Below are 144,014 nucleotides of genomic sequence, written 5' to 3'. Positions count from 1 at the left end.
TGTTGGCTGTGACTTGTTCTGAGGGGGGCAATATCTCCCTGAATTATAGGAGGGAGCGATACTCTCTTCCGCTGTGTAGAGGACCAGAAGAGAGAGGTGAGTGTATTCCTTAAGAAATTTTGCTTACCTAGTTTGAGTGCAGGAGTGATTGTATCACTTGTAGGGTCTTCATGTATGGGGGAGGTGGGAAGAAGCGGCGTGGGAGATATGTGAGAGTTACAGGTTTAATGGTTGCTTAGAGGAAACAACAAAATAACAGATGGCATCAGGTGTGAAACATGAATAAAGTAAAGTACAGCAATGCTGTTATTTCTGCAATACAAGATGAGTTTGGTTACTGAGTAGGTGTAAGCAGTTCTAGTTTAGAACATCTCAAAGGCAGATTAAAAATAGTGTTTTAAGGATTTTGCAATTTAGTGCATGCTGCCAGCAGTACCTGCTCCTCTTCCTACGATTGCCCATTAGGCCACTAGCATTTTCAGAAATACTGGCGTGCAAGGAGCTGCTCCTTGCTGCCTACTGCCCTCCACTGTTATGTTCCTACACTGCCTGGTAGTCTGCAGTGTGAGCTGAAGTTCTGCCCTGCCAGCTCATCCACCTTGCTGTGTCCAGGCCTCCCTTTTCTCCCACCTGCCTTCTCTCTGATTGCTCTCTGCCAACACTAACTTCTGGCTAATTCTCCTATCGTTGCCTGTGTTGACATTGCCTTCATTTTTATTCTGGATTCTCAGGAGAGTACTCTCAAGAGGCCAATGCTTATGCAGTTCACCTCTCTCCACTGAGTGAGACAGAGATCTATTTGGGAAGGACATGTTCATTTTTGTGTTCCAAAAGGGGCTGTACAGAGGTGGTTGAACCATAGGGACTGTAGATTAAAAGAAATATTTTGCCGTTTGTGTTTTAGTCAGATTAAAAATGATGACAAGAACAAAAAAATTAAAAAAACAGAGACATGGAGAGGCTCATCTGGGATCCTGCAGCTAGTTTCTTGGTGCTGATATTGATGTTGGCTTAATCAATGCCATAGTTTTCTTTCCTCAAGTGTGTGCAACAAAATGGAGAATATTATCATACACTTCCACTTGCTTTCCACTGCCCTCAAGGGGGTTATTTCAAGAATTGTTGGCTAGGAGGACCCCAGATTTGGTTACCAATTCTACTTAGTACCCTCATGCTTCTAGTTACTCCATGCAGTATATCACCTTTCACAGAAATCCAAGTAAATATGTGCACTGGAACACATGTAGGCTGTGTGGGCTGCGGTGGGGGGATACTTGAGCAGAATATTGAGGCTTCTAGAATCCACCAGATAAAGACAGGACACAGACGCTGTTTCTTTCTAAATGGCCAGGTGCCTACACATAACTTTCAAGCAGATTGTAGGGACTTGAATGAGAGCTAACACTAGCCCTGGGAAGGCCATGCTTACTCACTACCAAATATTCCCTGGAACCTCTTGATCTGGCATGGACCCTGGCAAACTTAAAAATGTGTTTGGGTATGTGTGCAGAGTGTAATCTGTTATTTTAAACTTGTATCTAACTGGAGACATTAACACTTTTCATCCGTACTGTTTACAATTTCACTCATCAAAAAAAGACAGAAATCTGATTCTGTATATTAAGAAATTTCATTTTTCTGGACCGCTTAGCAAAAATGACATCTAGTACTTGACAACTACTAAATTTCAGAGTAATCTTAGTTAATGTGTGCATTTTATACACAAGGTTATTTGACCTCTAAACAGAAAGTCTTTCTCATACATGATTTGTACTTAAAGCAGAGTTAACACAATTTTACAGTATATATTTGAATGAATTTTTTTCCTACAGTCTGGAATGTGCAAGCCACATAAGAAGCATGTTTTTACAGGCTACAGCTCCTTGGAGTTTCATAAAGTAAGTTTGTGATTTCATAGAAATCATTAATAAGCAGTATAAAAACTGATTCCTAGATCATAACACTGGCATTTCATTCTAAATACAACTATATATTTTCATGAACATAAGCACTAAATGTGTTAAATTATTTCTATACTTTCAAAGTCAAGTTCTGCTTTGCAAAAACCCTTAGCAGCTGCATGCAACTTATTTTACTGGATATAACACTGAAATACTGCTCTTGGGGAAAATATACTTAAGCAAAATAGCTCAATGAAGTATTACGGTATACAAAATATGAGCCATTGTCCCTGATTTTTTTTTTCCCCATTTTATACAAAAATAATGAAAGGAACATGACTTACCGTATAGTCATTTTAATTCTCCCAGGCACACATGTTGGAGTTGATTCCAAATAAGTTAAAGGAGCAGTTTCTCATGTCTGCTCTTCCCCCTTAAACTGTCCCATATGTATTTTGTTGTTGTTAGTGTGATTGACAGGCTTGGCATTCATGGTGGGTGGGAGAAAAACATTCTTAAAGTGCAAAGCTGGAATAGTGTCATAGTCTGAATAAGTTCATAGAGAACATTGGAAAATGAAGGCTCACTTACAGCTATCTGTCTAGAAGTTTGAAAAAATTTTGCTAATTGGTTTTGTCTTTTTTAATTATTTTTTATTTAACAGGAAATAAGAATAACAGAATCAACAGAAGTCATAGGCTCTGGAAGGAACCTCGGGAGATCTAGGCAGGGCTTCAGCGGAGAGGCAGGATCAAATATAACTAGAGCAAATTGGCTCAGTCTTGGAAATCAGTTTGGTAACCCATTTTTCTAACTGTGAGTTCTTGGGGTAGCATCAGGTTCACCATGTCCCTGGGTGGCACAGCAGGAGGAAGAACTCTAATAATTCTGTGCTATACTGCTGGAGGGTGCAAGAGAAAGTGCCCATTGGTAAGGTTAATTACTGTCTGAGCACCAGAGGGGCTGAGCCTAGACCTCATCTCTTTCCTGAGGAAGCAAACCTAGTTTCCTTAGCATTTCTTCATAACTAATGATTGTCTTGTTTAGTCTTTTTGTTCTCAGCACTGTCTTCAGTTTGGCTCCATCTTAATTGAAAAATAGGGTGGCCAAACTGGTCCCAGTGTACTATTCTTTATCCTTTGGTAACTGCTTTTGCCTCAGTGATATCCCATTGTACTTTAGAATTGTGCTTGTTATTCAACATCCATGTTATTAACAGAATACTGAATACAATTAAGGCCAGAACAAACTCCTATGGGACCCTACTTGAAATACCCAGAGTTTGAAAGTGATTTGCAGATATCTTCTCAATGTGAGTCAGATGAGCACTTACAATAGATGGTACTTTTCATCCCATTTCTCTAGTTTGCCTGTGGTGATTTTTATATGGGACCACGTCAAAAGCCTTAATGATGATATGTACTTTGGGCCCCTTACCTACTAGGTAGCTATCATATTGAGGAAGGAAATGAGACTGATTTGACACAGTTTGTTCCTGACAAGTCAGTTTTTACTGCAGTATTGAAGAAACAATTTATGAGTATATTGAGGCCCAACGTTTGCTTTAGTGTATTTGTGAGAACCGAAGTCGAGCTGACTGTTCTGTAGTTCCTTGTCCTCCTTCCCCCCTCATATTAGAGGACAGATGTTTGTCTTTCTTTAGCTACTGTCATTTTACTGACCTACATTATGTGCTGAATTCATAGCACGCAGAGTTCAAGGATAATGCTTTGGCTAGTTCTTTACATAATCTGTATTGAGAATATCATTATGCCATTCTTATTTAAATTTCTAATCCACCTTAATATCAGTAATAAATATGCTGATCCTGCTGTGGCTGCTATCAAAATTAAGCATCTGGTCACAATCTTTTCTATGAAGACTAATTAAATACTTTGGTTTTCTCTCTCTCTCTCTCTCTCTCTTCCCCCCCCCCCCAGCTCCAAGGTGTGGATCTGTAATTCCCTCTGGTTTTCTCTTACTAATATTTCAGGAGCCACAGTGACTTGAATGGACTTTGAATGAACCTGTGAGTGAGGGAAGTATCACAAGTTTTTCCAATGGTGCCACAGGTAAGTACTAAGGGAAGGAGTGTCTTACAAAATTACTTTCTGCAGAAATGTTTTTGTACTTAGGATGGTTTAGCTTAATTGCATTCTGGCATGTGCCTTTATCATTAAATTGCTTTTTGTTTTCAACATTCGTTTTTTGGAAGTTCTTGTTGAAATTCTAAAAATCACACAACAAGAAGGTATTCGAAATTACTTCTTTTTATACAGCAATGCTGTATTGCTTAAAACTGACATCTGTTCTTACAATAATAAAACCATAATGCCAAATTCATAACAACTTTTGTAATGGTGTGACCTATCTCAGAGCTTGATTGTAACTCAGAATGTGGTAGACCCAACAAAATTTTCCTGATTTTGCAGAAGAAGTGGGGTTTAGGAGCTATAACCGGTTCCATACGACAACATATACTCCAACAGTGGCGACATGTAGTATTGTTTTTTGATTTGTAATTGCATTTTAAATTTTTTTTTACTACTATGCCAGCCAATTATATGAGGCGTGGAAATGGGGTTCAAGAGTCTTGGGTTCCCTTTGTCACTGACGTAGATTATTTTTTATGATAAGTCAAGTAGGGAGTCTTTCAGAGGCCAAAGGGAACTCTGTCTGCCTACATACTTCATGGATCTTTGCAAATCTCCTTATTTTCTGTCCTGGTGTTTTCTTCCATCCTTGTTTCTGTGAGAGGATTTAGTACTATAGCAGGGAGAACCATAGGGAGCATTAATATATCAATGATTTCCCAAATGTTATGTAAGCTTTCCTGTTATAAAATAAGCATGTGGGTTTTGTAGATATCTGTTCTTCTGTTTTGTTGTTTTGTTTTTTTGGTTTTTTTTTCAGTAAATAGTATCTTTTCAGTTTTACTAACTGTGTGTTGTATTCATTTTGTGTGCTGTTTTTTAAGTTGTAATACAGAGCAATAATCTGTAGAACTTCTTTGAGCAATTTGAAGATTCTGGCATCTAGACTATGTTACTGAAAAACAATTAACTGTTCATGGTAAAGAATGAAAAATACCTATTTGCATTACTTACTTGAAGTGTCTATGTATCCCTAAACCATAACTCCAAAATGCATTTCCTTCTTGTGATCGCAAAAGACCCAGACCCAAAGAAGCCTCAAATGGAAGAGAACAAAAACCACAAAAAACAAACCCCGGACCCAAAAAACCTTGCTAAGAATGATTAGCACCATTGCTATACCAAGCAGACTATGGTTGTACACTGATTTGAAACCTGCTACTTTTAAATCACTTCCTCTGTATCCAGTTTGCTGCATAAATATGTTCCCTTTCTTTATTTCACTTGTTCTTCAACCCATTCCTGGGGCATGTCATTTCAGCTGAATTTTAATTATTGCCAAATGCTAGGGGTTTTTTTGTTTGTTTGTTTTGTGTCACAGAGACTGGATACGTGGCATAAAAACCATTGTCTTAAGGACAGTTGCTCTTTGTGTTATCTCTCAGCCTTCTAAAATCTTTTTACATGGCTTTTGATTGTTTGACCTTCTCTTTGAATCTAGCAACAGATTCAGCCGTTATTCTAGAGAGATTTTCCTACATCTAACCATGCATTAAAAATGTACATATTCTCATATGTATTTGTTTGTAACCTGAATTTTGCACCTAGTTTTCTTTATCTTTTCAAAAATTCATTTTTTAACTACTGCAATAAAATATAACAGTAATAAAAACCCAACCTGCTACAAAAGTGACATTGTTCATTAGAAAGTCTCTTTGATTTTTTTTGAAGTCTGGAATTGATGCCGTAGTGCTTGGTTGTGATATCCTTCGCAAGTACTCAGTATTCTTTGCAGTTTAACTGAGCCAATTCTTTGATTGTTATTTGTTTGAACATGCTGGCAGAACTTGCTGTCTATTCCTCTAGATTCATATGCTGGCTTGTATAGTCTGCACTTTCATTTTATAGCGTTTCTTTATAGAACCTCTCTTTCTTTGAAATTCATCTGTGCGTTGACTATTCTGATAAAATACAGGAAAATGTGTATGAACGGATTTCCATCTGGCAACACTTATACACATTAAAATCTAGAGACTAAATTTCAAAACAGAAAAATAATATTATTTCAGTGTCTTGCCTTATCATTTAAATAACATTCCTAGGCAGGTTAAATTTGAAAAGCTGCAACTGATGCTTATCTTAAAATATTTTATGTTCTTTTGATGGTTTTTGTTAGTATAATGAATTCTTAGTTAAACACTATTGATTTCTTTGAGGCTTGTACATTGATATGTGTAGAAGGTCTTTCACCATGCACCTGACTCTTGATATGAGATAAATGGAAAAATGTTAAATTAGTACTTCAACTCCCAGTGGACATACTAATGCATTGTTGCATGGTATTTTACAGTGGAAAATCTCAACAAAAGGTTGACCCCATAGGTGTTGAAGACTGCCATGAAGTTAGTATAAGAACCAGTGGGGTTTTTTGCTGCATCTACTTCCCAGGTCCAGAGTTCTCTGTCATTGCAATGAACTTGGCCAACTCCAGCTAACTGTAGTTAGAGAAAATACCAAATGATGTTTCTAAGAAATCTGCTTCAGTATGACTTCTGAAAGAGGGCTAAATTTAAATAGAAATACACAAAGATGTACATTTATTTCAAGTGTTATGGATACTACTAATTTCTTTGAGGTAGAGGCACAGAAGTACGTCTCTGTTCCCCACTTCCCCACACTTCCACTGTACTCCTTACAGCGCTTGCACCCTTTGGAACAGCCTTTGATATTTCAGTACATCCAGCTACCAAGCAGCAGTTATGTTGATTTCCACAGTGAAATAGTATTGCTAGAGTTCACTGAATTGATAGAGGCTTGAACCAGAAAAACTGCAGTCACAACAGACTTTGGAGTTATAACTGAGATCTTTGTTGTTAGGATGCATCGTTAAGAAGAAATGTAAGGTATGTCATGGAAAAGAGTTGCTTCTCTTTTGAAGAGGTATTTCTTCCTGCTTAACATACAGGTTTGGAGAAGAAGGATGGAATTTCTCGCATGCTCTTCCTGAGCTCGGGAACTTAGAAGCATCAAAACAGTAGTGAAGCATTAGTGTACCATTGTTATAATACTGATGATACTATAGTGTATACATAGTATATAGTATATATAGTCCATATATACTATGTAGTGTAGTGCTATAGCATAGTATTATAGCACTGTAGTATAGTATGATGATATAGTGTTTCTGTGCTACTGACACGCAGGTTTCACTCAAAAACATGTACCAGGTGCATTCACAAAGCTCATAGCTTTAGTTCTTCTATTAGAATGATTGTGATAAAACTCGACAGGGCGAATAACTGGATGGGGGAACAGGAGACTGCAAAATCTAGGACCTTTCTGTAGGATAAGAGAAGGTCTGAGGGAAACAGAGGTCAATTGTCATATGAAGGAGGGAAGATCTGGGAATAGAATCTGAGATACAGAGTTGTTTGGACAAGGTGTTTATTGCTTATTGTTATAAAGAGAGCACGTGGAGGGAAGGAAGCAAAAAGCGATGGTTTTAGGGGCCCAAAGAGTTCAGGGAAGCATGTTATTCACTTTTATGGATAAGAGGAAGTGGGTGGGGCATATATATCTGGATGCTGGCCAGCTGGCATTGTTTGGACCAAAAATAAGCAGACCTCCTCCCTACTTCCAGTTAACAGAGCCCTGAAAATGAAGTTTGAAAAAAAAACTTCTGAGCCTGTTAAGTAAAGGCAGAAGAAATTCAAAAGGGGAAGGAGGGCTTAGAAGATGGATAGAGAAATTGGAGAGACTGACAAAGGGAGGGGTTAAAGAAGTGGAAGGGTACAAAAAGTAAAGAAAATGAGAAAGGTGGTGATGGGGGGACAAGCTCTATAAATACAGAATGTTTCTCAAGGTTTTTGGACTCATAAATAGAGCTTTTACATGTCTTGTGTCCTTAGCCTGCTGACATAGATAAAATTTTATGAGCAGAGTTTATTTGACAGTCAACAGACAGAGAATATGATAAAATCTCAATAAATAAGAGAGACCTTAAGAGCTGAGACATCTATAGGTTTTGTGTGGTTTTTTTTTTTTTTTTTTTTTTACTCTGACTGCAGTATTTGGGGAGATCTCAAAGAGATATTTCAAGAGATATTATGTTTATGATAATAAATTTTGAATGAAATAACTATCAAGAAAAAAAATGACAAAAAGTACTTTTTAATTTTTCTTATTTGAACCACACAACTTGAACTCGATAATTTCATAACCTTTTATTCTAGCTCCTTTTTATTAGTTTGGTTTTGTTTATCATTTAGGTAATGGTAATGTCATAATTTCATAACCTTTTATTTTAACTCAGTTTTATTAGTTTGCTTTTATTTACATTTAGGTAATGGTAATGTAATCAAACCTCTATCAGCATGGTATTAAGTAAAATTAGATCTAGGTAACTTATTAGATCTAGGTATCTTATGATAACAAGAAAGGTATGCAAGGAACAAGCATTCAGTGACAGATCCTTCCCCACACCAAATCTGGAGGAGTCTTCTATTGTTATATGCGGAATACAGTCAGAATTTAGTATGGTTATGTCCACTCTCTTTCCATTTTTCTTGTGAACTAGCTTTTTGCTTTTTCTTTTGTCAGCCTTTCTTCCACAGCTTTAGCATCTCCAGTTCAGTTGTCACAGAGATATTCAAGGAAAGCAATGAATATTCTCACAGGTATTTTCTTTGCACAGTGGCAAAGTTGCCTGTTGCAGTATGAATTGATGACAATACAGAGCTGTTTCAGTTTATTCTTCGCTTCCAAAAGCAGAAGCCATGCTAATCATATTAGTTTATTTCCAAGGAAATATGTGTTACATATTGGAAAAATGCTGGTTCTTCTAAATATAATGAGATACAGGGTGAATAATGACATGGGATGTACCAAAGGGCAGTTTTGTGGCACCAGTTGGAATTAGTGGGAATGAGGGTAGAAGCTGACTGCTCCTTGAGCGTGTCTTGCATGACAAACAGTACCATTAAAGTATATCTCAAGATTTTTGCTGTTTCTAGGGAATATACTAGGGAATGCTGGGCTCAATATCCATGCATATTGCAACTTCATGGAGAAAACTCCAGTAACAGCTGCTCTTGTGTGTTGTAAACATTCCTCTGATAAGCTTTCTAAGGATCTAGATATGAGTGTTTAGTATGCATCCATCTACTGACAGTGTTATAAATATTGTATTTCTGACCTTCAGATTTTTCCTCTTGATCTCTGGTTAAATGATATATTTGCCAGTTTGGCACAGCTGACATTCTGTCTGCCTGGTCTAACATTGTTATACCATAATTCCTTGTGATCCCATTGTCATGGGAATGATATATCTTAAATGATGAATATACTTTGAAACAACGTGGGAAATAAACACACTGGCTAAACTTCATTTACAACAAGACTTTTTGTTACAAAATGCCTTCTTCAGTGTCCACTATAATTGATTTATGTAATGTTGACGTATTTTAAGAACACTGTTGTTTTATCAGATAATGTAAAGGAGGATGAGCTTCCTAAATGAGGGGGATACTGAGTATCTCAATTATGGTTTTAGTCAGATTTTCCCTTGCTTTTGAAGTCCCATGCACTGCATTACTGGGCTTTGTAAAACAATAAACTGAACAGTAGTGGAAATAGAAGCTTCCTGTTTTCCTTCAGTGGTGAATGCTTCACTTCTCTAGAACTGGTGAAAGTTAACCTCACTTCTAGAGAGGTGAACCATAAACCATATGAGGTGAGAAAGAGAAGAAATGAACACATAAAAATTTTGCACTCTGGTATAATTTTTTTTCATATGTTTTTATGTTTTTGAACACACCTCAAAAACAGCCCTACCTTAGAATTCCATGCCTGTTTTCAAAAGTTGATTGAATGTGAACGAGACCTTGATAATGTTACCTACATTCCTGATAAACTGAAGTCTATTTTGATTCAAGTATTTTATGAAAAGTCAGTGGGAGTTGTTTATGCATAACCTTCATGTCCTCATTCCTTTGTCGTTAAAAAGAAATGAAATGAGAACTTAAACATCAAAAAAAATTGTCGACAATAAATGTCAGGCTGATAAAAACCTCACCGTTGACCTTCAGAACAGTGAGATTTGACTATGATGTGATTATCCTCTGAGGTCAGAAGTTACAAATCAGATGAAGCAGTGATGACTTTAGTCCTCTGCAACCTAAACATTCTGCATAACATCCCATGCCTCATTTGCCACATCTTTTCCACTGTCCAGAGCATGATCTATTATTTCTGTTTGCAATTTTGCATCTCCATTATTGGTGGACTACAGCAGACAATTGAATGCTCTTGCCTCTTGGTCAGCTGTGCACCAGTTCACAACCAAAGGACTTAATGTGCTGTATAAGTGATTGGCACACGTGACTGCAAAAGCTATGGGAGCGTACGCTGGCCCTGATATACCTGTATCAGCAAAATGAAATGGAATGGCCCATAGCTTATAACTGATTACAGGTTATTTAATGTTATTGTAAAATTGCTCTTAACAGTAGTTTGTCTCTCCTCTTTCCTGTTGAGTTGGGTGGCTGACCTTAGTTTAGTTTGATTTACAGGCACAGAAATGATTTTATCATTTAGAGTTAACATTATATCACAGCGTGTGCTGGAGGCATTCTGATCCAGATTCTGATTCTCACATCACTGAGATGATGCCATCATAAGATGTTGCTCACCCTGCCAGCCCAGTTTTTGGATTTCTACTGACAGTTTTCAAAGCGCTTACGTCAGCTTCTAGAGTCACTTTTTTGTTTCTGGTTTTAAAGAAAGCTCAATAACATGTAAGGGACAATAAGATTACATCTGGAAAGCCACACAATCACTTACTCATTAAATAGTTTCTTTCCTTACTGGGGATCTTACTCACTTTTCCCCCCTATGACTTTATCTAGCAAGACTTGATAAATAAATGCAGGTTGAAGCAATGCTTAAATTGAGGTATTGGAAGACTTGAATGCTGAAAATTACCTTGCATAGAGAAGGAATCAACAGAGGTTCTGCTCTGGATGAACCAAACTCAGGAAGTTCATGATGCTATAAATAATTTTTTACATTTTCCTTTTCATTCTAACAATAGACGAATTGCACTCGGCTCTCTTACCTCTTGCTGTCTCTCTCACAGCATGCAAACCCCTGTGAGTCAACACTCTCTGTAAGAGCAGAACAGCAGGAGAGTGAGACTAGAAAGAATGCAATATTTTTGTGGGGGTTTTCTTAGATTAGTCTCCTTCAGATTTCTTATCTGTATCCCAGGAAACTTGAGAGCACAGATACTTGCTTGTCAAGAGGCTCTCTGAAATAAAAGTAGGCTGAAACACATCACTCCCACGCAAGTGTGGTTATGAATCTCTGAGAGGGTGAGGAACAATCCTAGGAGGCATGTGGTGGCCAGCTTTGGCTGGCTCTCTGAAAGACTGGCTTCCACCCTGCTGCTGATAGAAAGCTGGCTGAAAAAAAAGAGACCCCTCTGTTTGATGTGAGGCAATAATATTCATAAGGATTGCCTTTCTGCTTCCCTTTTTTTCTGAGTTTCTGTCAATTTGTCTGCCTTCAGATTGCGAACTGCCTGTGGGAGCTGGGGGTTGTCCCCCTCTTGAAAGATTAGAACCATCTCAACCATAAGGTGATTCTACTATGGACAAGCTGCTAAGGAGGGGAGGGAGGGAAAAGGTGCTTTCTGTGTTTGCCCACCCTGTCTGAAAGACAGAGCCTTTGTATTTGTGGCATTTAATCCTCTAACACAACCGTCCTTGCCTGTACTACCTGTACCTAGTAAGAAAATACTTTTACAATTAGTTTCTACTATTAACCCCAGTTTTAGAAATTCTTAAAAGAATTTCTGTGCAACTACATATAGAAGAATTCTAGAGCATCCATCCTACAAAAGTAGACTCTGTCCAAATACAGTCAATGTCAGAAAGAGCAAAGCTGACATGTAGCATTTCATATAAAATGTCTCGGTGATATTTGATAGTTTCATAACAGTAGAATTTAGGAGAAAAGTTGACAGGAGTAACCCTCCCTACTTTAGAAGGTAGCCATGTTCTTTAAGACCTAGTTGTAAAATGTTTACCTAATAGAATAATTTGTTTTGCGGGTATGACTTTGTTTGGAAACTTGGAAAGTAAAATCAAGTGAGCTTCTTGAATGGAGCTGATCCCCCACTGCTGGATATTTGTGCATCCTTTAATGCACTTGTAGAGAATGGATCTTTAGATTCTCTCTTGTGCTCCCAGAGGAGATTAAAATAGTGCTGGGACCTATTTATCAAACGTTATATGGGAATGTCAGTATTGAGGCTTAATTTTTGGTGAGGGGATTTTAGTAGGCTTTTGCCTAATTCCCCAGCGGATTGTATCCATTGGGCTGTTTGCACACTTTGAGTGTTCTAACAAATGTTCTAAATCTTTTTTTTACATTCACTCTCACAAAATATACTGCAGAAAATTGTTAATCTGATTATTTTGTTTAGAGATCTAAATTGCAAATCCATCACAGATAAACCCACTCATTTTTATAAACTGAGTAAGCAAAGATAAAAGCACTATCAGAAAGGATGCCTTTTAGCAAACTGTTTTATCAAAATGACCCCAGAAGTATTCAGTTAAAGTTCAGAGAGAAGAATTTGAACCAAATGAAATGCTGTTTATTTCCAGAGAGGATCTTAATCCTTAATGCTTTGCTTAACATTACAGGATCTTCTGGGAGAAGTTAGTGCTTGCCTTTCTTTGAAGTTACCAACTGAATTTTGAAGACTTTGCAGGAGAGCAGAGCACTTTGCTGGACTGACACAGCACAAAGGTGGTGAAATCACATCACTGGTAATGAATGTTTTTCAGCACGTTTTGAGAAGATGAGTTGGGGCTAAAAAGAAGTGAAGTGGATTGATGGTAACTATGCATTTCGTTGTTTGAATAATGTTTCAGATAAGGATATCAACGTACTTCCCCCCCCTGTGAAACATGATGAGGACATAGTGGAACAGGGAATGTACAGTAGCACAAACTGCAATGAGGAATAAGATATTACAGTTGGTTATAGCAGGTGAGATACCGTGTGTGTTTTCAGTCAGCACTGGGGTGAAGATAGGAACAGTAGAAGACTTTGAATGGTGAAAGGCATTTTATGTTGAACAGCTTTTACTCTAGTTCAGCTAATTTTATATACTGTCTAACTAGTAAAGCTTTCTTCTAAAAGAGTAGCACAGTGAAGCTGCAAATCCGTTCTGTATGTTACGAAATGAGTATTTTGAAATAGACTGCTTGGTCTGACAAGAGAGTAGTGAACTCAGAGATGGAAATTATTCTCATCAAATATACTCTTTCATGTAACAGAGTAAAAGTGGCAGTGGCCACATACACATACAAGGCGATTTTTTCCACTTCTTCAGGAAAATTTATTCAATATGATTTTAATGATATTTCTTTTAACTGTGCTACATTTGTTTCTTACAGCATTAACAAATGCAATTTCAAATAATTCAGTAGCAAATCTATCAACAATGCATAGACATGTTTATAGTCTAGAGTAAATCCCAATAAGAGCAAGACACTAGGCAGCCAGCTCTGATTTAATCAATTATTTTTCTATATATTTGTTCTATATATTTATTCTGAAATTTAATAACAGTGATCAAAAACACATTTCAAAGCAAAACAATGAACAATCATCCGCAGTTGCAGACAATCTGCAATTGCAAATATCTGTTATCACAGATTTATTCAATGAAACATTTTCTAAGATGAGTTTCAATGCTATAGGCCTAGCTTAACTCTGATGATATAGGTACAATGCGTATATGAGATGCTAACATTTAATCAAGAGAAATACAAAGCATTATAATGCCATGTTGTAACAGACCATAAGGGGGAGTACTCAACAACTACATCGAATTCTACAGGTCAGAAACAGAGACTGAAAGCAGAAGCTTTAATGCAAGGCAGCCGAACATAGGTAATCTCTTCAACTCTTGTCGACAATGAAAATCAGCTTCCCAATAGAAGACTTCTTCAGAGCTTTAGACTCCAAATAGTCGTCAATCCATGTTTATATAAAATCAAATAGTAAATGCCTTACTGAACCCAAACCATTATAATTGGTTTTCAAAACTGGAGTGGTGCTTTTTGGTCACTTGGAAAGGAATTTGAAAGTTTCTTCATTTATTTGATGGGATGGTTAATTTATTAAGTGTAAAATTTGGGAAGAGTTACATATACAAAATTACTGTTTCATTTTCTGTCCCATATTAATGCACTAAACACAGGTTCTATCTGTAATTTTACCATAGATAGTTGATGCACTTCTTTTATATTGATGTTGTTTTCTAAGAGACCTTTTATTGTTTCTCTTGTAACTGAGATAGGAATCTAGCCCACAGTATACGTTCATGCAGGAGACATTCGCAGCTGTCAGATAGTTGACAGCTCATTGGCTTGTTTTGAGGTCTGTGCAGATTAAAGACAAGATATAGGATTGTATTTTTTTTTTTTTTTTGCTAACTGACACTTGGTACCAAGGGGGCTTAACATGGTAGTTGACTGTTAGTTTATCTTCGCAAATTCTATGTGGAAGACAATACTAGAGTAATGCCACACTATTGAAAGAAAATTTTATACTTTGCCTTTTATTTGGGAATCTTAATGTTCTTCTTAAATACTATTCACACAATTTAACCAAGTCATAATTACCAAAGTTAGACAGAATTCTTAACATTCCCCAATTTGTCAGCAGTGGAAATACAACAAATACAATGTCAGAACTTTACTATGTACAGGTGCGCAATAGCCTCTCACTGTACCTTCGTAAGCAAAATATTGTTGTAACTCTAGAAAATATTTTCAAAATTTGCTCTTTATTGTGACCAGCATATGAAAGGGAGAGAAGTATTACAGTGCTCAGTTTCACCTTCTCATTTATCTGCCAGGGCTGATATTCCCAATGTGCATATATCACCTTCTAAATAGAAACTATATTATGATATGCCAAATTCTGGCTTTGATACACTTTCTGGTGAATAGATGTTTGCTGATGATATCATTTCAGGACTTAATGTTTGTTCAATTTGAAATGAGGTCTTAAATGAAGGCTTTATTTGAAGATGATATACAACCATTGATTGTAAGCCTAATGGATTCTCTCTCTGCTTTTGGATTGATTAAACAGTGATTTCTGAGTTAGAGAATTGGGAATAAGTGATATCGAACACAGACATTCCATGTACATTTTCATGCTTCAATAAGTCAAGTTCAAAGACGTGTGTCAATGGTATATTGGAAACAATACCTTAATTTCCATCAAACCATCTCTGAAAATGACCAAAACCTTGAAAGAAATTTCTTTCTTAACAACGAGCCAAAGATAGTTGTTGCATTTTTTGAAAGGATTTCTTTTTCTTGCCAGTGAGTTTGTGTTTAGGGGAAACAGGGAGTGTGTTCTCGCTCAGGGGCAGTAGTTCACATTCCTTTCTCAGGTGAACTATTCAAGTATTTGATGTTTCTTCCCCTTCCCACCAAAACCAGTGATCACAAAAATGTGGGAACTTAGCTGAGCTGTTCTTAGCACAGAATTGTCCTCATGTAGGAACATCATGCCTCTGTGATGAAGTAATTGATCCAAATCGTTCACTGAACAATTCTTCCTCCATTTCAGTTTACTCTTCAAACATTTGCTGGATAAAATACTGCTAGATCTAACACTGGAATCTGGCTTAAAAAAAAAAAAAAAAAAAGTAAAGTATCTTATGGACAGAATGAATTGGCTTACAAGCTTCAAGATACGTAAAAAGTATGAGAATAGTTCCAGAGGAGTTTACATTTAGAACAAATCCCATGAAGAAAGAAATTAAACATATATGAATAGTACCAATGTTTCTGTGATGCACATAAGGGTCATATGAGTAATCAGACTGGAATTTAATTGTGTCATGTCTTAAAAAAGTGTGGAACATATTCAGCCATTATGCAAGATATTATGGTATAATATTCTTGCCTGGGTAGTATAGTAATAAATAGTTGGATAGAAATCAAAATGTGCCCCAGATTAATGTACCCCTTCAATCTCTGAACCTTCAGGAAAAAGTTGCTGTCCTGAATCTTTGGTGATACAGGACTGCTGTCTCCAATGAAATAGTACCAACTGAATCATAAATGTTTTCAACTTCAAGCATTTGACCTACTCAATACACACAAAATGTTTTTAACATTCATAGAAGTGAAACGTGCATGCACATGTGTATACACCAGTAAGCAGGTACAAAGCACATTCGTTCTGCACCAGTTGCAGAGTAAAGGACACCACTCTTCCCTAGGTCTTACTGAACTCTTGTTTACTTCTGAAAATCTTAAGTGAATCCTTATTGAAACACAAGTTTTTTGCTCTCTATTCGAGTTATAGTTATACTAGCCGAAGCAGAAATAACCCAGAAGCTGGCCTTAAACTGGGAATGAAAATGGAAACTACTCAGTGTAGAAATCACAGTATCATCTTAGTCTTCTTTTTCACAAAGCCTTCAAATAGAGATTCATAAATTCATGTGTTAAGGTTACAAGTGACTAACAGTATTATAGAGTGTGACCTTTTGCATAACAGAAATTATGATTTATGTAAATAAATTCTTGCTTTGTATCCTATGACTGTGATTGAACTAAAGCATATAGTTCATAAAAATATGCAGCTTTTATAAAAAGAGTTTCCAGTGATTGAAAATTTACCACAATCGACCTGCACAGAAATTGATGAAGGTGAATGGATCACATCTGCCATGTATTTCTGGTGAGAGCTTGAATTTACCAAGATAGCTATATATTACACCATACTGGTCTAAATACATCCAAGTCTAAGTATATCCCATTATGGCTAGTCTTGATACACCAAAATAGGACTATTAAAAAATCAAGATCATAGTTAAAGAAATGGTTGCAACTTCTTTAAAAAATAACATATGTTAAAAAAAAACCAACACAAACAACCCCCACCCCAAACCCTGTTCAGTGCTGTTATGAAAATCTGACAAAAGCCAGAGATCCAACATATATTATATGTGGATATCTTCTGATTGTTTCCCAATTTACCAGTGTTCCTTTCTGTCTCACTGGTTGTTCTGAGGTTCATGTTGCTTATGCCCATTTTAGGACTCAGTGTTTACAAAACTTAGATAAACCAGTTATCTCACCAGCAGAATGAGGGGAAATAAAGCGGTGGGGTCATGTCCTTATTGGCATTGCATCTAACTAATGTTTCTCCAACAGTGCTACTGTTCTGCTAAATTCAGCAGTGTTACCTCCGAGATATTTAAGGCAGGGACTTCTATGTTGACTTAAGTCTTTTAATCACCCTTTGGAGAACGGAGGCATTTCTTTTTAGTGAATTCTAACTACATAATAACACCCGCTTCTGCAGAGCAGAGCAACCAGTGTTGTATTATGGAAAAATCTGGAAAAAAGTTCTGGGAGAGGAAAAAAATCAAAACTAGATTAAATGTTTTGTTTTAAGATTAGTGGTTTTTGTTACTTCTCATTTAAAAATGATATTTTAAAATAAGAGTAACCCTAAATATAAAAATAAAATAAGGAATTAGGAAAACAAGTATTTGGAAATTGTTTTAGGTTGCCTGGCTGCACATCAAACAAAACACTTTGTTCAACCTAAACTGAATGTGGATATTTTTGGATAATTGATACGAGGAGTTTCATTTTTGGTTGAATGGACACTTTCAATCATAGAGAAATATTTTGGTTTCATTTCATGGAAAACATCCTGCCTTTTCTAATCAAACAAATATTTCTTTCAACAATTGTTCAGCAAATGAATTGAAAACATTTTCTTTACCTGCTTGCGTTCCTATGCCACGTGTGCTCCTCTGCATTCAGTATAAAGCACTTGCCAACATGAGTGCACTAATTTTCCCAAGAAATATATTTCATTTGGGGCCTAATAGGGTCACTACACAGGATGAAGAAAAGGGGTAGACTTTGATTAAATAGAGAAGAGGTGCAAAAGGTGAGCTGCAAGTTCTGCAGAGGGAAGTTATTGCTTGTATGACCACAAAACCAAGCCAGGTGGCTTCTTTTGAGTCAGGTCTGACTCCATCTGTCACACACTGTTAGTCTAAACACAGCTGTTACCTCCCAACATCTAACACACTTATAAAAACAGAAAAGATTCTTTATTTGCTTAGGAATTAATTAGCCATAAACCCATTTGGAAATGTGGATAAACGACCCCAGCAGTCCTGACCCCTGCTACCCTAATATTGTCGCATACCCAGACTTGCTAACCCAATAATCCTTTTAGACATAGGCCATGGGATCCTATTGAATTAAACTCTAACTCTACTGAACTCTGAACTCTAAAGATTTAACCTGTTCATTAGTATAAAAAAAATTATTCCTTTTAGCCAAAATCCAAGCACAGGTTTCAGACCTTTGCTTGCATCAGCACTAAATCAATTTTCTCATTTCTAGACTGAGTCTAAAACACAGGCAAATGATCTCTATTTTCACAAAACGTAATAATTATCCTAACCTGATTGTTAATACGGATATACTGCATCTCTTCACCCATAATAAATGGAGGCTGCTGGTCCAGACTAAACCTAGTTTTGTGACCCTTTTGATACTGATATCTACATATATGTTATTGGACCTTGTTGATCTGTGCCCTAGGCCTTATCCCAAATTTAGGTTTTCTTATCTTAGCTAGCCTAAGTCCAAGGTTATTCTTACTGCCCTTATTTGTAGCCATTTTGGAGACCTCTTCTGGGTAAGTGAAAACCAGCCTTTAGCCCTGAACCTACCTCAACACCTTTCTATTCTCTCTTGTGTCTTTCAGCTATAGCTGTAACATTTATCCAAAACACCATTCTATTCTATTAACATGCAAAAGCAGTATCTATTGTCCGAAATATGATTTTGCCTCCTAGGCCATGATATTAAGAGCACTAAATTTGGCCTAAAACCAGTCCTAACCTTACCTTATCAGATCCTGCAGAAGCCATTGCCCTTGATTTTAGGTTGATCATTCCCCTGTATTCAAGGGGGGAATAAAAGTGATTCCTCAGTTCAAGGTTTGTGTACGAATAGGCTGAGGTTTATGTTTCAGGCACAGAATTATGACAGTATCTTCAAAAGATTGTAGGGCCAGATACTTATACCTAGGGTTCACAGGATTGCTGCTTAGTAATTTGCAACATAGGCTTTCTTAAATGTGTAGGGCTTAAGCTTGCTGTATTTCACTCTTAGGACTGCACTGGAAAACTGTTATGTGTTCTCATAGCTGAAAAAGATTGAGAAGCAATGATCTAAATGGAAGGTGAATGAGTCTGGAGCTTCTAGTCACTTGTGAAAATAAAAAACCTGAAGAATGCTGAGTATGCCACTAAAATTTACATATGTGCCTGTTTTGAAATGTGAGGAATGGAGAGAGCATTGACTAATTTTAAAGTATATTCTGCATGAATTAGTGTGAGAAGTGATATATAACTGTTCAAGTGTATCCAGTTTATTTATAGTACTGAAGCAGTCTTAACAAGGTTGAGAGTTTTTAATGTATCCATTTAAAATGATACCTATAAAATGTGGCTGGACTGGTAAGGAACATAAAGGAAATTTGTCATGAGTCATTACTGATACAGTCATTGTGGAAAAATAAGCAGCAAAATAATAGCTTTAATTTTAAACTTAGTACAACCTTATTGTTCTCATGTATTAATGACGGACCAAACCAACAAATGCACCACCGTTATACAGACACTGTCACAACCCTACAAACAGTATGCAAGAACCTGGCACTTTGAATCTGGGGTTTAACGTGTCACAGACGTAATACCAGCTGGATGGACTAAGATGGATTCTCAAGAAAAAAAGCAACAGGACAGACCTTCAGTCATTGCTATAATGAGAAAATATTCCCAAATTTAATAAGATGAGAAAACCTGAGCAATCACTGTTTTAATGTATTGTTAAAATCTTTCTTGCCTGCTCTGGAGATGATTGAGGAGGCTGTATAGCCTTTTCTAAAAAGTAAGTCATAAAGCAACTGGCTTTCCCATCATATTAATTAAGTGCCTTCTCAGCTGATTCAGGCTTCTCAGATTGCTCAGGCTTTGCAAAAGCAAGCTTTTTCAAGTTTTCCTTGGTGGTTTACAGTCAGGTGCATTGGTCAACTGCTTTTGGCTCAGACATTTTACAGAGAGGCTGAGCTGTAACTTTTCGTGTCAAATGTACAGTATTGGGTTGTGAGTGACAAGGTGGTAACAAATTGTACCTTCATCTGATATATGTACTGCATATTTAGAGTAGTTTAATTTTAGGAGTTTAATGTTCCATTATTTTCCTAGCCATTTTTACTCAATGAATCTGCTGAATTGCTGTGCTAAGCAATGTAGAATAGCCTTGAGAACACCTTATGAATTCAAACACATATAGTAGGGCTGAGTACGACTGAAGAAGTACTGTCAGTTACTTTTTCTTTCCCACTTAGTCAAACAAACAGTTATCCTCAGTTTCTGGCCCTCACATTCACCCTTCTACATTATACTGCCGTTTGTTTACACTGGTATTTGTGCTGCAGCCTGCTTGTGGGTAGCACAGCTGTGGAGGTAGCATGAGGTGATCCTGCGGTGGTTTGCTGTGGAGCAGGAGGGAGTGCGCACCACATCTTATAGCACCACAAGGGCTGGTGGGGTTTGTGTTTTGTTGTCTCTTGGTTTTGACCAGTGATTAGTGAAGATAATATTTATAAATGGTTGCTAAAGTTAAAGAGTGTTTGCCTCAGCAATTACTACATCTAACTGTAATACTTTGGCACAACAATTTTATATGGAACTAAGAGATAAGAAATTACGTGTGCGTATATATATAGTGTATATGTATACATACCTAATTTACAATTAAATGCAAATGCTGTATAGATTTTTTTGGTACCTTTCAATTTTTATTTGGCAATGTCTATCAAAAAATAGCTATGTAGGATATTTGTTAATGGCCTGTATCATATGCCTTTGATATATGCCTACAGGCTTGCCATCATCAAATCTTTTCTACTCAGAAACCTTTCTCCTGGACAGAGCTATCTTTTTCCACTCACTGCAGCAAAGTGAAGAATATTATTTCCTCAAATATTCTCTCCCTCAAATGTAAAAATTTTTATTCCCTCTCAGAAACAGCCACTCTTACAGTCTGGTTTAGTTAGTACCTTTAACCTCCCTCTATCAGGATTCATCAAGAAATATGTACATTTGGTTTCTTTTCACGATGCTGTATGCAACCAGAACAGTAAGGGCTGTTGCAAAGTTGGTCTGAACCTTTTCTTCTAGCCCTCTCAGCTGAGCTCTATCACCCACGGTTCTCCTCCCCACCCCTCCTTGAGTTTTCAACACCTGCACAATGTGGAGGAAAGGATCAAGATGACATTTTAACTCACATAACCTACATAACAGTGAAATAAGTAAGCAGGAAGCCATTGAGCCTGTATAAAGGGGAAGATATGCACTACATATAATTACATGTGACACAGAATTTTCTGGATTTACTGATGTATGAAAATATATATGAATTTTCCCTCTGCAGGTTGTGCAGTATGGTGCATTTTGTACCTTATTAGGTGCCTACACAAGATAATGGACTGACTGACCAAATTTACTGTAGATAGAAAACCATACTGTTAGCAAATTATGATTTTATCAATGTTACCTGCATGGTTCAGTGATTATGACATTTATATACGCAACTTATAATTCTTCAGTCAGATCTGTATATACGGTTTCTCTGTTGTGTCCCATTTTCCTTATACAGGTAAGATTTTACTTATTCATAACCTAGGAGACATCTTGGACTACTTTCCCATACATTTAAAAGCATGACTACATCTTACATCATTGTTTTCATCTTAGTAGTTTACTACTGTTGAAGTATCTTCCCCCACAGACCTTTTCTTCTTGGCACAATTTTGATACATTCACTTACAGCTGTGAAGCTGTAGTCTGTGTATGTTGTTATACCCGTTGCTTCCTCATTCTTTGAAGGCCATTGTGCCATTACCATGCATGTTATGTTGAGATATTCACGTCTTCTGTGCAATGAGTCTGAACAGCACAGACCAGTGGGTATGACTACAAGAGAGGAAAAAGCACTGTTTTCCCCGGTGCCTCATGTAAGTAAATCAGTGGCCTGGCCTAACTACCAAAATCTACAGGTGATTTTCTCTAAATCCTCCTGCTTGCTGCATTTGCTTTGGACAGGAAAGCTGGTGATAGATCGATATCACGTCCATAGTGCTTGAATCAACCTTGTAGAAGAGCAGTTAAACAAAACAGAGGCTAAATTTGTCTGTGTATCATGCTTGTATTTGTGATATTTTGAGTTCCAGGCATTGTAAGACTCATAATGATCTCCCAACAGCAAAAGAAAACTATGATATTGAATTGTGGTCTTAATAACATCATGAAGTGCAAAGTGACTAAATTAAAACGTCTTTAAGTTATAAACAGCATGTATTTTTAGTAAAATTTTTAGTAAGCTGTTGTAACAGAACAGCATTCACAAATAGATTTACCTGCTTTATATCCTTTCTGCTGCCGTGCTTCATGATATATGACAATAATTAGTTTAGCATAGGAATAGAACCTCAGAAGGATATAGGAAATCTTAGTGGAAGAAAGAAGTTGAAGCTTGCTGACAGAAATTCTTCAGTACGATGTGGTCTTCTGGTTTGTCACTTAACTATTGAATTACCAGCTCCAATTCATAGTTCTGTGATAGTACATTGAATCTGACTTTTCATGTAGCAGAAAATTAGCTTTCATTTCTTAAAACTGAATCCTCTCTACAGCAATAAACACAGGAAAGAGGAGTAAAGCTCATAATACAAGTACTTCAATGAGCTGAAATTATACTGTCTCTTTAAGTAGTATAAAATGTGTCAGAACTTGTGATGGAATTTCCTAATAAGCAGGTGTGCATCATAAAATAACGGCATGATATTTACATCTGTGATTTAAGGAGTCAGGAAGATGGCTCAAAAGCTGTCATCTCAAAAATATCTCGGGATAGTGTGGTTTTCTTGTAAAGATCAATCAACATATGTTCGCATATGTTCACATAAGTAAGTATGCAATGCTACACTGGGACAGGGCTTGCAGGGGTTATTGCAGCTTTGAATTGACTTAGTAATATTGAATTTTCTGCAAGATTAAATGAGGGAGCAAATTTTGAGATAGCCTGGAAAAGGAATTGCCAGTGGTTTTGAGAAATAAATTTTTATACAGTTGAAAAAAATTAGCTTTCATTGTAGCGAAAAGGTAGAGCCATCAAATCCACACTGAAAAATAAAAAATGTTTAAGTATTTTGTGATAATTTAGGCAGCTGCCAAATTATAGGTGAAGCCAGTAAGGAAAAAAAGGAAGAAAAGAAAGAAGACTTTTGTGGAACTTATGTCAAGAGTGGCTTTGGATTAAAAAAATACGGCAGGATAAAGCAAACTCTTTCCTGCTATGAATTAATCACCCAGCTAGGTTACTTCTGCTGTAATTAGTTCTGCATTAGTGAAACTCAGAACCTCAATAAATCAAAGAGGTGAGAATTCTGCCCCATTTGACTCTGCTTTCTGGCTTCCTTCAGCTCAGATTTCTAGAACGAAAGAGGCATCTAATTGATTTTTCCTTCACCTGCAAAATTCACAACATGTCACTCAGATGAACATCTGTTTTGTTTTCTCTCTGGAGATAACACAAAGATATGTGTAATCCTCATCAGCAATTCTTTCAGCTTCTCTGATGCTGGCTCTGACTTTTTTTCTACAGCTTATTTTGTTGGAGTGTGCAGAAGGACCTCTGTCAGGACTTACCGTACTGTTAGCCATTACCTGTTGCTTTTGCTCAATAGCCAGAAAGTGAGATAAACTTTCTTATCTTGGTGTGATTCACATAAACTTTTGAGAGCACAAGAGGACATACCGCATAATATTATTCATAAATTTTTCTTCTCTCTGCAACAACATTATCTATGGTACTTACTTTTATTTACTCCTCTCTTTTATATTACCTGGTCTGATTATCTCCTCAGCTTGATGATGTGGGAACTGCAAGCCAAAGAATCTTTCCTGTACTACTGAAAATTGAGTGTGTAGTTGAAAGCTTTATGTGAAACATGGCAATTTCCAGTTTTTCATTATTTTGGCTTAAGTATATCTATCTTTATTAAATGCATGATGCTTTACTATCTGGAAGTGTAGAAGGTGTAAATCTGACACATACTGCTGTTCGTATATCTTGTAAAGTAAATAGGTCTAGAACTGCATTTGCAGTGTTATTGCAAGGTGCATCCATTCTACCATGTAGTAACTATTGTAACAACTAATTAAAAGAAGATGATACATGGTCAATTTAGCTGTTGTATTAGCAGTGTCCTACTAGAGGAGTGGGGAAGAAATAAGGATTCTTTATGAGAGAATGAAGCTGGCAAGATAAGAATTCTTATGTAGCAATGTATTAATTTCTATTATCTTTTTATATAAGAAGTTTCTGAAATGTCCACAGAAACGTTATTTGGTAATCACTGAGAGAAATAATCTTTTCATCTGCCTAAATACAGGCCATGCAACAGCATTTGTGTAGCTCCTCATCTCTGAAGGGTTGTTTGGTATTCCTTAATTAAAGGAAATGTCCTTAATACTCGCAATGAGATGAGTGTGAGAGCCTAAATAAATGGTACTCAATATCCAGAGACCTTTACCTTTCTAAACTGTGTTTGGAAGAGATGTATAACTGTCAAAGGACCTGTCTGACCATGTATATTGATGGGAGTACGCAGATATGTCTCTGCTTGTTGCCGAGAGGTTCACGAGGCTCTCATGAGACTACAGTATAAAGAAAACCATTGATGCACCAGCGCAAAAAAATCAAAGAATAGTCCAATAACAATCACAACAAAGAGCAGCAGCTATCATTAGCAGAGTAACCAAACAGAGCAGTTGTAAGCCTTGTTACTGAACAGAGAGACTGAAGGAAGAGTGAAAATAATAGTTTCCAGGGAATATAGGCACATTGATGTGGGTAGGAAGTAGCTCCTGCCAGGATTTGTCACCAATTACTTTTCCCCATGCTGTAAGGGGGAACCCTATTGTTCTATTTTATTATTCAGCATGGTGATACCACTCTTCCCTAGTTTCCTCAGAAAGGGCTTAGAAGAACAAACCCTTTCTATAATAGCTGCGTATACAATCTGTTAAAGAAGCTGTCAGCTCTTGATACAATTTCTACATGGGCAGTTTTGGAGAGATGTTGCTAAATACATTCTTCTTATTCAGGTTTTCATCTCCAATTTGGAAAAAAAAGAAGAAAAAGATAATAAGCAGCTATTCTGACCCCATACATCAGAAACGTTGTACATTTGATGACAGCAACTACACGATTTTGTGTCCTCTCTAAGCCTACTTTATCTTACATGCCAAATACCATGATACAGCCCAGTAAGCACATTCAAAGCATACAATCACTTCATCAGTTTTTCAGAATTCTTGGTCATCTGGGTATTTTATGGAGTTTATCATCTTTGATGTGAATAACTCGAGCACGTATACTTCAAAGTTGCCCCCTGAAAATGTTCTAGTAGTTCAAAGAATATAAACACCAAAGGGGATGAGGGAGAATTGATTTTTAAATGTATCTGAACATTTCCAGAATATGCTTTTCAACATTTCCTTATCTTTAATAATAGTAAATTTATTCAAAATACTGGAACTAAATGTAACAGCATGATGTTCTGTTTCTTTATTTTGTAGGCTAGCCAGATTGGTTTATCATGCTCATTTTGTAAGAATTTATATATTAGTATATGGGAAAAAAAATAGGGACTGAAGAAATAGATCAACATACGTTAAAACAAGGTTTTCTGGTGCAGGTAGCAGTGTGTAGGAATTCCAGGTGCTGACCCCTTTTGTCCAATGGAATTGTAAGATATTCTTAAGTTTGTTGGTTTCCTACTAAAAAATAATGAAAACTTCCCCCATAATGTGGAATAAGGGACAGAAACTCAAGGCCTTCATGAGTCCATATAGCTCCCTGGTGACAAGTAAAGCAGAAGATTGAAGTAAAACAAATAAAAAATCCCATGAAAACAAAGCCTGTATTTGTTTCTAAGAGATAAAACTTCACCAAAAAAGTTCTTATGTATTTTGTATTTTGGTATGTGTATATCCTTCAAGTTTGTGCATTGGCTAAGTGTAAGTGGTACAAATATAGAAAAGTTCTGTGTAATAATTTTATTTAAAAATATAATTGGATTCCACAAAATTTTTACTAAAACCAGGAAAAACACTTGCCATATTATTTTCAGGCACTGAGAGATTGGTAGAATAGATATCAACAGCAAAGGGAGTGCTTAGCAGCCAAGAAGGCCAGAAATTAAACAATAGCAAAATCATGGCAATATCTGAACAAAAACAAATATTAGAAGGATTTTAAAATTTCCATGAAATTGTTCATTGGAAAGTGCTGAATTACCAAAGACTTTAACAGGAAAAAGCTAAGAAAAATTAATCTTTGTGAAACAATACTGCGTGAAACGCTGTTAAGCCTATGTGAAATTAAAAAAAGGTATCCAAACAATCACTTCTCTTGTTTTTATTGATGGTGCTTGAGAGATGCTTTCTCTGAAGGTTGGCATACTGCAGCTGTCTATTAAAAACAACTTTCACCACTCTTCACAGGAAAGCTATATAAAATGGGCAAGTAACATTTTATAAAATATTTACAATGCAGTTCCCATGAAAGCAGGGCACTAAAAGACTATGATGATACTAAAGAAGGTGCAGTGAAAGCATGTGCGAATACTGAAATTCAGAGGAGCTGAACTGTGCTGTCCAGAAATCGTGTGTTCCTGCACTTTTTCTCCTGAGGAAACCCACTTTGAAGCCAGATCAGTACTCTGGGCTGCAGGCTGAGGTCTGTAGTAGATACTGCTTGGGATGCTGTTGGCACAGACATCACAAGTGATGAAAGTCGTTAAATGCCCATCAACATTTGTGTACGTCTTTTTCTTAATCTGCGCCTTTGATAGAGCACAAAACTGATCCACTGCAAGGACATCAGAACATGGAAATTTGTTCTAGATTTCCCTCCAGGGATGTGAACTACTTTGAACTCCAGGAGACTGTATAGATGGAAACATTTCTGCAAATTCCTGTGGTTTTAGGCCACTAATCATATGTGGTGGAGAGTAAGGTATTATAAGTGGTGTCATGACTCAAATAACAAGATACTTTTCCTTTGTCATAAATAAGACATGTTTTTTCTCTACTGTATTTGCTTTCTCCCTAATGCATATTCTACTTTCTGTGTTACTGTCAAAAATATTATACCATAATGTTGTAGGAGAGTAGGTTATTCACTCACTTGGGATATGGAAATCCTGTTAATTTTAGAAGGTATGTTTAATAAAATTGCATCATTGGCAGAGACCTTTTCATGGTATTATACTGTATTTGTTAGAGAAAATCTCTTTGCATTAGATTCAAAACCAGAAATTGAATTCCAAAGGAGCCGGGTGTCTAGGTTGCTTAGATATTTTGAAAATCCCACTAGGCCTCTACTTGCAGCTTTTTGGCACCTAAATACCCTCGAAAATCTGGCTCAAAAGTTATTACAGTAACACAGAGGAATAATAACGTATGTTTTTCATGCCAGAAAGATTTTACTGGCACTAAGCATCTTGATGTTACACTGGGGGAAATTATATTTACATGTTTCAGAGCACTGAATTAATTATAACATAAAATAAGACTTTGTTTAACATATGTAAAGAATCTGTTCTCAAATATATTATTCCTTATAGGGCTTGAGATAAAGTAAAGTGTTTTACCAAGCCTAGGAAGGCTGTAAACAGGCAGATGGCCAGTGTTCAGTGGTTGATTAGTAGTCTGGAAAACAGACATGGAGCAACCAAAACAGATTGCTCAGCCTTAATGTCAGACCCTTCACTGTTAATACTTTTTTCTTCCTTACTGCTATACTTTTGCTTAAGCCTCTTAAAGTCTGCTTGTCCATTTTCCAGTTCCTATGAAAATAGCTCATGTAATTTCAAAATAACCTTGAAATGATTTATTTTGACAATTTTAATGTTATGAATCAGAAAGAGGAATAGATATTTTGGCTTCTGGGTTATCCTTAGGCAAGGGAAGAAATGAATGGAGTCTAGTCTATGTACTGAACTATGCATATATTTTCTTTATGGCCTCTGGAAGACTCCAGAGCTGGAAGCTCTATATTAATTTTTGATAGTTAGTTTCTATTCTGATGAAAACTATTTCTTTATATCTGTGATAATACAATTGAAGTAGCAAGAGCTATAGGGCTGGGAAAATGTCAGTAATACTTTTATAATTTAATTTTAAACTCATGGCCATAATTGTAGGAAACAGGTTTTGACTCATTTTTCCATAACTCAGGTTGTATATCCATCCGTGATAAAATGACTGAAAATAAAATTGATAGATCTGACTTAGGCAGGATTTTTCCACCTTGCTTCCTCTCCTGAACATGAGCAATGAGAATTGCAAGATATAACATTTCTGACACATTCTGAAGGACTGGTAAAATCCAAATTCTCTGCTACACTAAAAATAAAAATCCAACTTGACATGGAAATGGGGATATTTACCACTGAAGTAGATTTGTGCTGAAATAGATGCACATGCTGTAAACCTGGTTGTTTGCACTCACTTTGCTCTGATGAAAACTCAGGGTGGTACCTAACTGGATCCAACACAGTGTCTGCAACAAATTTTAGCATAGTTCTCTGATGACCAATACCCCATCCTCTAGGAGAGGATGTACATAGCCTCCATAATCTCCTCTGTAGTTGTTTGGAGGTCACTGGCTGCTCAAAAGCAGGAAGGTAGTTACCTTTTCCCTGCTCTACATGCCACAGATAGCAGTACATTCCAGGGCAAATAGTAGAAAGCAATGTTGGCAATGCACGTCAAAGGTATATTTAAACACATTTCTAATGCTTTCTCTTTGTCTTCCATTGCCTTAGTATCAAAACACCAAAGGATTTCTTTTAATGTAAATTTAATTTCAAAAGCTTATTTTTTGTTCACTCTCTTAAAAAAAATCCCTTTTAAATCAAATTAATGACACAGAAGTAGCAAGTGTGCAGGCTATTCTACAACATATTTGTATAGTGTTATTTAGTGGTATTCTAAGACATAGCTCCTAGCTAAGAATAGGAAGAATTATTATTTTTTTTTAATAAATTGAAAATTAATGTGCCCCGAAACTTGGAAAAGTGATATTTGGAAAAGATTTGAAAGCAGAAATTGATGGAACTGGGCCATTAAACCAGCTGAAGACCTGGTTGACATTTTGAGATAATTTTGCTATGATCAATATTATTTGGATAAAGTCTTTATAGGTAATGGCTGTTTTAAGAATGAAAGCATATTTGCACCTGTCTGGAGTAGTTCTGTGCAAGAAGTCCCAGCTGGTAGAAAGCAAGTGATGTTTCTGCTTGTGTAGCACCTGTTTTTCATTTCAGAGGGGAAACAGAAGACAATTACTTCAATGGGTGGTGACATTAAATACAGCTGCTGCCTGGGAGAAAGCATGTTATCTTCCTTTTACCCAAGTGAAAACACTTTTGCCTTGCATCATGGATAGGATCAGAGCTCCAGCTGTATTGTCCCAGAGGAAGAGACAGAAAGGGATGCATTCCCCAAATCTTTCCTGTAGTTATGAAATAAAGTTCAATAAGTTTGTCATTTTTATTATGCAGAGGAAGATGGGGATGACCAGAAGGATGTTTTTGATGGAGCTGGCAAGAAGAAAAGGTTTCAGAGTAGAAAGTGAGCTAAGGTAGGAAAATGTTTATGTGTGTAGAAATAACATGTATTAATGCTGCTGGAAGCATTCTAATTTAATAAATGCAGTCATACAAGTGACTGTGGGTGAAGTTTTTGCATATGTATTTGGTGGATATACTTCTTCCCACTATAAAGACGCTTTAGAATTTCAGTGGGTGTTCCTAAAGTGTGGTTCATTGCTATTGTCTTCTGGGCAGAGAGCAGGCAGAACACAAACATTACCAAAATTTCTAATTTCTTACCTCTAAAAATCTGTGGTTCTAATTTATCTTAAGATAAATTACAGATAAAATTGTATCTGTCAGTTTTAATGTGTCTGCATTTTTCAGTGTGCTGCTTCTCACATGGAAAATAAAAAGGGTAGGGTGTGAACTTGCAAATGTTTTTCATGGCATATGTTTCTATGCATTTGTACAGTCTCACTGGAATCAGTGAATCGTGTCTTTAGCTGATCTAAATCAGCTATTGTTTATTTCCCCCTTGAAGTTGGGCTAAGATTAATCTAAACTTAATGGCCAATTCCTGAAATGAGAAAAAGTTAAATATACATGAATGGAAAATGTGATGGGTTGAGGGGGGCATTTGTCTAGAACATTTCTGGTGTTCTAACATTTAATCTTCCTGTGAGTAATACACTGATGTGAGTCTCAAAGTTACTGGCTTATACTTTGGTACAGTCTGGAAGAGCACTGGAGAAAAAACCTGGGAATAAAATACCACAGATGTGGCATTTCAGGGTAAAAATATACTCCAGCTGCAGATTTGTCTGGTGGTGTTTCAATAAACCAACTCATTTTGAAGGAAGCCTTCCCCCAAATAGTACTTTTCATGAGTGCTAGTTATACCATTATGCAGTTTTCTGAAAGCTACATCATTATGTAGGTTCTTTGAAAAGCTGGAAGAAAACCAAGTATTGATCATTTCTCTGTATCTGTATGCAGATAGTATACAACTGGGTCCTCCCTATAAAAGCTCATTTCCACAGATTTTTCAATCCCATCAACTTTGAAAGCCTGAGGAAGAAGGGAGGATGAAATAATTTGTAAAGCAAGATTCAAGCAGGTATTGAACAGAAGGAGGCAATTAGCATCTGATACAAAACTAATTGAATTCTCAGGGAAAAAAAATGAACTGGGCTGTTCTGAATCCTACATTAACGATCCATTGAGGACTGAGTAGAGGCTTTATCTGGGCTGCTTTGACACACAGGTATTTATTGCCAATATTTCAGACTTTCTGTAAGTTGTATGCAAGGCAGGTGTTATGTTTAATTTCATTTTAGCTGCTACTGGATAAAACAGAACTATTTAACTGTTGATTTTTGGTTTTGAAAATGCCAGAAAAAATGCTAAATTTGTTACATTCTGTGCTGAGAAAAAAGCACAGCTGTACAGGTACCAGAGGAAGCTGGTGCACAGCAGCTAAACTGCTGCTGTGAGCATAGCAATGGCAAAGTTCCCAGATCTGCAGCTTGGTACAGATACATTACATATGAATATTTTATATAAAGTGAAATAAACCACAGGAAGCAGAAGTTCTATGGCTCTAACTGAAATTTTTTTACTCAAGTAAAGATGTGACAGTTTAATTAAAGTAGAACCTAGCAGGGTTAAATAATAATAAAACCATTTCATGGAGGTTCACCTAACCTAGATTTGTAATCTTTTAGATTAAAATAAATTGGGAATTTTTTATTTTCAGTGGACTCTGCTCTACAAGTTGCACAATATGGAGAGAAAAAAATTGTGCTATACCATGACTGTATAACATGAAACTGTCTTTTCATGTTTCATATTTCTTAAGTATAGTACATCCAATACATTTCTTATTTCCAAAATACAGTACATTTAATGCATTGGAGAGTTATGCATTAACAGTTTTCTATGGGGTGGCTCCAGTATTTGTCATTGCGATTTGGTGATTTAATGAAATTGATGATTATTGGTATGAATCAGGGTCACAGGGACAGGCCAAGGGATTTTGTTGGTCTCCTAGAAAGTATTTTGCTTTGAAAGGTTGTGCAGTCTGCCTTTAACAGTCAGCACAGATCATTTTTAAAGTCCATACTAAACAGCCATCTCTACAAGTGGTGCCCTGTCTGCTTGGACAGGTTGATGGCTTAACTTCTCCAGGTGTTACAGAAGGACTGCAAAGCAATCTGTCCGGTGCATTTGAAAGTTACTCTATATGCACAAGGCTGTCACCATGGGCTAGCAGGAGGTTACAGAGGCTTGCAAATGGAGGTGGCTGTCATCAGGACAACTTATGTTCCAATTCTAGGCTTATTTCTATAAGTCAAATAATGATAATTAATGATAATAATTAATAATTATTTCTAAGTCAAATAATGGCACTGTCTGTGCCCTTCCCCGAAGAAGTTTAGGAATCTGTTGACAGATATAATTTAATTTCGGCATATCTTTCAGAGATACTGAGGTCCTACATGTTTCATGAAAATGAAGTTTCCTCCTTTATCTGTTGTTGTCTTTGTGGGTGACAGCACCCTCCTGGGATGTGTGTGGAGGGGAAACACTGGGAATCACTCAGAATTTCCTACCAAGTTAGTAGTTTTCTAAACTTGCTGAGGAACATCAGCAGGCCAGGGAGAAATTTACAGATCGTCCTAAGTATGTGTGTAATTTTTTCTGGAAACATGACTTTGTCCCTGTCCATTATTTTCCCGTGGAAGGTGGAGAACTGTGTCTTTTTAATCATGAACTATCATGGGATTCTTTCCAATGTTATTCTAGTACATCAACGCAAATTTACTGTAATAACCTTTGTGCTACCATATTTTTAAGCAGTGTACACCATATAACCTGTTGAACAACAACACAATCTGTAAATTTTATATTCACTAAACTAAGATATCAGTTTTGTAAGAGACTGGCCTCTTAGTAGCAAGGAAGTGGTCTTTAGGTGGAGAGCATAATTCATAAGATTTAAGTAATGAACATTTGAAAATGCCATATGTGAAGAGCTTAACGTAAGTACAGAGAAGTTAAAGTTACAAAAAGATATTACTAGTTGTAAAGCTTTAAAGAATTATTGTTAACAGACTTTTTAATACTGTAAAGCTTTCATTCATTCATCAGGAATATTGGGAAGCAGCCTTTTCATTATGGTACCGCTTGTGCAAGCCAAATATTCTCAGAGATGCAAAAAAGTGTGTAATAGGATAGTGTCTTACGGAAGGCAAATAATGCTGAAAGAAAGAAAATGCTGCACTCACAGGAGCTGTCAGTCTGAAGCCTTTCCTCAAAGCAGATTCAGTGACTGGAACAGATATATTGTGATATGAAAATGCAACTGCTTCCCACATCCTAACGTACAATATCTACTATAATTTTCAGGAAGTGCATGGTAAGTAAATGTGGAGATAGCAGCTCTGTATCTGTGTACAGTTGGGTTCAGGAAAAAAAGAAAACTTCTTTTTGTGCACTTCTTGACAGCGACTCTGTTACTCATATTGTGGCTGAGAACAACTCTTACCCGGAGGTGCTGGACTGGCTGAGAGGACAGGCTGTCGGGGACAGCTCCAGGTTTGAACTACTGGATATCTCTTGGTTCACAGCCTGCATGGAAGCAGGAAGACCAGTTGATTCAGAAATGAAGTATCGTCTCATGGTAAGGCAGATCCTTCAGTGCAAATACAGGGACATTCAAAACGAATGACGGTTTTGATTTTTTTTTTTTTTTTAACCTAAAACCATATATACTTGTGTTGTGATATAATTTTTTAATTTAAAAACTTTTTTCCCTAATGTTTTTTATGAGTAATTCACACAGTTTTAATAGATAAAAAGACCTTCCATACCTTCTATATCAGCGTCTGGTAATGCTAAGTTACTGTGCTGTCACATGTTACAAACTGGTAATATAAATCATTCCTGTAAAAAAAGGGGTGCTATTAAAGGGGAAATATCCATCAGTGAAGCACTTGCTGTTGTTGTGGTACTTGTGGTATTTCCACAAATACTTCAACATCATAGTAAAGGTCCCACTGAGAGCAGTGCTTTTTAATGGCCTTCTGATGGAATACTTTGCCTCTTCAAAACAATACAAAAATATTAAAACCTTTGCTGTTTGGAAGTGATCAGCTAACCGCTGGGCCCTTGAAGGATCTGTGAAATGAAGGCTGCTGCAGTCTGTGAACACGCATTTACAAACTTGGCACCATCAAGTAAAACTGTGCTAAGGAAAAAAGGTTTTTATTATGTTGTATTATCTCTCAATAAGAGCTCTAAGTCAGATGATATCGTGAATGGCAGGCTGATTACTTGGTGAATGGTGTTTGACCTTGAAGCAACCGATGATGAGGTATTTTCCTCTGATCTACCTGACAAAATGGTGTGCTGATTTCTCAAATTGGAGCATCGTGTGAAACTGTGATATTCAATACCCCCAGTACAGGCTGTAAATGATGAGGGTGCGGTAGGGATGCCCGGGTGTGCTGTGTACAGCGCGACAACAGCACGTGCCGCTGTGCCATGAAATAGACCCTGCGCTGCAGCAGGATGAACCTATTCACTTGTTCTGCAAGCACTCGAGCCTCACGGTAGTGGGTTTGATGTGCACTGGGGAAGAAATTAATGCATATGTCAAGAGAATTACAAGTCTGATCTAAAGCTCTCTGAAGTAAAGTGAGGGATTCCTGCTGATTTCTGAGGGTCTGGATTAGGCTCTGTGTGAACTGTGACCCCACTGCAAAATGATAACTGGGAAGCCCATGAACACTGGGACCACGGCAGGATCCACAGCGTGTACCTTCCTGTGAGGCAGAGGATGCCTGAATATTTAACAGCGTTATTGCACTGTTTGCTGCTTCTTCATCCTGACATTTAGATTATGAAGGAAAAACTGTAGCTCCTGATTAATTTTCTCAGTCATCTTTCATTGCCAGAAACTATTTTCCAGGATTTTATGTATAAGAATTACTGTTTAATAACACTTCGGGGGGGCGGGGGGGAGGAGTGAATACACCAGATGGAGCTGTCGCTCTCAGACTCAGCATAATTCCATGACAGAATTTGTGTTTATATTTGCAGTCCTTCCAAAGAAGTTTTTTTCCAGTATATTTATAATATTTTCAGTGAATCTGCTGGAGGGAGAATAGACCAAAGAAATTAATGCAAAACAGAAAAAAACTGAAAACCTTGTAACTACTGCATTATGTAATTTCACAGGCAAACTTATAAAAATATAAATACTGGGAATGCAAAGAAGTTCTCTAAACAAGAAATAAATTCAAAATGTGAGCAAAATCCTGTGAACTTTTCTGAGAGTTTCACATCAGGATTAAAAGTAAACCAAATTACCCTTCATGTGCATTCTTAATTTCAGCAGTGGGTGAAGACCTACAGATTCAGATATCTCAGAAAATATATTTTCATAGATGTTCTTTTTTCTTTTCAAAGCAAGAAATGCCTTTGTCTTTCTCCAAAATGTCTCCAACGATACTGAAGCTTACTTTTTTTTTTTTTTTGATCAATGAGAAGGCTACTGCAAGTTGCACTGCCTTAGTTTTCTTTTATATATAAAAATCCTTTTGGAATTCTGCTGGAGCAGAAACTTCTGAAAAAGGTAGCAGCACTGTCAGGAGATCATTATTATACTTTGAGACTGGCTCTGCAAGTAAGAGCTTCTGTTTTTATCGAAACATAAAGATTTCATGCTAGTAAATGCAGAGTGCAATAAGCAAGCCAGTGACAGCTGTACTGTTAAATTTAAAGCTTATAGTTTAGACCAGTCTTAATTATGTACTGGCTCTAAAGTAACAAACATTTTTGTAAAGCAAACAAGGAAGGAAGAGAAAGGATTCTAGAAGCTCAGCAAATTTAAAAATAATTTTATTGTTGCAGTGTCACCATGATTATTTTTTTTTTCTGCCTTGAGAAATAAGGAAGGATTGAAGTTAAGTTTAACTTTCTTTTTAAGTACTAGACTGAACTTGTACATAAGTAATTTAATTGGAGTTTCACTGAAGACAAATTTGGTCCATTATGTCAGTCTTGTAAAATGTGAAATGAAAGTGAATAAACAAGCCTTGCACTCAGGCTACATCATGAAGGCTTTGAGGTAAAAGGAATGGATTGCAGTGGGAGAATGTTTTGGATGAAATCTCATCTACATGTAGGTTACTGGTAAAATTCCCATTAATATCAATAGCAGTAAGATTTAATCTTTCAGATCTTACAGTAGCCTATTTGGAAGGTTGTTCTTCATGCAGGAAATTTGTTTTAATGCATTACTAAAAAGAAATGTCCTTCTCCATGCAAAACAAGGGGAATAAAGTCAGAGTTACAGACCATTAGCTAACATATTAATTACAATTGTCACTAAAGTACATCTTTCTGTGGTTGCGAATGAGAGATGCTCTAATGTTAGTGATTTATAGAGTATAGAAGGTTGGGTGACCAGATCTAAGATGGTCTGAATTCTTATTGATTCATTTGGTAACAGTTGACTTTTATAGTTAATAGCCATAATTTAATTTAATAAGCTATGGAAGTGCAGTAGCCAAACATCCACATTAAAGGGAAATCAAAATATTTCTTTGGCAAAGGAGTGCCTTTTTTCTGGAGACACCTTTCCCACCACGGGAAGATGGGTATTCTGGACAATAGCATGACATGGACATTAATACATATCCAAGGGCGTCCCCACATGCTAGAAAGTAGCGCTGTTTCCAGGGTAATGGAAAAGAAGGAGGCAGATGGGAAGCTTTCAGAGGGATAAAAAGAAAGGAAGAAAACCATAAGTGGGTTGGCATCCTCAGCAGCCTTAGGAACTGTGCTGTGACTGTGTCTCTTCTGCGTTTTTCTCAGTCAGAACCCAAAAATTGTTAGTTATTTTTTTAGAAAGGAAAAGAGATTTATTTCCTTGAACAAAGGATTTCCCTGCACATTAGGAAAAGGAAGTACCACATCTTTTGATCCCTTGCTATATCATGTGACAGGCAACTCATATTTAACATTTCCAGAGTGTCTCACTCTGTTGCCTTGTGAAAGAGAGAGGCTCTAACTAATGGAAGAAATCCTTCATACTGACAGTCAGAGTTTCCCAGAAAATAAAATGAAACTTATAAACTGGCTGCCTTCTCTTCATAAAATGCTGGATATCAGCAGACTTTATTATTTGATCAATGCTGTCTGGACTTTACAAAGCTGCTGGCTGTTGAATAATGTGGCCTGACACAGCCTCTAGTATCTGTGCACCTTATTCACTGCTACTACATTTTCTCTCTTTCTTTGTTATTTCCCTATGTCATCATCCTTCTTTGTTTGTGTATTAAAAAATATAGTTTGACAAACAGCAAAGTAGTCCCCTACAAGATTAATTCTGCAACTAAGCCTCTCTGCTGTACAAACCGATGCTAGTGGTACAGACTGATTTTCCTGCTTATGCCATGCAAAAAATGTCACTGTGAAGGAGTGGCAGTGACATTCCCTGTTACTGCAGCCTGGCTGTGGGGTACAAACCCTGACTAGCTCTAGCAATTAAGTAGCCTAAACATTTGGATATTTTTCGGTGGTTGCCCCTGTGTAGTTTACCATAATTTAATTTTAAGGTAGTGGAGATATCTGCAAAAAAAGAAACTTTAATGCTTACATTTTTCTCATATACATAGTTGTTTCTTCCCAGTACTACAAATTATTTTGAGATAGCGTGAATTTCCAGGATTGTTTGTTCTACACTGTAATTGCTACTGGATGAAACTTTAGGTTTGTCCAATAATCTGTACAAATGATTTTATCCCATCTGGTCTTCACACCAAAAAGCAATATCAGTCCTGTTCTTGTGTTCTGCTGATGATAAGAGATCATCTCTGTAGTTCTCATGCAGACATCACAATATTCCCTACAAATCAGACTATAGTAATTACTGTTTGCCTGATGTTTTTGCTATTGATTTCTAGCCAAATTTTCTTCTGTTGATATATATAATCCAGTCCTGTTAATTAAAAGCATAACTATTGCTGATTAAGAAAAATGCTCAAATAACTTTCTAAGGCAGGAACAGGATGTTTATGTGCCAGTCTATCACCCCCTTAAACACATGGACTTTCTTCGTTAATTTTGCTCTTATCCACAATGCCAGGTAACGCTACATGTAGGGGTCTTGGTCTTTGTGTGTCTAGGTCCTAATGAAGATAATAGCTTATTATATATTCTGTTCAGTAACGTTCTGTTTCTTCACAGTCTTTGCAGCTGGCACTATCATTTCAAGCAGTGTATTAGCTGTAATCAATCATAGTTTGTATGATTTAAAATCAATTTTAAAGTATAATTCATGAATGTGTGCAAAAGTGGATGAGTTGTGCTGTTGATCCTGGCTGAAACCCATTTCGGTTATTCCCAAGAGTGGTCTTACACATAAAATAGCTTCCTTCCTTTCAGTGTATACTATGAAAACTGCCATATAATTCACTGCTCCTTCAGCTGTGCAAGGAAATGCCTTTTGTGTGTGTGAATACTGTTATTTAACTACTCTGTATCAAATACAAAGGCAATTTAGCATGAAATTATATGTGGGGGGTGTGTGTGTGAAGGCACGTAAACGTATTTATAGGTTTGCCTAGCACAGGTGCTAGCTTTATGGCTGCATGTCTTTGGATACAGCGGAGGAAGGGCTCATCATCCCATTATTGGGGTGAAAATTTCCTCCATGTATCTTTGTGATATTTTTTTGTTGTTGTTGAACCATTTCCCTGTGGCTTTTGGTATAGTGCAATGCAATACGTTTTTGACAGATCTGCCAAATGTTTTCAGACAAAATGACAAATAGCAAAAAATACACAGAAATGCTGAGAACACTTCATGTGTTTCCAAGATATTTCGGATTTGGGCACTTTTAATCAAAACAAAGGAATTAAAGGACTGGGCATATAAAACAGCAGAAAAGCTGGTGCTAGGTTGTCTTTTTCCTGTTGCTCACTGGTCAGGACACTTGCGTGTTGAGGGCTCATGCTCAGGACTCTCTTTTGCCAATGGGGACATGACTCTCTATCCTGCCTTTCAGGAGAATTCCCTTCCCACCCTACTGGGGTAGGTTGCCCACAGACTTTTTTTGTTGATCTTGGTCGATTTTGCATGGAGCAAAATTAGGCAAAAAGTGAATGAGCATGTAGGTAGCCTGGTGATTGGGAAACTCCCATTTAAGATTTGGCACCTGGCTCTTTTTCCTTGCTCCAGCGAATGCCTACAAATGATGTCTGAATTGGATCAGCATGTAAGGAGGGGGCTGTGTGAGAAACCACATCATAAGGTGAACACTACATGTTGGATGAAAGGGTGGAGATGACTCTTCTATGGCTGTTTGTAAATGTTTCCTTTGCATATAATGACCCCAAAATAGAATATTTAGCTTAATGAATTAAATCTAAACTAAAAAAGTTTTCTTTCATTTTACCTGGAAGAAGGAGGAAGTTTATTTTAAAATCATACAAACATTTTTCCTTCACCACTGGATTTAGCTACAGATTGAAAAAGTCAGTTATTTGGGCATGTCTTTTTAAAAAAAAAAAAAAAAAAAAATTTTTCTCCACTCCTTTGTCTAACATCGCTGACCTTATACTGAATCATCTAGTGTTTTCTGAGAAAACTCTCTGTTCTTTCAAGCTTATCTGCTCTTAAAGCTTTGTAGTTTTTCAATCTTACTGCAATAATGAGTAGTAGTAGAGAGACTTGCCATGTAGAGAGAGATTTTGTTGTTTTTTCTTTTTTTTTTTTTAAATGACAGTGCCATTGAAAACTCCCTGCAAGAACCTACTGCAGAAAATGAAAAATCCCAGTAATCACCAGATAAACTGGTACTGCCAGTGCAGCCAATGTGAAATTAAATGTTTTTCCCAGGAAGATGGTAGGAGCATTATTATTGTCTTACCTTCTCTTTAAAGGTACATACTTTGGGATCATGAAACGTATTTTTGGTATTTTAAGGTATTTGAGAGCTGTGTCATCAACCCTTCTCCCCCCCCTTTTTTTTTTCTTGTTAGGAACGAGATCAGTCGCCTCCTTTGAATACACCTGAATCAGAAGTGCCATCATTTATTGCAAGCAAAGTATCTCAGTATTCGTGTCAAAGGAAGACAACTTTAAATAACTACAATAAGATGTTCACGGTAATGCTTATTCTATCCATGAAATAAAAACAAGCATAAGTAACATAATTAATACATTACTTGCATCAATATTTTCTATGGCACCCTCCGCAAATTCATGAGTTAAACAGGCAGCACAATGGTAACAATTTAAAAAAGTTATAAATCTTCCATACTTAAATTAAAATTGAGTGCAAGCTTAATTGCATCCTTTAAGTATTGCTGAAAGCTTAACACAGTGGATCTTTAAATACGCTAATAGCTTGTAAACACATGAATTTTTAAAACAAATGATAGAATAACATTCTGAAGATGTCTTTAAGCCTTTCATCACAGTCTTATTTGACAAGTTGGAAGTAATGATAAGCGCAAGTTTGGTTTAGGTCAGTCCAAGGTACTTCACAATTGCTGTGCTGCCTTCTTTTTTGCCTAGGTGTTCGGTTCTTCAAAGTGTGGTTGTAAGCTTCAGATTTTCATAATTATTTAGTTATGAAAACAGATTGTGTGATCAATGTAATTACTTTAACATGATGAAAAAAATCCTTAAATTGTCTAGTTAAATAGAAATCTTAGAGACTGTCATATATGCTGTTTAATGCTCATAACATTGCACAGTTCAGTGGGCATGAAGAGCCTGAGTCATCTGGTCTAAATTCCTCTTAAGTTATTGTGCCTAATGGCTCCTCTTGGCTGGCTCTAGATACTTGGTGACAACTATTCAGTAGGAAACATTCGACATAGAGACTCTAACGTAATATAGTCTGAATAAATCTGGCATAGTTACATTCATACATTTCAACTATAACATGAAACACCTCCTCATCTTCCTAAAGTTTTATTATTTATTTTATTCTTTATAAATTTTATGCTTTTACTTTGTGTGTGTGCCTATAAATACACACAAATCTTTCAAGTAAATATTATTTGTAAAATCCATATAAAAAGAATAACAACATATCAGTAATTTGAGAATAAAAACATTTACAAGGTAAATACTAAAACCTCTGGGAATTCGGAACTAAAGATAAACCTAAAAGCAACTCTGAAATGTCTTGATCTGGGACTGCAGAGTTAAATTAAACAACCTGAATTTTGCCTTGTAGTGATGCTTTGAAATAATCATCAATTATACCAATTATATAATAGTGTTTATGGTACTCAAGTAGGTTAAACTGTTTGCTTATTTAAAAATGTTTCCCTTTTTGAGCAGCCTGATGGGAATTGAGTTTCAACCCTGTTTTGAGCCTGAGGTTGGACCTCCTGAGGTCCCTTCCAACCCTAATGATTCCAGCATTCCCCAAACTGCTTCTTTTGAAATGGCTATTGTGCCCCACCTCCTGCTAGAAAAACAAGGCTGTGAATGTTACCATTTAACCTCTTGAAAGCAGTCTTTCTTTTTCACTGTTTACGAATATCAAATACATGCTGCTGTAGGGGAAGATGTCAGACCAAATATAGTATGATCCAAAATTCTGTAAAATACCAGCCTTCTTGGAGAAATAGGAAGTGCCTTAGTTCTACGCTTCCTGAAAACAGTAAAATGTGGGAGTCTGGCTCTTGGTTGACTTTTCTGTAGTAAGACATTTTGTCAGCCATTCTGAAGGTAAAAAATTAAAAGTAATTGTGACGGATAATGGCAAAGTAGAATGGCTACCTCCTAGAAGGCACAAAGTTGTTTATTTTTAATTATCGTTAACATTTTGAGCACAAAAAGGTCTAGAATAAGGTAGTTCCCTTTTTAATGATCCCTTTTAAAATTATTTCTAATTTTTGAAACATTTAATATCTTTATTTGTAAATTTGCACAGTATTTTTCCATTTTCAGAGACTGAGTACTATAACTCTAGTGAATATATAGTTCGTCTTATAGCTGTTGAATTCCTGAATTTAGTCCAAGATTCAGTTCAAATGAAAACTGTGAGCAGCAACGTATTCATTGAGTGGTTTCTGTTATACCTGTGTTTCACAGAGAGGCTGTCCGTAAATTACTTCCAGGTTTATCGTTGCAGCAGTCTTAATGTCAGAGTACAACTTGTTCAGTTAAATTCATTTATCAAATACATTAGAAGCAGGGCAGTTCGATGACTGAAGCACTGAGACTCCCTTCTGTTATCCTATATATCAAACATTTCTGAGTCTGGGTAGAAATTAGGTTTTGTAGTGACAAAGGTGGCAGTTTTTCATCCTCATACTTTGAGAGTAACTGTTCTGAGTTCATGCTGTATTTTATTTCTGGAGGTGGTACTGGACAAGTTGATAATGCGTATGAGTCTGTCTAGCATCTGCATCTTGACAGTTGTAATGTGTGGTGGGTTGACCTTGGCTGGATGCCAGGTGCCGACCAACCTGCTCTATCACTCCCCTCCTCAGTGGGGGGTAGGGGAGAAAATAAGATGGAAAAAAGACTCATGGGTCAAGATAAAGGCAGTTTAATAAAGCAAAAGCTAAGGCTGCATGTGGAAGCAAAGGAAAACAAAAGATTTATTCTCTGCTTCCCATCAGCAGGTGATGTCCAGCCACTTCCCAGGAAGTAGGGCTTCAGTATGTGTAGCGGTTGCTCTGGAAGACAGATGTCGTAATAACAAACGTAGCCCCTTTTCCTCTTTTCTCTTAGCTTTTATTGCTGAGCAGACATCGTATGGTATGGAATATCCCTCCGGTCAGTGTGGGTCAGCTGTCCTGGCTATGTCCCCTCCTAAGATCTTGCTCACCCCCAGCCTACCGGTGAGGGGGGAATCTTGGAGAGACAGCCTTGATGCTGTGCGAGCACTGCTCAACAGTAGCCAAAACACTGGTGTCTTATCAACACCTTTCTAGCTACCAATACAAAGCCCAGCACTGTGAGGGCTGCTATGGGGAAAGTCAACTCCATCTCAGCCAGACCCAATACATAATGTAACTCCTTAGGGCTGTTGCTCTTCTTCCTCACAACCAAAGCTTGCAATGACAGCTGAAGGCTTGCGTGTTTATGGATTGCAAGAGTAGGACCATTCCCTGGAGGCCTGCCTAATATCATAGAAGCCTGATTTTCAGTTTTGTTGTTATTTTGTCAGTCTTGTATTAAACCTGTAATTCACGTTCTCAAATAAAAGTGTTCCAACGGATTTTTCAGTGTGAGCACTTAGCAAATGCACTGAAGCATTGGTATAATTCACTTGTGCGTGCTGTGGGCAGCCAACCATTAAATGACAGATTTTCCCTGCCTCAATGCCATACATCCTGAAAATTAGGTCCAAACCATCTTGAATTATGTGTTGATGATAGTATTTTGTTATAACAACTTTATTCTGTGAGCCAGCGTTGTTCCTTTTTCTTAAAGATTTTCTGTTTTCTTTGGTTAGCTTGAAAATAATGTTTTTTGATCTTGCCTATAATAGGGGCACAAAGCTATTATTTGCTTATGTATTCGTGGATGAATTAATGGATTCTTCCTTTTACTGGACTTTGCCCTGATACCCTGTATCAAATTGCTCTTTCAAATGAGTAGTGGTTATGTTTGAGAAAGAGTAGTAGTTACATTTGACATCTTTTAGTTTCTTCAGAAGAGCAGGAAAACAGTCACTAATAGGCAGTGACATGTACAACGAGGCTTTGAATGTGCTGATTTCATGGGAGAGACAGTTTTGGCAACTTGATTTCTGGAGAAATTGGTAATTATGATCAGTTTTAATCTTGAGTCCTGTTCTGTATATATTTTACCATGAAAGAATAATTATTAAAACCCAATAGCAGAGATATTTGACGAGACCTTATGGGGACAATGTGGTGGTTTAACACACTAGATGCAATTCCTATGTTCAGCTGTCCCATGTTTCCTTTCTATTGTAATAGCCAGAAAATGACTTACAGAAAGGTGCAAGATATCAGTTTTACATCACGGAAGAAGCTACGGAAAGGTTGGCAAAGACCGTGCTGATGTGAAGTTTTCATGATTATGTTCAGTATGGGGCAAATCCTACCAAAATTATTTTTTTAATGAGCTGTTGAGTAGTAGCAAGGCCTGTTGTGTGAAGAATAGACTAAGTATGTCAAATTGCATGCTAAGGAGGAGATATTGGGATTGTGTGGCAGTCCATGGAGGAGAAATGCAACCGCTTCAGCCTTGTGGGGCCTCATGCAGTCTTTGGTTCACTGTGTGTCACATACTGTGGCCTTGTGGTACATAGGTTGGGAACCACTGCCACAGGCTTTACTAATTTGGATGATTCAGGAATCATAGAATCGTTTAGGTTGGAAAAGACCTTCAAGATCATCGAGTTCAATTGTTAACCTAGCACTGCCAAGTTCACCACTAAACCATGTCCCTAATCACCACATCTACACATTTTTTGAATACCTCCGGGGTGGGGACTTAACCACTTCCCTAGGCAGCCTGTTCCAATGCACCTGAATGCATAGCCCTGACTCCACAGGTGCATTGTAGCTGTTCAGGTGGGTAAACATGTAAAACAAAAGGGGAAATCGTTTCACAAGAGGCTGTACTTTAGCATGTTTCCTTTATGTTTGTCTTGAACATTAATGTTGTTATGAAATATAGTATTACATTGTTGTTCTCTGGCTCATTTGTAAATAGCTAGCCATCCTCCCTCTCTCCCACTGAAAATATACACTTAGGGGCTAGCATTGTGTTTTCATGTGGTAAAATAAATGGAGTCATTCTGCTGTGCCCAAGAGGGATTGTTGGATTTGAATATTAATACTAGACTGCAATAAAATCCAGAAAGACATTATTCTGTAAGGAAAATACAATTTAATTCTTACAGAAGAAACTAATTAAGTCAGAGGCAAATGGTTCTGTGATTCTGAGGCTTATTGCTAGTGCTACTGAATGTTACTCTGCTTTGGCTGTTACTCATGGTAATGAGAATGTGGATGTTTAGCATGGGAAAGATGCCTGGTTTCCTTTCCACTCTGTTAGAGGGGAAAAAAAAGAAAATCTCTTTTATTTTCTCTTCTTTTGTACCTACAGAAATATGTATCAGTTATGCCAGTGGCTCAAGTATTTATTATTATTCCATTTTAAAACAGACCTCAGGAGAACCTCAACTTTAATTTTATAATGAACTTGGGAGCTCTATAAGTAGAAAACCACTGAATACAATACATACCCTTAATAACATGTACTGTCTTACTGACATAGCTTACTTCTGTGAAAATTCTCCAGACAGTACATCAAAATTGCAAATTTTGTAAATGTATGTGAAGTGTATACCTATCCAAAATGAATTGGTGGTTTGGTCTGAGGAGGAAATATCTCTTCTCATTTTTAAGGTAAGTGGGAGGGTGCTCCCTAAAATACGGACAGAATATAAATACACCTGCACTTTCTGGCAACCCAAATTTGTATGTATACATCAAGTCTATGCTGTTTTCTTTGGCCATAATAATATGTGTAATATACTTTCAAGATTTTATGCTTCTTATTACACTGTAAGTTTTTATCTGCTGTAGGGCAGTGCTACTTGATTGACACTCTAACTAGCATTGTTGTGCTCTGTCAGCAAATCTTTTCTAACAATTGTCTTGTTTTCTTTCGCATTATGTGGAGAAATATAGAAACTTCTCAAGAGCACCACTCTTTTCTGTTGTAAGAAATGAACCTGCTATTATTGGTTAATATGAGGAGCAGCTGGAGCTAACAGATATTTATTTCTAATAACAGTGTGTATACAAGGACCTTGAGATTGTGCATATTATGCTGTTACTGTTATTGTCATTCTCTTGGCTCCTTTGTTTCTCCAGCTGATGTAAGATGATGTGATAAAATCTTTGGACCTGGGCAAGTATTGGGCTTTTCAGTTCGGATACCAAAAAAAAAAAAAAAAAATTCAGATTGAACAAAAATGGATTTTTTTTTTATTTGGAAATCACTTTAGTCAACACTACAGATGATTGGCTCAAATTGCTTCATTCTTCTTGAAATAAGCATCTGAAAGTATTTATTTTCTCTCTCTATGTATACAAAAGATATTCACAGGTCCTATGACTCTTCCCATTGACACAGGAAAGTAGGATTTATACTGGGGAAAGTGAAAAGAAAATTATTTGAATAGATGGTTCATTCTAAATCTCTTTAAAATTACTTTGGTCAGTTTTGAATGGACACCAAGCACTGGCAATAGCAATGTGATGAGAACTAGGACCCACGCTTTGGATTTACGACTTACTAAATAAACTTCAAGTAGAAAACAGTGATTGAGAGGAAGAGCAATTTAAGTCTAATTGCTGTTCTGAGCATAATAGTCCTTCAAGCAGGTATCATGTAGGGTTTTTTGGGGGGTGTGTTGGGTTTTTTTTTAAACACACTTTGCTATTTAGCTCTTTGGTGGATTAAGTTCACCTGTACAATTGTATGTTGTTTTTTTATTTGTGCTACAGTAGCATTTGTAGGCTCAAGTAAGATAGAGGCCTTTTTTTATGAGAGATGCTGTACAAACACATTGTAGAAGACAATTCAAGCTCTGGAGAGTTCATAGCCCTAATAGACAGCAAATGAAAGATAGCAAAGGAAACAATGGCAGGGAGGTATGAAGCAGCTTTCCAAGGTCACACAGCAGAGGAGCAGTGGGTGTAGGCATGGGAATAAGACAAGTGTCCTGTCCATGAAGCCGTAATGCTTTCTTTACAAAATGGATTAGATTTAAATGTTTTCTTGGTAGTACAATACTGGTGATGTCTGTTCTCACAGAGTCTTAAACTGAGATTATTAGGCACTATTTTGGAAGTAGCAATGGAACTGCTCTGACCATCTTGTTGAAACGAGCAGGATAGTATGAAGCATAGCATGGGACTATTAGCTTCTTTAGCTTTTCTGACTGTGAGTGAACTCATGCACTCTTATATTCATGTTGAAAGTTATTGGATTACCTGTTCAGCAGGCATAAATCAGCATAGCATTATTAATTATTATTTTTTTCTGAGAATCATTCTCATATTAGTTGAGAATCTTGCTCTTTCTGTCAATTTCAGTGTTGTGATTTTTAACATTTATAATATAATATTTTAGTGTGCATTTTTACGTGTGCAAGATGCTTACTGGTAACTGCTTTGTTAATGATATTTTATCTTATTAGGTCTCAAATACCAGATATTAAATGGCTTCAAAATTTCTGTTAGTACATCCATCCTCTTCCTTATTTTTAGCATAATTCAACAAAATCTTTGTGTACTTTTGTATCTGACCCACCAGGAGCTGGAAGTCCATTCCATCCCCAAATTTTTCTATAGCCCAAGTCTCACCAACATGCATTCCACAATTTCAGACACAGATGCAAAATTTACAATAAATGAAGAACTGAAATGTAGCCCAGGTATCTTTCACATTTAGAGCAGCCCCTGCAGAATACCCCAGAGATTATGAAAATCCCACATCTTGGAAATCTCTAGAAATTTAGTTTCCTGTTAAACTAGTACCTTTTAAATGGGCAATCTGAGTATTGATCTGATTGATAAAAAGATGGTGAGGTGCTTAATGTACGAAATACAAAGGTTTAGAATAAATGAGGTGTCAGTAACTTTCCATAAATAGATTTCACCAGAGATCTAATATATCACAAGCTTTTTCTCAGCTAATATAGGAATTTCATGTACTTTTCCCCTCCTATTATTCAATATGGACTATAATATTCAATAGACAGCAACTCCATTTGGAGATCAGTTGCTTTCGTTTGTTGAAGCAGAAAGATTTTATCAAAAAGAATGTCAAAAGCAGTTTTATGCAAAAAGACAGATCTGTAATTAATTGCAACATTTGCAAGCAATGTTTTGTACAGGGAATAATGAATATTCAATGCTATTTAATTGTTTATTTAAAGCAGCTTAATGAGCTTTGCAAAGGCAGGAAAACACTGAAAAATGCAAACTAGAATGATAAAAATGCTTTGATTATATTTTCTCATTGACTGTCAACCACCTCTGAGTAAAATGCTACATGTGATTGTCTTTTTCAATAATGGTGGTGACACAGCTTTTCTGACAACTGCCCTCCTGCTAGTAGGAAGGGGCTAATACCTCTCTAAAACAGCAGTGGTACTGGTATATGCAGACACATTTATCATGGTGGCTGATTATTCAGTGTAGAATACATCTATTTAAATGTGCATGTGAGAGGCCGCCTGTTGGGAGTGAGAAAAAACATCCTAGACATTTTGAGCCTCCTAATCAAGAAGATGACTTTGCCAGTCTCTGCCTTTACTACATACTGCTGAGCAGGTACTTATGAGAACTGTTGTCTGTCTATGTTTTTGTATGTATAGACTATTTTAACAAGCGGGTAGCGACTATATCTTTTTGGTTCTGTCCCCTGATTAACACTCCCCTGCTAGTGTTAACTGGAGCAAGAGATTTCTTGCCAAACACTGATTTCTTGAGTATTCATATGCAGAGATTGCAAAGAGAGAAAAAGAAAGCAAAAGTAATCATAATTTTGTGAGTGGAACTGTAAACCTCACTTAAAGCAAGAATTAGCATCTTCTACCACATAGTACAAAAGAATCTTTGAAGCTGATAATGAATAAGAAGAATAAGAACTTGGGAGCATGTAAAAAAAAAAAAAAAAACCCCACAGCAGAGGAAACATCCAACTCCTATCACCCCACTTTTAAAATTTATTTCCCCATTTGCTTTGCAGTACTGTGTACGCTGTGTATTTTCTTCCAGATGCAAACCAGAATGAATCCATGTTGCTTGGGACCTCAAATTGGTAGTTTCCTCTTTTTCTGCATTAGTTTTCTTTCTGAATAAGAACTGTAACGTGCACCTGTCTTTAACCAAAAAGTGTGTAATTAAATACAGCATAATCTGTCAAGCAAATAAAGATCTCAAATGTGTGGAAAAAAGAATAGCAGTTAGATAAATCCAACAATTAACCACTGCAAGACCTTTAAGGACAGCTGTAAGGAAGCTAAAGTTTTGTGCACTATTTTTGTAATAGAAAGGGGTTTTGTTCTTGTCTTCTTTTTTTTTTTTTTTTTTTCTTCCCTCAAAGGAGAGTTCTCCCCCCTCCCTTTGGCTCCTTATACTCAAGGTCTAGTGGAATGTAAATAGTGGTAGAAACTTCCAGATCAAGCTTGCTAAACAGCTCTCTATCTCAAGAGGTCTTTCATGAAATGTTATGAAAATGGAATCGTACAGCACTTACTAATCAGGGTGTCTGATAAATAAATATGCAGCTAAGGGGAGGATTCCTCCAGTGAGATGGACAACAGATGACTGATTCTTAGAGAGATCAAAGAGTGATGTTATACTGGTGATACAGAACAAAGCAAATTCTCTGTAGCAAGCCCTACTTAATTATTTTTATACGCTTTAAGATAGTAGCACAGGAAACAAAAAAAGGAAAGTGAAGTGGTTTTGTTCAGCTAAGGTACCCATTTCCTCTAAAGAGATACTGTCAAACCAATTAAGATCTCATATTGTTGATTTGTTAAGAGGAAAGTTTTGCAAATTCTAGGGTCAGCAGAGACAACATTTTCGTGAAGATTTTTATTAAAACCTTCATTTTGCTTCAATGAGACTATAATGTTTATAATCTGAAGAACACAATGTATCTGATGGTCTATTTTTCTAGAACTGACCAAACAATGACATGTAATATGTAAATAACCTACAGTCATTGTGAAAGGTACGTTTAATTTTAAGAAGTTGTTCTGTTTTAATGATCTAAATGATTGTACCTCAAGTAAAATCTTTTTGTTGTTGCTCAAATCAGGCTGTATTCCTTCAATGCAGGGTGGCAGATTATGTTCTCAATTCCATGGATGTAATAAAGGTACGACTTCACTGGATTTGCTGTCATGTCAGTCAGGGGGCTTGGGACCGACTTCAGTTCACCTGGAGATATCACACATGTAGCATTTAGGATGTGCAAGGCCTGCTGGTTTTTACTTGGCTTTGTCTTCCAATATAAAGCACATTAATACTAAGATAAAACTCAAAGCAAAATCTAAAATTATTTTTCTTTAAACTACATAACAATGCATTTGATTACAAATGAAATGAAATCTGAACCTAAATATGAACAGGGATCCCATAAACACTGAGGGCAGGAAAAATTCTGTTTAATCTTATTCCTTCCTACTATCCACTGCAGTCATTGCTCTAGTAAGGCATTTGCTGTCGATATCTGTATCACGGGGCGTTACTCATCCTTATTCCAAAGCCACTTCTGAACAGACACTTGGACTACAGCTCAGTGAAGTGATAATTGCAGGCAGATGCACACTGACAGCCACTTCTTTGTTATTTTGTAATGCCTTGCATGTCAAAGAAGAAATAGGAGTAAGCTGGAAAACAGGAAGGATATGCAGCAACAGATACAGTGGGGCATACGGCCCTTTCAAGGCCGGGATCTGTTACCTCCTCGTTAGAGACTGGCTGAAGAGCAAGAAATGGGATTTCTGGCAGGACTGCAGGACACAATGCAGTGCGGGAGCTTTGCAAGGCTGGCTTGTTTATGGTCTGTACCTAGCCTGCCCTGTGCCATTTGAATGGTGCACAAGAGCATCCCTAACAGCCAGGTGTGGGATGTATTTTAGATAAGTATTTTGAACAGTGAAAGTCTCTTCTGGAAATGGTATATTCTTAAACATTTCTGAATAAACCACTTAATTTTTCAGTTTTGAAAATTTTTGAGGTTTTATGCAAGGTTTCATTAAGAACTCAGATTTCCAGCTGCTAATCAGCTGCAAGCCTCCATAAGCTCTTATCTCATGTTATTCACAAACTTTTTTTGCAGCATTTGTTCTCTCCCAAAACATAGTATTCTACAGTGGGAAACCAAAAAACTGCCTCTCTTCTCCAGTTCTGTGCAATCTGTTCTCCCTGCATTTCATTTCTAAAAATTGCTGCTATTAATATATATATATATATATATTCTGGAAGGGAGGGAGACTTCAAAGCTGCATTAAATGCCATATGGATAGTTTAAAAAAAAAAAAAAAGTACTGGCAATCTCCAGGTAGTTTTGAGTGCAACGTTGAATACAACAAGCCATGGATAGCTGAAGAACCATATAGAAAATGTTTCTATTTGTATAGGTCATACATCTGAAAAATGAGGAAAAAGAGAGTTTGTTCCCTAAATTACTAAATAGAAGCATGGCTACAAGTTCAAAAAGAAGAAGGTGATTTCCAGCATTGCCACAGACTCCTATTTCGTTGTGTCTGAAAATGAAGATGTCACATACTGACCTGCTGGATTACCTGTGTTTAAGCACAATTTTAAAAATTATGGTGCTGTTTCACATGGATCCATTAGATCTGCACAGAATATGGAAAGTCTATCTCACAAAAGGTTTTGAAGTTTGGCTTTGTTAAAGATCGGAGTCTTTTCCCACATTTGCCTCTAAAATACAATTTTTATGATACCTGGAAAATTTCAAGTAGTTAGAAAATTATGCTGAATTTTTTTTTTATGATCTCTATCTTTTCACCCTAGAATAAAGAAATGATTCTTGAATTAACAGACAAAGTACCCTTTCTAAGGAGTATACTGAATATTTTAACCTTTTATTAACCTTTCACTTTTTTCTATGCTCCCCCACTCCCCAGGATGCCTTTGAGATAATGGCTGAAAATTATGAGTTTAAAGAAAGTGAAATATTCTGCCTGGAATTTCTGAGAGCAGCTTCTGTGCTGAAATGTCTTCCATTTCCAGTAACCAGAATGAAAGATATACAAGGGTTGCCCTGCATGGGAGACCGAGTCAGAGATGTCATTGAGGTAACGTACCTCTGAATTATCTGCCAATTGATACTTTTTCAGATCTACTTTTAGAGGTCACAGAGTGCAGCATTGATATCTGTGTGTATTTACACAACCTTCTGTATTTCCTGTAATAACATAATACTATCCTTGTTACTAAGAACACAATGATTTCTGGAAACCTTTTGTAGTAACATAAGGTTGTGTCATGGAACCCCTGCCCTTAGGAATAAAGGTAACTAATCAATAAATACAAATTAATAAATAATACAGTATCATCTTTGTATGTAACTTTTAAAGGCTCACTCTGATTTGAATGTGACAGGTTAACTGTTAATAGTTTTGTTCAAGTGACTTCTGCCCTTGGCAACACCGCTTTGCTCAGCTGAATACTTTATTAGAAATACTATTTTTGCAAAACTGGTAAATATTTTAGTACTTTAATGATAAATCCTACCTTGCTCTGAGTTATAGCAGAACCTTTTATCTAGGTGATGGATGAACTTTACATTCTTACTGGAGCTTTGAGTATTCCCTGCATTTTTCTTTAATTCTTAGTCTTTTCAGGACCCTGCATCTCGGGTGCTGTTATTCCAGCCGGCAGCTGATCAGGGGGCTCAGCTGCCTGGAGAGGTCATTGCTGAGTGTTTTGATTCACTCTGGCTCCTCGTTTGCCTCACTCCAGCAGTTAGGAATGTAGCCTGTGAAGTGCTCTTTGTACCTACTACTTGGGGACTGGGAATTCAATTTTGAGCTCACAGAAAATAGGATGATTTGGAGGGGTTTATTGGTGGTTTTGTTTGTTTGTTTGTTTGTTAGTTTTTAATAGAAAGACTTAAGAAACTGTACATTCAAGAAAAAAATATGTCTATTCTTACAATGCTCTTGCTTTTAAGAGAAGTAAACTCAACCAAATAATGAAATCCAATTTTCAGGACAACTCATTGATAGCTTATGATAAATAACTGCTTTCTGGCCATGAATTTATGAGTAAATAAGTACTGTGAAATATATTCCATGGTGTAAGTTTCTACTTCACCCTTGAGTAAATTTATGAGTAAATAAGTACTGTGAAATTTATTCTGTGGTTCCAGTTTCTCCATCATCCTTCAGTAATTTTCTGTCTCAAAAACGATTGCAGAATTTGATCCTAATGGAATAAAACAATATGCTCGCTAAGGATGCTCTTTGGGTTTTTACAGGTTGATAAGACTTTCCTTTACATTATTTTATTAAACCTTACTTTAATTTTGATTTTTTTTTTTCAAAAAAGTAACATTTTTCCTTGTTTAGGAGATTATTGAAGAAGGAGAGAGTTCTAGAGCTAAAGAAGTGTTAAATGATGAACGATACAAATCATTTAAGGTAAATCTTTTGAGGTTTGTTACTGTTGTTTAAAATTGCATATATTTTCCTCTGTTTAGTAGAGCTGAGACATAACCATCAATTTTGTTATAAAGGAACATCCAATATCAAGTATAAAGAAAGAAAGGTCTTGAATAAAGATAAAGGGAGAGAGAGAAACTGTGACAGAGTAGGGAATAATGGTGAAATGGTGAAATGGCTACCTTTCTAATGTAATGTGATGTACACACAGTTGCTCTGAGGCTTGAACCAAACAATCTCTTTTTCCTCAAAACTAACGTAATGCATACTCTTTGCTGTAAGTTTAACTTACTGTTTGGTTTCTTTTTTCCTCAGTTGATTATCATGATAACATGACACCATCTTATTCTGACATTAAGAAAATATCAGGTGAAGAAAATGACTCGGATCTATTTTAATTATCTCGTGCGTGAGGCAGAAGGAAGAGGACTGGAGATATTTCTTTTTTAGGCAGATTGTAGGTTCACAGTCATGGTCACACTTCTTCATAGTTACAGGGAATCTAAAACACATAAATACTGCAGTTCCCATTTCTTAAATATTCAGTGAATTCTCCACTGGAAAAATATATACTGGAAAAAGATTTTTTCAATTTTACCTGCAGTTTTAATCTCTAAAAATATCCTGTTTGTGTCTTCAGAAAAATTTAAATCAGAGAATAAAAGGAATGGAACTGTTTAATTCTCCCCAGCATTACTTACGTTCACTTCAGATATTGAAAGGTTCTTCCATTCTCTCTGACCTGCAATAGAAGCGTGAAAGGATGTTCAGTGATAGCTGATGCCATCTGTAGCAATACTCAGAGAAGAGGTGTAGATTCACATGCGTAGCAGGATTCAGGAACCACACTTGCCTATTAATGGTAGTAAAGATTGAGGATCAGCCACTAAATCTTGTGTTTCAGGGTTTAAGAAAATTTCTTGGAGGTTAGAATAAAACCTATCAGGGGACAGATTATCTCAAATATGCTTTATGCCTTGTTTCACATGCCAAATTACAACAAACTTACGTGGCTCTCTTGTTACCTGAGCACAGGCTCAACATTTTGGCTAAATTTGCTGTAGCCAGGTTTTTCCCAACAATTTTTTATGTGTTTCTAAGAAACCCAAGAAGAATCCCATAACATTAGTGAATTCCTAAATTTTATTGTTTAGCATGGTTCTGGTAACTGCTGCGAATCACTCATCATGACTTAAAAGATCACCGCTGGTCCCAGGGCCACATTTATCAAACGACTGAAATAAATTATACAGTCCATGTTTTAGATGTAGGGTACATGAATGACATGGTCAGTTTGCCTCCTTATGGAAGTGGATGCTGCAGAGAACAAGTTCATATAATTCACTTTCACCAGCTGAAAAAGAGCAATGCTTGCATACACAATTGAAGAAATGGGCTACCTGCTACTCACACTGCACTCTTGGCAGTATCTCTAAGTTGATGTCTATAAATATACTGAATAATAATGGATCTTAGTATGGAAATTAAAAAATATGGAGTTTTTTCCCTAAAAATCTGGACAGTGGCATAGAATCCATTTTCTTTAGTTCTCTATCCCAATATTAATTAAGTCTCTTGGAATCATTCTCAGCCCAGTAATAGACCCTTTTGAAAATCTTTTAGTACTAGGAAAAACATTAAAAGATAACAATCTAAGTATTTAAAAAAATCATTCTTTCATAAACACCCATGATTCAGACAAAGAATAGGTAATTTCATCCATTATGTACAAAACGTAGGGTAATTCCTATTTAATATTATTCAAGGTTTTCATTCTTCTCTTTTCTTTATCTTAATTATTTCCAAGGAATTAATCTCATTAGAAAAACACAAAATAAAGCTAGCATGGTTGGAATTCAGAGGTTGTAGATTCAATGGAAAACAGCAGTTATTCGTGTCTTACACAGCTACATATTGAATTCTATAAAAGTACAAAGAAACTATTGAGAGCTTCAGTATTGACAAACTGAACATAAAGAACGTGCTTTTGGGCAGGCATGAAAGTTTTCCCTGTTGCTTTCATATCACTGTTCATCTGAGATATTGATCCGCTGAATAATGCTTACAACTGTGACATTTTTACTTTACATCCTTTCTTGGGGAATAAGGTAGTGTACAAAATTTCTTTGGAATAAATGCATAACCATACTAAAACTTCAGAGACTGGTAAATTGAGGCTTTTTTTTTTTCTCCAGTGGGCAAAATAGTGAAATCTGTACTCCAAATAAGACATATAGGAATTTAGCTTGGCTCACTTGAGGACTGAAGAATTGTATGACTGTTCATAATACGCAAGCAAAGAAAAATTACCGTTTGTACTTGAAATTGAATCCCATTTTGGAAAACAATATTTGGCACGATCTCCAAACATACGTGTTTTATAGAATGCAGTATAAAAATAGATTAGTTGTCTTTATGTATTTACCATCTGTTTCCATGCACCATTGAGACCCATTGCCCTCGGCGCAGAATTTCAAGAGCCACAGGGTTCCCACTGACCCCACCTCTTGGGAGTGCTGCAACACCACCATCATGTCTACAGCTGAGAGCTGGTAGTGCATATAATACAAAATCATAATGTCTGTCAAATTAGGAAGATAGTCTTGAGACATCTCTTATTCTATGAAGTTAGTGCGAGGGAATCCAGCTACTTAACATTATTGTTTGCATTTCTTGATTGTGCAGTAAAAATAAAGACTACTATCCTTATTTCAAACCTTAGTTGAAAGTGTACTTTTAGCTAAATAGCATAAAGCTGCTTGTGATACTACTGTATTGTTGTTTAGATTTCACTTTAATGAGAACTGCCCATGTATAAAAACAATTCTGTGTTCAATGTAACTAGGCAAAGAAAGGAAACTGAATCTGTATATTTGTATTACACTATTATTTATCTTCAATGTAGGATAAGTTCTGCCCAGTATTTTCCCTGTTAAACCTCGTTGTTACCTACTGGTTAATTTACCGCTCCTTTAGAAAACAACACTGAAATGTGTGTTCCTCTACTGACCTTAGCAATTCACTTCAGTCTTTGGAGTGGGAGTGAAAACATCTGAGAAATGGTACAGAATGGGTTTACGAACTCTGGAAGAGGTAAAAGCTGACAAGACCCTGAAGCTGTCAAAAATGCAGAGAGCAGGTAAGGTGAAAATCTCATAAAAACCTCATATCTCAGAGCTCTAAGAACTTGATAACAGATCAGAAGAGGAAGCAAAGTTCATTTACACATCCCTTTTCTGGTGGCAGTGTCTTGTGAATATTAAATTATTAAGTTAAAAATAATATTTGGAGTAACAGGGCTCCTGGTTAAAATTGGTGTCATTAAAAAAAAATATGAATATGCATTTTTTTTTCACTTACACAGATACCCAATAAAATCTGCTCCTGTACACAAAACTATTAATGAGTCGTTATTGCACAGGTTGTGAAAAAATTATATTGGGAAAGCCCAGAACCACTTTTCAGAGGAGACCTGTCTCCTTCAAGGCAGCCCTACTTTAGTGATAAATCCATATTTGTAATAAAATACTTGTAAAGTTACCTCCGTAATCCTAGCACATCTTAACTTCAAAGTGTTAAACATGGTCAAATGAATAATGTTGCTTCCCCATAGATTTTTTGTGTGTGTGTGTGTGCCATTTCCCTAAATAAAGGGACCCATTTAAACAAAGGACTCAGTTGCATTAAGAAAAGGAGATTATGTAACATGACAGTAAAATAACGTAACTTTATTTTTGCATTAAATCCATGTGTTTTACATCACCTCAGAATCCCTTGGATCAGCTTGCCCACATTCATGCGCCTTTGTCCTTTTTTCTTTTACATATCATATCCAAATGTGAAACAAGCTGCAGGACTGGGCTTTTTTGATACAAGCTCTGTGATCAGACCTAAAGATAGCTGGGATATTTCACATATCTCTGAGCCCTGCACTTGGGTAGAACTCCATCATTTCGAGAAGAGCGCCTTTTAAAGCAATACGTCCAGAAATGCCATTGATGGGAGCTGGTAGGGAAGTCAGAGTAATTTATAAATATTCAGGTTCTCAGCAAGCAGAGCAATTATCCTGACTGCTATGCTGTTATAAATTGTAACTGCTGTTACAACTTATAACAAATTGTAATGACAAAAATATATATAAACTGTAAGGACAAGGATGAGGGAAGGAAGAGGCTGTCTCCTGCCTGCGATCCTTTACACCCGAGGCAGGAGACTGACTCCAGGAATGGTGGGGAGGAAGGAAAGACTCCTGAAGAGGCTGGATCAAAATATATTTCTTCCCACAACATGTCCTGAAACAAACCTGTAGTTTCAGGTTCAAGATTGAGCATTTCTTAATTCTTGCCATTATAGGGTTCTCTTGCCCATGGTATGAGTTGTGTGACTTAACTTGGTGAAAGGTGGCTATTTCATATGAGGTTTACATAACGCTATGTAGATTCTGATAATTCCACAGAATGATCAGCACTTTTTTGCCTTTGATTTCCAGGGTTTCTCTACTATGAGGACCTTGTTAGCTGTGTATCTAAGGCAGAAGCGGATGCAGTAAGCTTGATTGTCAAGAATACTGTGTGTACGTTTCTACCAGATGCTTTAGTTACCATAACTGGTGGTTTCAGGAGGTGAGTGAAAACAAATGAGATTACTTGGCTGTTTTATTCAGGTGCACACAAAATGATGTTTGTGTCTTGGAAAAATCAAAGAATCTTAGCGGGAGAGTATCAGAGTTTTTTTTCAATGGTTTTTTTTTGTTGTTGTTTCGTTTGTTTTAAAGGGGAGAGCAATCCTGACATTCCCAGGTTCCTGTGTTTTATTACTATAGATGGTTGGTTTGTCAGAACAAAATCTTAGAATAGCTTGCTGGAAAAATGATGTTTAGATCACATACTGTACTTTAGCGTGTATTTTTCTCTTTTAGTGGATCTGAATTCCCAAGGCTGAGACTATTGTAAGGCCATGCTTGAAAAAAAAAGACACAGTAGCTTTAAGGCAATCTTGGTTTTTTTTTTAAGAGAACTTAGTGACATGAGATTGAAATGTGCTAAGGCAGAGTTTGCAGAATTAGAAGTATACATTGCAGTAAACACTGACTAAACTGAATATATAGTACTGCCTAAACAGAATATAGACTAATCTCTGTATAGATAGGGAGATCTCAGAATTTCTTTCCTGGGTGATTATTTTTCCTAAAGCTTTTAGTCTTGCTCTGTAAAACCAAACCTAAAACTGTTGCTCAGGACATACACAATTCATTTCTTCAGCACTTATTTGAGAGCTTTCCTAAAGCCACACAGCAAAGTATTGAGACTGTGAATAGTCTTCAGGAGTACCAGGTTCCTTGCTCTGTGCTCAGTCTGCTGTGTCACTAAAAGTACATGTCATGCTCATAAGACAAAAAACCTTAGTCTGCACCTTAAGGCTCCTGCTGCTTAATTTGTTACTTTGTGAAACTTTGACTATAATATAAAAATATCTTTCACAAATACTTAAAATATTCTCTTCGAACTCAAAATACACAGTTCTATTGCTCTCATGCAACTAAAACTGGTACAAAAGTGGAAGACAAAAATATTAATAATTAACGTATCACTGGTGTGATTTATTATTGTGAGCCTAGATAGGCCCGCATAGACTTGCTCCGGTGCAAAATTAAGACCTTGTATGACTTGTAATTGCTATATACATGCAAAGTGATTGTGATGAATGTATTTTATCACTTTTGTGCCACTTCATGATATTTATAATTGTTCCTTGTATGTCCCATATTTATTGTCAGAATGTTTGCAGCCACCAGCTACATAATTTCTATAAAATAGTGTGGTCAATAAGCAGCATTAGGCTCAAGTATGAACCCTGACCAGAGGTACAAGAACAAGATGAAATTTTACATTCAACACCTCAAGTGTCATCATTCTGTGAGTCCTTGTTTAAGAGGCATGTGGTGGCAATATGTTCACACTGATGAAGATCAGTCAGGGACCTTGTGTTAGTAACTTGGATATAACTGATTAACACATGTCTAGGTAGGTCAAAGAGTTGCGGGGACAGAATTGTTATCACACTGAAAATTCCCAGTTTCTTCTGATATGATATATTTTTGAGCTTTGACAGAACAGTTCTTTGCAAAGTTTGAATCTTACACATCAAATTTAAGCCTTTTGCTTATTATTTCAGGGGGATATGATAGTTAGCCATTCTCTTTTTTATTAAGAATAGGGTTTTTATCTCTAAATGGGTGTGTCAAACCAGAAGAGAAACTATTTAAGTATCTAATGATGTCTTCAGTGAGTAATCCTGTGTATTAATTATGTGCATTTAAGTTACAGAGAATATATTAAAAAACTAAGTTTCAAAATGTCAGTCCTAAATGATATTTTACCAGCCTGTGGAAAACAAATACTGCAGTGTATGATTTGTAGAAAACTTGATTAAATGGATTGAAGTACCTTTATTAGGCACCTATATTTTAGTTACTGAATTGCAATAGAGTTGACTACATCTGTTCTTTTTTGCCTGTCTCATGTAGTGGCAGTATTCATCAGCATGAAGTATGTGTAAGCTCACTAGCTCATGGTTTTCAATTAACAAATTATTATTTGTTTCTTTCATCATTATGTAAATATTTTAATAAAAGAAGTAGGCAAATTTTATTAATCAAACAACTTTACTTCATTCCCTCATACTACACCTTGTATGCTACTAATATAAGAGGAAAAAATAGCTCATGATTGCTCTGAATAATACATTAATTCCTCAGGACCCAGATTTGTCTTGTTTTGTATATTTGTTTCATAACTTGCGAAAAATAAGCAGTTGATTGTGTTCCTCCATATTTGACTGGAGAGTTGAAAGTCAGGAGTGTCATAAACCTTACTTACTATGTGCCGAACTGAATGAATTACAAAGAACAGAATTTCCATTAGCGGTCTGCAGTCATGGAGATTCAATAGGGTAGAGATGAATGACAGGAAAGTTACATTCTTTTTCCCAAACTTATCAAACAAACTCATGGCTGGATACATTTAATAAGTTACTAGACCTTCTCTATTAGATTCCTTGAATTTCATGAAATCAGATGTTGCAGTATTTCTTTTAATCAAAATTAGGAAACACAGAATAAAATTCAAGTAAATAATAGCTTTTTTTGAAACCCCAGCAAACTTGTTCATGGACTTTTCTTTGGTCTGATTTAGCTTTCACCTTTAGTTTTCTGTGTTGCTTCTTGTACTAGTTAATGCTAGTTGGTGTTTATAGCAGCCATAATCATGGATGGTGGTAGACAAACCCTGTTTCATGTATAAATGAGGGAGCAGTTCAAAGGATTAAAAGCAAACACAAGAGAAGCCAGTATCTAAAGTACAAAAGCATCAGGGCATCAATCCCTCAGTAGTCAAATTGCAAGCACAAGTGCAGGAACAGACTTGGCTGGCAGCTGTATGTTAGAGAGCAGCAGGAAAACAAAGAGAAGGATGGACAACGGACAGTGAACACGATGGAATCTTGAAGAGAAGAGATAAGTATATTTTGAGCACAGGTCTGGCTGATAGTCTGGAGACTGTGTTAGGACACTGATCACTGCTTGTGTTGAGGAAGCAGGATTAAGCCAGTAGTTACCCATTTGCAGATTATGTAGTACTGGAGACTACTGTTTGTGTATTTCTAATTCAGAATGGTGCAAGATTCAGGGGGAAAAATGGCCATAGGCAGGAAGTGAAAAATCAAATTACTACTTTGGATCTGTGTGGTTTAATCAAGATACCAGACCCGCATATTGTTAGAGTAGGACATGAAAATTGGAAAAGCTGATGCAATCTTACTGAGAACATACGAAGACCTGTTTCTCTGACCAGTTGTGTACAATTTATTTCCTCTTTTGATTTAACGTTCTGTAGTTTCAGCATAGCCCCCAAATCCTCTCTTTTACCTCTTCTCAAGGGTCATATTACTGAAGCAGACTTCAGTAATATGACCCTTGAGACCTTGACCAAGCTACTTCCTTGATGCCTTTTCTTTCTGATTCTTTCATCTTTCTCCCTGTCTTCACAAAACAACAGCTTATAAAACATCTTTAATCAGAAGCGCTTTCCTTGTGTTTTTGGTTGGAAGTGGCAATAATACTATGTTTGGTTGAAGGCAAATCTCTTTTCAGCTATCTGAATCCATAAAGGAATATAAAGACTTAAAAGTCACTGAAATAAATGGTTGTGATGGCAACCCTTCAGTATCTCCCTAATTTGAAATCATTCAGGAGCAGAAATGAATAAATTAATGAAGTCTGGATGAGTTTATCCTTGTTACTCCCCTGCAGAAACACTTAGTTAACCGCCTGTAAAACATATTCCTTGAGTTTCTGTTGATATAGTTTTGTATGAGAGGTTGGGAGATTTTTTTTCTTTTTTTAAAATCTTTTTCTGATACTTATCTGAGTCATTTTGAAACAGCAATTACAACGCTGAAATGCATGGAAATACAGAAGTAGAAGTTTGTAGTTATGAAATAAATAAATCACACCCACACGGTGTGGAATGTATTTTATTGTCTATCTAACGAGGCCTATCAACTATAGAGGAGGAAGCATTGAAGATGCTGATAATGCGATATAAAGCATACCATGGACAATGTTATCAGAAAGACTGAATTTACCTTGCTGTTTATCTGAATCAGGAATTCGCATGGCATTATTTTCAGTGCTCAGCCTCTCTTATTTTGAATTGCTGAGATTTAAGACAATTTCTTCTTAAAGTTAATGAGACAAGTTCAGAGATGGGGAATAGCACCTCATATTAAAGTTACAAAAACCACTGAGGGTGAAGTTTCCCTTCCAACATTGAGTTAGAGAGAGGCCCTGAGATGGGGAGAAAAGAAACGTCATTTTAGTGTGTGACATCCCTGATCAGTACTGTGTTTGTCCCAAATATATCCAAGGCAGGAGAGTAGTTTAGGCTAATATATGTTATCATTTTTAAATGAGAGTTAAACTGAGGACCCGATAATTTTTTTTCCTGGTTATTAAAAATATAATTTTATTCTATGAAGAGAATTAAGGGTTTTTCAGTAGTAACAGCATTATCTCATCTTGTATATATTCATGTTACAGAAAATTTGATACCTATTAGCAATGTGTTAATGCTATTATTAATAATATTAACATTGTTGCAGCATTGTTAGTAATGACAAGTAGACAGAGAACTTCACACTAGTTTCATGGCAGTGAAACTGGAGTAGTTTTTCCCCTTTCTCCTGTAGCTCTGTGTTGGGACATGGCTTCCCAGTGACTCCAAGAAAAGGTTGTCATGGGCTGAATCATTATCACCACATTCTGCAAGATCATGGGTATTTGCTAACTTGATATCTGCTGATATTTTGTTTTGCCACAAAAGGTTGTCTAGATTGAAGGCTTCCTAAGAGGAAAAATGCTTGGAGGAAGCATTATATGGTATATGTAGTTTATGGCTTCAGTCTCTGTGCTGGTTATTCGTATCTCAATACACACACCCACAAAACCCAAATTTGACTGGAGAAGTTCAGAAAAACATCTAGAATAAGAATTAAATACAATAATAAGAATAAATCATCATGTTCATTTACTGCATTTCCAGTACATCTTTCCATTAGCCTTTCTGTGTGCTTTGTCCATATGATTCATAAATGATTTACAAATTAGGTTTCAGTTTTCTTGTGTTCCATGTAGCACACTCAAATAATTGTGGTTAGCTCTGCAGCAGCAGGACTGTATCGCTATGGTATGAGCACATAGTGCCTATTGATGATATAATAACTTATTTTTTATAAATTACCTAGGCATCCTATTAATATTATGATTTCAGTTCTGACTTTCTCAAATGGGACGCTTCTCACGTCTTTGCCTTAAGACAGAGTAAAGTAGACTAAGGAGACACTTCGTTTTAGATGAATTTTCATATTGCAGTTCTTAAGAAGGTGCCCAAGTGTCTTGGGCAATGCATCAAGCAGAATAACTAGTGGCTATCATGTATTATTTGTCTTGGTGGGAGGCTAATTCCTCCATCCTGCATCAGTCTTCAGGGAAGTTTTGTCTCGTACTCTCTTATTATTGAATTCTGTTCTAACATGAGCCTAATTGTAGATCACTATTTCCTTTCTTGAATTTTATATTACCTTGTAGAAATTGGGATTTCAGGCTCTGTAACATTTGCAGATAAGGATTGCTAATAGAAAAGCAATGAAGAGAGCAAAGGACAGGGTCAGTGTGTTTGGCAGGCAGCACCGCCATGCTTTTGTATATTACAATGCAAAAGTTTCTTTCCTGTGTGCAGTGATATTTCCTACAAGGCAAAGGAAAGCATAAAGGAATGACATGGCATGGGACTCTGCTCTTTTCTGTTGTGTATCAAGAAAATAATTTAAAGATATCTCTCCTCTCCATCTCAGAAATAAAGTAAAATGAAATAGCTGGGACAAAGAAACACTTCCAGATATTACTTTACAGGCTCACACACTGATGAATAACTAATGTTATTGTGACACCTTCGTTTCAGAAATGAGACTTTTATAAGGCATCTGGAATCACAATTATCTAACCGTAATGACACATGCTCATACATGAGAGAATGTGAGATTGAATGTATGAAGAATATGACGCTTCCCAAGCTCTTGGCATATACTCAAAACTTAGTGGTTTATTTAACTGAGCTAGTCATGTGGCCTCTGAGTGAATTCCTTGATAAGTCCTGATAAAAAGCTCTATTTGACCTTCTCATATTGGATACTCCTAATAAAAGTATTCTTTAGCAGGCTGTATTTGAAGTCCTGTTGTGCAAATCATTTCCTTTCTGCTCAGATCTAGGATTAACATAGTGCCAGACTTCAAACAAATATAATTAATTTAGCAAAAGTTGCTTTCATTAAGTTTTTAGACAAACTCATAAGCAGAGGTTCCTTGTTCTACTCACACCTTGTTGTTATAGTGTATCTTTGCCTTTACACTATTCTTAGATACAGTTATTTCTATGCTTTTTTTTTTTTTTACTCCAAAACACAAACATAAGGGAAGATGTAAGCTGTACCCAGCTGCTCAAGTCCAAATACTGTAATTTCTGCTTGCTTTCTTCCACTGCTGTTATAAGAAGTAAAATTTTTTATCTGCTGTTATTTCATTTTGTCAGGGAGAAATGTGCTATAAAGGAGCTGTGAGGCAAGCTGCTCACTGAACGTTTGAGCTGATACGGTAGTTTGCCCACACTCTAATTTAAGCAGATCCTAGAAGAATCTAGCAATTCTTCCAGCAACAGGCTGAAGAGACTGTTTGGATATCATTCATGACCACAGCTTTGCCTCTGATAAACCGTGGATGAGGCTTTTAACCCAGAGATGTTTTACTCTGATCTAGTTGGTCCTAAAGCTTAGTAAAACAGCTTCACATTACCAAACTCCTCAAGTTTAGAAGTGTTTGACCTTGAGGTACTGGAATGCTCTGAATAAAAATATTCTGTGGCAGGAGTTAGAGGCACTACAACTGGGGAAGAACAGAGATCATCACTAGTTTCTGCTTCTAATTTTCCATAACCCATTAAAAAATAAGTTGAGAAAGGAGAAAATAATTTTTATCCAAATTAATGGCTAGTCAAGTCAATTTAGAAGATAATCTATTGGAGTAATATTCAGACACTTCCTTTTGTCATTAGAGCTTTGATTATTTTTCCACTCGTTTCATCTATTATTAGCCATGATGAATCATGAAGTAGAAGCTGATGAATAAGGTGTCTGGGACTCACGGACAAGAAAACCTGCAAGAATCCATGAGGCAGTTGAGTTCTCAGCACAGTATATTCTTTCAAAACCTTTCAAAAACCTCTCTCATTGATCCAAGATTTTCTACATGCCCTACTCTACTCAAACCTTTACCACTTTCACAGGTTTATAAGCTCATAAGAAGGATGCTGTTTAGTTATATACCTCTCTTCTCTCTAAAGCTACTTCAAGTTCTGTGTCCAGAGTGGAGGTGGGAATGCCACTGATTTCTCTGAACCCAGAGGTTTTGCACTCTATATGTAGAGCTAGAAACTCCCTGGATTAGCCTTGCAGTTTCCATGATAACCTACGCTTCCTGGAATGCATTTGTAACAACCTTAGCAGGGTTTAGTGTTTTCTGTTTCCTGTCGTCACTGATGATGACTACTAGTAAGTAAGTCAGACCAATGCAAGTAACAGGCATACAGCAAGGTATGAAACCCCAGATTATATTATTTTAGGAATATTGCAACAAAGCCTTCTGTATTAGCACTGAATTTTCTTTTTTAAACTGAATTGGAAAAAATAGGAGTGAAAGCCAAAACTAGGGGTAATGTACTTCCTTGTCAGGCAGTCAATCTGAGATTTTACTTATGTGCTGATCAGGTTTGTTACCATTTTAATTCTAGACAAAGTGTCTGTATGAAACTGACTAAAATCTTTAAAATTACTGCATTGATGACTGCTTCGTACTATTTACAGTATTTGTTGTTATACAGAGTCTAAGGAATATTGGCAGTAGCATTTTCAAATTTCAAAGGCAAACTTGTAGAGGTAAAGCAACATATCACAAGTGCACTACTAGGAGTAAGATAAGTCTTAAAAATAGATTATTCCTTTAGAGTTCATATAAAAGTAGTGTTTTGTTCATTTGATATCCAAATCTGATATTCAGTGTTAAAATGAAAACCAAAATGTGCAATTAATAGAAAAATGTAAGAATTTATAGTAAAGATGCAACTGTTTATAGTGAAATAACAAGACTAAAATTCACAGGACTGTAACTGGTTTTGACCAAAAATTGTAAATAGGTTGCCTTTTCCTATGAGAAGTTATTCTAAAATAGTGTATGAAAGTTTCCAGTTGAGCTTAGGCTGATAACTACATAGATTGATTTGGCCATTATCAGAGGCAGAAACGTCCTGTTACAGAGGATCCTGCTGATAGATGTGGTAAGATGCAAAACTTTAAAAGCAGCAACAATAAAATAGAAGTGAATCACAGTCAGAGAGAAACTTGCTGTGAGCAAATCGTTTCTGTGTGTGTGTGTACAGTAATAATACACATATATACAAAGACTCTCAATATATATGAAGAAAGAACAGAATGACAGTTTATCGTGGTATTCAAAGAATTTTTCTCCTTTTGCTTTTTTTCTGATTTGCCCTTTAATGTCACTTTCAATCATTTTTGGTACGTAAGGGTCAGCCATTTGACAATTCTGGGTTTCTGAATTATATGGAAATATTTTTAGAATGCTTGCCACTGCATAAAACCAAAATGTTAATGGCTTCACTAAGTCAAATTAAATTTTAATGGCCATGGTTTAATTTTTCTTCTAGCCTGTTCACATCCTTTAAGCAGCATTAAATGTGATTCAGTTGTCTTCTAATATCACAGCTGACCTGAATAGCCTTTTCAATTAGCCTTTTAGATGAAGCAGATCTGATACATTTTAAATAAATAAAGATCTCTTTTTATTGGTTAAATTCTGATATTCACAGCTCATTTAATCCATTTATTAAGATGCAATGTCAAAAGAACAACAGTTTCTTTGTGCAACATTAGTGAAAAATGTGTAGAGTTGAGACAAAAAAATTTGCAGCATCTTTGTTTTATAAGTGAATGGAATTTAAGAATGAGGAACTCAGATCTATTTAAGATTTTAAGAAAGATGCATGACTGAGAAATGAAGAAAATTATTTTCCAAGAAGTTACACATTGAAATCATTTTAGGAAAATACGAGAAAAATAGTGAGCTAAAAATGCAGGGTTCCCTCACAAATTTATTCTGACATCTTGCAAATAATCTAATCTGTAAACAGTAGATGAATACCCCATGTTTTTTAAATCTGTTCATTCTATATTAATGTAACATGTTTTTATTTAATCTTTGTGGATTATTTTAGTGTTTACAATGTAATGTGCCTATTATTTATACAAAAAGTAATAGAAATTGTTAGAAATATGCTATAGTTCGTTCAAAAGCATCTTTGATGTTTCCATAATTCTGTTTGATGTTTGTTCTCATTTTTGGATGACAGTTTCTCAAAGTCTTCACTATATAACAGAGACGGCGTACTGTGATAAAACCTTCACTGTACATGGGGGCAGGCATGGGGAAAGAGGCTTCTGGGTTTACTGCTCAGCATGGGACACAACTAAAGCAATCTGGGGTGTCTGTTATGCAGAAGAGCTGGGCTGAGGATGATTTGAACCGTAGGTGTATCATTTCCAGTTACTTTGGTTATTAAAGTGCAAGAGAATGGTATTGTCATTAGCTAGAGAAGATTTCAGCACTGACTTCAGTTTTGCCGATTTAGTTGCTTGTATGAGTGTCAGATCATAAGCTTGCCCACAAGTAACTTGCTTTCTCCAGATGTAAAGTCCTAGCTCTGAAACAAATAGCAGTCTATCATGACGGCTGGCTCATTAGACTCACCTAAGTGGAAAGAAACGGTGACAGCTGTCAGTACGAATAACAGTACTCCCAGCTCCAAACTCCAGCGGCTTGTGATTGGCACTCCTTAGGATAATATACCATTACAATTCAAAAATGTTAAAACAGATTTTGCATTATTTACACAATTTTCTAGACAAGTTTGTCAAAGTGCATGTTTTGAAAAGTTATAAAAGGGAGTTATAATGCAACTATTTATAGTCCCAATATATCAATGAAATATACTTAATAACCTATATTCTACTGACCATTCCCATTTTAAAATGGTTAGCAATAAAAATTGTTGTGATTTTTATTATGCTAGTTTAATTAAAAATTATTCATTCAGCATTTTAGAACAATTAACATATGCAGTGCTGATTATTATTATCATTATGAAAATGAAACATATAAATTACTAAGTTCTGGTATGACTTATATTGAAAATACTTCTCTGTTTTTTTGGAAGGAGAAGTGCTCTGCCTTTCCTTGAACATGATTCTTCCAATATACAAATTGTTCAGTGAGCATAAAACGTGTATTAAATAAGCTCAGAAAAGGTCTTTTGCACAGGACACAGGCATTGGTACTGATACAGTTTGAATAGGATACCATTTTATCCAAAAAAATCACATCAAGTCAGATGGCCTCAGGCATTATTATAACATACAATTTGGGGCTGGGGCAGGGGAGCAGGTTGCATGATGCAGAGCATGTACTAAAACTGATTTATCAGTATAATTTTCTAAGCTCAAAAATCTGCATCCTACACTAAGGGTGAACTATTGCTCTTTGAATGTTTTGGTAGTTTGGGAGTAGATTGGTGTATGTTATGGGGGAATAAAAGCTGTTCTGATTAAAAGGAAGCTGTACAAATAATTGGTACCTAACGTTAACATGTACTGAGGTGTATTCACAGACTGAGCTTCATTTTCAAAATCTGTGGAGGGAATGACAAGTAATTCTTTACAAGAAAATCTCAGGCAAGATCAATGATGATAACCTTAGAACTATTCTGCAGCAGAGTTGTGTTATATGTGCTGCAGTTATTTTGAAATGCATAAAATAGGATTCATGCAGTTTGCAGACTCGTTCTTTTTCATGCTACTGATATTAAGTATATTATAATAGGAATATGATAAAGAGAGAATATGAATATCTAATTTTTAGTAAGTTTTGATTTTATCACATGCTTCACTGTGTAAGAAAGTCTAAATTCAGTGAAGAAATGAAATTATTAACTCTTTTAGGAATTTTATTTTAGTGGCTTTTTACAAATGTTTGGTGGTCGTTGTTTTTTTTTAAATACTGGGGGACAGGAGAATTCATATATTATTATTTGTGAAGATGTTTGATGAAAGGGGATGCTGACAATGTGAATATTGCAAGCCAAAACATATCAATGGTGTTATAGAACAGCTCTATATCCAGAAACTAAGATAGTGAATGAAGTAGATCATACGTTTATGTTTAGGGTTAGTTGGAAAATATCTGTCAAAATGTTTATAAGTATTGTTTATTTTCTGTGAAAATTTTCAATTCTTCATTGAAGAACTGGACAGAAATGTCATTCTATTGCCTGGTAGGGGCTGTAATTCAAGTGATTTGTCAGAATTTCTCTTTCATAACGAGCCTCAGCTATAGATATTTCATACTATATTGTGTCATTTCACCTAAAGACAGCGGTATGTGGATCATGGAAGAGGTAGTCAGAGGTACAGAAACCTCTGTGAAGTGTTACAAAGCCTTTTCAAGATCACTGAAATATTTTGATTCAGGTTTTGGCCAAGAAATTGAAATGACACCTTGGATTAAAAAATTTCTTTCTCATTTATATTTAACTGTCCACAAAAATCCTTCTGCTTTCTTTCATTTTCCTGACCAACTCTGCTACATCCTTGTTGTTAATAATATGTAGAATGATTAGAGAGAGAGAATAAACTATCAACTATAATTATTACTCAGAATTTGTAGCAAAACAAAGCACCAGCAAATATTTTCCAGTCATTAGTGATTTTTTAAATGGTTTCTTTGGCCTTTTACATGGATATTCCAGACAGGCATCATATTTTCAAGTATTACTCTGAAAAGTCACAATAATCAGGGTGTCTCTTATAAACATTTGGCATGAAGATAGCTAATATCATGCATTGATTTCTGAAATGCTTGGCCAGTGAATTTAAATGGACTGATTTTAATACTCAAGCCAGGAAGTATGTCGAAGTAGGATATTTAAAATACACTACTTGAGAAGTATTTGCTGTAAATGGATGAGCACTAAAGGTTTTACAGGCTGTCTCACAAATAAATAGCTATAGAGTAAAATATATTCATGATAGTACATGAAACTGGTAAGTAAAAATCTTCTAAAAGTTATTGAGCATTAGGTACAGGGAGGACTATTAAGATAGTGGAATATATTCAGGGAAAGATGAAGTAGCAAGATAAAAAGAAAAAGAGACAGGCGATTTCAGATAAGGTGGAAAGATAAAAGAAAAACATAACGAACAAGAGGTCAAATCAAAGATGTACATGGCCTTGATGAGATGGGGATGCATAGTTTGTTAGACAGTTCTGTTCCTTAGATTTTATCTATAAAATAGTTTCATTGGGGTTCACCCGCTAAAAAAAGGATGCCCTACAAAATCCAAGCAACTCAAGGTGGGAATGGAATGAAGAGAGACAGTTAGTAACACTGTCTTTGTAACACTGAGAGACCTCCAGAAGAAAGTGGCATTCTTGTCTAAAGGCAAATCAAATCAAAACTCTGCATAAAGGCAAATTGAAAAAAAACTCTGCCAGCAGTCCTTGACTAAGTTCCCAACAGGAAAGTCAGCTGTAAAGGTGGCATTAATGGGCAAAGGATAGAGCCTGGTTATGATTCAGAGATTTAATTAATGTGTTAAGAAAGAACCATGCTAATGATGCTTAGCCAGCTTTCCGTCAGACGTATATAGGTGCACCAGAAAACAAGTGTCTATTTCTTATTTTGTTTCAGACAATTGTACCGAAGTATCTCTTTACTTATGGACTCCAATGCCTGTCCCTAAGCAATTCAGGACAGAAGTAGAATTAAGTCACTACATTTTTTCTTGTTTGCAGTCCTTCTTGAATGTCTGTTGCTTCCTCTGAGAGCTTTCTGATGCCTCAAGTATTTTTTACTATGTTTTTTATATTTTATTTATTACTGTATTACTATTACATTTCTTACTATTTATATGGCAAGATAATTTTGTTTGTTAGTATGTTTTCCTCATAAGTGTTTCAGGACATCTACGCCAGAGATGAAGTTGTTCTGAAGAGTTTGCTCTCTATTAGTGAGCAGTTACTAAGATGAACACTGTTATTCTGTGGTTCACTGTTTGCAAAAGAGATTTTGCAGACTCATATACCAGACAGTCAGGGTTTGCAGGATCAAATGCCTGTTGTTTAGAGTCAAGAGATTAAAGAACAGTTCTAATTACAATATGTAATATACTGCATCACTTGTACCATGGTTTTATTCCTAGAAAGCTGGCTTGAAAACCGGATATTTATAGCAGAGTTTACTCATTGCTGATTTACTCTTTAGCAGAAGTCAAAGTTTATTATAGGCTAGTTGCTTGCTGTAAAGATGGTTGACAGCACAAGCAATGAATGACGTTTTCCTGGCAGATAATAATGAGAAAAACTGCAAACATTGGTGACCTTGTATTATGCTTAGAGCAATCAGAGGGTACTTTTGCAGATCCCTGTGAGCAAGAGTAACCATAACATTTTAATTAAGTGTGACATGATCATGCTAGTGGTGTGGGGACATGATAATGAGTAGGTAACTGCTGGCTAATTTTTTTTTGTTAGGATGTGAGTCAGACAGGACATTTTCTACATGTCAGATAACAAGGAAAAGATTACAAAGGTTAAAATAAATCATGTAGGAAATGCCTGAATTACAAGATATAGCCAGAAGTAGTCCTTTTAGTTGCTTTCAGTTTAGGAATGGTGGAATTTATTATGGATTGTTGCTATGCTGTGGGAGAGCTGGATGGAAATGTTTCAGGCAATCTTTTTGAAGAATGGAAAATCAGCATTAAATAGCAGCAAAACCTGATAAGATAGACTCAGTTATAATCATAAGCTATGATAGTTGTTCTATGATACTACTAGGGGCTATCTTGGGGAACAACAACAGCAAAAAAAATCATTGAAACGTTATGGATTCCCTCTTCTCACATGCACATTTATAAACTCATATTACTTCATAAATTAACAACTTTACACTCTGTATGTTATGGTAATGATCAAAGACTGCAGAAAATTTGCCTTTTACCTTGGCATATCTTACACCTAGACACAGTTCTAATGGGTAAACACAGCAAACATTCCCGGTTATTTGATCTTGTTGCAGAGGTTACTGTGTCCGGTTGCACCTAGTTTGTTTGTGTTAGTAATAATATCCTCATTGAACATTGCTGCTTATGAAATGTCTCGGTGTTGATATTATAGTATGCATTTGTATCACTACCATAAATAGTACTACATCCAGACTTAATAAATGTAGATCATATCTCCACCATTCAAATGTAAATGAAATGTGAACAACCTATTGGTACGTTCTAGCTAAGAGGTTAGTGGGAGCCTTGACGTTCATTTCAGCTGAATCATGACAAAAGAGAAGGATACTTTCATCTGATTGTTTGAGAATTTGAGCTGGCAAGAAATGGTGACCCAGAAAATGCATCTTCACATTTCAGCTAAAAAATAAAAATACGTAGCTACAATGAAGATGCCCTTAAAATACCCCATTACCTGAGGTCACACAACAATGCAGGTTCAAAAGTCAAGATTATATTCAAAAAGAAATCAGAACAAGAGTTTAGAGAAATATGACATGACTGGTTCTTTGAGAGACTCTCTGAAAATATATGACTAAAGCTTTACAATACCTGGATCAGGAAAAAGGGCACAGAGAGAATATTCAAAATTTAAATTCTCCAACAGAGTATCTCCTTGCCGTGGTTTGGGAATTAAGGAAGTCGGTTAATAATAACCAGGGAAGTTTTCAATTTAGGATTAAATCAGCTAAGCCAACTTCTTGAGTTCCTTAGACTGATGGAGGACCATGTCTTGAAGCAGAGCAAGGGAGTTTTGTAAAGGAGAGTAACAAGATTTCACTATGGAGAGATTTACTTAAGGTAGGAGGTAGATTTAATGACAGGCTTGTCTACACTTTAAAAGGATTTTCTGGTATTCTTATACTTGTAGAATATATTGGCAGACTTTCTCTGTGGAGATGCAGTCTTCCTTTGCCAGTATAGTTTAAATGATTTTCTCAAATGGAATAACCTGTATTGGCCCAAAGAATATAACTGTTTCAGCTCCAGGAAACTGCTGGCTAACGGTGTGATTTTACACAACACAGCTATCTTGGCAAAACACTGATTTAGACCAAGTAGTCAAGTTTTGAATTTCAATTTGTGTTTGAAAACTGATCGCAAAACAGACATAGTTGTTGTATTCCATAATGCTGGTGTAAAATATGTTCATTTTAACAGTAAATATTATTTTCTCTGTAAAAGTCTAGTTTTCTAAACCGTAGGTTAAGAGTAATGTGTTCTTCCCTTAGGCAAAATTAGTAGATTACACAATCCAATTTAGGTCTCAAAAGAGAGCAATCTCATTTTCTCTAGATTATGCTTCTGTAAAATTCCCAGCCACCTTACCCACAGTAGGGATATGCAAGTGTAGTTATGGAAAACCCATATGTCAGCCCAATCATGGAAAGACTTAAGAGTTCACTCTAAAAATTTGAGTGAGTGAGCAATGTCATTAAAACTAAACAGATTGTACACATGCTTGAAGTTTAAACTGTGCATAATTTTTTCAGAAGTACCTGAGTAAAACTTTAGTGCCTTGGTAAAAAGGCTAGGCTCAAAGTCACCATCCTGCAGCTGTGTGCTAGCAACCATGCAACTGTTTAATTTGAAATTAACAGATATTATATTACATTAGATGGAATAGAGTAATAAAATATCTTAAAGTAATCACAACTGAAGTAGAATTATCCATATTGCCACACAATGCCAGAAAGTTCAACTTCATAAATCAGCTTCCCATGTCGTTGTTACCCAAATGCATGAACGGTTACCTGCACCGTCACGCCACCAGCTCAAACTGAAGTCTTAATCCTCTTTTATGTCAGAATTGGGGGGGGGGAATGTCTTTTTTTAGGTCTTTTTTTTTTTTTTTTTCTTCAGTGTATGCAAGCAATCTATTTCTCAGTTCAAGGAATTTTAATAGAAAAACTGTCATGTTTATATAACTTCCAGTACAGCTGAACAGGAAGCAAATAGAAACCTTTATTTTTATGGTAGGTTGATTCTACAGATTGTCCCATCACTGCCAAGTAAGTGAAACCCAGGCTGAACATATAATATCATTCAGACATTCTGAAAATGTACATTTCCTTCCTGGCATGAACATTAATATTGTCTTTTAAATTGTTTAAAGCTAATGTTTTGATTTTTGGAAATGCCAAAGTAGACATGCAGGAAAAGAACACTTTGATGGAAGTTTCTGTGACAAAGGGATATGACAAAGCAATAATCCATTTGAAACTCTCAAGAGAATTAGCTAGAGAGAATTAAAATGGACTGGGATTGAATGCACATTTTTAATCTACCACCAGAAAGCTTCAATATGGCAAAAACTGTTGCTATAAAGCTATTTGTTAATTTTGTTATAGTGTCAGTATAGAAAAATACCTTTTTCTTTCTTCTTTCAAAATAAAATATCATATCTTAAATATTAGCTTATATATATTAATGAGATTCTGAGTAAGAAGAATAGAAATATAATTCTGAACCAAACAATTCTCTCTTGGACAATAAAAATCTGAACTAGTAAATGGAAACTGCCTTAGTTGCAAAATAATTTTTTCTAGTTAAAAAAATGTGTGACAAATAGCTTCATAAAAGCATTTTTTAAAATGTGCAGCTTTCATAATTAATAATGCAGACTGTTGTCTACTTATTTCAGTAAATAATTTGAACGCAGCTGACCTTTCTGTTTTCTCTGCTGTGTTATTAATGATGTTGAAGAGATCGTGAGGTTATTGTTCTAGCAATATATAACTCGCTTAGCTGAGGTTTTGGTTTGCAGCTAATGCTGTTTGAAATGTGGCGCCTGAATAGATTATGTACCAGCTGAGATGGAAACAAAAGACTGGAAAGCTTTCTGACTTACAAATCCAGAACGTCAATGCATTTCAACCATTCAGTTCCACCTTTAGGCATTTGGAGTACACGTATAATCTGCAGCCAGCTCTTGATTACTCCATTTAAATACTTCATGATGGCAAACTTCATTCTCTGGCAGAACACCACCAGAAGGTGGACACAGCACCCGAATTTGTCTTGAATCAGAGCAATATCTATATATAACGATTAACCCAGATCTAGAAGGGTACAGCTTTATCCCAGTTTGTGGTAGCCTGTCCTGAAAAGCGCCGGTCACCAGCGATCTCCAAAGAAGTCAGACAGAAGTCCTAAAAACCTTAACCTTCTCCTTTCATCATCTCATATTGTTTTATTGTTGGATAGAGGGAGAGGTAATTTTCTTAACCTTTTTTTTTCTTTGTTTTTTTTTCCAAAGTTCATCATACTCTCTGAGAGTTCACTGAAACATCTGGCATTTTTGAGTGCACTGATCTCTTTGTTGTATTCTTCATAAGTAGAGGTAGTTGAATTTACCTGTCTCTCAGTTTGAATAATTCTAAAGTCTTTGTTAAGCCTTTGAATTAGGCCAAAAGAGACTGGTATTTCAGGGTGTCTGAGTAGGTCTAGTCTGAGATGCTTGCTCTTATAAATAATAGAAATGTCCCTCTCTCCAGTCAAACTTGATTCTTCAGTACTTACTACATATTGGAATATGTTCTTTTTTTCCTGCAGATTTCAGAATAATTAAAATTTTACAATTTCTGGTAACCAAAGATACTGTACCACTGTCATACAGACTGTTTCTTAAGAGTGAGAAAGCTTGCTCCATGTTATCATAGAATATGCTGACAGTAGAGTTTACACAGGCAAAACTAGATAGATGTTTTAAGACTAAAGTATCATCTGCATACTTACATTTGCTTACATTTCAGCTGAATATACGAGATCCCAAATCCACATCAGTACTCATTGGGGTGTATATCTTTTTCAAACAGCGTTGAAGAGGTTTTGCTTCGCCATTGACTGGCACTCGGCAAAATTTATGTATGCAGGAAGTTTCTATGATGTAATTTGAAATGCTTGATTGGAATGGAGTGTAATTTAAAGGATTTGCCAAGACAGCAAAAGCAAAACTTCAGCGATGTATTTCATGACTTTAAATAAAACTGTGACAGATTGGTATGGTACATTTCATAAGCTTTAAAAGCTTGAAATTATATAGACAGCTTCCAGGTACAGTTGCATTATTTACATGAAACTGAGACAGCACTCTCAGTGATTCAAAGCTTAAGCATAGTTTTGTTTTGGTTGGTGGAATAGTGAACTTACTTCAAATATAGAATTCAGAAAGCCTAGAGCTATTAGTAGCAAAAAGTTTTCTTGTGTGCAAGCCAAAAAGGGATAAATATTCAATATTAGGGTATAATTGGTGACAGCCACATTCAGGCATTTGTGTTACAGAAAGCTGGAAGACAATAATGCCACCTAGGCAGTACAACTATTATAATACATAGAGACAGCCATATTTTCTAATTAAGAAGTAGGTGACTAAATTCTTACATGGCCATTATCCTATTTTGCTGTCTCAGTAGAAACCAGGCTGGTAGAGGACTAGTTTTATAAACAATTTTAATAGTGTGGAATAAATTTTGTTGAAATTTAAATTTGTAACTGTTTTTCACAGAATTTATTTATTTTTTTTTAACAGCTCTTAAGTTGAGTTAAGGTTGAAGGAATTCATTTCAGCATGTGAGTAACAGGTGGTCCTCAAGACAGTACGTACAAAAATAGGACAATCAGATTGTTTATAATGTTTTTATTTGTGGAATAATGTTTTCTGGTAAAGTTTTTTTTTTTTTTATCAGATCTTCAAATTTTGACTTCCATTAAATTTTTCATAATGTTCCACAACATAATGTTTTTCTTAGATACCCGTGTATAAAAGAATCCTCATGCAGATTTATTATAAACTGAATATGCTTTGAAATAACCATTTGGCTACAAGCCCACAGAAGCCAATATATAAACAAACCATTCACCATTCATTCCTTTCACAAGGCAGGGAAATAAATCTTTTCAACATTTTGCATTATAATATTTTAACCCATTAAATAATTTTTAATGCAGATAATCTAATAGAGCTTTATAAGATCAGTGGATAACTTTAAATTTAACAAGTTCTTGAGTTGAATAACCATTTTCTGATTTATCTTTTCTTGTTATTGCATTAAAGTAACATTAAATATCTGTTAAAGCAAAGATTGAAAAAAGACATTAGCACAACATGAAGAGGAGTATGCAGGTGTCTTGTACTCTGAGAAACAGTGTCTAGATTTCTCTTGGGTCATAAAAGACACACACAGTCAAGCACAGCATGACATACACTTGGTCTTTGAAAGTGTATTTAATGAGAAACTAGGTGAATGGCACGCATCACTATACTTTTTTGAGGCGATGTAGTCACTGAGGGTGAAATTAGGTTTTAAGTAAGATTTAAGTGGTATTGCACAGGTTTCTCACTGGTTCTCCTCACTTCAGTGATTTTCACCCTCAGAGCATAACTCTCAGAAATATCCAGAGATGTGATTCCTTCTGCTGCAGCAGGTGACAATTCTTTTCCTGACTTGATACAAGAAAGATCTTTTAAGTAATGCATTCTCTGCATTGTTAGCTGTTTCCCTAAAAGTCCCCTTGAATGCCAGCTACTGATGCTCCGTAGCAGCGATATCCTGCTGAATAAATGAGAAGCCAAAAGTGCTTGTTTTGTGTAGCCAATATTAAAGCTATATTCCCCTATGCCTTATAAGTAAAGCTTCCGCTCCTGAAGGGAAAGGGATTTTTCCATTGCTACTTCATCGCAGAGTTGGATTAACTTCAGTAATAAAATAAATAGCTTCCACAGCTATGGAAAATGAGTTCTGCCCTTGGTGAATTAGAACTAGTGTTACACTGGGCAAGAAAAGTAGCATTTTAATGAAGTGTCCACCCTCAAGCACCTCTTCCAGAGAAGACACCTGTGAATCTTTGCCAAATACTTATGTAGTTCAGCTGGCTTTATGTTGAGTCACTTGGCTAGGTGAAGAAGTTGCTGTATGCTACCTTTGGCAATTCAAACCTTTGTTAGAAGCCTGATTTATAGCTGCCCAGGAGAACACTGGTTCAGTTTTCACTATGTTTTCATTTCGGAGACAGAGTAATCTAAAATTATTTTATTCTTAAATCAGTGGGAAAAGTAATTCTGCAGACAAAGCTACAACAGCAATTATTTTTTACCCACAAATTGCCTCAAAATGAGTCAGAGTATCTCTCATAACTGTATGGTCTCTTTCCAGTTAAATGTATCATTAATTCAGCTTTAATTTTAATTGTCTTTGCTGGTGGCAGAATTTATTTCAGTTAATTTAATTTGATTATTGTTATTTCAGACATTAATCAGCATCTTATTAAACCATCTCACAGATATTAATTATGCCCCAAAATAGCCCTGTGATGTAGAGTCAGGGAAGAATTAATCCTCAGGGGACAGGAATTCCAGAATTTCCTTTGATATGGAATAAAACATTTCAGTCATTTTGGGTTTAGATTTCCAGAAACATTCAACTCAGTTTTTATCAGCTTGTGCAAACCAAGTCTAGTACGGTGACTGAAATGCCGGGCACTAAAATCAGAGTCCAGCTACAAAATGTTTGTCCAAGTATTTTCCCACACTGGCACTTCTCATTTCAACAGGTATTTTATAGTGCATTACCACCTATGTGGCATTAGAAAGAAAACACAATGAATTTTGATACTGGCTGAGAACCACCAGTGACAAACTGCTTTCAAAGGCAGCTAGGATCTAATTCAAATAACAAACCAGAAGAGCAGAAATTATGCCAAGAAGCCAGATATTCCCATACCCATCTCTGTCTTCCACAGAGCCCCGATCAGATCTCGCTTGATTGTTTTCCTCGTTACTTCAGGCACGTTACTTTATTTTTGAAAAGCAGGGACTGACTGCATATATGGACCATGTTGGGATTCATTCACTCGGGGTGAAATAACAAGTGACACCTGCCATAGGTACTTGCAATGTAAGGTGGGGAGGAGCCTTCTCGGTTATTAGTTTTTTAATAACCATGAACAAAATTATGATTTAGAATTTGTAATCATCTGTTGCATAAAATAACCTGATAATCTATACAGCTCTCTCTTCCTATTTACCACCCCAGTCCTGCAATGGAAGGCTTCCCTGAGTTTCAATTCTGGAATAGAGCAATCTATGATTCCAAAAACTATAACCTTTGGGAAGCTCAGTATGTTTTCATGTGATAAATAGTATAGATGAGCCTTCTGGCTATCTGATTTGATGAACTATAAAATGGTATCTTGCCTCTGGCACCCTCATCAGTGTCAGGTCTTTGTCATGTTTAAGGTGGAGGTATAAAGATCATGCACCTAGAGAGCAGGTGAAGCTGGTACTAGAGCTGGGCATGTTTGAGTGCCTCTAGTTTATTCTGGCTGAACGTTCCCTCTTCCACTCTGCCTCCGCTGACAAAGTAATCATTGCACAGTGTGAGTCAGGCTTGCGAACAGTTACTTTTTGCATTCTGCTGTCTCTGCTTTCTGTGTGTCAGTGTTTTTGGATTGTTAACTTTGGTTGAGCTGCTTTTGCAGTTCAGTGATTGTTTATTTTCTTGCTACCTACTCTATATGTATGTGAACCACCATTGCATTGACACTGTTGAATCTAAATGTTGTTTTGAAAATGTGGAGCTGACTTGAATATTAAGAAATACTGCTGAGCTAAAGCTGACAGTGATTTGAAGAACAGCTTATGTGTGGTGTACAGGGTTTAGCTGGTCATTTATGATAGCAATGGACTGGTATAGTATTATGCTGCTACTTAGACTGTTAATGCTCTTTACAGCATTGATCAGAATATGTAATTGAGAGTTTCTGAGGAAATAACTTCAAATAAATGTTACAGCATTTTATTGTAATTTGGAAAACCGTTTCTGTCACAAACAAGAAAAATTTCTAACTTATTTTTTAGCTACTACCCAGTTCTTGTTGCAAATGAAATGAGAATGTTGCAAACACTATAATTTCTTCCATTCAACAAAATCCTTCAGCATGAAATCGCTGTTGCAGAAACCTTTGCACATATATGGTTCTGTTCATTTTCTTGGAAAGTGCCTTGTTCTTTCCTGTCAGTGCACTAATTATATACCTAGCAAAGGTCAATGTCCTTTTGAGTCAATAAAGCCAGTTACTCTAGGTCCAGAGTTCAGACCTGAAAAAAGGTCAGAAGAAAGTGTGCTGAAATAATTAATTTCTGATTAAATTCTGAATTCTGTAAATTCACTCAGGCAAAATATTCTAAGAATTTTACTTATGGGTCTACTTTACATTTACATTTTATTAAACTGCTAGTAACTTATACCTGAATATGGAATATTATGGAACAAGGTTTTGAAAATCTGTAGTATTACAGCCAAGAATTATTCTTGGCTGAATGAAATCTGTGACTACTTTGCAATCAATGGAGTTTTTCTCCTCTGGCTGTTAAACAGTCCAGGATTTTACCTTCTATGTAATAGTTGTAGCGCTGTCATGCTCCAGTACTTCCAGCGTAAAGATTTTTTCTGTTTACAATGGGGTTTATACAAGAAAAAGTTGTAGTTCTTCATAGTTTGAGTGACAGTAACTCAGAATTATTTTAATATCTGGCTGTAAGAAATTGTCCATCTCTTGTTCAAGGTCTCAGCAAAGACTGCTTAACAAGCAAGTCCACAAGCATGCAGACTGCCCGGGATATGGAATAAAAATATCTGTTCCTCTTCTGAGAAGGCACATGCTGGTGGTAGACAGGTAGTAGAGGTACCTTAATCAGAACTGCGGTTATTAGAGACAGAACTACCGTGCCACTTCTATTTGCTTAAACTCAGCTGATGTCAAATAATAGTTCTACATTGCCAGTATAGAGGGAGTTAAACCAGACCCAGCATAGAGGGTATGTTCCTGGAGTAAAAACATAGCATCAATATCAGAGTAGTCAGAAAGAAATCTTTGAACTATGTATGCATGTGTGTGCATGTTTGATTATAGCTGTAATTATATGTTAGACTATGCATGCACACTGAGGCTACTAGGGTTTTCCCTGAGGAACATGCATTTTATGGTACTCATAAATTATTTGTTTGCTGTAACTAAAAGGAGTGATTCTGCTACTTATCCAACTTTTCTCTTTGCCGCTTAAACAGAAGTTCATTGTGCTATGTCACAATTTGTCCATTCCTTCAGCTATGTGTAATCTTCTGCAACATTTAATCCCTTTTCCACCGCCACACAATCATCACTTCAGCAATTGCATTTAGTCTTCCTAGATGTTTATGCATATTGCTCATCTATATTCAAGGAAATATTCAAATGGCCTCACATATTTTCAAATCACTTGGGGATGTCTGTCTAGAAGCTGTTCTCCCTGCATTTCCCAAAAGAAGAATGCAGAGAAGATGACACTTAATTTAACATGTAACGAATTCCCATATTTCTTTCCACAAATAAAGGACTTGTCATTTTTTTATACCAACTTTCAGCATTTTAGCTAGTATCCAGCTTGCTATACAAATGAATTTCAGCTGGATTACTTTTAATCTGAGGTCTTTGGAAGGAAGGGAGAGTTATATCCTCTGATATTTTGTGCACACTCTCCACATGCTATCTAGGGCCCACTCCATGTAGTTCTGGTCTGAGATTACTTTTATTGATTTTCCCAGCTTTCCGTATCAAAATGCAACTTTACAATAAAATGGTCAGGAAAGTGAGAGTTTAAAAATCTTACCAGTTTTATGGTGAATATTGGTTGCATAGCAATTCCTGATGGCCTGATTTTTTTCAGTCTTTTCCTGATAGCAATCACTCTCAGGAAGCTATTTCACCTCTATGGGTTTTTTCTTATTCAATGTAAAGGCTGCAAATTATATGGTTAAAACATCCATTAACATTTTTTAAAACCATTTCAATCTGCCAAATCTGAATATTAATATTATCATAAATGTGTTGTTTTAGTAAATACAGTCCAGTTTCATCAAGCAGATTAACTGAGAACATTAGCCAATATGCAATGTTTAAGAGTTGATATGCCTTCTTCCACAATGAATATTTCCCACAGTTTTAACAGGAATAAAAGGTTCAGTCCAACAGAAAGAAGCCTGAAATGTCTATGCCAAATCTGCTTCTCTTCTCCATTATTTGTCCCCACTTCATTATGTTATATTTTGTGGCAGTCAAATGAGTGTATGATTTGAAAAAAAGTTATATACAATTAATTTGCTTCGTTCCCGCAACCCCACATAAATTTATACTTCTTTATTATTTAATATAGTTGATCAGACATTGGAAATGAACACCTGTTAGTTGTTAGTCTTCCAGGTTCTTAAATATGTATGGCTGACTTCATGCAAGTGATTAATGCCTCCAATATCAGTAGCAGTGTTCTCATGTGTAAAGTTCAGTATGCGTGTGTAAACACTGAAGGATTAAGCACACATGCAACCTCATTCAGCACTTACAATGCTATCATTTAGCCAATGAGAATTTTGTCTGAATAAGGAATGGATAGGATTTGCTTAATTATTGGAGACTTGGCTATGTTGTGACTGTTACAAAATGAAAAAAAAAAAATTATTTGGAAATTTCCATTTGTTTTTTGAGAAACAGAACTACAAGTTGGCCAGCTTGTCTCCAGTACAGGCTCTGAGAGTGCAGAGCCAGTGGGCCACAGTCATCTCTGGTGATCTTTCTGAGCAGCTATTGAAAACATTTTTCTTCTTCTGAGTATTAAGTACCTTCTTTCCCAAAAAGAGTGTTTAAGTGCCCTTCCTAAGATGATTTTTGAGAGTCAGTTGAATTACAGAACATGACAGCTGTGAAGAAAGAGTATTTTAGACTGCCCTGGAAAGCCTGACACTAAGTTGCATTCCTGGTCCAGAATTTCTTGCCAACAAAGCAAAGTTTGCTTTGCATTTCTAATCTGAAGTCAGGCAAATCATTTGTTATTTAGCGGACAAGGACAGATCTGAGGTAAATCATTCAACCTGAGAACTGTTTTCACACAGAAGTGAAGTCAGAGTTTTGCCTGAGAAGGATTTGTAAAAACTATTATAATCCCACTTTGAATGAGGTGTGAACTTCTGAAAACACAAAAATGCAGTCTGTAAAGCAAAACATCCCAGTGACCTGTTACCAAATAACCTAAATGAACTAAAGACCAATCTAGTACAGTGTTCAAGGTTTTAAAGTCAGAAGTAATTTTTATGATCATCTAGTACTGGAGGTAAGCCATTCAGTTAATCACTTTAATGGTTTGAAGGACTGCACAGAAGACTTTTATCCAAGGATTTATCCTATTCATTCTGGTTTATTCCACAGCAGAGAAACAGTTGGATCGTCAAATGAGAGAAAACTTTTACGTCTATCAGAATACAATTCTAGGAACTTGAAAACTAACAGGTACATTTTAAAGAGCTGCCAGTGAGAAAGAATAAGTGAGGTGCACCCAAGAAGAAAAAAAATCTAATACAAAGCCTGTAAAATCAAGCTAGGAAAGAATTCCAGGGAAACAAAAAAATACCTAGATCTGTGTATTCCTCTTTATCATTCCCACGGTCTCTGAATGCTAAGCAGACAGGAGTGAGAATGTCACTACAGTACAGCATAAAATATTTTTAAAAATAAATTATCCGTATTGTGGGAAAAAAAAAAAGGAAAGAATCATATTGTAGGGCAAAACTATAAAGACATGAAAGAAAACTGGAGATAGAGGAAGCCAGTGAAGAAAAACTATAGTACAATAAGCTTAGCTGGAAAATACAGGGCTGTGTGTATGTACTGTGAGTAATGGCAGACTTGGATACATCTGACCATAGCTGAAGAAAGAGGTTGCTCTTGGAGAAGGACCCTCACAATTGAAGGGAGTTGATAGAGAAGATGGTGGTGAACAAATCTAGGACTTAGACCACAACGTTTCAAAGGAGAAATGCCTTTTCTCGATTAGAAGGCAAAGCACAGCATATTTCGGCAGCACCGAGAAGTAATATTTCTATACACAGTACAATGTCAATAGTAAAGGTAATAATAAATAATTTTTATGACAGATCCATCCAAAGGTATTGTGCTGTCTGTGATTTTACTTTGATGCTTATATTTCCTAGAAATATGCCTGAGCAGTTACTCTTACAAACATAGGCTGTTGATGTTCACTTTGTCTTTCACGCACTTCAGGGTCTTGCAAGGTTAAGAAAAGCTTGCAGTTTTACCTAATGCAAGCACACATGTGGAAATACAGTATCATCTTCTGTATCCACTTGAACTCTGTATAAGCACAAAGATTGCTAAATGGTTTTCAGGGTTTTGACACATAACTCATTGCTGCAAAAAAGTGGTTTAACCTCCTCCCCTGGTGAAGTTTTGTGAGTGGTAGAGAAATGTCAGTCCATCTTTCCTCAACTAAAGTCATTTTATCAGAATTGTCATTGATATGGCTTAGCCATTATATAATATCATGGGATTTCAAAATACTCTGCACACATACTGCTCTAAAATGTCTAATCATGCAGATGTTGCCCTTGTAGAGTAAGATTATCCTTTGCTATACATTCATATATTTAAGTTTTAGTAATAATGATAGTTATGTTTGATGACTTGGAATCTAGATCTTTTATTAAAACAATAACAGCAAAAACCAAAATTCCAACAACCTTAAAGATGATTAATTGACTACTAAGAAACACTTACCAGCTTTATACGTTTATAAATATAAGTTTAGTCAGCCAAGAATTTAACAGAGTTAATTAACAGTGCTCTGTCTTTTATAGTCTTCAGGCTTGAATAAATTATTAGGACAAAACCTAAGCTGCAATTTCAGTTCTGCAAGGTGCTGGTTTTCTTATAGCTCCACCCCAACAAGGATTTAGGTTTAGATTTAAAGAAAAGAAAAAGAAGATGTAAGCCAGTCTGAATAGCAAATCCAAAATTTATCCATGTTCTTTCCTGTTCAAACCTGAACTCCCCAGTCATATCCCTGATTGCTCTGCTCCTAGGGGCAGCTACGCTTTTGCTTCATAACAGCCCCAGCATTTCCATGTATAATCAAATAATTTCCCAGATCCTGCTTATGCCCAGGTAGAATCTAGAAACTAGACAGATTATCACTCTCATTTCACAGGAGGCCTAGAAAATAGACAAGCTCTGAGCAACCCTCATACACATTAAGAGGCTGTATGTTATTTTTTCTAAAATGTCATTGCAGCTGTTTTTATTTTAAAAATAGTACTCAAATTTTATATAAAACCCTTGTGATTAGAGTACGTAGGCAGTGTCATGCCAGAATCAAATCCCTACATCTCCCACCATCTATTACCATGCTAAAATCACTAGCCTGGGTGGATTTATGCCACCCTGCAGTATAAAACGGGAGATTTGTAGAGCCAGGAGGAGATAGTGTGATGTAGCATACTGACTAGGATGCCTGTTTAGAGAGGAGAACTCTTAAGACTCTGCTCTATGCACCAAGCACTGGATCTGTATTTTGTACTTAACAGCCAGTGGATGACAAATAACTTGGCTGTGAAAACATCAAACGGCATTTTCCTTCCTGGATGAGTGGTTTTAATCCAGTAGCTAGTAACAAGTAAGTAAATAACCTGTGGACACTGGTATGGACCCAAAGGCTGTCTGTGAACTCTGGTCCGGGAACTGTACCCCAGTGGAAGGCAGAAGGAGAGGAGACTGAGGAGATGCCTCCTGTGATGCAGGAACATTGCCAATATCCCTAAGAAAAATAAGGCAATAAAAAGGTGAGGAATCACTGCACCAATCATGGCTACCAAATGCAAGACAAAACCAGGCACTGATAGCATCAATTTGGTGTTTGTTTTTCAAACAAAGTGTTTGTTTTCATTTTAAGTAAATCATGCTTAGTTAATCCCCTTCAGTCTCTAGATCATGGTGGAGCCCATCTGTAGCCCTGTGTAAGGAATCTGTTTTCTTGAATGGGATGGGGTTTGAAAAAGACTGTAGCCTGCAGTGTTCCTCTTGGCAAGCTTCAGGAATGAACAAGAGATCGAGGTTTCATCTCTGAGGCACTTAATCAGGTGATAAATTCTGGGTTTTCATATCCAGTTTGAAGACCAGATGTCTGGCACCACGGTGTTTAACTTGTATATAATCAAGTCCTGTATTATATCTTTGGGTATATAGTTACCTTCAGCTTCAATGAACTGTTGATGTGCATATAGAGTTAATTGTTGATAAGCAAATATACACGTTTATGTATTTCTGAGCTGGGGACAGAGCGCCTTGGCACTATTCCATCCTATGTGCCTTTATGTAATTTTATGAATACCTACGGTTGTATGTTTGTATATATATGCACACAAATATATAAACATATATAAATATGTATATGTGGAAAGCCCTGCTCTGCTGAAATCAATGGTCATGTTCCCTTCAGATTCAATAGACTGATGGTCTGAATCTGTGTGCACTTTACACAGTTGAACAGCGTTAGCAGCAAGATGTAAGGAAATTAAAATCTAGAACAAAAAAACAAAAAAAAATCTTTTTGCATGATTTACAATCCATGAGCAATATATATTATACATCTTTTTAATTTACTAGATTGTTTTTCTATTTTAAGGAAGGTAATAAATTTTTCTAGGATGAAATATGTTATTTGGTAAAGAGTACTAGTGAAAATTAGACTAAATGTTCCAGTAACAGCCTGACAAATTCAGTCAGAAATTAATCCAATGTGAATTAGTTCAAAGAGAAGCTGAAATATAACTCTGACAATAACAATGATTTTATATTGTGTGTTTTTATATGAGGTTTAAACACGCTAACTCCACAAATAAAAAGTATTTCAAGAAATGCTCTCTGTCCTGGGAAATAGATGGCCAGTAAAACAGCTTGGATTTCTTGGGATTTTATGGCTGGATTGAGGCAGGATTTTGTAGATGTGGTTAACCTAAAATATATAGTGTGCAGTAAAAATAATAGTGTGCAGTACCAGAGGAAGAATTGGGAATCAGCTCCTAATTCCATCACCTTCCTATTTCTTCCTTTGATTTTTTTCTTTTAATAATTTTAGGCAAGTTTTCTTATGACACTTTCTGCATCTCTAAGATAGGAATAGTAAATTCCTTCCCTTTGAAAAAAACATTTTGAGACATGTAAGTAAAAAGTGCTATGTAAGAGCTTTGGATTATTATGGTAATTTGAGAGATAATGAATGTCATCCTACAAAATAACTCAGAACGTGTTACATGGAATACTAAATGTTTTTTAACTTCTTGAGTTTGAATTGCTGTTCGGTTTCTAAGCCTAGACTGATGCTTTGTTTGAAACTTCTTTTGAAATCATTTCCACCTGTTTAAGCAGTTTTGACTTTGCTGCAGACACGGCACAATAGTTGCATTGTAGTGAGTTAGACTGCTTGTCAAAAGTAAAACCTAGATTTTCATTTCCTTACATCTTGCTGCTAACGCTGTTCAACTATCCATCAGTTAGATGATTTCCTGTCACGCAAATGGCAGTTGACGTGTCTGCCAATCAGTTCTGTTCCGACAAATTTCCAAGTTTAAAAAATCAGATTCAGTTTTATGCACTAAGAGAATGAACGATTTCATTAAGTACAAAAAAGCAAATCTTTTGTTTTGTATAGTTCCCATTTTCACTGCTTCTATAACAATTCACAAATTCTCTGAATACTGGACGCAGTATTGAACTGAAACACGCCTGAGCTATAACATCATGTACCCTTGTGAACATCAGCAAGAGCAGACTTTTCTCATGAATACATGAAAGAGATTTGGAGATATGCTACACTTAGGTGCCACTGCTCCAGATTTCAGGTGCTTACTCCACCTCCTACATACTGTACCTAGTTGCAGAAATCTCTTCTGCTCCTTTCTCCTTAGTCTGGCCTGATTACAGCCAATAAATAGATATGTATGCAGTACCTGTTGCAGTATTTAGACCAAAATGAAAACCTTGTATTACTTCTGCAATCCTCAGATGAATTGCACTCTAAGATAAGTTTTCAGATGTTCTCAAACATTTTATAATTCTGAAGGGAAACAGTCCGATAGCATGCTTTTGCCTGTTTTCCAATGATAGCTACATCTTAATCTGACTTAGGTTTAACACATTTGGTAAGTGGATGAAAGGCAAGCTGAATGCTTAGACTTAAATGAAGAAAAACAAGAGGTTATGACATCATTTTTCATTAAGAACATTTACGATTAAACTTTGTGCATATGGATTTAATAGTTAAATCCTTAGTGGGTGTAATAAATAAGCTTTAGTCACATTAAGGCTGAACAGTTCTCAAAAACATCAAGCTCAATCTCTGCAAAAAGCATTGTTGTATTTTAAAAGAGAAAAAATGTAAAATACTTGGAGATTTTATGTATACCGTTAAAAGAAACAATAAAATTTTTCATAATCACAATTTTGTTCATTAAAGTGTCTATCAAAAGCTAAAGAAGAACATTTAAGCCTGCAGTAGTCAGACTGGCAAGTTTATCTGCTCTTACTGCACTGGATTCATAATAAGTACTACAATATTTTGATTATGTTTTTTTGTCCAAAGACAACTGAAACCTTCTTTTCTGGGACTTAAGGGGAAGAAAGAGAGAGATGTAACATCACCAAATGGATCTGCGGTATCTAGGTGAACAACAGAGAAAATACATCAAAAAGCTTAAATTATTGCTTAACAAAGAACACTGACAGACCTGATAAAAGAAATAGAAGATTCCATTTTGATTATGTTTCAAGGAACATTGCTGTCACTTTATGCTGCAAACTCTTTTTATGATGCAGCAAAAATATTCTCTTCCAAAGTACTGTGAAATTCAACAGGAGCTTAACTCTTTTAGTCTTCTTGTTATTTATTGCTTCTAGGGGTAAGAAGATTGGCCATGATATAGATTTTTTGATCACCAATCCAGGACCAAGAGAAGATGATGAACTTCTGCATAAAGTTGTTGACTTATGGAAAAAGCAGGTATGAACTAAATAATATTTGGCCAAAAAGGACATATTGTAACAGCACTGAATTAAGCTTAGGTAGCGCTTAAAGAACGTTGACACCTTTTTACATAGGAATAATAAGCTCTTGTTTCTTCTTCTGTCTTTCTAGCCAGCTAAGGTAGTTTTCAACATTTACTACCTGTACTGTTCAAAGGAATTGAGTACATTTCAACAAGTGAAAGGCTAACGCTCTCTCTGAGGTGAATCTCTAAATGCCCCACTGCTAGGTAAAGCCAGCGTTCAGTGCAGATAGTCTGCAGACAATCCTTTTGAATTGATTCTTGCACTATGTACTTTAATTAATGTATAATGGGTTAACAGATGAAAGACATTAAAAACATCCTACCAGACAAAAGCTTATCTGACTGTATAAAGTTATCCATTTCAAGGTGTTCAAAACCTTTCAACTGGCTTCAATGGAAGAGATTCAAACTTGTTTTTTCCTGGTAAAACACAACCTTAGCTGAATTCCTCTTCCTTCAGTTGACTTTCGGTCTTTGAAATGTTAACAGGTTATTATTAATTTTTTAGATTTCTGTGACTTCCATCCTAATTCTGTATGGAAAGTGTATGTATTGAAGTAGATTGCTAGCAGGTATGATTTATCATACTCCAATGAAAAGCAATGAAGCTGTGGCAATTAAGGAGTGCTGAGGAGCTACTCCATTTTTATCTTTTTATTATTTATGTGAAGTTTCTTTCTCAGTCATTCTACTCCCTTTATTCTGAGAAAAGTTGCATTTCTTCTTGGAAGCTGTCCTTTTAGCTTTTTAAGCAGACTTGAACCTTTAGGAAGCCACGTGTGGGTCCTCCAAAAATCATATTTATGATTCAGAAAGGAAAAGTGACGACAGGCTGAGGCTAGAGCCTGCCCCGAGTGCAGCCTTTCATTCCTTCTCCCATTTCATCGCACGCCACTTACATTAATGAGAACAATGGCTGTGATCCGAGAAGTCTGACAACTGCTGAAGCTTTTCAGGTCACTCTGAGCTGCTTTCATTAAATGGAATTGAAAGGAAAGAAATAGAAAATAAATTGTTCTTGCTGATTTTTTTTTTAAGGATAAAATTTGGCAGAAGTGAGTGCAGGGAGAGTATAGGAGGTCAAGGGTGGCCAAGGGTTTGATGAAAAGATTAGGATTCCTCTAGGAATCCCATCATGAAGAAAGTGTCAGAAGGGGAGATGCACAATGGCTATAGAAACCAAACCCAAACAAGCTGGGGATTGTTTAAAGCTATGGACAAATATTTTCTGTGTTCTGTTTGTCCTCCAGAATTTTTATGGCTTATACTACCAGCTATACTGCCTCTCTACTGTGGCAGTTGTAATACACAAGCTTTTACTGGCACTACTGAAAAAAAATCAAAATGCAAAAAAAGAAAGAGAGGAATTATACTCCTCTTGCCTTTTTATAACCTTTGATTTCTAAGGGGGGAGGGGGCAGAATGACACAAAAAACTCCCAAACCTAAAGCACTTTTATACTTTTTGACAGTACACCTGTCGTCTGCTTCACAGCTTTCCACTTTTGTGCTACTGCTTCAAAGCCCAAATTCATCAAAGAACATCACTGAGGTCACGATGCTGACTTCCTCTTGGCAGCTCTTAGCGAAGGATTCTGCAATGTTTAACTTCTGAACTATGGACCTCAGCCTTATTTAAATTGTTTAAAAGGGCCTTTTTCTTAGCTGAAAATTTTAATGTAACAAGATCCTTCCATTGAAAGCTGTTGAAAACTAAGTGGTTAAATCAACACCATCATGCTCTTTGATGCAGCATCACCAGGGATAAATGGGCCAAGGAACACAGAACATAAAGTCTCCATTGAGCTTCAAAGCAGAGTGGCAAAATGGAAAAGCTGCAATGCTGTACACAGGTTATGGTTTTAAAGGTTCCAAAAAGCTTCGTAAAGAAACTAAGAAATTCTGTGGCTTAGAGCTTGGAAGTGTGTGGGCAAACAGGCTGAGCCATCTGTGTCGATGCAGCTTCATTCACATACTGTGTAAAGACTTTTTCATTTTTTTGCTGATAACCTGTATAGCTATATTTAGCACTGTTCCTGTTGTTATATATGTACTTTCAACAAAGGAAGAGGTACCATTACTACAGGTATTCCTGCACTCTTCATTTTTTCCCTTTGTATTCATGTAAGTATAATGTTGCATTTTTCTTTTGGCTTTTAGGAAAATGAGGAATGTAGATACCTGCCTGTGCTTACTTATTTTAGTATATTAGTGGTCTTGTTTAGAGTCTATTATTCACCCTTGCTGAGGTGAACAGGTCAGGAAGGGGAAGGCTTGATGTCCCGTTAAGGTGAATGGTGAGGAGCAAGTAACCGGTCTCACTTTTTCATTTCTGGAAACAGTTTTTTGTAAACAGGGTAGACAGAACAGCAGCACATTCATTATTGAGTGACAGCTGGATTTTAGCAGCAACAAAACCTGTTTCTAAGACAAGATACAGAAACGGTTAAGAGGCTGGAACAAAGAGCTTGGTTTTTTCAGATGAACGCTCTGCCCATAAGGATGCAGAGCTCCTTTGTGAACACGTATTGTCTCACCTTTTCACTCAATGCATTATGAATTTTTTGTTGCATTCTGGCTCAGTTTCAGAAGGAGCTGAGGACATTCTTACCTAAAATAGACTACTGCACGGTGGTTAGAGCACTGGACATGAGAGAACTTGGCTTAAATCGCTTTAGGCAGAGGATGGGGCTGAATCTGATTGTACTGCTTCTGAGCTTATTGCATAAAGTAGGCAGAAGTGTTCCATTTCCTGCTCTGTTTTAAGTGAAGATCCAGGCAGCGGTGGCATTTCTTATGACATTTGATCTTTCTGGTGTGTATTGTACATCTGTATGTGGGTAAGTATGTATGTATATCTCCCTATCTATCTATCTATCTATCTGTCAGTTTATCTTGCTCACCAGTGCAAATGCTTATGACATAGAGAGAGGGAAACATCTTCACTCTCAGACTCCGGTGCTGGTCTGTCCATTGCTGTCAAAACCAGGCTGTTCAGGACATGCCCAGAATTAGACCATTCAGATGTACAGGGAACTTCAAGATGAAAAAGGGACCAAGGCAGCTGTGTGGTTATGCAGCAGCTGCAAAATTCTGTATTGCTGATCAAGCCTTTGATGCCATTTGCTAATGATTCGTCACCCTAACAGGCCTAACTGCTCCCAGGCATCAGTTCCCTGAGCTGTTCCATTTTATAGAATTCCATCTGTCTCACCTAGATAGAGATTTTTCTGAACTGACATGCCTACATCCTATTTTGGATTAGCTATAGGTATTTCACTGAAAAAAAAAAAATCCTGTTTCACATTATTATACCATCTTAGAAGGAAATGAAGAGCAACAACATATATACATTTCAGAAGAACATACTGGATTGCATTTTCAGGTGGTATAAAACGGTTCTACTTATCTTTAAGAGAATTAATCCAGCTACCAATAATTATGAATAATGGCAGCTTGTAACATTAAAAATAGGATAGGATTTCATTTAATTAAAAATGACAAAGAATGCTAATGACTGTATTTGAATTGATTTGTCAGCTATTGATTAAATATTTTTCTAAAAATTCACACTTTTCCTCAGTTTGATCATAGATTTACTCCAATGTCAATGCTATTGATGTGCCAGCACTCAGTCTATTCCAGTAAAAGTGCATAATCATTCTAAAAAGGGAAAATTGTTGTGGGTATTAACATAACTGCCTTAAAAAAATACATTTAGTTTTGATGGTGTTGTAAATTGGAATGACAGAAATGAAAATGCCGACATTTTAAAGCTTGATTTTGTAAACAAGGTCTATAGCACTTTATAGTATATGGATCAAGCTGAAATTTGCAAAGAACTGCAGATTCCCTGACACAGAGTAATGAGAAGGCTGCTGTTTTGCAGCTAGCAGTAGCCAAAACTTCATACAGTCTTCATAGCTGACTGCCCCTTCAGGCAATACTTTTTCAAAATGTACAGAAATGCCATTTCAGCTTTACTTTGCAGGGTGATGGTGATGTCCAGTGCCTAATCAAATTAGGTTAATTGGAAACATTATTGCAATGGATATGACCTGGGCTTTGGCTCCTATTTAAAGGTGACATCCTGCCTTTGAATCAGGTTTCAGCTGCTTGTTGAACTCAGCACTTGTGTAATTGTTGCCCAATTGCATTTTTTTTAAGTGAAGTAAATATTTACAGTGGTCTACATCCTCTCATGCTCTTTCTACTAGTGTTAGAAATTGCTCAGTCAACAAACTATGAAAATACACTACGGAATGACTCACAGGTAGTCCTAAAATATCTTTCTAGTCACACTTGCTAACCATGGCCAACTGCAAATACTTAAAATGTATTCAAGTAGAAGACACAGCCTAGTCAGCAAGGGAAAACAGCAGTAGGAAGGCTCCAATAATGATTTGTTATAACTTCTTCATGATTGCTTGATGTTACATCTCAGGGACCCCAGGAAGTGTTCCCTTTAAGGTCCTAAATACGAAAATAGGATGAGCAAAAAAAGAGAGAAGGGACCCATCTTTAAATGCTGTGGTTTAACAGGCAGAATTTATACTCTTCAAGCAGCTGAGAGATCTCAAAGGGTCTACCTTCAGTAGGTATCCAAAGTGACTTTAGGTAAAGGGAATGTCTTCATTTTCAGCGTGGGCAATGCAGCAAAGACTGACATGTCAAGTTTACCCTGTTTTCATTTACAATTATATATTCCTATAATGAGTTGCAAGCTGGAAAAAATGACTCTGAAAACTAAGTAAAGCTGATGCACAAGAGATCATCTATAAGATGATAACACAGCTAAGTGTTAGAATGAAAATATTGATGAAGCAGAGGATACAGTGTATGACTAAAAGTTAAAAATCAACATCTTAAAAGGCCTGAGGATTTTATGTCAAGGCCATTTCATCTATTACAGACACACAGGTAATACATAATCATATCTTCTCAAAGCCTACAGGCAAAAAATCCAAGTATGGGATACTGGTAGCTATGTGTGACTGTCCCCAGATCTCACTGAGACAAAACACTCCCTAGGAACTTGTCTGCTTGCCTGTGAAGAGAGAAATGACTGCAGGCTGTGATATCTTGCTGGATTTCTCAAGCAATCAGAAGCAAAAATCCTACTAAGACTTCCCACCTACAGTAGGAATTCCATTCCTTTTGTGGTCCATCTAAAGACAGGCTTTAATTCATAATTTCTTGCACCAAAATTGAGGAGATTTCAACTTCATTTGGCTGGGAGTGTTGATCTGCTGGAGGGTAGGAAAGCTCTACAGAGGCACGTGGACAGGCTGGATCAATGGCCCGAGGCCAACTGTATAAGATTCAACAAGGCTAAGTGCTGGGTCCTGCACTTGGGTCACAACAACCCCATGCAGCGCTACAGGCTTGGGGAAGAGTGGCTGGACAGCTGCCTAGTGGAAAAGGACCTGGGCATATTGGTAGACAGCCAGCTGAATATGAGCCAGCAGTGTGCCCAGGAGGCCAAAAAGGCCAACAGCATCCTGGCTTGTATCAGAAATAGTGTGGCCAGCAGGACTGGGGAAGTGATCATCCCCCTGTGCTCGGCACTGGTGAGGCCGCACCTTGAGTACTGTGTTCAGTTTTGGGCCCCTCACTACAAGAAGGACATCGAGGTGCTGGAGCGTGTCCAAAGAAGGGCAACAAAGCTGTTGAAGGGTCTAGAGAACAAGTCCTATGAGGAAAGGCTGAGGGAGCTGGGGTTGTTTAGTCTGGAAAAGAGGAGGCTGAGGGGAGACCTTATTGCTCTCTCCAACTACCTGAAAGGAGGTTGTAGCGAGGTGGGGGTTGGTCTCTTCTCCCTAGTAACGAGTGATAGGAGTAGAGGAAATGGCCTCAAGCTGCGCCAGGGCAGGTTTAGGTTGGATATTAGGAAAAACGTCTTCACTGAAAGGGTGGTCAAGCATTGGAACAAGCTACCCAGGGCAGTGGTTGAGTCTCCATCCCTGGAGGTATTTAAAAGACAGGTAGATGTGGTGCTTGAGGACATGGTTTAGTGGTGGACTTGGCAGTGCTAGGTTTACTGTTGGACTTTATCTTAAAGGTCTTTTCCAACCTGAACGATTCTATGATTCTATGAAAGAGGACACAAACACTGATACAGACTGTGGCAAACGTGCAAAACTGGTGATCTGAGCACACTGTCTACAAACAGCATACAGGTACTGGAAATGTAGGTACTTGGAACTATAAAAGAAGACTTCACCAAAATTTAATCTAGTTAGGATTCTGCCTAGGGAAATAAATTATTTAGATTTGTTCTGGGATATGCTATGTTACGCTCCAAATCTCAAAGAGCAAAAAAGAAAATGAAGCAAAAGATGAGAAAGCACTGATGAAGTAGCTAGAAGATTTTTATAGAGAATGGGAAGAATGTCAGTGCTTAATAAAAGCTTGAAGTAAACAATTAATGATGAATGATCAATGAGATTAAAAGCATTTTTTAGCACTAAAAGCAACAAAATTAACCTGTAGGCAGGCATAGTTTCATCAAAAAGAGTGAGATAATAAGCAGTTATACATTAACATTCAACAGCTGTTTTGAGTCTATATTTGGAAATAGCAAGCATCAGTGCCTTGTGACGTTGGGGTAAAATTAAGAAAAAATTACGATCTGTTTTAAAGATGGATGTGAGACAACACCTGCTAAAATTAAACATTTTCAAATCAGCAGACTTGGAAACTAGTAATCCAAGAGAATGAGCTACATAAGGAGTGTTCTCCTATTAGTTTATAATAAATCTAAATCAGGAAAAATTCCAAAGAAGTGAAAGAATGTCAATGCAAGTCAAATAGTTATCATTAAAAAGATTGGCCCAGTGACCCATAAAACAGCCTGTGACTGATTCCCAGTAAAATAATGGGCTTGTTAATTTGGAACTATCATCAACAAAAACCTGGAGGCTGAAAATATAATAATACCTAACAGCATCTCTTCATGGAAATCATATCTTAAGTGTTTTTGTTATGCTTTTTTTGGTCAGAATTATAGCTTTGAGCGATAGAAGTAATTTTATTGCTGTGAAGTATTCTCCAAGGTATTTAACATATTATCATGTAAAGTTATCACACTTGCACTCTATAAAAGAAATAATCAAAACCTGGTGTTTAATATGGAGATATTCTTCCAAAAATCAGTTCATTGTCACCTGTGTTCGTAAGAGGTCTGACCAGGAGACCATTAGAGTTAGCCGTCAACAGCCATCAAATAAAACCACTATTATACACTCCCAGTTCAATTTTGCAATTTAAAGAAAAAAAAAACAAACAAACACAAAACTAATATGATTCTTTACCATATATTAAGGGATATGTTAACTAAAAGTCAGGAGCTATTCTTGACCATGCTTTTTTATGGTGAGACTAGTATAAGAAATCCTAGTCCAGAGGAAGGAGAATGTGTAAACATTTGAAGGACTTCAAGGGAGAGACAAAAAATTGATCCAAGGACCTAAAGAAATCCTGATGATGGAAATTTTAAGAAACTGAGTCTATTCAGCTCATCAGTAACAAATCTGAGAAGTGGGTTTGATCAATGTGTAGGTTTAAAGAAAGAGAGAGATATGAGGAGATATGAAAAGATGTCACAGTTGTAGTCTTGTTGATCTTGCAGATGAAAATTAATGAGCTTATCTAGTCAGAACGTGAGGTTAGGAAGTTCAGCTTAGTAGTTTTCCTTCTACCAATAACAATTAAACACCTGATAGACTATGAAGAAAGTGGTTTATGCGCTATCGTTGCTAACCTTTATAACAAAGTTAAATTTCTTTTGGAAAGGCAAATCTCAGAAGTCTCTACTGTGTTTGAAATCAGGAGCTCAGAGGAGGCAGTCACAATGGCCTCCTATATTTTATGAACCTATAAAAGCTAAATTAAGGCTGAGCGTACCAGGACTTAGGCACACATCTATGTTTTCATCATGTGGAACCACTCTCAGCAAGTGGAATCTTTTTGCCAGCTGAGCCCTCCTGCTAGAGATGGCTTCAGTGACACTGGGCATTGTTATATCATTATGCATCAAGCTCCATTTCTATTCTGAAGGCTCAATGATGACTGAAGGAAGTGGTGTGATGGACAGTATCTGCTTTGTTTCTTTGTTATTGTCTTTGACGTTTTGTATTCTTTAAAAAGGATATACTGGGCAGCAGAGAGAGGGACGGTGTTCCTTGTCTTGTCCCACGTGCTGTGCTGTGCTTTGGGTGATGGGAGGTTTTCTGGCTGGTGAGGGGACATTGCACTTTACCTGAGGGCAGCTGAACATGCAGAGCTCTAAGAAGCTTTGGGAGTGCAGAGTAAGTCTGAGATGTTCAGGAGATCAGTAGGCTTGGAAGCTGCCTAGAAATGCAAAGAACAGGCACAAAGGCAGTCCTGAGGAATGACAGAAAGATGCTTTTCCTAAAGGCCTAGAGGGGATAGTGAAGAGTTTACTTCAACCCCAGGAGCCATTGAAAGGTTGCTGGCTACAGAGCAAGGCTGGAAGAAAGCACTACCTCTTTCCACCCAGCCCTTCCTACAGTGCTGGATTAGAAGGAATTAATTTACAACACTCTGTTACTTCCATTTTTCTCACTCTGAGTGTTCTTTATTATAAAAATAAAATCTTGTTTATGCTTTAATAAAATCTGGCTCTTGAGGTTCAATAGTTTTTGGTGCACTCCCTTCAAACAAAAGGCATGGACAGGGCCATTCCGTGTCTCTGGAGACTCCAGACCTTGTCACAAGGAAATCTCACACAACAGACACAATCCAAATGCTCTGTTTGGAATCTGTCAGCAAGACTGTGCCCTGGACTAATCTGTTTTTCTAGATGTCTGTCACGTGGGAAAGCATCAATCCCTACTCAGAAGTTTCTGTTATCAGCTACAAAAGGCTTAGGAAGAAAGGATGGAGGGGAAGAATTGCAAATATTGTCTTCTTAATACAGGGCAGGACATCGCCCCTATCAGATGACTACCACTGCAGATTTCTCTCAAAGGATCTGGTAATATTTTTCCAAAAGTTGCAGCTGTTTCTTTTCTCTGCTTAGCTCAGATTTGGCCCTGCACAGTTCTGTGTTTACTGAAACTGCATTTTACATGAATTTTTTAATACAACTGTCTAGAAACTCTGGAATTACAGTAAAACCGGTCCAGCAATTCAATGTGAGCAATGTCTTCTCTTTAGGGCTTACTCCTCTATTGTGATGTCATTGAATCAACATTTGTAAAAGAACAGCTACCAAGCAGAAAAGTTGATGCCATGGATAATTTTCAGAAGTGTTTTGCAATTTTAAAATTGTATCAGCCAAGAGTAGACAACAGCAGTTACAACACATCAAAAAACTTTGATACGGCCGAAGTCAAAGACTGGAAGGCAATCCGTGTAGATCTGGTCATAACCCCCTTTGAGCAATATGCATATGCTCTGTTGGGCTGGACAGGCTCCAGGGTAAGTAACCACAACAGTCTATGTTTTTTTAGCATTGCTAACCTATTTTTGCTCTTGCAGAACCATTCATAGTTCATGGATTTTTTAAAAATGTTCCTTCTCTCCACACATCACATTTCATGCTGTCATCAACCCGTGGTCATAGGTTGGAGCTGATGAACTAATCACTGACATTTACTGATGTCTCTCTAGAGGAGTTAACATCTATTTTCCTTGAAACTTAATGTTTAGGTTCATGGACTGAAGAACAAGATTTTCAGTCTGTTGCGCTGTGTTTTTATATTATACTAGTGTTAACAAGCAATTTAATTCGTTACTGAGTAGAGAGATGATTTGGTGTCACAGAATTTTACAGGGAATTAAACATTTGAGGAAGAGATGTTCTGAATTGGAACTTAATTTGTTTGGTTGGAAATTGAAAACAATTTGACATATTTCTTTTTGGATTAGATAAAACGTTTTCTTTCAGTTGTATTTTAATTGAGTGTTTTAAATTGTAAAAAATTGAAAAAATTGAAAATTTACACATCAGTTTTGAACTAGAATAAAATATGTTTTGATTCATATTTTAATAAGTTAAGAAAACTTGAACTGATAGCTACTTTCACAATAGACACTGTAGTTAGTGGGTATAATATAAAATAGTACAATATTTTCAAAATAAAAAATTCTGTCTAAATGCAAACTCAACACTGAAATGATTAATCTTTTTCCAGACAGAATTATTTTTTAATCTGTTCTACATGCTTGCCTTCTGATGTTCATTTTCTTAGGGAGTGATTACATGGTATAATGGAGAACTCCTAAGCCTGCTCTGAATGATCTTTTTGTTGTGCTAGAAGCAGTACAGGTGCATTGTCACTCTGTTCTACTTGGTTAATTGGAAGCAGGATGTTTTAGACCAGGCAAAATGCTGAAACTGATGTATTCTCCTGCTGAGCTGATGTGTTACTTCAGTCACTTTTCTGTTTTGAGATAATAAAATGTATTTATTTGGACCTTGGATTAAGTCTTGTAGACTTCAGGGTCCTTCTTATTCTGGAAGTGTTTGGCTACTTAAAAGCCCTTCTCTCAACCCTGTAGGTGGGTGTCCACACTAAAAATGCACTTTGTGAGGCCCTTTGGTTAAGTAGGCAATGACTCTATCTTTCTCTGCCTCACTCAGCTCCTACCCCCTGTCGAGATAATTCACCCACAGACTGTGGGAGCCCATCATAGGCTGTACATAAGCTTACTTTCTTGTACAGTACCCAACTATTCTCAGACTAACCAACTGAAATGATGGAACATTGCCTATCAAAACATTGTCCTTTCAGATGATCCATTTTTTCAGCCTATTCTCTTTTAATAGAGGTAATTTTTACATGTTCATTTATTATTTGGTTTGGTGTTGGAGCTCTTATACAAAGGATAAGAATTTTGAGTTGTCAGAATTGCTCATATTTGCTCTACCTTTCACAGCAATTTGGACGTGATTTGCGGAGGTATGCTACTCATGAAAGGAAGATGATATTGGATAACCATGCCTTATATGACAGGAGAAAGGTACTGTTTATTCTCAGAAATAAAACTATTGTGTTTTTTATTTCTGAGTATGCATTTTCATTTTATTTTTGATATTCAAGTATATAGAATATTTTAGTTTGGTTCTCTATCTATTATGTGCTAAAACAGTCCCACCTTCACAAGATTTAGTTTCACTGACAGAGCCTGATTAAATCTGAACAAGTAAATTCGGAAATCTTTTTTGGTATTGCCGAGGTAATTTCTGAAATTTAATAAGAAACATACGTTAGACAACAGTGTTTGGAAGGAATTGTGCAACCTTCACCAAACTGAGAATAACTCATCTGCAAGTATTTGAAAAAACTATTTTACTGTCCCAGAATGAAAGGTCATTTCTGTGTCACAGGCACAATTTCAACAGGGCTTTTGTGGACATTTCAAAGGAAGAAAAGATATTAAGTGGTACAGGCTCAACTAGAAGTCCTGAGGAAGTTTTTGTAGGGTATGATACTAATTGGAGATCAGGGATCACCCTGCTTTAAAAGCCCTGCATTCAGAAGTCCATGTGGGGTTCTGTTTAGTCAGGCTTGCTAGTCTTGGTAGTAATTGGTTGTATTTCTGGTCTAAATGCTCTTGGCTGCAGTGATACTAATCCCTGCATTTATCTGGCTTAATGTCTGTATTTGTATTAGGCCATTTTAATAATAAGCAAAAATCAATATGGAAGATGTTTATTGATGTCATTATAGGGGAAGGCAAAAGTACCGTGTCAAGATTTTACATTAATCTTTCTTATATATTCCTTGTAGAACAGAGACTGCTTTTAGCATCTCTGCTTACATGCAGCATTGTCTCATTGTTTGTGAGACGCAGCAGTGATCTAAGCCCGCACTCCATTTCAGCTGTCTCCATATGTTCTTGTCAGGCTCAGACGCTATAGCATCCTCAGTTCACATAGAAACCTGGGGAAATGATCAGACTAATGATCCATTTAGTCAAATATCCTGTCTCCAACAATTGTCAATACTAGATGCTTCAGAAGAGAATATAAAATCACGTAATAGATAAATATGCTATCAAATATCTAAAGGGGGATGCTTATTCACAAACTCAGGGATGATGTCAGTATCTTTCTGCCTGTCTTTTATATTTTGAAAGCATTTAAAATATAAACTCTTTGCGTCAACATAATATAGCAAATGTTATTATCTGCAAGTTAATACGTGCGCTGCTAAATAGCTTTTTGGATGTAACAGATAACTGCACTAGGGACATACAAAGAATTTAAGAAATGCCAGTGTTATTTTTTGTGTGCAGAAAAATTTGCCTGCCTGGCGTACAAGTATATATCATTAAATCTAATTCTTTTACGCAGAACACTGATGCATTCAGTGATGCAAATTGGACACTGTTCATTCATGAACAGCATCAATCAGTATTATTTTTTCCTTATTCTGTTTAAGCTTTATGTCTGATGTACCATTCAAATCCTTCTGGGAAAGAAAATGTGAGTTTCCATGTGAATTTCACTGGACTAGCCCGGATGTTTTACAGATAAATGATAAGTTTATCTTCACAGTGCCCTCTGGGAAGAAAGATGCTCTTGTCTTCCTAAGTTTTCAAGTAAAGAACTGAGGCAGAGAAAGATTTAAGGCTCTAAAAATCCATTGCAGTTTGGCCTGAATTTTCCCCTGTTGAGTATCTGCCTGAGGACTTTGAAAAATACATAGAACTGTGTATATCCATCACGTTTCCCAAAGTCATCAGCTGTAGCTGTAACTGAATTTCCAGACCTTCTACATGTCAACTTACATTTCGTCACTGCACTGCCCAAAAAACAAAGAAGAATTAGTGGGAGGACTGAGAAGGAAGATTTAAATATTTTTGCTTATTACTTATTATGATGCAGGAATTCTATGACAAGGGAAAAAAAAAAAAATCCATGCCTTCAGGGCAAATTTCAACTGTCTTGGCCATGAAGTCCTTAAACTAGGACTTCCATACCTCAAATGAATGACATGAATGGATCAAATGTCCCTTTCTGCTGGGAACTCTGTTTGCTTTCAAATGTTTCCCCCCTCCAAAATAATATCTAAGTCTGCCTTTTCTCATTTAATCCCAGACACAGACAGTTTACCTCCAAATTTTATTTTCTGCTGCAAAACACAGACGTACTACTGATTTCAAAACAAGAAGCCATGACAGTCTGTTGACACAGCAGAATACTGTTCTTGCCTCTGCTGCATTCTCAGAAATCGCTAAATTACATTAGCTGAAATTTTCCACAAAGAAAGAAAATTCTAAGGCAGCTATGCAATATGAAAAATTTCAGACCAGGCAGCACTGAAGTTATAATCAACTTAAAACAGGATCTTCTATGAAGTAGTGCCATTCTAACAAGAAGCAGGGAGACACCACCATCCATCCGTGTGTTCCCCACCCCAGCTTCTAAGTATTCTACTATTTATAATCTAATGTGTTAAATTCAAAATTTTTTTTCTTATTTTTAACTTTGCAATTTTGTATTAAATTATTCCCATAAAGGACATTTTGAACAAAAAGCCTTCCACACTGCCACCCAGTGTGTAATAAAGTCAAGAATGTGTGTAATACAGCAATGGTGTCTGTAACTGTGAAACTTGAGGTGACGACCCATAGTGGGAGAGGAGAAGTTTGCAGTAAGTTGTGTGGCTGCCAAGGTTGATTAATTTTTAGGGTCATCAGGTCAGTAAGCTTAAAATCAGTGATGAAAATAATTAGTAACTTTAGTGCTGTTTCAGGGAATGTATGCCCAAATCGTGAAATTTTTAGGGTTTTTTTTCTTAGTTTAATTATAAAGACTAGAGAATCTTCTTTACTGTCATTCTAGTGCTTCTATTTAAAAACATTCGACTGGGGGGGAACACTAAAAACATGGATGTTTTATCTGTACCGTCTTTTAAATTTGGGTTGGAACATGAACATATGTATTTCATAAGGACATTTTTCTTTGTGGTAGCAAATCTTCCTTTCTCAAAGGAAAGCTTTCTCAAAGCTAAAAACAATCAGGAAGCAGGTATCCTTGTACAAGCTGCTCAAGATCCCTCAACACAACCTTAATTAAGGTTAGTTAGGCACCATAGATAAAAACTGAATCACATCTTTTCCATGTTTCTCTCCTTGTTTGCTGAAGAGAGGTTACCTGATGTCACTGGCTCTGTCCAGGCAGACAAACTTCCATGCATGACTCCGTAACCGTCACTGGGGTATAATTCAGGAGCTGGACCAAATCCTTTCTGCTTCATTGTTATTCTTCTATTACTCTGTGTGTGTGTACAGCAAAAGGGTCAGGGAGAGGGAAACTAATACTTGATCAAACCTGATGAAGAGCAAATCCTTTCTTTGAAAACACCTGCCTGTCATCATTTAAAATTTTGCAAGCTGGTATAAGAAGTTAATAAACCGTGCTATAGGAAATATACTTTGATTTTTTTTTTTTTAATGGAATGTAACAGTGCCTGTAAAAGAGTGTCTTTCATTATAAAAGACAACAGTTTCCTGGTTTGCTCTACATTCCAATATATAATTTTGTATACTTTATTCTTCTATATTAATATTTATCAGCCCTTTGGCACTGTGGCCCACTGCCTGAAATGTGACGGGTGTCAGAGAATCCCAGATTCCAGCGTTCAAGGGGTTGCATCGGGAGAGAGTCCTGGTTACTTTAATGTATTTCCAAAGGGATTCTGACAGGAATACAGAGTGTTAACACAGAAGTTAGGAATCAATTACATAGCTTTGCAGAGGGAAACAAAAGGAACAGATATTTCCTCCAGGGACTCATTACAAAGTTACACTGTGAAATTATTCCTCAGTCTTGATTTTTTTTTTTCCTAGTGTGAATCTTTTTCATGTATTTGTGGGTTTTGGAAGACAGTGTGCAACTACCAAACTAATGATTTTTTCAGTTCTGTAATGAAAAGGACATTTTGTAGATCTTCCTTTGGTAGGAAAATTGTGACAACAAAAATTGAAAATTTACTACCAATTATTTGTCAGCCTCTTTTTCATAAAAAGATGAGTGGATATCCAAATCTGTGCCTCTTTAGAACTGTGTCCTAAAGCTATGGAAATCAGCACTTGTATATACTAACTTGAAGTATGAACTTTCTGTGATTTACATCAGCTGGAGATCAAACCTTACAATGATTCCCACACTCATGGAATGAAGGAGTTCATTGATCAGCCATCAGGAAGAAAGAGAAATTGTATATTCCTCGTGTCTTATATTATTCTTGCTGTTGCACTGGTTACAAATGGCACGACACAGTTAGGAACCAGGCCAATAAAATTCTCACTGTAAAACTTTCCTGATTCATGAATGAACAATATGCTCTCTAAGTAAAGTAGAAGTGCTTTTGCAAAAAAGAATTTCATTTTTCTGTGTGAACCATGTCAGGTTAGCTGACAATAGGCTCTTCCTTAGAAAAATTAAGGTTTTTAAGCTGGAAACCCTGGCATCACTGGTTGTTTTTACACTCCTCTGTGTTGGATTGGGGGTCATTTATCCCTTAATTCACTATAAAGAATTCTTGGTTACAACATGCATTGTGTCTAGACTTAATCAGGAGCTAATAAAAGTGTAAGCACTGACCTGTTATGTATTTATGTAACTTGGTCATCAGTCCACTGTCTGAACTGCAGCTTTTAGTCTGCATGTATATATACAGTTTGCCACATACTGAGATTTGAAGGGCACTTTCTTTGCAATGATTAAAAGTTTGTGAGGTACTAGGGCAGTCATTAGCAAGTTTTGACAACATCCTGACAGCTTTTAATTGGGTGAAATGGAGAGAAAACTAGTGAATCTGACTAAAGAAGATATAGCTCTAAACCCTTTTTATTTTTAAACACTTGTCTTTAAGCTGAATAACTATCATCTGCTTGCATGAGAATGTAACAGATGTGTGATTTACTTTCACTTTAATGTTTTATTATTTTTAAAGTTATTTTTAAAGTGGCTGGCAAACCACAGGCTTTCTATTCTTAAAGGAGTAGCTGTCCTTGAAGTATGAGTGCTTCTCCCCTTTTACAGGGTCAGCAACCTGGAATAAGATTCAGGAACCGCAAAGGTTGTTGGTTGCTCCTTTACCAAACTCTGGCACTGTTAGCTAGAGTAGAGCATCCTTGTCATGCAGAAGGGCACTTTGGAGAGTGTCTGAAGCTGGACTCTATGATATTGGATTTTTGCACTCTTCACCAAGAGGGTGGGTAAGACTTAATGTGGAACGACTGTTCTCCCATGAAATGGCTCTCAGACTCAAGTGTATGCTTTTCTTCAGTAAGAATATTACTTAAGGAAAAACTTCCTCATTCTCCAGAGTATAAAATGTTATGGTCCAGTCGGCTTATAAACTTACCATCATCTTTAACTTTGAAGTTTGCTCCACCACAAATATAACATCTTATTATCTGTCTGTAGTCTTCATGCCTTTACTTTGTCTCTATGATTAATCTCATCCAAGTCTCCAGTTCTTCTTAATTTGACATAGTTTCATTCAGTTTTGTAGACTCCAATAGCTTTGTAGACTCCAATGTTGCTGCCTGCTTCCTCCTGGGTACTATTAATACCACTTCAAAATCCAGGGAAAGACTGTAAAAAGGGTGGCTACAACTTAGTGGTGTAAAATGTCAGTTTGAGAAGTACTTACCCCAGAAGTTCCTTACCCCAGAAGTTTCCTACCCCAGTATCGAAAGGATCCAATAAGCCCTTGTGAGTCACCTAGAGAGCTGCTGTAGCTCTGGAAGACATAAGCTATGTCCTTCTGCTGAAATTAAAATTAACCAGTTCCAAATATAGTTTAGATTCTGGACTGTAAGCACTAAAATGAAATTCAAGTTCCAAAAATTTCATCATCAAGAAAAGCTGTGTTTTTAATTTAAGCTGATTTTGTTTTAACTTCTGTTATTCTGACACTTGCTGTTAGCTGCTCTTTGGCATTGCTGCAAAACCTTTTTGTTGCTTGTTACTCTTAAAATTCCACAGGAACATAAATATGTTGGATTTCTTTTTTTTTTTTTTTTCCCTGACTGTGTCCCTGGATGTTATCTGAAGTTGCAGCTTGCAGTTCATAAATCCCAGACTGTTGTGATCCTGTTCTTCCTCATGGCTCATCCATTTGAAGATCCAATTCAGATACCCAATCTTTGTTATAAACAGTTGTAGATTTGCTGCAGTCTCGCAGGTTAAAGCTCTCTCTGCTCCCTCTGGTTCTCTATATGTAGTCACTGGATATAAAAGGTCCTTCTTCAGCTTCCAAAAAACCTGACATACATGGTTGTTAAGACGCTATGCCTGTCACTGGTATCTGAAGTGTTTACATTGATGATTGTGAAGACATTTGTCCCACAAACTTCCATTCCCCTTGAGGAAACACAGCCTAGACAACTGCTAGTGTTTAAAGGAAAGGTTGAATGAGCAGGCTGAAAATAATGTGATGTTTTCTCAGTTTGATTCTTCAGGGTTGTGCACTGTCCAAGCTCTGAACTTGGAAATGTCTTAAGTGCTCAGCCAAATCACTCTGAAATTTATGTGTAAAATTTTGCACATACTGCTGGTATTTTGGCTTAACAGAGAAAACAATCAAGAACAGCTGTTAGCATCTGTGGAAGGCAATCCTATGCAGACTGGAAATAAGAGATGACATACTCTATTTGTGCCTTTTCTTACTCTGCAGTAGGTCCGTTCTTGCCTAGTACATATATCTTGTATCACTTTGTAACAGGGCACCATGTCAGGCTGGTAGACTGATGTGATTACAGTCAGCCAAAGGATCATGTACCTCTTCAGACATGTGACATTGGAGGGCATATTCAAACAATTTTTAGGTATTCATGTTCTCTGAACGTTTTCTGATCCCTCTTTGAATCCTGATTTGGAATGTGAACAGGCAACATGAGAGGGAAGAAAGCATTTTGACATTTGGAATGAAGTGACAATTGTGTGAGCTGAAGAGATCACATATGTTGTTGTAATGTGGCCTGAGGAAGGAGGATGGTCCAGAGGTTTGGCTATTAGCTTGCAACTTGGGTCCCACTGTAGCCAAATTTTCTCTGTAGTTTTAAGCAAGTCATTTAACCTTCCTTGATCTCACTTCCCAACAATAAAACCTAATTCCCACAATGTAGAGGTACAGTAAGGATAAGTAGTTAACCACTGTGGCAAAAACTAGTTCAGTTTAATGAAGGATTTTGATCACTCAGTGTTTTGCCTTTCTCTATAACTGGGAGAAAGAACAAATGTTTAATGAAGAATTTTGATCATTCAAAATTGGCTTGTTCTCTTAATCAGAGGGAAAGTCAACCTGTTGACACTTTTTGCAAAGGGAAATGTTTTTTGAATCTCAGCTTTGGAGACAATCCACAGATCAGAGTGTTCCAAACCTCCAAAACTCAGACAGCTCTTAGGGCTGCAAGCTCTGAGGGGCTTGGCTTGGCTGGCTGCTCCAGGCTCATGGAGCCAATAGGCTCTGGGGACCCTGGCTCTGATGTAATTAAAATGACTGATTTGAACTCAGGCTCCCAGTAGCCTGTCAAGCAAGTTGTTGAAAAGATGGGCAAGCTGTCAGGAGCTCAAATAGGCTTAGATTTTTAAAAGTGCCTGGTAAACTAGATTCTATTGGATTATTTTTTTCAAGGCAATATTTTGGTAATTATATCATTTTTATGGAACACCCAGGTTTAAGTGAGTAGGAAATTTCCAACAAACTAAAATTCATTAGAGTTTTGCTGAATAGATCTGTTCACAAGACAATGGGATATTATGTTTGTGTGACTATACATGTGTTAAGTAGAAATATTGTTCCCTCAAACTGTCTTTTCTCTGGGAATCCTAGGAAGTTGAATTCCAGTGATTCTCAGCCAGCAGCATCCATATATCATGTTTCTCTGTAGGTCTTGGTGTGAGGATGCCCCAAACTTAAGTATAGAAGATGCTTCTGAAAGATCTACTGTGCTATGCAAAGCCCAGCCCTACCACTTATACCATGGATACATTTGAGTTTTTAAAATGCAGGATTTATCAACCTTTTTTACTCTTACTTCCTAACTAAACTCCCTTATCTGAATTAATTTAAAACTGGTACCATTACCAAATAATTCAGAACCCATATTGACAGAAAATAAGCTGCTTTTTGGTTGCTTTTACATTTTAGTAACTATTTGGAAAATATTTCTTGTAGATACAATAAAGAAGGATGTTTAAAACTTCCCAGCTATACTTCACACAGTTTCAGCTATGGTGGGATTCCCTATTGCTCTTTCCTTTCATTCAGAGTATATTCACTATTCTTGATGCTGTTTGCTGTTCAGCCTTTACTCAGAGCCAAAGAACCTGGCAGAAATCTTCTGTATTCGGTGTCTGAGCTGTAATCATTTCCCATTTCACAGGAGAAGACTCTGCATAAAACAGGAACTAGTTTCAGCTGCTCCATGTCGGAAGTTCTGAATGATATATTTCCTCGAATCATTATCTTTTGAGTACCTAAGCGAGCATGTGGGAGTTAGGCTGAATGAGAGGTGGGATGGACTAGATGCATTAAGCTGTTGCAGGTACTTTTCTCTATTCCTGTTTTGTGGCAGGAGATTTCTAGGGATGGCATGCGGAACAGCGTCATGGCTGGATCATGGTCATGTAGAAAGTGTCTCTTTCCTGCACCTTTATCACACTACTACCCAGCGGAGATCTCAAGCTGATTGTTAGATCTGAGGGTTGGATTTGTCTTGTAGATTTAGATTTTTGTCTTATATAAACCCAAATGTTTTCACAATAATATTCCAGAAAGTCACTTTTAAGTCCAATTATTACTTTATGCAGTTCAAGGCAGCAAAATGAAGTGATGTAAATAATTAGCACTACTTTTTTGTAAAAGAGTAGCTGGCATTCCTAGGGTATAATAGATTGATTAAATTATTAGCATATGAATGTTCTTGCACTAACGTTGTAGGTTGTTGGGTTTTTGTAAGAGGAGGGTCACAAGCTCAATGTTATTTTGAAGAGTCATTGGAGCAGAAAGCAGTTATTAGTTTTATGTCCTATGAAAATTTAAGATGGGAAATAGCTGCCTTAATGTTTTCTATTGTTAAAGAAATATTGGAAAAAATATGACACTCTTTGCAGAAGACTGTGTATGATTGATGACAATTTTGCATTTAAAAACCATTGTGTGAATTTGAATGGCATTAAATGTTATTTAGTTGTTGAACAGCAAGAGAGGCAGTTTATATAACTGATCTGAATAGTAAATTCACAAGATGCTCTGAAAACTTCATAATGGGACCCAGCTTTGCAAAACATTAAATGCTGCACAGTTACAATGAAAACAGTAAACCCCTATGCTCCCAACTGTTTTTTAAGAGAATATTTAGTTTTCCTTGGGAAACCAGTATAAGCGTTAAAGGGGAAATTTATCCTGGGATTTCTTCCACATTGTGAAGATCTCTATTGCACAGTCCTTAATCACTTGCCTGCAGAAAGCATTTCTATTTAGGAAAATCCTTATCTGACTCTTCAGGCAGGGCTTGCCCTGTCTGTCTTTGCATATATCTGTAAAGCCAAATGAAGGTGTGATTGCAGCCCAGGTAAATGACTATTATATGACTGTGATGCTTTGATGAGCTGGCTCGAGGGTGTATGTAAGTTTGCTGAGTTCTGCTACTGCCCATCTTTTGCCCAAGTAGTTGCTTCACAGGCAACCACAGTGTTTGCAGCAGGCAGCCCATCCAGTCATGCCTGGCAACATACTTGAACTTCTGGCCTCCCCCATGATATTCACATTTTTCTCTGGCTGAGTCTAAGTCCGTGTTGCTGGCATGCCACTTAGCCAGTAAATTTTATTTTGAAATAAGTCTTACCTGACAGTGACCACGTTGGTCAGAAAAGTTATGTTTGTGTGGTGGCTTGGCTTAGTGGATGGAAACAGCTCTGAGGAAGCCAGACTGATTGCAGATGTCTGGGCTGTTACCTGCACTTCCCAGAACTCTGTAAACAGGTCTCCTAATAAAAAGCCATCTTTGTTTTCCAAGCATTGATTCTTTGCTGTCACTACCCAATACGTGATTTCTCAAAAACATCTATCACTGGGAAGATGAGCTGGCTATGATTCTATACCCTCATTTTATTACATAAAGGTGTGTAATATTAATACGGGTTTAACTGTGTATTCAATAGTTATTGTCTGAAAATCAGTTTTCTTGTGTCATCTGGGAACGTTTACTCCACGCTACCTTTCACTGAAAAAAGATGCCTGCAGAAGTTTACTTGCACAGTTAAAGAAGCATTTTTTATGATTCTTTAAAAACTGGATGTTATAGTCTTATTTTGGCAGATGCTGTTCTAAAGCTATGAAGTTATAACAGTGAGACAGTGAGCCTTGAGAACATCTTGATGAATTAAACATGCTGCAGCTGCAGAGTTTGCTTTAGATGTCTGCAATAATGACTGGATTAAAGCTAAAGTAAACATAAAGATCCAAAGTTTATAATATTGATTTCCAATGTGATCAGTTGTTCACATAATCATTAGTACAATTAAACACTGAGTCACTGTAAACAGATGCATATACTTTCATTTGCATTCCAGTTCTTCTCTCTCGCTCTCAGGAAAGTGGAAATTGCATATGTGATTTGGGGGATTTTTTCTTTTTACACTGGTCTATTTTTAAAAATTAAGAATTAAAATAATCTACTTTTCTTACCTCTTAGTAAATTAAAAAATGATTATGCATTTTCTTCCAAAGTGTGGTTTTCCCCAGTGTTCTCTTAGCAGTTTAAATGTTTCACGTATAGTATATGATAGTTCATTTTTACAAAGTCTGCATATAATTCATATATATATTTAGGTAAATTTAATCCCTTTGTAGCAGCAAGCTGTACATCTAACACAAAGATAAATGTACATAACTGTTGTTTCCTTTGCTCAGTGTGTTTTCTGAACAGTTCAATGAAACCCGTATCGCTAATGAAAAGGGAGAGCTCTCAAAATGCATAAGTAGGTGCAGACCCAAAATATTTTAACTATACTTTTTCATTCATTTTAATTTCTAGGGCAGTACAGAGCCAACCATTTTCAAGTGTTTTAATTCAATTATTCCATCAGTATGCTAGGGTAAGTTATTGAACGTGGGGCAGGTAACATAGTCTCAGATTTCCTGTCAAAAGAAAAAAGAAATTGATTGAGAAGAAGCTAGGTAGAAAGGAAGCTGGAAAAGGAAAGAGCCAAGAGCCAGAGAGGAAAACAGGGTATGGAGTGGGAATGAGAATGGGAAGTCTGTGGGGGATATACAGATTTGATAAGGAAGTACAGAGTGGCTGTACAAAATGATGGGGAAAGGAAAGGGTATATTTGATTAGCAGCTGCATCGTGGAAAAGAATCTGGGTTGGTTGAAGAGGCTGAGCTGAAAAGGGATATGGAAAAAGAATGACTGGGGAGAGATAGGAGTGGAAGTTTGATGGACTAAAAAATAAGTTAAATTCGTTAGGCTAATGCTCTAAGCTGGCAACAAGGAATGGGTAAACTTTCAGTTGCCCCAAATAACTGAGTAAACTGTGTTTATCTCACTTTACTGTGGATATGGCATGGGTGGAGCCTGACGTTACATTAGAAGTCTGAGGGGAGAGATCAAGGCTACAACTCAGTATAGGGAAGTAGGGAAGAGAGGGAGCTAGAACAGATACAGATTGTAAAAGCTCAACTTGCTAAGACTGATTGATCCCACATTGGCCTGCAACCCAAGATTGTTGTCAGTGCTGTCAGCAAATATTTGCTCTCCCTGTGGCACAGTGTATTTCCTGCCTAGTGAAGGAAGCCTACGTATGTTCTAGGAATTGAAGGAAGCAGTATTTCTTTGAAGAAAAAGAAGTCTCGTGCATATACATAGGAAAACTGAATTGAGGTTAAAATACAATCAATCAACCACATTCTGGGATTTTTTAAATTGCAAGTCTTTGTTTTTGCAATCTCAATAATATTCTTTTTAAGTGTTTTTTTATAATAATCCCATATGAATTACACTCAACTGTGTTTCATAAAATCCAGGATTCTGCATTTTTCTTGTTTCATTCATTCATATGGAGCTTTATAAAGAAAAATACAATAAGCCAACTTAACAGTATTTGACAAGCTAAAGCTACTGTAAATAACATAGACTTAAAGCAAAACAGAAGTATAGCTAAAGTGGAAAAGGAAGTCATCCCTGTTAATCTTTTTAGTGACTTTGTGATAGGACACAGATTGTCAGAGAACTACAGGGGCCAATAAGTTTTTGTTCTGTTTTTGTTTACAACAGTGTGCTATTTAACACTTTAAACTTTTTGCCTGAGTTATCAGATAGGAAGTTCCAAGTTTCTCTTCACTTTGTGTGCCCAAAACTGAAAACATATTCTTGTAGTCTGGATGGTTATGTATTATACTCTTTATTTATTGTGGAATGTTTTTAATTGTTTAAATTGTAATGGGAGGTTGGATGCATAACTATGTAGTGTTTTGCAACAAAGTAACCACACATCTGTCATTTTAAACAGAGACTAGTTCCATTTTATGCACAGCATGGTCTTGTTTACAAACTACATTTTAGCAAATAAAAACGTGCTCATTCAGTTAAATCAACAGATAATATTAATTTTTTTTATGTTTTATTTTTCAAAGTGTCAGCTCTTCAACACTGGTCTTTTTCTTTCTTCTTTATCAAAGCTATTTGGAGTAAGTATGTAGAAAGCCTGAAGACATTTTGTTGCTCCATGTTATGAAATAGTTAATAGGATAACTGCCTAGAATATCCTAATATTAGCCTGATTATTCTGCTTTACTCAGTAAATCTACTTTTTATTGTTCAGAAATTGAATATGAATAAATCTATAACTAGAGTTAGAGAATAGTTGCAAGAGAAATATTCAAGTATGGTATTTCTGATTAAAAGCACAGGACATGTCCAGTGGTAAAATGAAACGAGAATTTATTATTCCAGTTTCTATTACCTTCAAAAATTATTCATGCCCAGAATCATTAGAATAAATTCCACTGCACTATTTTGCATCAATACCATTACACATGATTTTGCCTGAGGGTATTGAGTCAATGGGTAATGCTTGTAATACTGCTTTTTCAATCCTGGTTTGTTATAGTGTCATTTCAAAGGGACTTTTTTTTCTCTCTGATTTATTTATCATCTTATTTGTAGCTGGATTAGGAACAGATTAGTTTTTATTTTAAAGCAGGCAGGGTGACGTGAAAATTACTACAGAAAATACCAGTTAAACACGAAAATTACATTTGGAGATAATACAATGTCAGAGGCACTTCAGGTTATTTGCTACTGAAAACCCTCATGATACTGTCAAAGGGAAAATGCACAGTGTCTACACAGTGCTGTGGAATATTATTATTGAACTTGGTGAAATACTTCACATTTCTAGCACAATTAGTACTTCAGCATTTATGTTCTATAATTGTCATGAAATTGTTTGTACTGTTGATAGTCTCATTCATAAACATAGCATAAATATTTAGCAAAATGTCTAATTACAAGCAAAGCAAAAATCACCAACACCCAGTCTTAAAACAAAACCTCTCCAAAAAAAAAAAAAAAACCCAAACAAGAAAAGATTGGGGAAAAATAAGAAAGGAAAAACACCTGAAAGTTGTTAGTCGTATTGTTTAGGAAAGTACTAGAAGACAGATGCTCAGATATTATAGCAATCCACAAAATGTAAAAAAAATATGTGTTGACCAAAATGAAGATAAATACTACTAGAGTAAAATATACTAATGGGTAATTACTACACGGTTCCTTAGGGCTTGATTCTGTCATGTTTTTTCATCAAGCAGTGTCTTATTCTGAGAATGTTGTCTCACTGACTAGTGATAGAATAAGATGCTGTCCTTCTCAGGCTGGCTAGCAGTATGAATATCAGGACCATGGAGAAGTTTCATTTTTCTGTGTTACTTTCTGACAGCATTCATACTACACAAGATAGTCACTGAATACAATTATTTGAAACCTCTTATATAATGACAGGATTGTATGCATTTTTATCTGGAAATTGCTCTACTTAGACTTTTTTTTTTCCCCTATTCCCTCCCCTCCCTCTCCATAAAATCATTTAGCTTGCTGTGAAAGTTACTGATTACAGTGATTCCTGTTAGCACTTTGTCTACCCTAATGAGTCAGCTAATGATTTCAGAGAAGTAGCTGCCATTTTATGGATTGATGTTACATTGTATTCCCATACTTTCATTGGAGATTGAAGGCACTCAACCTCATATGACTCAGTGTACTGCAGGAATTCATGGATCTTCTGTAACAGTTTCTCTACAGTTACAAAATTCTGGGTCTGTAACCGGTGTAAAATTGCAAAGTTATTTGCTACACTGAAGCTCTGAGCAGATTTATGTTTTCCACCAAAGATGTACAACATTCATTCTTGTAAAGTTAACAGGAGCAGAGAGAAGGAAGAGAAAATAGCTGGCTTCCTGATCAGTGTTTGCAAAGTATGCCTTCATCTTGGTCATTACAAGTCAGTAAAGAAGGACTGGAGCTGGTTCAACACTGAAGGTAGGCTGCATGGCAGAAGATGACAGACCTGAATGACAGATGGAAATCCTGGTGCAGGGGCTGCACCCTTTTATTGATGGCCATAAATATATGGGTTGAGGAGGTGCATATCCAGCTGTTGAAAGCAAATAGAATCATAGTCGCTGTGGTTGATATCATTGATATCACCAAATTCTGCTAGAGAAGTCAATAATTTTTAAGTGTTGATGGCATCACTCGGCTCCTGTTAGTTATTTTAGTAAAAATCTCTATATACTACCATGTGTATTCCTTTTTGACATTTAGCGTATAAAATAAAATCAGAGCCCACTGCCTTGGTTACGGTGATGCTCAATGACTCAAATTCTACATGGTAAGGGTAGAAAATAGCATGTAACTAGATATTCAGGGAAGATATTAAAGAAATATGCTTGAGAGAGGCTAGCTTTCACTCACATCTCTTATTATCCATCATTCTAATCAAGTAATGTTCCTTGTCTGTAGGTTAGTAAATTCAAATATAGACACAAGCACATGGTAATAACCTCAACAAAATGCTTCTTTTCTTTGAAATCTGTTCCTTTCTACTGCTATGGAGAGTTATGCATTTTCTCATAGGTTTCTTCAAACCTTGTGGCTTATACCTTTCAGAGCTATTAGCTGGCCCAGTTAATGCACAAGCTCTGTCTGCAAGAAATCACTCCAGAAAGTGATTGCTTTTGATAATGGGGAAGGTGGAAATATCTTTTTGTGAGTAAACAAGTTTTGAACAGGAAGTGATTGAAACACTTAAAGTTTGCAGCATCCTTCCTCACCCTTCCTTGCAGCCGCTATTTTTGCTAAGTCACTTTGCAGGCGACTTCCTCTCAGAAACCCACTCTCTCAGAAATCCATTAAGATAAACCAAAAACAGGTTAATGTTTTTTTATTCAATCTGCTGCAGAGCTTTATTAAGACACAAAGAGGTTTATCTAGACTATTGCTTTTCCCCCACCCTCTCTTTCCATTACTTTCAATTCTATGCACCCTTTTGTTCTTGCATTTTGGCTGGCTGGTGGTTGGAGTAAATTTGTTGTGTGGTTCTGTAAATTTGGTTGGAGTAAAATGTTCTGAGTCATTTTATTAGAGATTTTAGTCTGAGTTAACATCTACCTGAAAAAGCAATTCAGAAATCTCTGAACTAATATTCCACTGAAAATCTCTTTTCGCTATTTTCTTCAGTTTTACCTCCCTGACTTGTTATATGGGTTGCACTCATTCTCCACATGAAAGTGCTGAACTGCGGAAGTTCATCACATGTCCAGTATTGTAAGAAGTGTTAGCACAGGAGGCACCATTAGGAGGTCATGTCAAGTCAATCATTCAGTAACACTCTCCTCGATCCTGTTTTTTTGTCTTTTGCTAGTCTGTTACTGACATCCTCCCTCTTGTCCTTCTCTCCTCCTTTATTTTTTATTTATTTCTAGAAAATGTTACTAGCATCTCCATATTTATGATGCCAGGATAAACGTAATTGAAGTTGATGGGGATCAAAATTATAATCAACTCAAAGTATTTATTTTTGGGCTTGCAATAACTTAATTGTCAATAAACAGAACATCCAACTAGTTGTGCTATGGAGTGAATTTGGATAATTTTTCATCAATCAGTCTGTAAAATCTGATTACCTCTCTTCTGAGTGACCTTTCTGAGAGAGGATGTAAGCGCATAGCTGAAGCAGAACATATGTTCTCCGTGTCTGTCTTGTCTTTTCTCGGGCTTTCCTCACTCAGTTTCTTTGACAGTGGTCCTTGTACTTGTCACATCCAAGAATTCCTAGACATCTGCATTCAGTGCATTCAGTGGTTGGCCTTGGAACTCAACTTTTTGTTTCAAAAATATGCTTTCCTTGCCAGAGGTTGACTTTTCTGTGACCTCAGTCTTTTCAAGTTTTCTTTTGGTTGTGTTCTAATGGAGATATGCAGGCTAGTGAGGCAGAGCAGGCTACCCAGGTGAAAAGCAGCATTGACCTTGCATGATTTCATAAGGCTTGTTTGCTAAGGATCACCAGAAATCCATGCAGCTCACTGTAGTCAAATGAAAAAGCCTGTAACATTGGACTGTCTTTAATTTTGCACTGAGAACTTACTTTTCTGCTCTTACTGAATTTACATACTGTCAGTCACAGGATCTAACATTTAACTCTCCAACACAGGAAGCAACTGGAATTATATTGATATAAACCATTAGGTGTGTGCCTAAGGACTTCTAACTTCCAGTTGACAAAAATCCATGCAGCAGAATTGAATTATTGAATCATATGACTTCTTCATAAAAAAATTGAGCCAGAAAGATGCATGCTTTTCTAACATACTTTGCAATATTTTAACAGCTAAGATAACAACATATTGTTTGCTTTCTGTCCTCTTTGTTCCTTCTTTTTTTCTTACCTTTCAGGCAGATCTCATTTCTGGTTTTAAAGAATTTTGTAGTTCAAGCCCCAAAAATCTTTTCCTTGCAATTCCAATCATACAATAAATGAAAATGTGACTAGTTCACACTTTCAAATGTCTGTTTATTTCTTTTCTCCTCAGTCTTTTGTGGGTTAGAAGAAGATGTTTGTGGCTATTTTCACATACTACGTTTAATAACCTTATATCAAGAAACAATTTTATGTGCTACTGCTACCTTTTTAGAAAAATTTCACCAAAAGTTGTTTTAGCATTTATAGAACTTCTCCCATAAAAGTGACAGTTGGTTGCACCTATTCCAACTTATTTGTTTTATTTCTCATTATTGTTATTTCTAACATTTTCACAGATGATAAATAATTTAATGCTATACTCATTTATTGTCAGAATCTTGCTCTGAACTCAATAAAATATGAACATCAAGTGCAGTCAATCTAAGAATTGCAGGAAATGTTACAACAAAAAGACTTCAATGTATTGTTTTGTGGACACATGATTGTGCAGAATGTTTTGGTGCAACGATTGGACTCCCTCGTTAGCTGAATATCTTTGGCATGGTATGCAGGAGTTTAGGTCAATATAATCTGAAAATCATAAACCATAAAATAATGAAATACATACCGACATTGTAAGGTATACATTATAAAAGGCTGATTTATTAAAAGTAGCATCTTCCTAAAAGTTTCTGCAGTACTAGTGTGACCTGTCTTCAGTGTTGGTTCATCAACACTTTTTCTAGAGAAAATGGCCAAGTGGCAGAGAACAGATAGGGTAATGCTCAGGTCAGGTAAACACGTGAACATTCCCACTGCTAATCACATGGAAAGTATTTGCTACTTGATGGATTACTTATGTTTCAGCCTTCACAATTCTTTCTGTAAGCTCATTTTATTAATTTAATTAACAGCTATTTATATTTTTTACAGGATATAAATGTTATTTGAGCAACTGGAATCGGAGAAAAAGGGAGTGTGAGCAGTTTAATAGCTTTGCACCTTTAATCCAATAAGCCATCTTAGTATATTCTATAACTTCTAAGTCTTTGGTGTTTTCGTGCACTGCTTCACTGAATGCAGTGGCCTTTCATATCCAGAGAAGTGCTTTCACATCTTGGGAGCTTTTGCAAACAATGTAAGTAGCATCATCTCTGCATTAGTCCCAAGTATCTTTAATTAAAAATCTTTAATTGACTTGGCATAAGTGATGACATGTGAAGATGTCACTGAAGTGACAAATACATATGTAAGATAAATTTAAGGTGCATTATGGTATCTTTTACTATCGTTGATTAAGCAAGTCTTGTTGTTACCATCATTCACCTACAATTGACTTCACCCACAGAACTTATTTTTAGAATGGACTCTGTCCAAACACAATGAACAGTTAAGTTCCACATTTGCAAATGACACTCTGTCCTCTTCTTTTCTGTTGTTCATTTATCATTGTCATGCTTACTGCCTCTGTAATAATTCCAGACATGTAAAGTGATGGGGGTTTAGACTGCTTGGTGTTTATGATTCAGTACACTGGAAATGCTACAAAGTTAGATATGATCATATTTCCACTATGTCTCCATTTTAATAATTTAAAAAGGAAAGCAAATATTAAGGTAATTGAACTGATGTGAATAGATGTCACATGTGAAACACCATACAAAAATTAGTGAGAGAAGACCAAAATTAAATGAGAAAATCCCTAACTACCCTATGTAAGAGTTTGCCATTTTAAAGCATGCAACACCATCAGGATACAAAGAAAAGGTTAGAATAAATGTACATGTTAATGACATTCCCAGATACTTGTCTAGAAGCAAAGTTATATCAAACAGTTTTGTAATTTGTTAACAAGACACTGTTGGCAATATTCTGTGTCATCCACTCAACCTTCCCCCCCCCCCCCCCCCCTTTAATTGATGAAACAGTATGTCAGAAGGAGTCCAGACAGACTTTAATGATTATGGCCCTTCAGGGTCTTTTGCAAAAGGAGGGAGGGTGCCTCCTACACAATGTCATAGTTTTCCAAAGGATAATGAAATCCACTGGAGTATGACTGCATTGTTTCTGAATTACAGCTGTAGAGCAAATAAAAGTCAGCACTATGAAAAAAGTAGGAAAAATGGGATATGGAAGGAAATTTTTTGGTCTTTGAAAGGGCATGATTTTGCTGTGACTTATTCAAGAATAAATGCTTAAATAATGTATAAAGTAGAGTTGGGCCAATAATCATCTAGGAAACTTCATAGTTAATTCCAGTTTCTCAGATAATAGCAATCACGATAAGGATTTAAAGAAAGAAATGAATCAAATTTCCACCATGTGTCTCATCTTCAGAACAGTGGGTTGCACATGTGCATATGTTGTACATCCAAACCTGGAGTACTTTTCTCTCCAGCAAATTCTTCTGGTTCAGAACCTTTAAATCCCATTTCATTAATGATACTGTCTATGTGGTCCTACTGGCTTTTATTTTGAGGCACGTGTATGCAAACTAACTTCCTAAGCTCATCTTGAGATGGGGAAAATAGTAATGAAATGCCACAGTGCACAGGCTGAGAGTTATTTATAGTATTACTCAATTATAACAGATTACTCAATTTCGTATTTTGCAACACACTATTATTACCAAGCTATTTGGTAATAGAAAGTAGGATATCAGTCTACTTGGAATCTGATTAAATGTGTGCTTTTCAAGAAGGCTGAGCTAATATTGATAAAGAGCATGAGTTGACTTGGTTTCAGGAACTTTGTGTACACAAATCTGGCAGAGCAGTTGTGGGCAGAGCAACAGCTTTTACGTCTCCTGAATGAGCAACCTCAGCAAAGTATTGTTTTGCTCAGTGCAGTGTCAGGAGGTTGCTATCCCTGCAGTATTACTCCTTCCTGACCAAGCAGTGGAAAGGAAGATGGATGGCCACAGTAGAGGCAAGTGTGGGCTGGGTGTCTAAGCAGTATGGTTTCATTTCAACAGCCTAAAGGATTTATCTAGGCTCACTGAAAGTACAGGTTACTTAATACATGAAGAGTGCATATGCAGTGGCCTAAGTTTTCATATAATAGCAAGATCCTTTGTGTTGTGAAAATCAAGAATTTGTGCCCAATAATTTCTAGTAATTTCTGATTTCTTGGGATCTTTTCTTCTGTATCTTTACCGTACAAATCTCTAACCATATTTTAAGGTTTGTTATCTTGATGTGTAGGGTTAACGTACTTACATTGAACTACTCAGGAAATAGGTTAAAGAGACACATGGGGGTACTCCAAAAATGGAAGACAAAAAGGGGTCTGAGGTACTTTCCAGTGCATCCAACTTTTTCCGATTATTTAAATGACGTATATACAAAATCAATAAAATCAGTATTTGTCCCCCAAAGGAAACGTGTGCTGTTGGCCAATGCTGATTTATATAACTAAAACTAGAATTCTACTTTACTGAGTAATGGTTTTGTTTTGTTGGCTTCATCATATTAAAATGTGAGATGAAACCAAGTGACAATAGTAGTATAACATCTGTTTGAACTTTGGCAGTGCTAGTTAGGATATCATCAAGCAGTGCTTGCTCTGTGCCTTCACTCTCTGCTTCTCTTTCATCAAAAGTATTATTGATCATTAGTGCCAAAATGAAAAATAAGAGGTAGCTGTTCACATAAGAAAACATTTGGATGGCAGCTGTTCTACATTAGGTGTAGTTAATGGTCATGTTTGCAACCACAAATGTAATATTTACATCCATTGAAATAACAGAATTGATTAAATGGGATAAGAGCAGAGTGATACCAGCTGCTCCAGAGCATTGTTTTTTGTAAGTTTGATTGATGTTGATTGGGCATGTCTTGGATCTGCTGAATATCAGTAAGAAGCTGAAAAAAATTCACAATGGGGCAAGCAGTTCATTACTTCTCTTGAGCAAAAAGAAAAGAAAAAAGGAAGAAACAGTACTGAATGCAATAATAAAATTTGCATAACTGTATAAGCTCTGCATAGATTGACAAAGAAGCAAAATCATAGGTTATGATTAACATTAATAACACTTGCATTGCTAAAGCAGTTGGCAGATATCAGAGATTCATTTAGAAACATGGCTTGTAGCTACTGAGAATGGTATTCAGCATCAGATACTTTGTATTAGAAATTTTCCCTGTCAAGCAAATGAAATGAGTTTTGCTTGCAGAAAAACATAAAGTGACAGAACAAAAGAAATGGGATACAATTTGAGGTCCCAGAGATATGAAGAGCTTCTATTAAAGAGTATCTATAACATCTGTCTACGAGTGTAAGATCTTTTTTCTTGTGTTACTTTTTTGCAGGAATGTACATGTATGGATTGCCCTCTCTTAGTAATAGCAAACAACAAAGCAAAACAAAACTCCCCCCCCCGCCCCCCCAAAAAAAAACCAAAACCAACCCTCCCTAAAATTCTGTCCTCCCCAGATATACCCTAGGAACAAAATATCCCCAGTATTGTTACCCAATGGGCAGTTATCAATGTCTTTATTCCTTTCCTTTTATTGTGTTCAATATCTTCTTTTCTACCATTTTTTCTAGTCCTGTCTCTATGAAAAAGGATCACTTTTCCTGTGGTCGGTGGTTTTTGTAGGTTCCTTTTATTCCAGAATCTGACATTCGAGCTTCCTAGGAAAAAGGAATGATATTTGTCTATGCTTTATAAGCAATCTTTGCTATTGCAGACACAACTTTGAACTCTCAGTTCATTATGGATATGTGATTGTTTTCAGCTTTTCATACTCCAGCAATACTCTGTAGTTGTCTGGGACACTGTCCCAGAGTCTAAATATTCATATGCTGAGAACTTCATGGTGGAGGATAAAATCCCTTAGAAAATGGGAGACTGTTTTTACACTACAGGTGTCAAAACAAAAAAGCATACCATGTTTGTCCTGATTTGATTTAAAAAAACCAAGTTCCTGAAGCAATGGGCCAAATTATTCCCTCTAATTTCTGATACGGTGTGTTCGAAGATGAAAATTATATAAGTGGAATTCATTATGGGAAAGTGAAAACAACTTCATCTACCTTGTTAAGTACTTTTGCTGTGCACTCTAGTAAAAAATGTCTGATCCATATGGAATGTATCATTGCCTGAAATCAATGTCTTTGTAGTAGAGCTTAATACAATGTCTACTGAACTCAGTGCAAAAGGTTTTATTTCAATGGGTTTGGTTTGGGTAAAGTGCAATAGATACACAACAGTTCTGCAAATGCAAATCTGGGGAATACAAATGCCAAAGAGTTAATGTGATAAGTAAGTAGCTTCTGAGCATGGCAAGGCACTATTTGTGAAGACTGCACTGTATATATTGATACAGGACATTACAAAAGCAGGTACAATTTTAAAAGTTACTTTCTGGTTTTGTAATATATTTTTATTAATAACACAGAACATATTAACTTCATGTTGCCATAATTACCATTTACTCTAATTATTTCCCTATTAAGATTGTTTTTGTCTAATTAAAGATGAACTGTCTCCAACTAAAATAGTGAAAATATTCCATATTACTTCACTGTATAGCAATAATTTGCTAAGAAAGATAAATGACTTCATAACTTTGGATGGATTCATGAGGATATCAGCCAGAACGGCTCTTATATACCTGCTTTGCTGGTTGGGAACCTTGGAACCTTGTATTCTGTCCTTTCTGTCCTCCCAAGCTCAACGGAACACTGATGGCCTCTGGCTCTATTCAGTCAGGATCATCTAACTTCTACCATTCAATTTAGTCTTCATAGCCTTTCTAGCCCAGTTAAACTGGCTTTCATGTGGCATTGAAAAATAGCCATTAGGAAAGCTGCCAGCTTGACTACTGTGGCTGTTGGAGCTGAAAAGTGTCAATGAAAGATGGGCCTTTTCTGTAGAGTTGGACTTAGAACTTCAAATTTCAAATACCCCTACAATGAAATGGAAGCAGGTTTCTGATTTGGTTGAATCCCTGATAAAGTTCGAGTCCAGCTGACAATTAATGTTACATTTCAGTTTAGGGGTTCAGTTCTTCGTTATGTCTTGGCAAAACTGTGGCTCCTGACAGGACTGAGATATGGATCAGGCACTGGAAAGAATGGGACTGATGGAGAATAATAATAAGCCAGTGGGTATTAGCTGATGAGATTAATTTTAATGATGATGCACAAGCACATTTCAGGGGCAGCATGAGGCTGCCCTGGGCTCAGCTGTTTTGCTTATTGTTTCTGGCTCATTGTTCTTTCTGCTTTCCTTTCATTGATGCAGCAGCTTAGACAGTGTTATGTAGCTTTCACATGCTCTGGTGCCATAGAATTTGGCCAAGCTGCATCTCCAAGTCTTTCCTACCAGTGCTGATCATCTCTGCTGACTGATAAGTAACAGGGGGCTTGAAAGAAGAAAGAGTGAAGTGTCAGTAACCAGAAGCAGGATCTACCTGTTCCAGGAATCTGTCTGCCTGCTGCTTTCTGAGTTCCTTGCGTTATGTGATCTCAGTGGGATTAAGAGACAGGGAAGCACCATCCAGATCAGGGAGTGAAGGAGAGCAAGAAGGCAAGACCACAGAGGAAAAAGAAGGAAAAGTTGTGAATCTCTGGTGCCAGAAGTAGTTCCACCGTACCGTGGGCCTACTTTGATCTAGTTATGGACTCCTCTTCCTGACCCATTCCCATGGGTGTGCTGGACAGCATAGCCCTCCTGGAGGCAGCACCTCACAGATGAGAAAGCAGAAGCTCTTGAGATTTTCCCAACTAAGTGGAATTCATCAGTGAGTAGTTCTCTAGACAGCTTCTCCTCTTTCACAGTAGAAAGTAAATCTAGAAGATTATGAAACCTTAAGCCTGAAGTTTTCATGACACTGGAGTTTGAGATTGTTCAGAGCTGAACACTGATTGAGACTTAACTTCAAATTATTCTGGAATTGTTGAAATATTAAGTATTCTTTTTCAATAGAAATGAGTTCTTTCTTGCTTCCAAACTCCTCTAAATGGTGAGGTTTCACTGTTTTAATATTCATCTACCTTAGCAGCTTTTTTAATTAATATTGTACTTCACTGGTGAAAGGAATGCATAAGGCTATGTAATTTACTTAGGGGAGGTAGGGCTTGTGGGTGGTTCCTATGCAAGAATACTATCCTGTGTTATCAGAAGTACATATATGAAAAAACAAAACTGATTTTTATTGTAAAACATTCATTAGCAGTGTGTGTGTGTGTGTGTTAAAATCCAATTGCATTTGCAGATCCCTCATTTTCATCTTGTTTTTCTAGATGGAATATTATGTCTTTTCAGATAAGCCTTCTGTAAGTATTAGAAATTTGGAAAGCATCAGTGTTTTTAATGCTTGGCTATACATAATTAGTGTAACCATTGAATCAGCTTGAATGCATTTATAGAGAACATTACTATATTAATTTAAAAAACATTGATGATTTTATTAAGAAAGTCAAACTATTGACCTTCATGGAAGGGAAATGTAGGTTTTGTTTGCGTTCTAGTCCTAATACTTGTGCACAGAGTCTTGAAAAAGTAAATCAAAACAAAGAGTTGTAAACTAGTCATTAGAATTGCAGCATCAAGAAGCATTAGGATTATTTTTTAACTTGTTTTCACATTTCAAGGTTAACACACTGCTGAAGACAGTGTATTCTGTAGAGGATACAATGGGTAGAACTGTCAAAAATTAACTCCTTTTAAAACAGCAGAAAACATCAATTGAAATTTCCCCCTAACATTCTTATTGACTCCCATTTTTTTTTTTTTTTTTTTTTTTCATTCTTTCACAGAGGATCTTTCTCAAAGCTGGAAGTGAGGAAGAAATCTTTGCACATCTTGGCTTGGATTATGTCGAACCATGGGAAAGGAATGCTTAAAATGATTTGCCAATGTACATTCATCAGTTGACAGCAATAGTCTTTATGCCTATCTTGCAGTCTGATTTAAATATATGTATATTATATGCATCTCTATGACAACTTACAAATTTTAAAAATATATTAGAAGCCATTATACATGCTGATGTTCCTAGAAAAGAAGAGTTTAAGTTCTTCCAAATACTTTCCAGTCTTTTCTGTATTAGTCTTTGAAGTTTCTACATGGGAGTGATGATAGAGCTCTTTTTTGGGGGAAAACTTGAAACTGGTGAGATTTTTCCTTTTTACATTTAACATTCCCGTGAATAATACTTGCTTGTTAAAATACTGTCAGCTATGACAATACCTAAATAATACAAAATATTTGAGCTGAGTGCAAAAATTACTGAAGTCCATGCTTATATTTAACTGAATTTCTCAAGTGTTTTGCTGAATCCATATATAAAATTGCTGCTGTATATAAGGCTTAATGACTTAGTCAGTAATTAGTCTGGCAGTCTCAGCAAGTCGGGGCTTCAGCTGTAATATTTTTCCAAGTGGGGCACCACTCTACAAAAACTGTAAACAAGTTGAGAATTCAGTGAGAGTTAGAAACATTTCACAGGAAGGGATTTTGGAAACTAAAAGTGGAATAACTCAGTAGCAATCTTCAATTGTGAGGAAAAAATGCTATAAATTTGGAGTACTGATTTGGACTAAAGATTCGAGCGGTGATGTGATGGTCCTCTATCAGGAATTTGAATAATAACCTGCATGAAAACTGCTTTAACTGTCAGGCTGGTGGCTGCTCCAGGGTGAGAGTTTTTAATTGTCTGTGCTCAATTTAGATAGTTGGAAATTTATTTATTAGTAGATATATATGCATTGGAATAGAAATTTACCGGAGCTGTTTGGCTATTGGCTGCTCTAGAATGGTATTCCCTCTTTTTGGTCAGAAGTTAATCTTAGATGTGAGAGAATTTCTGATAAAAGTAATCCTATGAGATATTTTGGTCTCAGAAAATTTCCAGGTACCTTTTCTGACTGTGATGATAATGAAGAATTTGTAATACGTTTATCCTTTAATGAACAAGGGCATTTAGTGCTTCAGTACATGAAGTTACTTACTGACCATTCATTTGTCATTTGTAGAATAAAGGTGATTAAGAACACCAAGACTCGTCAAATAATTTTCTTTCTTAAAAGCCTGGACTTTTTTTCCCTTTTAAGGCTGATTTCACATCTTGGCATGACAGTGGGAGAATGGCAGTGACAGGGCCGTGCACAACAATTATTGCTGACAGTAATGGCTTCCCATATTCAAACAATGGCAATATTCCACGGCAACGTAGACTAGAAGTTTCTACACATACATACATACAACATGCCAAGGTTTAGAAATGTAGTGCTTAACTACAGGATGAATTACTTAAGGTACAGTTGCCAAAGCTATTGCTGGTAAGAGAAAATTCAATAGGAACTTCTGAGAAGCTGCTTCCACAAAGGATGATTTTGTTAGTACAGTAGACAGGATAGTACAAGTACTAACAAAACTTCCAATGTACCATTTTATATGCAACCACCTCTTTCTGGTTGTTAAAATAGGTAGTAGCAGTATTTTTGTGTAATGTATTCATTCATTATTGTGGTTAGACTCAGTACTATAAAAATACTTTGAAAATATCAGTTCACATTGAATTGTATTTATTTGTTGTCCCGATCTTTTAGGATACAGTTTATGCATCCCACTTTCTATCTCCTCTACTGTATTCATGAAAAATCATTCAGTTTTATGCATTTATTCGCCAGTAAGTGTTACAGGTAAAATGTTACAGGGTCAGGCCTAAAAGTGACTGTAGGAAAATGAAGCCTATTTCTGAACAAAGGATCAGGTTTTGCCACAAGGACCTCATTCAGTAAACACACGCATCTGGCTCACAGGTAGTGGGGAGGTTTCCTAAGCTTTAACAAACAACCTGAAACAAAAGCTGAACATAAATGGCTTTATCAGACTTACTGCAAGAAATGCATGCTATGCTATGAATCCATTCTATAATTTGTGATAATCCTAATTTTAGAGTACAAGCAATTTAAATTCTGTAATTTAAACCTATTTTCATGCCATTAGTAGAAATGTAAGCAAGACTTTTTTTATAGATATAGTTACATGATAGTTTTGATACTAAACAAAAGTATGCTGATTTTGTTTACTCATTCCATTCAACTGAGGAATGGACTTTTAAGAGGACCGCATCGCAAACTATTATAAAACCTCAGTCAGAGATGTAGAAAAATGTGATAACAGCACAGAGTTTTATTCTTGCCTGTGCCAATAAAACCATCCTTTTTAAGTTCAGTTTTGCTAACTGAGCTGAAAATACAAGACCACTTTCTAAATTGCTCTACACTAGAAAGCACTGGCATTGCATCCTGCTTTATTGTGCTGATGTATGAAGCACCTTCTCTGTGTTTTGCATCGGGATGCTGACACTTAAGTAGCAATGACATTTTTTCAGTCCTAGTGAAAGAGAACAAAAGCTACAGTACCTTATCTAAATATACTTACTACTTGGCCAACATTTATCAGAAATTATACATTCCAGTTGTGCTGTTTCTGCATATTTTAAGCCACAGAGGAAATATGAAACATTCTGATTTCCACATAAAGAAATGTTTGAAATTCCTAACTCCCACCTTGCCTGCCTATGCATCACTTATAATTATACCACCTGTAGGCGAGAAGATACCAAACACAAGTTCTGTCAGCTCCTTCAAGATTGGAAGAAAACAGCATATCACTTTTTTTCTTTTCTTTCCCTCAGTTTTTCTGAACTTTTTTTAGAATATATTTTACAGGGAATGAAAAACAGGATTACTCACTAGATCAAGTATTATAAAAAATTACAGAATTGTTAAATGAGGGGTTAGATGAAACAAAAGATCAGATTAGATGACCAGGATGGTTTGACTATGAGGAAGATAGCTTCTGTTACGAACACCTCCACTGAAGAAGCTGGTACCCCAGTCACTACCATAGCTACTGTATGTAGAATCATCCCTGATAGCACTAGCCAAACTCATTGTGCATGCAATGGCAGAGCCAGAAAAGCATAAACTCTGTTTTTAGTAAACAAACTCTGAATCATAACACGATGCTTCTTGCATCAATTAAATCTAGTCCTACCATTCTGAACAGTCTCAGCCCTGTAATGATTTCAGTTGTTCTTGATGGTGCTAGTCAACTGAGACTATAATTAGAAAAGACAGAAATCATATGGGAGAACTGGGATGGAACAGGTTAAAGGAAAGAAAACCTTTATCAGTTGAGTATATCTGGATCTATGAGAGTACTGAAAACTCCCTACAGTGTGCTGGAACTGTTTGAGTCAATGGTAATGATGCTTCTGAACTCATGAAGGACAGGTGAGGCCTGGGGGCCTAGAAAAGGGCAAACACTGGTAAAAAGAACAGACTGATGTTTATAATAGGAGGAAGGCAAGAGAGAAGTTCAGATCAGCACACTTAATATCTCCTAAATTGCTAGAATGATTAATAGACTTTATTATTAAAGCACCTAGAGGAAAATAAAGTTATGTTATTGGTAACTTGTTCATCAGAAACAAATCATATCAAACTAATTCAGTTGTAAAGTCCCTGGAGGCTGATTTTTAAAATGTCTGTCCCTCCTCCCCTGCTTCTACGCCAAGGCAATTTGGCAAGTAGTAAGAGGAGAAGGATCATTGGTTTTATAAGCATCTACATACTAACTAAAAATTGATCAGTGACTCTATCTCTGGGAAAACAGGTAAAAGTTAAAAAGAAAACCACTGTATTTCTTTCACGGTTTGTGGTAATTTGTGATTTGTCAAATAGCCCAGATAATGTTTTCCAATGACAAACATGATACAACATACATTGTATAGGCAACATAATGTAGTCATTAAAAAACAAACAAACAAATAAATCCAAATGCACAACATAAAAATGTTTTGCTACAAATCTCTTAAGGCAAAAGCAATGAGATATATTTAGATTGGTGGGTAATAATGTAGTTAATGTCATCAGTGAATCTAGGTGGTACATACTAAAGGAAGAGCTATTGTATCTACACAACTCTACAAAACTGCAAATCTAGGCAACCTAAATATTCATACAGTTGGCATTACAAACTTGAAGCCACACAGACTTTCTGGAATTTACTGCAAATCTGAGAACTGCTGCTATTTTACATAAATAACTCCAGATTTTTTTTAAAAAAAAAAACAAACAAACTCAAAGATCTGCATACCTTATAGTCCCCAAATGAAATATGTTTTCTATAGCTTATGTCCAGAATTGTTTGGATTTCTCAGGTGAGGTCATCTTATGCTTTAGTATAAAAAGTATTCTTTCACTTGTTGAACAACTATTTCTTTCTATGATACAGTTTCATTCCGTAAGTGCAGTTAAAATAACAAAGTCCTGGGTCTAAAAGGTTAATTGAAGAAGTTACATAAACAAATGAAGACAGAAAGCTCTGAAAACCTTCCAGAGAGGTTAAGTTTCTGCTGGCATGGCTGTCAATCTAGCTAGGAGACAATGCTGCTGGCTTTGCCTTTAAGGGCCAGATAGGGGCCATATCCATAAAAATGTCATGTGTATAGCTATACATGATTCAGAGCTTTCCACCTCTAAATTCAGCTAATTAGCTGATCTCTGTCTGTATACACATCAAGCCTCCTTTTTTTATTTTTTTAATGATTCATTTTACAAAAAGGACTAAGCAGCCTTTGCCCCTGCTGTGTAGATATACTAAGTGACTTTTATTTTAATCAGGATGCATCAGATGTAACTTGTTTTAGCTGATGATGCTCCTTAGGGAAAAAGATCAGTTCACAGTCATGGCTAATGTTTCCCCTTCAGGATCTAATTTACTTAGGATGAATTGTCTTGTGCCTGTTTATAGTTTCTTTTGCATGACTTGTGGTATTATACATTTGGTCTGTCAAATTCTTACTCTGGATTGGGTCTATTTATTTTTAACTAAAAATTTGGATCTTTGAATGTGGAAATGAAGTGCCTTCAGGTGTCCTGTATCTCTGCCACAATTCTTTTGTGCATGTGTGGCCTCACATCTTGCTCAGGTGTCTACAAAGTGGGTTGCTCTAGGAACACCTGCTCTTGATACTTAGAATCCCAAATCTGTCTACATGGATCATTTATTCCACATTTCCATTTCAGTTCCTCTTTCCTGTATTCAATGTTACAGTCATTTGTAGCTAGACTGTGATTCTGTGGTAGCCAAAATAAATGCCAGCTTAAGTGTTGAACATGAAAAACACAAGCCCCACAAAGAATATTCATCAACTTCTATTCGTCCCCCATCTTCTCCCTGGTCTTTGCTTCTTTCCGTTTGCATGGTCATTTCCTTGTTTGAAGGTGGAATACAGTGAAAATGTACTTTGTGCCACCCTGGCCTAAGCTGCTTTGCTGAAGCCAAATATTCTCTGTTCTGGTATCACGTCATATAATGTCAAATCATAACTAGGAAAGGCTTTCCTCCGTGAATGCTGTTCAAGCCCCTTCAAAATACTTAATTAAAAATATATTTAATGACTTCTTCAATAAATGTGTATTATACACAACCCATAAAATCTAACACTATTTTTCACCTAATGCCTCCAAACAAATAGTATTCTCAAATACTACTGGACATACAGACAATCCATATGAGTTGCATTGTGGGGGCTACTGAACTACACATCCCAGAATCCCAAGTGCCTTGAGTAAATGTTATATCACTCAGTTGATCAGGATCAATCATACCTGCAGCTGGTGACTAACTATGGGGAGAGAGATCATGTGTTGGGTAAGCACAAAGGCTCCCAGTTTGCTGTGTTTTAGTAAGTAAACACACTTATTTGAAAAACAAGCTACTTTTTTTTTTTTATTGTTGCAAGTATTTGATTCTAGTTCCTTTATGACTGCGCAGAAAAAAATAGTGTTACACGGTATATTGCCATTTTTGTTGCATTCTCTCCAAAATCAACATGTTAATTGAAGGGGATTTTTGGAAACGGCAAAGCTTCCCAATTCCTTTGCCATTATTTTGGAAGTTATAAGGGAAAAACATTTACATGAAACCAACTCAGAAGCACTTCTATTAAATAAAGAAAGCCTTTCTAGCAGGAGTAGCATTATTTCATGTATTTCTTGCTATATATACACACACTATATCCAAATTATCCTAAGTTTTCTGTCAGCTTCAGTGTCTTTTTCTCTTCAGGAAGCTATGTATTAAGATATAATAGAAAATAGCAAGAAAAGTCTCCATTTTTAAAGACTAGGTGATTTCTCTGCCAGGGGAAGTGGAGATTCTAGTCCAGAAACTAGTGGTTGCAACACTGGGGAAAAAAGAACAAATAATAAAAATCTTATCCCAGCACTTAGAAGGTAAAATAGTAATCTTTGTGTATTTCTAATCACTAAAAGAGAGACGATTTGGAATTGTCTACTCAGCTGGGTAGAGAGGCTGAGGAGTTTATATAGTTTCAAAAATGGAGCTTGACAAGGTTATATAATTGTGTGACTAGGTAGGAGTGTTTCTGCAGCTGGAAACTATTGCAGATGATACAAGTCTGAAAGTGTTCAATTTTTGGTAGCCTAAGGGTGGGTTGAAAGACCATATGGTCCTGTGGATTCCATAACTGTACTCTATGAATCCCACACTTCAATATGCAATGGCTAGGAAATTTTGCATAGCTAGGATCTACTGCTTCTAGTAATCCTGAAATCCTTGTGTTCTGGTTTAAATTCTATTATGACATGTGAGTTCATTTTCTATGTTTTAAACTAAACTATGGTATCAGAGATATAATTCAGTGCCTTTTGGCCTTTTGAATTACACTTTTAAGTGTGTTAAAGGATGCTAGAAAGTATGTTTTGTGTTGGCGGTACATGAGTGGGAAGCGGTTGTTCTGGAAACCCTTCCAGACTAGTTGCAGGGCTGTAGCTGTTGCAGGACACTTGACAAATGATGGATGATATAATTCGAATTTTTCATGATACCAATACTAAAAAAGAATACAAATACCACAAATCTCAGTAGGTAACTGTTTGGACAAGACACCAGAATTACAGAGGGAATATGGATATTTCTTTCCTGTTCTGTCTTGCCCCTTGCCCCAAGTTAGATCTGACTTCATTAGGGGAAGAGGACTTATCTGAAGAACTCCACTGTCAACTACAGAACAAGTGCTGTCCTACTCCTTGTTGAAGGGGCTTTCAACCCCTTTCTTTGCCTACTTGCCTGAAGGATCCAGAGGTTCCCTTTGACTGCATGTGATCAGAAAGTGGGCTATTGAACATCTTTAAGCAAATCTCTGTCAGATGCAAATAAATGGGGCCTAATGAATCATATATTTAAAAAATGATGCTGCAAGCCACTCTGGTACATGTGTGTATACAGGGAAAGATTTTCAAAAGCACCCAAGTGAGAAAGAAAGTTTAGATGAGTGGGCCACTCCACTGTGAATTTTAGTGACAGATGGCTGCTAAGACAATCTGCACTAAATGATAAATGACTATACATTAAAGCCTACAAACCACAAATAAACACAAAAAATGCCTCCAAGAAACATTTGAACCGGAGTTTAATGATTGTACAAAATTACTAGTGAATCAAGAATTACAAGCTGTTAAAAAGAAGAATGGCTGAACATAGAATAAACATTCTTCTAATGTAAGGGAGGGATGGACAGGTATGAAGACTCATCAGAGCTGTCAGTGATGAACTTTAATATTACAATTATTCCAGTCCCTGAGAAATCAAAATAAGAACCTCAATGAGATGTGGTAAATGCCCCTAGAAGCAAGTACTTCTCATGCCCAGTAACATGGACACAGACTAAATCCTGCAAAACTAAACTTTGATGTATAAGGTAGGACAAATTAGCCACAGACAAATGGGCAAGAATAATGAAAATGAGTAATGATGAGCTATTATGAGTTAAAAATTTTAAGATAAGGCTGTAATATTTGTAAAACAATAATGAATGCCCATTTGAGATCTGAAGTAAATTACATTAAATTAATAGAGTTCAAGAAAAACAAATTACATAAAATCTCATAGTATGATAAACAGCTATCTCCATGGGCTACTTGCGACAAACCACTATTATGGGTAATTATTTTTTACTGGTAGGAAAGGGGAATAGTCTCTTCAGAAGTATCCAGCTTCCACATTCTATAATCTCAGCAATTCCTTATAAAAGAAGCAAATAGCATTGACAGTTATTCTTATTGCAACAGGAGGAATTAATTGGTGAATGTTTATCTTAAGAAGTAAATCCTGTTAAAAAGACACATGGATTTTGGAAGAGAAGAGCAAAGAAAATAATTTTCTATAGGCAGAGGTTTACCATACGAAAAGGAATACTGTCATGAGTAACTCTTGTAACAAGACCACCTATTCTTCACCAGAATCCCTGCAGACTAGCTAGTGTATTGATACTAAAATCTAAATTACAGTGTTGGAAAGAGCTAGGAGTTGTTGAAAACTACTAGGTCTAGGGAGATTTTGATTGAAATAACAGAGCAAGGAAAATGTAAATTTACTTTAGAAGGCACTGGATCTGTATCAACAGAGAAATGTGTTCAGTAGTTTATATTCAAGGCCATGTTTAATGTGATTCAGACTGGATGAATAATAAAATTTCATCACCATTTTAAGTTACCCACCCATGACATTTTTACTTTCTTTTTTTTTTCCTTCCAAAATTTTTCTCTTTTTTTCTCCAAAGTTTTAGCTTGTGTAAATGGGGAAAACTGCTCATTTTCCCTTTTTGTCTCTTCAGAAAGATCACATAAACAGCCATATAATGTTGAGTACTAGTTAAATTTCACTGCAAATAGTTTATCTAAAAGCAGACAGAGAAGAGATAACAATCTCAAATGATTATGCTGATATATCAATCATAGGATGCCACCCGGTTCTCTAACAGAAGAGAAGTTTAAGCCTAAAATCCTTAGCCTTCTATATGTCTGATTCATATTCTTGCCATTGTATGGATTTCTTATTGTAAAATGCAAATGTCATATTTTTAGCTTTTGGCCTTCATACAAAGCTGATCAAGAAAGTATTATTAGGAATTGCAGTGCCACATCAGACCAGTGGTCTTTCCACTGCTGTGTCCTTTCTTTGATCGGGGTTGTTTCACAATTTGTATAACAATTCCTTAACTCCTTAGTGCTTAATTAAACACGCCAGTCATTTCTGTGCAAAACCAAGCAAACTGCTTAAAAACAAATGTTAAGACACCTAACAGCAGCATAGTGTTGGGCAATGATTGACTTAGATGCATGAGGAGATGTTTGCTTTCAACCAGCACAAACCAGACTCTAGGCTTCTGAATCAGGAGAACTGTTTCAGGTCACATAGTGCTGATTTTAAACTGATGAAAGGCTTATTGTCTTTAAAGAAGGCTGGGCTCATTTATGCCAGCGAAAGAACTGGATTACACTTGCAATGTCTTTGTGGGATGAAACTCATGGAAGAAAAAGGTAATCTGACAATAGGAAGTTTGTTTGAATCAAGAAAAATCTGTAATCGTAGTCAGAAAGCAAGCAAACAGAGAGTTCATTCATGTGAAAATATACCTTGGATTCTGTAAAAACAGAATACTGTTGCGACCTGCATATATTATTTGATATATCTCTTTTAGGAAGTTACTTAGCAGGGTATTTCAGACACTTCTTAGCAGCATTCTAGATTCCAGGATCCCCAAATAATGGAAAAATAATGTAAGTTGAGAATTACATAAAAAAAAAAACTTGGATTTTTTTTTTATTTAGCAGAACCATCATCATGCCCAAGAATATTGAAGTTGCTAACTATCTGGCAACATATTGTTCAACTTGCAATTATTTCACTTTATTTATACTTGTGAGGACTTCATAAAGTAAGTTTATCAAGCTTTATTTCTGAGAATATATTAATCAGAATTAGCTGATAGCTTAGAAAATTAGGAATTCTTACAAAAGTAATTCCATCTTTGAAGTTGAATGTTTAACAACCACGAACAGAATAAGTATGCACAGAGCAAACGAATAAAATAACAAAGTGTTATCTCTCTTGCCTTTTTTTTTTTTATTGTTGTTTTTTGATAAATCTTACCTTTAGGTAAGATAAATCTTACCTTTCTCTGCAAGTGAGAAAAAAAAAAAAATGGTTCCCTGATTGTATTATGAAACTAATTGATTTTTACAAAGGTGCTATGGCTATTAAAAAATACCTTATCAAAACACAAAACTCAGTTTATGGAATGCATTAGCATTCATGACTGATAATGCAAATGTGAATTATGTCACAGTACACTCAATATACCATCTGCTCCAGAAAGAAAAACATCTGTTGGTAAATGTAAACTGTGGAGCTTATGTGGTATGCAATATGTTCAGATACTGTATGGAATAAATAAATTGGACATTGACAACCTATTGTGTTAGAAGCATTCAACTACTTCCTTATGTTGAAAAGAGGAAGAGCTCAGCTGCAAGTATTTTTGAGATGGTGGAGGAAATTATTGTGCCATGTCCCATCCAGATGGCTTTTGCTGAAGCCAGTCACTGACAGGCTGCTGCAATCATCATCTGCAGTTATGAAATGCTTTAACATAGCATGGACATAGATGAACGTGCTCCTCTAAGTAGAAGTTTCTGTGCTTGAATTTTCATGATGGTGATGACACTGCAATTTGTGATGTGGTTGGAATTGGCTGTATTCTCTGTATTTTCATCTTATAGGATGAAAATCATGATCATGAAACGTGTATATTTGTATGTACGAATGATAAAGAAGACTTGCATCTTTAATAATGATAAATGGCATCAACACATGAATATAACTGTATATTTGCAATGTGTTGCACTAATATAAACATGGGAAATGGGCAGTAGTTTTAGAATTCTAAGGGCCATGCTAGCCCTTATAAAATCAATTTAATGTTGTAAAATCTAAAATCTAGCCCTTGTAAAATCTAATGCCTTTTTTTTTCCTTTTCTGTTTTAGAGTATCCTGTTTTCAGATTAATTTGTTCAATTGATTTTAATCACTTAGACAAAGAAACTCTTTTTTTTTTTTTTTTTTTTTTTTTTACAACTGAGTGGAACAACTGAGGCAGAAGTGAAAGTCTTGGAACACCACTGTTCTGCATCCATGTACTGTCACAGAAAAGGGTAGCACCAACAGTACTTCAGAAATTTCCTTGACAATTCTCCATCCATTCATTGTCAGCACAAAGAGTTTTTAACATATTTAACAAACTGTTAAGTATGCAGAAATGCATATTTGAACATATATCTGAAAAAGCAGAAAACTTTTGAAAATGTTGGGATTTTTGTTTCAGTTTAAACCTTTTTTTTCCTCCACATAGTGAGAAGGAATTTATAATAATCTGTTGTTAAACAAGTCAAACTAATGTTTGTGATAGTGACGGTTTGCAGGTTCTGCTTGTTTAAGCATCTTAAACTGCTAATGTTTATTTGCCAGGGAATAATAGCCATTCTGTAGTATGCACAATGCTGGTGTTGCTCCATTGTGGAGTAATCCAAAAGACTGGGAACTCTTGCTCAAGAAGGAGATTTGGGCTTCTGTAATTCTTCTCTGCAAGAACCCTTATGATGCTTTCATAGTCGGTCTCCACACCGCTTTCAAACAGCTCTTAAGCTTTTTACTGCAGTGTTGTCCTTGCATGTCACTGTTTCTTTTCTTCAGTTTTCCAGCATGTTCACATTCATTTTCAGGCCACAGATAGCAATGGAAGAATGCTACAGACAAAATATGTTTAAAGTATTTGTCTGGATCAAACTCATCAGTCTCCTGTTCTTCGTGGTACTGCTAGTACCTGTGGTACTCTTGACTCCATGTATGCATTATCTGAGAGAGCTTTTTATCTATCCTTAAGGATGTCAACTGAAGCAACTCTCATAAATCTTTGTATTAGTGTTAGTTAGCACATTTACTCACCTGCAACATAACTGACTGACCAAACACATGATGAAAAATCTTTGCAAAAAATAAACACTAAAAAAGGGTAGATGTAGCAGTTCTTAAAAACTGTATGTTAAAATGTTTCCAAATGTTGCTACCTTGTAAGAAGTATATTCTATGGATTGATATTCAAAGTACAAAAAGGTTTCCATGTGTGGACCAAATTCTTTGCTACATATGGTTTCCCCAGCTGTACTACCAGTGCTCTAGTAAGAGTACCTACTTTTAACCCATTATCTGTGACGTAACTGAGCCACGCATCTTCTTGTAGTAGACCTAGCTTAAAGTTTTGCTTCCGTCAATCTTTCCTGGGACTTGTGGTTTATTCTGTACTCCCTTTTAAAAAATTGGGGTGCAGATATGTTTTTCAGGTCTCCTCTGTACAAGCAGAGTTAAACACTACTGTTGAACATAAATGGTTTAGAAAATTCCAGAGAAGACACAGGCAACAGTGTTTTTTATAAGCTCCAAATTGTCAAAAAATAGATTTGGAAATATGGACAGGTTCACAGCTATCTTGCTGTAAGAAATAAAAGCACAGCCCAAGATATCAATACCCAGATAATAAGAGTGGTCTACCTTTCTTAGTGGAAATAAAGATAAATTAACAGAATGGACATAAGCCTTAAATATCAATCACCAGACTAGCAGCTCTCTTCTCTTTTTCATATTTGGACTGAATGTTGGGTATAGGAATGGCTATGCACTAAAGAGAGAAATAGCAGCTAAACAGCCTTTGCCAGCAAGAATAACCTGGGGTTTTTTGTTAAATTTAGATGGAAAATGTTACAGCACATCCAGTAGAGGCAATCAGAAAAACGATGTAACAACAATAAAAATGCCTGAGGGACAGAAGGTGTTGAAGAAAGATATAGTTGAGTATCAGCATCCATGCAGGGGCACGCAAACATTGCCAAAGAATTTGGCCTCTAAGTGCCAGCATATAGATTAGGAACAGTGCTGGGCCAAGAATGGAATGCTCTGAGGGACATCAGAGCTGAGCTTATGCTCCGTAGGAAATTAAAAATCCCACAACGGTCCAAGGTCAGAAACTGACCACCGGTCTGCAGATCACAGCTAGACAAGACTAATATAGGCAGTGTAGGAAAAAGACAGTACTTTAAATCTCCTTATTAGAGTCCTGCAGTGCAGTGAAGACTGAAAGAACACAAAGATGTGCATAAAAAAAGAAAGTATTTTAAAATTTTTATATTGGTGCAGTCATGTAATTCTGAAATAATTCATAGCAGATTTAAAGGAGATATGGCCTTTGGATGCAAAAGACAACTAATTGAAAGCTTACACAATATAGGAGATTTCTAAGTTGAGTGATTGTCCTAACAGCAAATCAAAGTAAAATGGCAGTCAGAAACATCTGGCAAAAATTTAGAAGGTATAAAAAATTATCAGCAATAAAGTTTATAAATTATTACTGCAATATTTCAGCTTGAGGAAACAAAAATAAAACTGTAGCTATATGATCAGTGGTTTTTATACTACTTAATGTAAGTTGCACTGTGAATCTGGGGACTTTCTTAAACAGGTGTTTACACTTGGCAGGAAACACGGAAGTGTGTGTTGAATAGTAGGTGTTGGTGACTGTTGTGGAGATGCAAAATACAACTCGATCATTGTGAATCTGTAGAATCTGTCAGAAATCTTGTTTGACAGCCTTTAAAATGAAGGACGAAAGTCTGAGGAAACAGACAAGGAAGTGAAATCCAAGAAGCAAAGGGGATGTGGGGAGTGAGGCAGCAACAGAATTCACAAGAAGCTGCTCTCTCCTGGGAGAGAGCGGAGGTGCTGGCAGTTGACAGGCCAAGATGAAGGGCTGTCTTACATACCTGACAATGGAAAATTGACATAGAAGAGCTGGAGGAACAAAAGTTTTAAAAATAACGTTTTAGTAAATAAGGCCTGAAGACAGCAAGTTGCTATAAAGCTAAATACAAATAAAAGTGTGAAGTAAATGAAAGGCTTATAAAGAATCAAAGCAATGGCTGTCATTCTCCAGATCTCAGTTCACCAAGCAGTCAGCCTGTCTTTTTTTGCAGGGCTGCAACAGGCAGGACAGTGGGGAAGTTCTCTTCCAGTATAGGATGAGATTTAGGTATGGTGCAGATTGCCATGTCTCCTCCTATGTGATCACGAAAATCCTTCTCTTTTTCTCAATCTGTTTTAAGATAAAAAATGACACATTGCAAAGTCAAAGCAGATCTAAGGCTCGTAGGAACTCTCCATTGCAAATAAGAGATTTAGTGGTTAAAATGGGATCAAAGAAATTAATAAGAATTATGCAATTTACCTCTAGTTATGGAGGAGGATTTTCTGTAGCTTTCATGTTAGTTACATTCTGCACTTGAAAATCTGCATTATTTATTGTATGCATAAAACTTGATTCTCTAAGGTCTGTGAAGAGGTTTTTTTTTTTTATTATTAAAAAGTGGCAACGTTCTGTTTCTTGATGTCACACCAACAGCAAACACTAAAGTCATGAGTGCTGCTACTCCCTTGATTTGTATCAAGAGTATATTTAAATTTTACATTAATTTTTTTTCCAGAGGATCATGGTTCTAATAGACTGTTGGATATTTAAAATGTGAAAGATGACCGGTTGATTAGTTTTTGTTTGTACAACTTTCAAAGCTAAGAATGTAACATAAATAATACAGTGTGTTATTTTCAACTGGTGAAGAAACAGAACAGCAGTTCTCTCAGAACACCAGTTCCTGTTTACCAAGATATTTTGGAGAAACTGTGCTACTGTGGTGAGAATATTACACACATATTCAAACTGTGCATTTATTATACCCAGTAGTTAAATTTAAGTTATTATGAGCTATTTTGCATTCTATTTGGCATGGGAAATACCATGGTTTCTGGCTTTAATGATTAAGTGGATTGTGTTTCTAATGAAGAGAGATCTTGCAATATGGTAAACTATCATTATCAGTTGATGTCCACAAGATACAGTTTTAGCCCTCCTGTAACTTACATGTCTGCTCTTGCTTCCTCTCTGCTTATGTTCTGCTCCTTTCTACTCATCTATCAATTATAGACATTTTCGGGTCACTCATTTCATTTTTTTAAACATTGTCATTTTCAAAGAAGCAATGAAATATGAATGCAATATGAATATATAACGTGTAATATGAAACATCTGTTTGGTTTCTTTATTGCTAGAACTCAGTGGCAGCCAGTTCATGGATTAGATGCTGGTTATAGTCCCCTACAGTATCTCAGAAATCTGTAAACTATTTTCTAGTTCCATTTGCACTGATGGTCCTAGGGTGGATCTAATGCAGGGAGGAGAATTGGAAGCTGTGATGGTGACACAAGGCAGTTACCAATGAGATGAAAGAGCATGCCTGGAAACAGCTGAAGCATAGATCTGGAAAGAGGAATGAGAGATTTTAAAATTAGGGGAGATTAAAATAGGAAGCTGAGAGAAAGAGAGGTGACACTGCAAGACGTGCTGTGTTTCTCCTCTTCTGCTTATCTTCTCTGTACTAGTCCTAATAGTGTTGCTTTCATCTGCTCCTTAGTGGCTCCCTAACAACCTGTGTGGTCTCACCAGCCATTAAATCTTTTCTAATGGTTTACACGAAACAGCTTCTTGTTCTCTGTTGCCAATCTGTGTTCTGTTATTTGAAGACTCTACTATTGTGATAGTTTTAACTTCCTAATTGTTCCAGTGCTCTCTCCTTCTGCACTCCACATTTTTTCATCTTCTTTCCTACCTTTTTGTCTCCTGGACCCATTGTTAGAAGCTTCCTGTTTCTCCTGTGCCAGTAACCCTCATCCTCCATCACTCAACCCTCTCATCCATCAGACTCATCTATTGGCCCATCAGTTATACACATTTCATAATAGCCCGACCAAATTAAACTTGTGTTGACATCTGCTCTTGGGGTTAAGTGCTGTGTACTTTTAAGCATTTCATTTGTAGTAACGCCTGAAACTTTTAAACAACATTTGAATTGTCAAAACTCAGCTGATTCAACACGTGGACTATTCTCCAGGGCATTATAAGATAACAGATGATAACAGAGCTCACTAATACTTAAAACCTCTTTACAGGGTAGATTAGAATAAATATTTTCATTACATACATTAAGAGACTGAGATACACAGTAATATAATCAGCTGTTCAAGGTACCTGGCAGCAAAGCAAGGAAAAGGTTTTGAAACTTAGTCTTGTCTTTGGCACGATAGGCCACACTGAGAAAACACTTGTTCTGACTGGAGTAAGTCGTTTTTATCTGGAACATATTACTAAGATTTTTTTCAGGATAGCTACTCTTTTGAAAATGTTTGAAATTATGTTGAAAATGATTACTACTTCCTTGTGGGAATGAATCCTGAAGAGAATCATGCTGACAAGTTTGCCATTGTGCTAATAACTCCCTGTTTGTGTTCAATGTTTATGTTATTTTCTAAAACTACTGAAGGAACAATCACTTAAATCACAGGAAGAAAACCAGAATTCATCTTCTCCTTTTAAAAATAATCACAGGGTTTCAAGAACATATGAAATAGAGCTGTGATCCTTGTCCCAGAGGAAATGACCTTTGTTCTTCCTATGGTTGTGCTCTCCAGTTGTTTTCTGCTTCTTTTCTTCTGTACTTTATATACTTGAAAATTATTCCTGGAAGAATCTTTCCTAGAAACTATATGCCAGCTTGGCTCCCTTGGACTGAATGTGCATTAGTGGGATGTATTGGGTACCGTTCTGGCGTGCATCTCTTGCAAGCCGAAGCGTGGTGAGTAGGCATAATGAGGAAATTTGCTCCAAAAAGTCATTATGGAGCTGGATTTAAAACAGTAGCGTAGGTGCACCCAAGGACTCGAAAGGTATCAGAATATTTCTACATGCCAGCCTTCTCTGACTCCTCCCCCCCATGCCCCCTCCCCCCAAGAAAAAAGCAAAAAGAAAAAACCACCACAGGGCAGCTGTGGGTGATATTGTGGGCACCCAGCTCATGGGGGGGGGGGGGGATGGAGAGGGGTGAGAAAGACACAGAGTGGCAGGATTTTGTTTTCTTTTTTGGTTCAAAAGGTCTGCAAAAAAGTCTGTTCACTCTGTAAGTTTTTGGTGGTTGTTTTGTTAGTCTGCCTTTTGTCTTGTTATGAAAAGTGACTCTTGGAGTTGTGGGTTGACCTTGGCTGGACACCAGGTGCCCACCAAAGCTGCTCTATCACTCCCCCTCCTGAGCTGGACAGGGGAGAGAAAATACAACGAAAGGCTCATGGGTCGAGATAAGGGCAGGGAGAGATCACTCAGCAATTACCATCACAGGCAAAACAGACTTGACTTGAGGAAATTAGTTTAACTTATTACCAATCAAATCAGAGTAAAGTAATGAGAAAATAAAAACTAAATCTTAAAACACCTTCCCCCCACCCCTCCCTTCTTCCCGGGATAACTTCACTCCCAATTTCTCTCCCTCCTCCCCTCCAGCGGCACAGGGGGATGGGGAATGGGGGTTGTGGTCGATTCATCACATGTTATCTCAGCCGGTCCTTCCTCCTCGGGGGAAGGACTCCTCACACTCTTCCCCTGCTCCAGCGTGGGGTCTCTCCCACAGGAGACAGTCCTCCATGAACTGCTCCAACGTGAGTCCTTCCCACGGGCTGCAGTTCTTCATGCACTGCTCCAGTGTTGGCCCCTTCCACGGGGTGCAGTCCTTCAGGAACAGACTGCTCCAGCGTGGGTCCCTCGTGGGGTCACAACCTTCTTCAGGCATCCACCTGGGCCAGCATGGAGTCCTCCACAGGCTGCAGGTGGATATCTGCTCCATCGTTAACCTCCATGGGCTGCAGGGGGACAGCCTGCCTCACCATGGTCTTCACCACAGGCTGCAGGGGAATCTCTGCTCCGGTGCCTGAAGCACCTCCTCCTCCTCCTTCTTCACTGACCTTGGTGTCCACAGGGCTGTTCCTCTCACATATTCTCACTCCTCTCTCCGGTTGCACTTCCACATTTTTTTTCTCCTTCTTAAATATGTTATGGCTCTGTCGGACATAGGGGAAGCTTCTAGCAGCTTCTCACAGAAGCCACCCCTGTGGCCTCCCTGCTGCCAAAACCTTGCCAGGCAAACCCAATACACTTGGTCACTGATGATATAAGTACAAATTAAAACCCAAAGAATGCAGAGCCAGTTTCTCTGTTAAGTAAATTCTGCTAAGGTCAGTAGTACAGAATTTGGCCCCAAGACCAAACTGTTGCACAGTTTTAAATCCATCACATTTGCTGTTTCAAAGGAATTTTCTATTGGTGCTCCATAACAAGTGTTGCAGGAACAAAAAAACGAGGGTTGCCCTTGTAAAAAGTTCCAAATTCACAGATCCTTTTACTGTAAGGTTAAGGGATTTGTTCCCTAACGTTTTTATTGGGTTGAAAGATCAAAGCTATGAGCAAGCACTAGTGTTTTTGTGTTGGTTTTTTTTTGGTTGGTTTTTTTTGTTTTTGTTTGTTTGTTTTTTTAATCCTGCAGTATCTGTTTTTTTTCTTGTAGAAAGGCCTCCTGAGAGGTGACTAGCCTCCACTTATGGAAGGCAGGATGGAACTCCATCTGGGATTTAGTGTAACCATCACACGTGGAGAACGCTAACAAATTATTCTAGAAACCTGAGAGGTCTCAGAGTCTCATGTCTCAAACACCTCAATTATCATGAATTAAAACCTACACTGAAGTTTTCTGTGAGACAAATATTCTAGTTTTTCCTCTCAAAAATACTTTTGATGATACCCAGACAAGAAAGATACTCAAGCGGTGAAGACAACTTCAACCATGGTGTGTGTTCTTGGCTCATGAATCCATATCTACTGGTATGAGTACAGATGTACACAAAATCTGAGAATCTTCAAACAATTGACACAATGTTCTTTAAAACATTCCACTATAATGTTCCTCCCTTACCTCCTCTTACAGGAAATCATGCTTGTTCACTGAAGGAACTGTGACTATTCAGACTTGAAAGAGTTTTAAGGTCTGAGACAGCTTTGAAGGCTAAAAGCTTGTGACCTATCAGGGTTAGAAATAGACGACTATAAGACTCCTGGGAATCTCCCATTACAAGTGGTAACCAGCCTTTGTTTTTCTCTCTGATCCACAGAAAGGTTCTTAACAAAACATGAAAATGGTCTCAGATAGATTAAAGGATTTTGTAATCTTTAACATATTATTTAGCATTTTTATTCATCAGGCCTCTATGTTCAGACTTAAAGAACAAAGAGAACATAGCTTTTGCAGGTGAAGGAATTGGAAAAAAAAATGGAATGAGCCTTTGAACAATGGTTTAAAAACCAGTTTTCAAAAATTCATGCAACAGTTCTAAGAACAGTTTATTCCAAATAAATGCCCACGTTTGATTATTCTAGATTTATAAATTTCTTCTTTTGCAGTT

General features: G+C 36.5%; 1 protein-coding gene across 1 annotated transcript; it reads left to right on the top strand.

Annotated features, from left to right (window-relative positions):
• Positions 1-29,653: 29,653 nt before the first annotated feature.
• Positions 29,654-124,597, top strand: DNTT (DNA nucleotidylexotransferase; the record flags this gene model as incomplete). The annotated part of the gene is made up of 11 exons (XM_082308040.1): positions 29,654-29,856; positions 33,317-33,491; positions 39,862-39,987; positions 51,516-51,686; positions 52,962-53,033; positions 56,070-56,193; positions 57,544-57,676; positions 88,632-88,734; positions 97,963-98,226; positions 99,688-99,771; positions 124,511-124,597. 11 exons carry the CDS (start codon positions 29,654-29,656, stop codon positions 124,595-124,597), a joined length of 1,542 nt encoding a protein of 513 aa, XP_082164166.1.
• Positions 124,598-144,014: the final 19,417 nt, after the last annotated feature.

This window comes from Platalea leucorodia (assembly GCF_965183815.1).
Source record: "Platalea leucorodia genome assembly, chromosome: 4".
In the NCBI taxonomy this organism is placed as follows: Eukaryota; Metazoa; Chordata; class Aves; order Pelecaniformes; family Threskiornithidae; genus Platalea; species Platalea leucorodia.
Note: the sequence above shows the minus strand (reverse complement) of the source record. Positions and strands in the feature narration are given on the sequence as shown.